The sequence below is a fragment of the Denticeps clupeoides genome, chromosome 4, assembly GCF_900700375.1.
Source record: "Denticeps clupeoides chromosome 4, fDenClu1.1, whole genome shotgun sequence".
NCBI lineage: Eukaryota > Metazoa > Chordata > Actinopteri > Clupeiformes > Denticipitidae > Denticeps > Denticeps clupeoides.
The window spans coordinates 19746491-19880690 of record NC_041710.1 but is presented as its reverse complement, the minus strand read 5'-3'; the positions used below and the strand labels follow the sequence as shown (position 1 = coordinate 19880690).

At 41.1% G+C, this 134200-nt stretch overlaps 8 protein-coding genes and 2 long non-coding RNA genes across 14 annotated transcripts; 7 read left to right on the top strand and 3 right to left on the bottom strand.

Moving 5' to 3' along the window:
• Positions 1-3325: 3325 nt before the first annotated feature.
• scpp5 (secretory calcium-binding phosphoprotein 5) lies at positions 3326-8512 on the top strand. Of its 4 annotated transcripts, none has more exons than XM_028977882.1 (19): positions 3326-3383; positions 3463-3541; positions 3656-3715; positions 3986-4039; positions 4197-4253; positions 4501-4524; positions 4935-4988; positions 5544-5600; positions 5840-5863; positions 5947-5985; positions 6079-6120; positions 6236-6301; positions 7114-7170; positions 7398-7421; positions 7505-7543; positions 7649-7690; positions 7784-7867; positions 8039-8069; positions 8146-8512. In XM_028977882.1, exons 1-18 carry the CDS (start codon positions 3364-3366, stop codon positions 8048-8050), a joined length of 834 nt encoding a protein of 277 aa, XP_028833715.1. In that variant the 5' UTR covers positions 3326-3363; the 3' UTR covers positions 8051-8069; positions 8146-8512. The 4 variants fall into 4 exon arrangements, with proteins under 4 accessions (XP_028833715.1, XP_028833716.1, XP_028833717.1 ...); XM_028977883.1 differs by having other exon boundaries at positions 4932-4988; positions 6242-6301; XM_028977884.1 differs by having other exon boundaries at positions 4932-4988; positions 7784-7849.
• A 5106-nt stretch (positions 8513-13618) lies between these two features.
• LOC114787563 (uncharacterized) lies at positions 13619-14264 on the top strand. Its single transcript, XR_003749422.1, has 5 exons — positions 13619-13628; positions 13817-13855; positions 13953-14003; positions 14125-14157; positions 14248-14264. It is a non-coding gene; the product is annotated as an uncharacterized LOC114787563 (long non-coding RNA).
• Positions 14265-16447: 2183 nt separating this feature from the next.
• On the top strand, positions 16448-20425 carry cnga1a (cyclic nucleotide gated channel subunit alpha 1a). Its single transcript, XM_028978513.1, has 7 exons — positions 16448-16671; positions 16911-17071; positions 17224-17265; positions 17355-17507; positions 17591-17695; positions 17765-17871; positions 18237-20425. Exons 2-7 carry the CDS (start codon positions 16917-16919, stop codon positions 19757-19759), a joined length of 2085 nt encoding a protein of 694 aa, XP_028834346.1. The 5' UTR covers positions 16448-16671; positions 16911-16916; the 3' UTR covers positions 19760-20425.
• A 12370-nt stretch (positions 20426-32795) lies between these two features.
• Positions 32796-38992, bottom strand: LOC114787845 (uncharacterized; the record flags this gene model as incomplete). The annotated part of the gene is made up of 2 exons (XM_028975739.1): positions 38804-38992; positions 32796-38650 (listed from the first exon to the last, which is right to left on the bottom strand). A coding segment is annotated over exon 2 (5676 nt), but the record flags the coding sequence as incomplete, so codon positions are not given.
• A 1785-nt stretch (positions 38993-40777) lies between these two features.
• On the top strand, positions 40778-66504 carry tacr3a (tachykinin receptor 3a). Its single transcript, XM_028976660.1, has 5 exons — positions 40778-41354; positions 46721-46909; positions 48516-48666; positions 60319-60515; positions 62456-66504. The coding sequence occupies exons 1-5, from the start codon at positions 40978-40980 to the stop codon at positions 62757-62759; spliced, it is 1218 nt and encodes a 405-aa protein (XP_028832493.1). The 5' UTR covers positions 40778-40977; the 3' UTR covers positions 62760-66504.
• A 20346-nt stretch (positions 66505-86850) lies between these two features.
• On the top strand, positions 86851-91335 carry bdh2 (3-hydroxybutyrate dehydrogenase, type 2). Of its 2 annotated transcripts, XM_028977170.1 has the most exons (10): positions 86851-86931; positions 87024-87098; positions 87665-87743; positions 88387-88483; positions 89101-89209; positions 89495-89555; positions 89722-89835; positions 89914-89972; positions 90357-90449; positions 90674-91335. In XM_028977170.1, the coding sequence occupies exons 2-10, from the start codon at positions 87027-87029 to the stop codon at positions 90725-90727; spliced, it is 738 nt and encodes a 245-aa protein (XP_028833003.1). In that variant the 5' UTR covers positions 86851-86931; positions 87024-87026; the 3' UTR covers positions 90728-91335. The 2 variants fall into 2 exon arrangements, with proteins under 2 accessions (XP_028833003.1, XP_028833001.1); XM_028977168.1 differs by lacking the exon at positions 86851-86931 and having other exon boundaries at positions 86938-87098.
• On the bottom strand, positions 88924-92003 carry LOC114788517 (uncharacterized). Its single transcript, XR_003749550.1, has 3 exons — positions 91450-92003; positions 89929-90177; positions 88924-89843 (listed from the first exon to the last, which is right to left on the bottom strand). It is a non-coding gene; the product is annotated as an uncharacterized LOC114788517 (long non-coding RNA).
• LOC114788515 (sodium/hydrogen exchanger 9B2) lies at positions 91484-97768 on the top strand. The gene is made up of 12 exons (XM_028977167.1): positions 91484-91927; positions 92091-92289; positions 92525-92695; positions 93392-93534; positions 93716-93843; positions 94161-94336; positions 94545-94651; positions 94758-94907; positions 95134-95242; positions 95452-95588; positions 96317-96503; positions 97021-97768. Exons 1-12 carry the CDS (start codon positions 91844-91846, stop codon positions 97074-97076), a joined length of 1647 nt encoding a protein of 548 aa, XP_028833000.1. The 5' UTR covers positions 91484-91843; the 3' UTR covers positions 97077-97768.
• Positions 97769-97991: 223 nt separating this feature from the next.
• On the bottom strand, positions 97992-101105 carry cisd2 (CDGSH iron sulfur domain 2). The gene is made up of 3 exons (XM_028977436.1): positions 100944-101105; positions 99271-99485; positions 97992-99166 (listed from the first exon to the last, which is right to left on the bottom strand). The coding sequence occupies exons 1-3, from the start codon at positions 101044-101046 to the stop codon at positions 99077-99079; spliced, it is 408 nt and encodes a 135-aa protein (XP_028833269.1). The 5' UTR covers positions 101047-101105; the 3' UTR covers positions 97992-99076.
• Positions 101106-101832: 727 nt separating this feature from the next.
• On the top strand, positions 101833-114546 carry suclg1 (succinate-CoA ligase GDP/ADP-forming subunit alph). The gene is made up of 9 exons (XM_028978260.1): positions 101833-101955; positions 102959-103059; positions 103564-103680; positions 104897-105109; positions 105771-105828; positions 108233-108316; positions 108411-108562; positions 112394-112582; positions 114321-114546. The coding sequence occupies exons 1-9, from the start codon at positions 101922-101924 to the stop codon at positions 114345-114347; spliced, it is 975 nt and encodes a 324-aa protein (XP_028834093.1). The 5' UTR covers positions 101833-101921; the 3' UTR covers positions 114348-114546.
• The last annotated feature ends 19654 nt before the right edge of the window (positions 114547-134200 follow it).

Below are 134200 nucleotides of genomic sequence, written 5' to 3'. Positions count from 1 at the left end.
TTGTTGCATGAACATTGACTTGGCCAGAGACCAGTACCTGTCAGTTCTTACGTTTCTGGTGAGAATAAAAGGTGGAGATCTTCCCTCCATCAGCTCACTCTGCTTCAACATAACTTCATACACTACGGTGATTCTCTACAGAGGTAGGAAGGTATGTGATATATATATATATTTTTTTTTTTATATATAGCAAACAACACACAAATACATCTTAAGGAATCACTGATCACAGATCATATAATACTATAGAAATGTTCTCTTTATTTTTATTATTTGTTAAAGATATATCAGTTAAAAAAACAGTATGGTCATCCGATTAATCAATGATCTGATACAGACTAAGTCAACATGAAAACCTTGATTTTGCTGGCGTTCATCGTGGGAAGTGCACTCTGTGCCCCTGTGAGTTAATTACGTGTCATATCACGGTTCACATATGGCTTTTGGTGTCTTGCCTGTATTATATAATTATTTTTTATTTATTTCAGAGAATTCAACCCCACTTTGAGCTGAAGTTCAAGTCAGGTACTCAGGTTAGTATGACGTCAGCATCCACTTTAAAGTTTGTGTTTTTTTAGATAAGCCAATTCTTAAAAACTTACGAATGCTAACCTATAACTGATCCAGGAAACATTATGGTTTCATAACACACAAATAGATGACACCATTAGGTGATAAAACCTACAAATCTGTTTCCGGAATCATCAAAAGTACATTTACATTTACATTTACATTTACATTTACGACATTTATCAGACGCCCTTATCCAGAGCGACTTACAGTCAGTAGTTACAGGGACAGTCCCCCCCTGGACCAACTTAGGGTTAAGTGTCTTGCTCAGGGACACAGTAGTAAGTGGGATTTCAACCTGGGTCTTTTGGTTCATAGGCGAGTGTGTTACCCACTTGGCTACTACCACTCTATACAATTAAGTACAATTAAGTCTTCTGAAAAAAATAATTCAATCCATTTTTGCTTTGTATCTAATACCTACTTTTAAGACAGGATTGTAATGGGTTTTGCATTTATGGTGTCTTTACAGGTTGCTGGTGCACCACCAGCAGCTCCTGATGCTGCAACTCTGCAAGCGGTGAATTGACCCATACAAATAAAGAACAAACAGAATCTCATCTGGCTTCCTTTGCAACTTCTCACTTCTGACTGTAACTTTTGACTGATTCTAACTGCTTTGATTCTAGATCCTAGCTGCTTTGTCCACTCTGCAGCAACCCGGGAAAGTATCAGTGAGTATTCCAATCCTATCCCCTTGGGTTCATTGACCTAGTCATTACAAACCCTCTCACTGCTCTTGCACTGTAGACTGTTCCATCCCAGGTCTTCATCAAGCAGGACATTCCCCAGGCACCAGGTCAAGAAAGTGTTGAATTAGTAAGAATTTAAGATTTGGGCCATTATTTTAAACAATTGCATCACTATGCATTTGTTTCGCTTTTGACTCTCGATGATTTTCAGCTCTACCCCATAAACCTGGGACCTGCACCTGATCCAGCTTCCCCAGTGGTCCCAGTCGTCCCAGCTGTCCGTGAACATATTGTGGCTCCCGTTGTCCCCGTAGCACCTGTGAGTCTATACCAACTTCCATTTGCGTCCTCATGGTGGTGCTGATGTTTATGTTTTATTCTCTTGAAAACCATTTAAATCAGGCCAAAAAAATGAAAGATGAATGATGTTCAGGAATTGTTTTAATGCTAGTAATGCTCTGTCAATGTGTCTAACTACAGGCTCGCTACAACAACGATGATGATGATGAACATGACGAGTAAATAGGTGAGAAATGGCTAAATTATATACCAATTGAAACTACAGTCATGTTTCATGCTTAAAATGTATGCCTTTAGATTTTGAGTAACAGTCTATGCTGAAAAACACAATGCATTCTACCATCTGTTTCAGATAGAGTTCCAGGAACAGAGCCTCAAGCATGTGATCTGCAAACCTTTTGCAATGTGATCTGATACAAATTAATGCTACGCAATAGTCCCACAGTCCTCTTATGTTGAACATAATTAGCTGCTTTGAAAATGCTTGCACTGAAAATAAACTGCCAAAGCATGTGTCCATTCGTCAATATCTCTTGTCATTGTCACTCTGACATATTTAATTAAATTTCAACCCACTTTATTACATAGTTTGTGAGCACAACATTAACTAGCAAATTGCTGTCTGGATGACACAGCTGGAATATGGATGAGGAAACTAGATGCTAAATCTAAAGTGTCTCATTAGGTTTTAAAGTCTTTATTGCAACCAAAGCAATGAATTAATAGAAAGAACAAAATCACATTAAAGGGCAAACTACTATGCAAACTTGTCTCAGAATTTTTAATATGGTTTTATATAAGTTGAGAATCTCATTGAGGTTCCAGTGCTGATGGCCAGTGAACAGGAACAAATGAAGAAACACATTGAGAGAGCGAAAAAGTTGACTCTAGACTACATTTCACATTTGATTTTTAGCCACCTTCTGTGAGCACAAACTACACACAATAGGCCTGCACACATAGAAACAGGTATACACGCTTAGGGAAATCAGGGCGACAACAATCACAACACAAAACTCTGGTCCAGAACGCCCCTCTGGAGTCAGGCCTTGACAATATTATATAAATACATATAAACAGATATATGATACAGATACATGTAATTAGACATGCTATGTATCTGTAGCATCTGTTTATTATGTAATTTCCAAATCCATTGTCCTGGCATACTTCAACCTGTGTTCTTCGGCTGGTATGGCCATAACCCGTGATGGATTAAAGAGGACACATTTTACTGTATGCACTGTCTGCCGTGCTGCTGTGTATCACAATCACTTCACTTTGACTTTGCATGATGGCGTATAAAATTGGAGGCCCCAGAGGAGATCGACAGTCCACAGGAAAGGAAACGCAGTTCTTCTTCATGTGTAAAGCACAAACTACTGCTTCACCATGCTATCATTTACCCTGATTACAAGTCTTCACAAGAAATCTACTTTTCACTCAATGTGTGTGTCAGCTCATTTATTATGCTTTCTAGGTTTAAAAATTTAATATGCAGTTTTAGCATAAAACCTGCTGATGCCTGCATTCTTTTTCAGGGCGACCGCGTGCGCCCTGCTATTATGACATGACTGTGTCTGATATCTATCCTGTTGTGATCTGTGTCATAATGCATGACTTGGCTTAACCACACCTAACCAGGGGTCATCGGCGTAATAAGGGCTCTCTGCTCCTGGGTAATGAATTGTCTGGCACCTCCACACCCACATCGAGTTTAAAAGGAGGTCCTTTCTAGCACAACCTCATGGACTGACCTGCGCCACGAACACTTCAGCAGATCACTAAAATTCTGCAGCACATGACAGCACAAGGAACAAGGTGACTACTCTTTTACAAGCTGATGTCTGAAAACTATTGTGTTTGCATAGTTTGCTGCAATTATTTTTTAATTTTATAGGAAGTGGCTGCACTTTCACCAAAAAATGAAGACCGCACTGCTCAGTCTTTGTCTGGTCAGCACAATATCTGCTGCACCAGTAAGTCTTGCAAGTCCTTTTAATATGGTTTCTTTAAATATATGTGTTGGGTGGATTTTACAGTCACAGCAATTAAAAAAAAAAAGAAAAATTAAATTTTTTTTTTTTTTGCAGTTGTCTGTCTTTAATTACCTGCCGCACTATGGCCCGGGGCCGTCGGGTCCATCCACACAGGTGGGTCTCAGGGATATGCTTCAGCAAGTCTGTAAGTAAGCGAGTGATGTGGAAGATTGACTAATTACTGAATTCATGAGTTCACCCACACAGGGGAACAAGGGTTTATATCGATCCACCCTGTCCCACCCACAGATAGACTTCAACCTTCCTGTTAGCATGGAAGTTGCATGTGCCATTTCTTGCAAAATCCATATGGTCCATGAAACAAAAGTGCAGAAATAGATGATTTGCAAGTCCCTGAGTAATAAAGCTCATTGTCTTGCGTAGGTTTATTCCCCTGGATCATCTGGCAACACAGTTGGTGGCAAACCGGCCAGATCAGTGAGTAGAGCTATGAGATAATTTAGTCAGCTAGTCTGCGGCAAGATTCTCTTATATGTTGAGAATTCGGTTGTTCCAAGCTTTTAAGGTAGTTTCATTGCATTCCACACCAAATCCACAACAATCTATTGTCTTTTTTAAATTTTCTTTTTTTCAGAACGGTTTTATGAAGTATTCTCTCCCCAAAGCTCCAGGACAGAGCAGTGTGGAAATGGTGTGTATATCTGCAGTATTTTGAACCAACAGTGACAAAACAAAGGATCTCTTAACGTCTATTTACAGAGACCATTTAGTCTCTTAACACCAAGTATACTGTTGAGTCCAGACAGAATAATTACTGAATCATTGTTTCTGGTTTTAGCAGTGCTTCAGGAAATTGGGGAAATTGAGTACAGTGCAGCTCTGGTTATGTTTCATTTTATATCTCAAACTTTCTGTCTGTTTTTTATTCTTGTTTTTAGTACATCCCAATTGATACCAACCAGGTAAACTTCCAGTTATTTCATTCAACATAAATGTAAGTGATTTTGTTTGCTCTAAGACCTTTTGAGATATTTAACTAATTTGATTTGCTTGGAAAATGTGGTTGATTATACACAACTAAAGTATCCTTGCATTTAAAATAAGTAATCTGTATGAATTACAGCCATTACCATTTGGGTTTCAGACACTGATAAGGTTCCTCACCCCCCAATAAGATCATCCCAATAAGCTTAACAAATATATACTTTACAAACAGTTCCTTAGTCCAATTTTCTATATTTATATTTATTCTATTAACAATTGTATAGATAGCTTTTACCTACTTATGAAATATGAGTTCGAACACATTAATCATTCATTCTTTTATATAAAAAATTTGTGTGTAATGCAATTTTTGTCCTTTCCATAGAAGCAGATGCCCACATTCCATGCTCAGGCTCCACAGGCTGAGCAAAAAGAGCTGCAGGTACAGGCCAGTCAGAAGGCAAAGCCTGCAAATTACTAGCAGTTCAGTATGGGACATCTGCAAATTATTAACAATGTACAAGATTTACAAATATATATATAATACATTACAAATGTAAGTGCAGTTGCACTTATTCACAAACCGATTAACCTGCATTTACAAACCGCCATATATATTTGTGAATACTCTTACATTTATTTGTGGATTTTTGAAACTTCCCTGATGGCGCTCGAGTCACAAATGTGTTTTTTCAAGAGGTAGCCAATCAAAATGCGTTTCATAAAATAAATCTGCACAAAAGTCATAAATATAATGCATCCAGTTTGTTGTTGTGATAGTAACTGTGTTTTTGGTGAATTTAAATGAAAGTTTCCTTGCAAATCAGTCAGATCAGTTTGTAGAGCTATAAGCTAATTTAGTCAACTAGTTTGCAGTAAGATTTTCTTGTATGTTTAGAACTCAGTTGTTCCAAGCTTTTAGGGTAGATTCATAGCATTCCAAAGTAAAAACTAATATCTTTTTTATATATTTTTTTCATTGTTGCTTTTTTTTCAGAAAGGTTTTATGAAATATTCTCTCCCCAAGGCTCCAGGACAGAGCAGTGTGGAAATGGTGTGTATATCTGCAGTATTTTGAACCAACAGTGACAAGGATTTTCACAAAAACATAGGATGGCTTAACTTCTATTTACAAAGCCCATTCAGTACAGTTGAGTGCAGACAGAAAAATGATTGAATAATTAACATTGCTTTTTAACAAGAAATTATGGCAACTACCGGGTACAGTGCAGCTCTGGTTATGCTTCATTTTATGTCTCAAACTTTCTGCTTGTTTTTAATTTTTGTTTATAGTACATCCCAATTGATATCGACCAGGTAAATGTCCCTTCCAGTTATTTCATTCAATGTTTAATGAATGGCATATCTTGGTTTTATAAAAAAATAATAATTCCCTCCAGATGATGCCAAATTTCCCGCATTTGCCTCCCAACACAAATGTGAGCATTTTTGTTAGCACTATGACCTTTTGTATATACTTTGATAATTTGATTTGCTTGTATGAATTCCTGTCCTGTCATTTGCATTTCCAGCTACTGAACATTCCTCAGCCCCCACACCAGCAACCCCCTCAGGTAAAATCATCTCAATAAACTAAACAAATATATATATACTTAGCAAACAGTTTAGAAACAGTTTCATATAAAAAATGCACTACATGTATTTAATGCAATTTTGTCCTTTCCATAGAAACAGATGCCTACATTCCAAGCTCAGGCTCCACCGGCCCAGGATCCTTTGAGACAAGAGCTGCAGGTACAGGCCAGTCAGAAGGCAAAGCCTGAAAATTACTAGCAATTCAGTCTGGGAGATCTGCAAATTACTAACCATGTACAATGGAGATAGTTTAAATTCAAAATTCACAAATAGATAATATACCATTCACAAATATATTTTTTGATTCAGCAACAAATGTAACAAGATTTACAAATATAATTTATGACTTACACATAAATGTAACACCACTAAAAAATGCATTTCTTCACTCAAAAAAGAAAAAAAATTACGTGATTCACAAACGTCAGTGCAGTTGCATTTATTCACAAACCGATTAACCTGCAATTACGAACCACCATATATATTTGTGAATACTCTTACATTTATTTGTGGATTTTTGAAACTTCCCTGATGACGCTCGAGTCACAAATATGTTTTTTTCAAAAGGAAGCCAATCAAATATCTCCAAGGTTTACAGCTTTTCACATCAACTGATGTTCAAGAGTTTTATTAAATGGTGACAACATTGCGCTACTTCCGTGCATTGTCTTGGTCTCTAGGAAGGAATTACGAAAATAGAGTTTCATAAAATAAATCTGGATAAAAGTCATAAATATAATGCATCCAGTTTGTTGTTAAAGTAACTGTGTTTCTGCTGAATTTAAACGAAAGTTTCACTGCTCGCTCATCACCTCTGTTAACACAGTTGGCCACAATCAGCCAGATCAGTGAGTAGAGCTATGAGATAATTTAGTCAACTAGTTGAACTCAATTGTTCCAATGTTTTAGGGTAGTTTCATAGCATTCCACAATAAATTCTAATATCTTTTTTATATATTTTTTTTTTTCAGAAAGGTTTTATGAAATATTCTCTCCCCAAGGCTCCAGGACAGAGCAGTGTGGAAATGGTGTGTATATCTGCAGTATTTAGAACGAACAGTGACAAGGATTTTCACAAAACAAAGAATAGCTTAACTTCTATTTACAAAGCCCATTCAGTCCAGTTGAGTGCAGACAGAAAAATGATTGAATCATTAACATTGCTTTAAGACATTATGACATCTACCAGATACAGTCCAGCTCTGCTTCATTTTATGTCTCAAACTTTCTGCTTGTTTTTAATTTTTGTTTATAGTACATCCCAATTGATATCGACCAGGTAAACATCCCTTCCAGTTATTTCATTCAATGTTTAATGAATGGCATATCTTGGTTTTAAAAAAATATAATAATTCTCTCCAGATGATGCCAAATTTCCCACATTTACCTCCCAACACAAACGTGAGAATTTTTGCTTGCACTATGACCTTTTGTTGATATTTTGCTAATTTAATGTGCTTGGATAAATTCTATATGAATTCCTGTCATTGTCATTTGGGTTTCCAGCCACTGAACATTCCTCAACCCCCACACCAGCAACCCCCTCAGGTAAAATCATCTCAATAAGATAAACAAATATATAACAGTTTCATATAAAAAATGCTTTATATGTATGTAATGCAATTTTTGTCCATTCCATAGCAACAGATACCTACATTCCAAGCTCAGGCTCCACAGGCCCAGGAACCTTTGCAACAAGAGCAGCAGGTAAAGGCCAGTCAGAAGGTAAAGCCTGCAAATTACTAGCAGTTCAGTCTATGTACATATAACAGGTGAATTATTGGAGTTGTGGTGTGCCAAAAGGACAGACTGATATTTTCCTCATAAGAAACTTGTTTTTGCTTTTGGTGCGATATTCCACTAACAGAGAGCGTTTTGTGTCTATCCTTCATGCAGATGCAGCTGTAATGAGGAATAGCCAGATTATGTAAGTAACCATGATGTAAATGTGTGATTACCTTCCTCAGTGATTTTGTGCAGTGATTTTAGTTTGTGTTTTTCAGGACCGGCGTGCCACTCACTTACCTGCAGGAATATTTCCTGTATGTTCTGGACCAGCCACTGATTTTAAATGTTCTGTAAGCATCTAGTTTTTCACATTAGAAATGTGATTAGCACCTAAACAATGAACTGCATCACAAAAGCAAGTGGAAGTTTTTGGATAGTTCTGACCACATTGGTAAAATAATTTTTTTCCACAAATATGACTTGCTTGTTTAAATTACAGTATAATTTACGGATGACAAAAAGCAAAAAAGCATGCATTCCATGTGATTGCAGCGTTCCATGTTTTGTGTTATGTTAGTGAAGTAGTGTAGATGTGTATTGTAATGTTGAAATTAACTTAATAAAGCAACAAAGGCAACTATAGTCTCAAGTCTCTATTTTTTGTGGTCTTGATCTTGACTCCGTCTCGACTATATTTAGTAGCAGTCTCGAAAGGATTAGAAAAAAAAGAGAAAACAGCACATCCTCACAGAACAGTATCATTATTTATTATTATTATTTATTATTTTTATCCTCAATTCAAATGCAACCTGTCAGATACATTTGTTTTAAAAACGTTACATTCTCAACGGACACTGTCTTTGTATCACAGTCCACACACATAATACATTGCATCATAGCAAAACCGGCAAAGAAATGTGTGGAAATGTCCAGTGAGTCAGTTTTGACATGAGCATATATACACTGTTCAAAAACAAATAACATGGCATTGGTGGATAAAGTGGGACATGATGTCCCAGATGTGCTCAATTGGATTCAGGTCTGAAAAAGCGAGCCAGTCCAATGCCTTCGACTTGCAGGAACTGCCGACACACTCCAGCCACATGAGGTCTAACATTGTTTTGCATTAGGTGGAACCCAGGGCCGACCACACCTGTGAAGTGCCAATTTTGGTGTTCTCGGGCAAATGGCAAACGTGCTGCATGGTGTTGGGCTGTAAGCACAAGCCCCAGCTGTGGACGTTGGGCCCTCACACCACCCTCATGGAGACCGAGCATATATGTGGCCTGCTGGAGGTCATTTTGCAGGCCTCTGGCAGTGCTCCTCCTGTTGCTCTTTGCATAAAGGTAGAGGTAGCGGTCCTGCTGCTGGGTTGTTGCCATCCTACGGCCTCCTCCACGTCTCATGATGTGCTGGCCTGTCTCCTGATAGCAGCTCCATGCGGATCAGCTGCACTACCTGAGCTACTTGTGCGGTTTGAGAAATTATCCTCTGATTCTGCTGAGTCGTTTTTCTTCTCCGTTGTTTCCAGATAAACTGAACTAAAATGTTAGACTGTAAGGAGAGTGAGACTCACCAGCTGTAGCAGCCACTATGCACGAGCCACCAAGGGGATTCAAGATTTAGTTATAGTTATAGCAGTACAACATGTTGTGATGGTGCATAATTGAAGCATTAGTTAATTAAAATAGATTAAACTGGAAAATAAAATAGAATAAAAATATGCTAGTAAAAAAGTAAGCAAGCTAGAGTGGAAGCAAAAATATTCATGTTCAAGGAGAACATAAAACACAAACATCACTGGGTATTGTTTATTGATTCTACTAAAGTGCATTGTGAAAGTGATTGTGATACACTGCAGCAAAACAAAATGTGTCATCTGCTTTTAACACATCCCCCTTGGTGAGCAGTGGGCAGCCATGACAGGTGCCCAGGGAGCAGTGTGTGGGGACGGTGCTTTGCTCAGTGGCACCTTGGCGGTTCTGGATTCGAACCGACAACCTTCTGATTACGGGGCCACTTCCTTAACCACTAGGCCAGCACTGCCCCAATGGTGCATTGATTGTGCAATGTGTAGCAGTAACAGATTGCGGGTAGTGATTAAGGTCACTGTCACACAGTACCTTGAACAACACACTAGTGAAAACAAACAAAAAAAACCTCACGTACAGTGGGACACAGCATATAACATGTAGTGTATAAAACCTGCATTTTGAAAAAATGCGTGACTCATTGCAAAAATTTCCCGGTGCAAGAGTAAATTATTTGAAATAACTTGAGCATTAAACAAATGAGCATTTGTGCTCATTTTTACATCCAATCACTGAGCAACTGCAATGCTTCGAACATTTTCAAGTCCTGATAGTTCCTTTTTTAGGGGAAGGGTGGGAAATTCTCTGCACGAGCAAAGGATGAGAAAGGGGAGGTTCCCTTTCCTCTTATGACAACATAAGGGGCCAAATTCCAGATCTGACCATCTGAGCTGCCACTTTCTGAATGGGAAAGCAGAATGGCCAAAGCACTCTTTATACATATCGCCGCTGCAGGAACTTAGACAGGCTAGGGGGGTTAGTATTAATGTTAAATAATCTCCCTTATACCAGAGAATTGCTGAGAATGTAATTTTCCATTAGGCCTCATAGCTATGACATATCTGTGAGGTTTTGAATGAGAGACATATAGAGAATGTAATAAAAAATAACAAGAATTAGAATTTTACAGAAATGCCTTTTTCCTACAGTTAATGTGATGTAGATTCCAGCCCTAGTTGTTGTTTTTTGTCTTGGTCTCAACCAGCCTTGGTCTTGATCTCAGTCTCGGTCTTGGTCTTGATACCCTCCAGTCCTGGCAATGTCTTGGTCTTGGTTTAAGCAGTCTTGACTACAGCACTACTATGTAGGGACCAAATGGTTTTTAACAAAGAGTAAAATGTGATTGATAGTTGCAGTACAATTTAGTCTTGAAATGTCTCTGCTTTGTCAAAACTTTCTCCAGCCTGATTAGAGGACAACAAGGCACAAAGTGTGCAACTTCACTGCTTTATTCAAGCAAAGCTGTCAGGATTGCCTGCAGCTGGGCTCCACACCTGAATCCAATCCTGACGCCCCATAAATGCCGGAAGTTTCCGCCCGTTCTGGGTCTCTGGCATTTTCGTGGACTCTCTGCACGAACTTGACCTGGTTTTGTGTCATGTGTTTTGAGTTCTGGCAATCGCCACACGCCTACGGGTTAGTTTGAGTTTTTCCCTTTTATTTCCCGTTTTTGGCCACCGCGCCATTGTTTATTTATCTCACGTTGTAAGTCGCTCTGGATAAGGGCGTCTGCCAAATGCCGTAAATGTAAATGTAAATGTAAATGTTTATTTGTATTTGTTTGTTCATGAATAAAACCCTTCCCAACATGTCAGACCTCTGCGCTTCCTTCCCTCGTAAGTCCGTAGTCGTGACAGAATGCCAGAGACCCACCCAAAAGCGCAGAGGTGGAAAGCAGAGGAGAAGAAACGCCGCGAAAGACGCAGCCCGGCGCGGCGAACGCGGACGGCAGGGGAGAGACGCGCCGCCCGTTCTGGTGGAGCGTTTTCTCCCCGAGAAGCCGTGGTACGCGGCGCCGCGTGATGACGTCACCCCCGGGAAACTCCGCGAAACCCGGAAGCGACAACGTCGGCGGGTGAGTGGGCGGAGCGAGGACGTTGGCGTCGGCAGCAGCGAGGAAGTGACGTGGGCAGCGAGCGCAGAAGATGCGACCCCCACGATCTTCGGCATGTCGAGTCTGGCAATGCCCCACCCTTGGCACCAGGGCCGTGCAGCGAGAGGGGCTGCATAGTCCCAGAAGGCACCAGCCTGGGGTGCCTGGAACAGTCGCCGGAGGCTCTGGGACAATCTCCCTGCGCGGTGCAGGGGGTGACACAAGAAGTGTCAGAGGGGACGTGTGGAGACAGGGCCCACACATACCCAGATGGATCGGCCCTGATTATTGTGTCCGGGGCCGCCACGCCTGACCACGCCGGGGAGCCAGGCCGAGGGTCCGGGGCCGCCATGCGGGACCACGCCGGGGAGCCAGCCCGAGGGACCGGGGCCGCCACGCCTGACCACGCCGGGGAGCCAGCCCGAGGGACCGGGGCCGCCACGCCTGACCACGCCGGGGAGCCAGCCCGAGGGACCGGGGCCGCCACGCCTGACCACGCCGGGGAGCCAGCCCGAGGGACCGGGTCCTCCAAGGGGAGGATACAGCAGGGCAGGAGCCCTGTGGTTGCCGCCGTCCGCCCTGCCGCCTCCACTGATGGTACTGTTGGGGCTCCGAGGACGTAGCCCTTGGAGGGGGGGCTCTGTCAGGATTGCCTGCAGCTGGGCTCCACACCTGAATCCAATCCTGACGCCCCATAAATGCCGGAAGTTTCCGCCCGTTCTGGGTCTCTGGCATTTTCGTGGACTCTCTGCACGAACTTGACCTGGTTTTGTGTCATGTGTTTTGAGTTCTGGCAATCGCCACACGCCTACGGGTTAGTTTGAGTTTTTCCCTTTTATTTCCCGTTTTTGGCCACCGCGCCATTGTTTATTTGTATTTGTTTGTTCATGAATAAAACCCTTCCCAACATGTCAGACCTCTGCGCTTCCTTCCCTCGTAAGTCCGTAGTCGTGACAAAAGCTGAAAAAAAACTGATACACCGTCCACACAGACAGGAGTAAACCAGAAGCATAAGGCAGGCGTGCACACCATTTTACTTACAAAAATATTACATTTACATTTACGGCATTTGGCAGTAAATATTATTGCTATGACACCCCAAGGAAAATGCTATTTTTTCATCTTCCATGAGAAAACTGAACCAGATTTCCTATCTTGCTTTACAAAGCTTTAAATTTATTTCGACAGCATTGTACCCTTATCAGATTCTGACAACTGAGCTCTCTATGCTCGCTCTGATTATTAGCATTATCTTTGAGCAGCAGAAATATTGATCCAAAAAGTCCCGGAGAAAAATAAAGAATACAGCAAAAGTGTTGAGGGTGTTGCTGTGTTCCCAACAATGGGCTTGACAGAGATTCTTTCGAGGTCTATATTTTATCTGCTGGCAAATCAGCTGGGGACGTGTCCTCAACACTGGTCTATAATTAAAAACCCCCGTTTTCCACTGAGCTTCGACATCGCTCGTGTGTTTAACCATATTGACGTGCCGCCAAACCAACCCTTGTCAGCTGAAATGGCCACAAGGCATAGATCAGCACCATCTTATTTTCAAAGAACTAAAAAGTAAGGGATTTAAGAGCCATGCACGAAGCAGAAATTCACACTTTGTAATTAAAAATAATAGCATAATTAAAGAATGGATTTTGAAGAGTAAGGAAACGTGGCAGGAAATTCCATTTAAGCCTCCTCAAACATGATTGGTTCATGACAGAATAAATTCGCCATATGGTTCATTTCACTCAGTGATCTTGCAGCTTGGTTACTGTGGGACCGATTCATTTCTCACCCCGTACCTGTATTGACTGAATTCACGTTTTCAAACGTTTTCTTCCTCTCAACATGTTCTGTGTGAAGATGCAGGCGGTGGCTTTGTTGCTGAGCCTTTTGGGTACCACTCTGGCAGCTCCTGTAAGTGCACGTTTTAATTGTGTGTCTGAAATAATTCATGATTAACACACCGACAATTTAAACTAATTGTTTTTCTGTGCAGCACTGCGCTCAGTATTGTCTCCTACTCCCACTCACCACAGTGACTTTGTTTTAACAGGCTAAAGAAAGCGGCAGCAGTGAGGTATTACAAATGCTTTGGATTATATATATACAGCTTTGTCTGAATACATATTATCTGTATATACAGCTTTATAACATGCAGTAGACACTGGCAGAACTGCAGAAACGTTTGATTATTATTATAGCCATTTAACAGCCATTTAATAATTTCCGCATGTTTTCTGAACACTGTTCTCTGACATCCTACAGGTGAGCTCAGCTCTGACTGCAGTTGGCTTCCACCCCCAGGTACTACTGCTCAGCCTTGGAAACCAGCGAAATGCTGCAGAACGAAATGCTGCCTACCATCAGAGCTTTAACCTGTTTTTTTTCCTCTTCATCACAGGGAAACGTTTTCATGCTGGGACAAGGCAATTCTGATGAGGATGAGCAAATGGTAGTGCTTCAAATGATAATTCTATATTTGTTATAAAATGATTACACGTAAGTTATTACTTGTAAATTGTTTAACATTCTTTGTCTCTCTCTCTCTCTCTCTCTCTCTCTCTCTGACATAGACCCCATTACGTTTCTTACCTGCTGACAGAATGGTAATTTTTCACATTATTTTGGTGAAAATCTGAATTATGGCCTAATGTTGATTAAAATGTTTTAGCTTCCGTTCTATTCTTCCCATACAGAACCAACTGAGAGTCTTGGCTGGTAACAGAATGGTAATCCTTCAAATATCTTTGGCAATATTATGAATGTCAGGGCCAATTAAACCTTTAATTCCATTTTCAAAAGGTGCATCTTCATCTCACTTTCTTTTTCTCTCTCACTTTCATTGAGCCAGATGGAAGTCGTGCCTGCAAACAGAATGGTTAGTCCTCCAGATTATTTTATCAGAATGATTGACATGTCATGTTTACCGAAGCTGACTAGAATATCTGTAACTACGTGCAGGTTTCTTATCCTCTTATCATATTTTTTCCTTGTAGCAGAACAATTTAGGAGTCTTTCCTGATAACAGACAGGTAATATTTTTGTTAATATTTCATGTTTATATTAAAGTTCATGAACATGTTTACGAATATTACCAACATTCTTTATAATCATGCACAGGTTATTGTCCAGATTAATTGTTTTTTTGCCTTGATGCAAGATCTGTGCTTTCACTGAAAATCAAATGACGGTTATGCCCTTTTTACAGACACAGTTTGATGTGTCATCTGGTTATGGAAAGGTAATTTTTGAAATTGTTTTAAAACATGATTAACATTAGAATAATTAACATGCATTGAAACTGTTTACTTATACTAATTTCAGTTAGAAGTCATGCCTGCTAAGGAAGTGGTAATTGTGGCATAGTTATCCCCCTCATGGAACATTTGTCAATGTTCACTCACTTTTGTGTAGCTGGTTGTGTAGGTGAATTTTCCTCCTTCTTTCTCTCGCTCTTTCTGTCATAGACCCAGTCAGGAGTCTTGCCTGCTAACCCTGTAAACGCAGGCTGTGTTAACTCAGAGGAAGCAGAGGCTGCAGGGCCTGCTAAAACCCCCGGAGCCAATGATGGTGGTCCATCAGATGAGGGCACTTCGGCAGCTGCAAAGGTTCCTGCTGTTCCTGAGAACCCTGCTGCTGAGCCTGTATCTGCAGCTGGTCCTGATACCGTTGACCCCGCTGGAATTCGGGGGGGCGTGCCTACTGATGCAAACAGCCCCATGGACACTGCAGCCAATACTGTGGACACTGGTTCTCCTGCTGTGGACACCGCTGGTTCCACTGTAGAAGCTGCTGGTTCTACTGTGGACACTGGTTCTCCTGATGTGGACACCGCTGGTTCCACTGTAGAAGCTGCTGGTTCTACTGTGGACACTGGTTCTCCTGATGTGGACACCGCTGGTTCCACTGTAGAAGCTGCTGGTTCTACTGTGGACACTGGTACTCCTGCTGTGGACACTGCTGCCACTTCGCTATGCCTATGAGATTTGTTATGTTCTGCGTCGTGACCAGAAATCCAAATGATGGGTGTCATGGCAACAGATAGGGTGGCTGTGGATGGGAAGTTGGGAAGGTTTGGAAATGTTGAACCTGTTTAATCTCTTTAACGGAATCTGAACTGGGCAGATTGGAAAGTAGTGGTGAAGGAGACCATGACTCGCTACTGCTTTTCTATCCTCTGTATGTTCATTTCCATGTCCTTATATTTCTTCTTTGTTCTGCTAATAAAAACTACTGATTTACAATGCAAATTCCTGGTCCTTGTTCTTTGTGATTGCTGCTTTTATCCAACTGTTGCCATTGTTGTCTTGTATAAAGAAAAAATGATAAATTACAGCTGACGCTGAGTTGTAAGTGTTCCATGAGAAATTAATTTTGGTTAATCATTTTGCAAGACGCTCACTGCAAAGCTGAAATCTGTGTTTGGACTGTTTCTTTGGTTGATGTGAGGGAGGTTTTGGGAGGAGGAGGTGTAACGGTTAATAGGATAAGGAGATATGGTAGAGAATGCTGACTGGGCAGGGGTGCCTGTTCGGCCTAATCCCTGTGGCTTCTTATTGGCCTACTCTCCAGGTATGCTGTAGTTCAGCCAAAGTCACGGACGGCACAAGGAAAAATGCAGTTCTAATTATTTCCCACACTTTAATAATGTTAATTAACTTCATGCAATTTTATTCACTCATTTATCAGACAAAGGACTAGACTTACAGCAGCTGACCAATATACTAACTGTGCTCAGCAGTCCATGTTCTAACCCCTGTTTGGAGGTTTTGTAATGAACCTCTTCACTGCCTGTTGATTTGTAATGAGTGTACGCAGAGGAAAAGCGAGGATAACAGTGTGACATTCCTACTGTCATTCGCATTCATCTTTGTAATCTGAAAATCCCTCGCTGGGTCGGGATGATCCTTCCACAGTTCTGAGGCTGCTGTAGCCCAGCCAGCTGTGGAGAACAAACCAACCGTGGTGCCGGGTTCTTTGTTAGTATTTTTTTGTACGTCCCAAGATTGTCATGGACAGTGCTTTTGATACAAGGCAGTACAAATTTCCAAGCTGCGCCACTTGAAGATGTGAACACGTATCTGAATTCAATCATGGATTCTTCTCAGAACTAGCTGCTGGTGAGTCATTATACCTGTTTATTATGTTTCAGCGAGTGGAATGATTTATCTAAAGCCTTCATTTAAATAGATCCATGAATAATTACTCCCCTGATGGACTTTTGACATGATGGTCACTTAATTAAGAGCAATGTCACCATAGACTAGGCTGTGTGCATAATGTCTTTATCTAATCACGCATCACATATTTGTTTTTTTTCCGTCTCATCTGTGCTTTCCCACCCTAAAAAAAAAAATAGATAGTAATGGCATCTGCGCTAAGCACTTACAGATTTGTTGGGCCATCCTGGGCAGTGGCTCCAAGCCCTGCTGAAGATACAGATGAGGGAGGTGACAGCCCTGCTGGTCCCCAGGGGCCCGGTCGCCTGTTTAACGTGAACAATAACAACAACAATGAAGAGTAAGCGGCCATGTAGACGCTCCACATTACATTCACTACATTTCATGAGCGTAAAGAACACTTACTATTGCTTTAGGAATGCAACAGCTATATGTTTACCTTTTTGCCAATAATAGCCTTACAGTTTAATATGGTGTATATCATTTACACAGGGAAGAGAAGGAGAAGAAGAAAAAGAAGAAAGAAAAAAAAGAGTGAGGGAATTTATGAAGGTTTTTTTTTTGTTCTTTGTTTTTTTAAGACTTTCAGAAGTATAGTGAAATAACACCTTGATTTCCATCAGGAAAAAAGAAAAGAAAGACAAAAAAATTGAAAATGATGAAAAGAAGGCAGAAGAAGAAAAAGAGAAAGGAGAGAAAGAGAAGAAAGAGATGGAAAAGGAGAAGGAAAAAGAAAAAGAAAAGGAGAAACAGAAAGACACAGACAAGAAGGAGGTGTACGTATGACCAGAAACGATTTTCAAATTTGAATCAACAGCGGCCTGAACAATCTTTAATGTCAGTGTTTTTGTGGACTCAGGCCTAAGGAGCCATTCATTATCAACCCAGCAGGCAGTCTGTACTACCACTGGCTCTTCATTATCACCGTCCCTGTCATGTACAACTGGACGGTCATAATTGCCAGGTACTTCACCGCATTCATCACATAATGTATTCTTTCATACCGTAGTTTACTCATTTATTGCTTTTCCAGAGCCTGCTTTGAGGAACTGCAGTTTGAATACCTCCTCACATGGTTCCTTTTGGACTACTCATCAGACCTTATCTATTTGGCTGACATGGCAGTGCGAGCCAGGACAGGTAAGCTTGGACTTAACAAACCAAAACGTTTGCTGAAGGTAACTGTGACAACCTATATTTATTTATTACATGGTCATTACACGATTACAATTTAAATCACATAAATGAACATTTTAATATGTAAATTAGCTGTAGATTGCTAATGTGCTGTGTTATAAAACTACATGCGATTTATAAAGTTTGGCATGTCAGGCCATATTTGTAATAGTGTGAATGAGATCAGTCAATGATTTTTGAGATCAAAAACTTTATTAAAACTCACCTTCTGTGTCTCAGAAATGATTACATAGAAATGACAAGGGCTAGTTAGTTTGTTTCTCCTCTCTAAGGTAATGGTGACAAAACTTTTTTTTTGTCACATTCAGGATACCTTGAACAAGGACTGCTCGTCAAAGATGACAAAAAGTTATTGGCAGAGTACATTTCCAGTACTCAGTTCAAAATGGACGTCATCTCTATGGTGCCTACGGACATCCTGTACCTTGCATGGGGACTTGAATACCCTGAGATCCGCATCAACAAGCTGCTGCGAATCAACCGGATGTTTGAGTTTTTCCAGCGGACGGAAACGAAGGTCAACTTTCCCAACATCCTGCGCATCGGCACCCTGGTCATGTACATTATCATCATCACTCACTGGAATGCATGTATCTACTATTCATTCTCAAAGGCCATTGGCTTTGGAGCCGATCCCTGGGTCTATCCCTCACTTGATGAAGATGAATTTGGTGAGCTTTTAACAAAGTACGCGTTCAGCCTGTACTGGTCTACGATGACCCTGACTACCATCGGTGAGATGCCTCCTCCTGAACATGATTCTGAGTTCTTCTTCCACACAGTCGACTTCCTGGCTGGAGTGTTCATCTTTGCCACCATTGTAGGTAATGTGGCCACCATGATCACTAATATGAATGCGGCCAGAGCCAAATTTCAGGCACGTATTGACAACATCAAGCAATACATGCATGTGCGGAAGGTGAGCAAGGAACTGGAGAATCGGGTCATCACCTACTTTGACTACATGTGGAACAACAACCGTGCACAAGATGAACAGGAAGTGATGCGGTACCTGCCGGCTAAGCTGCGAGCAGAGATTGGCATCAATGTGCACCTGGAGACACTCAAGAAGGTGCGAATTTTTGCAGACTGTGAGGCCGGGCTCCTGATCGAGCTCGTCCTCAAGCTGCGCGCCGTCATATTCAGTCCTGGGGATTACATCTGCCGTAAGGGCGACATTGGGCGCGAGATGTACATCATCAAAGACGGCAAGCTGGCAGTGGTGGCAGATGATGGCATCACACAGTTTGTTGTCTTGGGTGAAGGGAGCTACTTTGGGGAGATCAGCATCCTCAACATCAAAGGTAGCAAGGCTGGCAACCGCAGAACAGCCAACATCCGGAGCATCGGATACTCAGATCTCTTCTGCCTGTCCAAGGATGACCTGGTGGAGGCTCTGACAGAGTACCCTGATGCCAAAGCCATGCTGGAGGAGAAGGGCCGACAGATCCTCATGAAAGACAACTTGATTGACCTGGACCCAGCCAACTTGAAGCCTGACGAGAAGGACCTGGAGGACAAAGTGAGTCGCATGTACAACAGCATGGAGCTGATGAAAGCCAAATTGAGGAAACTTTTGGGAGACCATGATGCATCACAGAAGAAGCTTAAGAATCAAATTACCCAGATTGAGCGCTACACTGGAGAAATAGTTGAGGAGACAGAGGATGAAGAAGAAAAGAAAGAAGAGGTGGCAGAAGAAACGACAGATGAGGCAAAGAAGGAAGAAACTGCGGACATAAAAGAGCAGACAGTCATTGAAACCAAGGAAGAAACAACTGAGGAAGCAAAAGATGAAGCAACTGAAGAAAAGAAGGAAGGAGACGAATAGCATAAAAGAGAAGAAACCAAAGAAGATTTTTACAATTGAATGGATTAATAGGCCCTTTTTTGAAGGGTGCAGAATATTCTTTGGTGTTTTAAATTAGAGAGAATGCTACTTAGCAACAGCAACAACATTTATTTCTTATATAGCCCACAATCATATACAGTATGTCTAAATTAGCTACATAGCAGCCCTAAAGCCCCTGAACATTTTTTTCTTTCCCATATTCTGAAAAAAGACCATGCTTCAATTTAGATCCTGGTATCTCTGAATGCCATAGCTGCAAAATGTCAGGCCTAATGGCATCAATATCTTAATACCCCTTTTTCGCTGAAAGATTGGTACCTCTATTGTCGAATGGGAGCCTGAACCTGGTGCTACATTTCACTGAAAATAGAGTATTGACTAACGTAATGGCTTGTGTCTGATAAAGTAATGAACTTATTATAGCCAACGCTTCAGACCAGACAACTCTGTACGGATGATTGCAAGATAATGATATTCAAGCAGACTTGTACTGCACTGTGCATCTACTCTTGAGACTTGTTTAATCCTGTCATTAAAAAATACACTGAGACAACATTGTTATGTTCAATTTAAATGTCACTTATTTGTGAATTTGATTGCATAAACTGATTGAAATATTTCATTTAAATGAACCAATATTTCATTCTTTTTGGGTGGTGCTTTCCTTCTGTCAGTGATGCCCTCTTGGGTGTGCTTTTTGAAACAATCATTTGGTTTTCAATAGAATGACACAGCAGGTGGCTTAATATTAAACATGATAACACAAAATGATAACACTAATAATTTTGTTTCTGTGTTGTAATTCATAACCGGATAGTTCCACCACTGTTAGCACCATGTTTTGATGCATTCTTTTTTATTCTAAAATTAATAAGACTGAAGGTCAAAGATGTGTCCACGCAATTATTTGCACTGCAAAATCATGAAGAATTTTAATGTGCGGATATTAAAATACAAGTTCCATTAGGGGAAGCAGAGAGACCAGTATTTGCAATTGTTGGTAATCTTTGCTTTCCAAATTAAAACAAAATGCAAGCTGACTTCTTACAAGATTGCAATGATCTAATTTTGAAACATCAAAAGACATAAGATTTATATTACTAGTTCATTGATGTGAAAGAAGATGGGATTTGGGCAAAAGTTTATTGCATTATATATTAGATAACATACTGCAGGTTCAAAAGTGAGATTTAGTTTTGCTGTGAAAGCAAAATATTGCAAGGCATTTATCTCAATTAATTTAACATGCATTTTTGTTACTTTTTGTATCAAATAAGTTATACCTGGAATCTCTGTTGCAGTGCAGTAAAAGCAATTGACTGTACAGAGTTTATATTCAATTTAGAGAGCAGTACAGGAGCAATAAATAGTGATGTATCGATTGCTGACGGGAAAGGGTTTGAAGTGCCTATGTTTATACATATCAGATAGCTTACTTAATTGAGCAGCCTGACATTGTGGAGTAACTATTTTTGTGTGATCAGAATAATTAATAAATGCTAATAATTAATTATTGAATTATTTATCACAGACACAGATGGACCTGGCTCTCAGCACAAGCCACTGGAACAATGCTTTCTGCATACACATTTAAATAGAAAAAAATATTTTATCTTTAGATATCTTATTTTTAGAATATAGTTTAAAATTCATCAGTAGCAGTAACTCCAGAGGTCATCAGCACAACAGGTTTTCGGTGCTTCCTGTGCTTTTTTTGGCTTGCGCTCCCATCTGCAATCTGACATGGTCCATTCCTTAAAATCTTAAAGAACCTCCTAAAATCTCAACTTTTCTCAAAGGCCTTTGACCTTTAAGTATCTATGTATAGTGGCCATGGGTTTATTGAAAAAACAACATTATTCCACTACCTAATTTCATACATAAGGTGTTGCATATGTTCAGGCTTGTCACCATAAATGGTAAGAGGGCATTTAAAATGTGTTCTTCTAGAAACAGAATAGGACAGACATGAAGGATTGGTGCTACTCAAGAACCATTTACAATCACAGAGGCAGCCAGCAATATAAACTGTCTCCTTCCACTTTGCCTGCTAAAGGATGTTTGGTTTCTGTGGACCAACCAGGTGAAGGCTGCCCCCTTTACTTATTTGCCAGTGAAATACCATTAAGTGAAATACCAGCTTATAAAAGATCTGTGTTTTCAGAGGGCCAATATTCTAAGAGAGCAAAAGCGTGGAGGGATTATCTTCAGATTCCAAAATTCATTGGGTCTCACAATCTGACTTTTTTTTTTTAATAAAGGGGGGATGGGTGGAGGGTGTAAATTACTCACCTTTGGTTTGCGATACAATCACTCCCTTGGCAAACCTCAATGCTTCATTAACCTCAATTTCCAGGCAATCCATGCTATCAGCTGGATGCACTGAACCACATCTGTTGAATTAATCCTTCCTATGTAGGAAGGCAGGCAAGTTCACACTGCAACCTTTCGTTACTGGCAACTGGAAGCAATAAAAATCTACTCTTTCCGCCACCGTTTCCTGGAACTGAAATCCAGAGGTTTGTAAACAGAAGCAACATTGATAATTTGATCTGTAATGTAAAAAATGCCAGACCCATAAATTAATCCAAACTTTTGACTGGTAGTGTATACTGAGCACAAGAGTGTTTTCTACAAATTCAGAGAAATTGTTCAATTTCTGATTGAATGAATCATTGCTTTAATAATATAACTCAGCTGGAGTTATAAAACAATAAACAATGTTGCAGAATGGCCGATTTTTGACTTGAGGCCTGGTTGAGTAAAATGAGAAGTTAATTAGGAGCGTCCTTAGACATTGTTTCTAATAGCTGGGCTGCGTCTTGGAAATCCAGTTCTTATCAACATGCCACTCTAATTAAACATTTAATGGATGTTCTATCCATCTGCTCTATCAGAATTCTGTTGAATTAGTCTCTTCCCTCTGTTCATTATCATCAGTCTCTGGAATGAATTGATTTAAAGCAGTATAACTTGAATAGCTGTTCTAATTGCATGTGGCACATGATATATTAAAATTTTGCAGACAATTCCTTTGGTGATTGTGTTTTGCAAATGAAGGGGAAAATAGTTTAGCATGGACATGGACTTGTTGTTCCAAGAAATGCCCGATAGTGGTGCCTTAAAAAATATCAACCTGTTGCTACTCCCTTTCACATATATTGGTAATATTATGGTTCAAGAAAGCACAATTTAGTACACAAATTGCATACTACATCCAACTATAAAGGCCAATTGTTTCCCTTCCCCTTCCAGTCTTAGAAATCCTGGTTTGGAGCCTTGCTGTGACAGCAAATTCCTTAAATAATGCTGGAGACAGACCTTTGATATTTTAGAATGTGCCTCCAGTCATTTCTGATTACCTTCATGAACACAGTTACACATAATAGCACCTCGTATTCAGAAGCTGTCCTCTATCACAGCTCAGGGAAGAGGTTTGCCCTCTTTCTTCCTCTTTTGGTCTGTTCTTTTTTCCTCTCAGTCATCCTAAGTGCATGTGGCAAACTCCCTGCTGGGCTGACTTGAACACACGTTCCCAGAGATCTTGCAATTTCCCACCTTATTCTGAACCACATTAACTGCCCCCTTCCCCCTGCTTCCCCTGCTTCATCGTGGGTAAAGGTGATGAGTGGGGTACTGCAGCAGGGTACCTAGCAGAGGATTTGTGCACGTGTAGATTTTTTCACTGCAAAACATGATTTAAATATAAGAAGGATATGGGACTTATAAAGTGTTCACTGGTGCACCCCTGAAAGAGACATTAACATTATTCTGTGTGCTGTTATGTTGCTGCTTTCTTGTATTCTAGTTTGGCTAAACCTTTATTCTGACACAAACTGATAAAAGGCAAGTACTTGTAAGAGCCTGAAGAGACTTCCAATCACTGGCCAGCAAGTATTTGATTGACAGCTCAGTACCCCTGACTTTGTGTAGTGCTAGAGACGCGAGTTTAGGGGATGAAGGCACAGAGAAGTGGACATGTTGATCCAGTTCATGTTTAGCAAATTGTAAGTATTCATCAATTAAATTGACTTGATTGTGCTAGGCATGTGTGTTATTCCAGGATATTGTAGCAATGGGTATGGATGGGGGGTATAGAGAGGCAGTGCATTCAGCGCTTATGCTTCTATATCTAACAGAACTCAGAGGGAAAGATTCTCAAATACTCACAGTACACCCCTTCTGTCTTAAATCCACCCTTTACTAGAAGATGAACTCACAACTCAAACTAGCATTTACCCAGATGGTGAGCCAACAGCTCCTTGAACGCCTTGGGGGCGAACAAATGTAAATGAACCCAGCCCTATTGCCTTTACACCAACATTAAAACAGTTCATATTAATTCAAATAATAAACTAATACGAATTTTAAAACAATTGCGGAAGTGGTCAATGTGGGCCATGGACGAAAGCCAGAGGGAGGAGAAACAGAGGTAACCAGGGCTTTCCGGGATGTGATCTGCAGGCCAGGACATATTGCGACCGCTGCAGATCACGTAACAGGCTATCTATCTTGCCAGAGATGCCTTCGGGAGAGTAGCCTCTTCCCCAGGGCCATAGGCCATGCGGCTCCAGAAGAATGGGACGGTAGTAGCCTAGTGGGTAACACACTTGCCTATGAACCAGAAGACTACAGAGTCACAGGTTCAAATCCCACTTACTACCATTGTGTCCCTGAGCAAGACACTTAACCCTAAGTTGCTCCAGGGGGACTGTCCCTGTAATTACTGATTGTAAGTCGCTATGGATAAGAGCGTCTGATAAATGCCATAAATGTAAATGTAAGAAGCAGCACCCATTCTTTGCGGTGAATATTGAACCTGTAAAGGGATCTTTGAGAGAGAAATTTCTTCAATGGGGCTACAGGTCTCCGTGAGGATGCGTGCTTCACAGCTCCCCTCATAGTGTTAACCTGCCCCGGCTCTGCTGTGTTTCTGCCTTCTGTGTCGCAGATATTGATGCTGCTACATATTAAGTTCAAAACCTTTATATAAAGTTTTTGTATGGTTTATATATGTTAATACAGTTGTGAAATCAAATCACGCACAATAATCGAGATAATAGTACAATCGTAATTATTTCTCTGATGATAATCATACCACCAAAATTTCTCATTGTGGCAATACGTAACCCATGGCAGTTTATAAAGGAAGTAAATTAAAATGAGAATGGGAGACATGAGGATAATTACAGATAAGACAAGGATACGTCACCATATGATTGGTCAGAATAGTAAACGCCTTTAGGGGCTACAACTGGGTATGAAAATGGTAGCCCCTCTGCTCATATGTGTATAAAAATATTAAAATAAATTTAAAGTGGTTAAGCGTAGAAAAGAAAATTAATTCAATTGACACAACCCAAAGAAAAGTGTCCCTCGGATGGCATTTCCTTTTTCATCTTCGTCCTGAATGCCTCTTGTTAATTAGACCATCTTCAGAAGCCCTGTCATGTTTGAAAGGAAGTCAGGAAAGAGCCACATGACTGCGCTTCAAAGGTTTGTCCTTTTAATTGGCCGGAGGTATGCACTGTGGGGAGGATCTGCCGGACCCATGGAAGTGGGACGCTATTGCTCCTTAAAAAAAGGTTCTCTTACAGAAAGTGTTTTATGAAGGGTATGTCCAGAAATCATCAAACAAGTAACACCTGACAACTAGTTATTACATAATGTTACATGATATCTGGAACTCATGTGGTTTGCAAAATGCACCTGATGGAACACACAGCAAAAACAAGAACCATGCAGTTTAATATCTTGTTTCCTTGTAATCACACATCTGGCTTACCGAGTTATTTCCACATCAATCAAAGTGAAGAAAATACAACAGCCTGACTGAAGGGTCCAGTTTTGTCCTCTTGGTGTGAAATATCCCATCCCTGCTGTAAAAACGGTCAGTCAGGACTACACGTGTCAGGATTGATGGCACCTGGACACATCACCTGTGCCCAATTCGGACAGTTATTAAAAGCCTGTGGCTCCGCCCCTCTGCAGCGGCGGCATTTTTGTGGACTCGTGTGAACTTGACCTTGCAACGGTTGTTTGTCTTTTGAGTTCTGGCAATCGCCACATGCCTGTGGTCCAGTTTATGTTCTCCCCTTTATTTCCTGTTTTCAGCCATCACGCTAGTTTTGTTTCTATTGTATAATAAATCCTTGTTTTCTCGCCTCTGCGCTTCCTTCCCCCGTCAGCACGCTGGCGTGACAACTCTTCTCCCTGCACAGTTCCCCTGCACAGTCTGTAATATCATCTTGTAAAGCACCATTCCATTTTGCACAGCAATATTTGCACTATTTTACTTTGCACATTTATTATTCATTTCACTAGTTTAGTGCTGTCTGGCTCATTGTTGTCTACATGTTTTGGTTAAATTGCCTGTGTCCCGTTTGCACTTTATGTTGCCCAGTTTGTCTGTGTCGCACACGTGCACTTTATGTCGGTATGTAACTTTGTTTAAATGTTCAAATGTTACATGTAGCACCAGGTTCTGGAGAAACATTGATTCGTTTCACCATGTGCTGTCTAAATTGTATATGGCTGAAATGATAGTAAAGCTCAGTTTCAAGTTCAATTACTAAACTTGCTACATGAACAACATATCTTAACTACCTGAGCCAGGAAAGAGAAAGCATGATGACGCGGTTCCTCACCCTCCGTCCCTCCAAAGAAAATACAAATTTTAAATAAGACATAAATATATTATTGATTTGCCATATTACTTATTTTTACCAAATACATTTACAAATGCATAAGACTACGCTCCTGCCATTTGTCAGAGCAGGGTACAAAATATAATTGCAGACCACACTTGTATTAACGTCATTTGGACCATTTAAATCCATGCTTAAATGGATGATCAAGGGTTTTACTCCAAGGCACTTGAACCAGGCCATCTTCTTGCTGTCCACTAGGACGGGTGCGTCCTGCACTCAGCCTCTTTTAAAAGGCCATTTCAAGTTGAGTCACAGCAACATAGCCACTTAAGAGGCACTGAGATGCTGCTTCAAAAATGAGGCAGTCGATAATAGAGAAGAAGGAAAATTACTAAACTTTTCATTACCACAGGCTTCTGCCAATTTGCCACTAGTGCATGACCTAATTTCTATAAATTAATTAAATAAACATAACATATTTGTGTTTCACATCTTAATGATTTCTAAATGTCTTCAGGAGCCCCCTGGATTTCACATTTTTTCTAGAATTTTGCAGCCTAAACCAGTTATTAACCTAAAGCTCCTTCCTGTCTTTGTCCAAGACGCCTTCCCACACATACACATTAAAAGAATAAAAATGATTCATTTCAAACTTTTTTGGGCAAGATTTGCAAATCAAAATGACATTTCTTTAAAAAAAAAAATACATTTAATAAAACAAATTTACAACATGCAAAATACTTTTACCAATCACCAAAAAAAAATTCATGCAGCGAAGCACAGGGAAAGGATAGGTAGACCACTGATGCAGTGAGACCACTGCATGATTTTCCCCGCAAGCTTGATTCGACCCAACTGAAGTTCTAATCCAGGTCACTCCCATCTGCCTATAGGAGTTGAAGATGAGCCTTCATCATGTCTTCTTTGTGAAAATTGTAAAATTTTTCAATCCACTTGTTTATCTGAAAAAGTTGTTTTATGAGCCTAAATACAGCAGCCAGCAGAAAAAAAGTAAGAAACTAGAGAGGAGCAAACCCTTTTTCACACAAACATATTAGTCAGTGTCTAACCAGAGAGAATTAGAGGAAGCCCCAGCAGTACAAGGTGGAGGCTGTTTTTGAGCAGTCTTTATTTTAAAATGTGCTCACATGGTGGCCGAAAAAGCAAGAACATTCTACCCCAATCTAAACGCCACCCTGATGTGGACCTTTAATAAGAAAAGAAGGTGCAGGAGGAAATGATAGGCTGGCTACCTGACAGCATGTAAAAAAACTTTGATATGTCCATGCTAGGGAAATTTGAACGTTAACAATGGGACCTGCAGCCCGAAAAAATCGGTAAATGCAGCAAAACAGGCAATTAAACTTATGCTCCCTGTGGTTTGCTCTGCTCTTTTCAATGGTGAACGTTGCTGGCAGCAGAGACTTAAAAAGCACCGTGCCCAAACCCATAACGACAAGCATGAAATCGCTGTGATTCTGCTGTCAGTTGCATTTTACTACGTCTCTGTGAATGACAGGAGTGTGGAGTTGCGACATGTGGTACTTCTTTTTCTTTCCTCCTGCAGGTCGTCATGGCGATAACTACAGTGTACACAGGTGCAGCAGTGTTTTCACGCCTTGAGGTCCATATTTCTTGTGCAAGGCATGGATCCTGCACCTCAGTCATCATTGTTCGATCCTTCTGCAGTCTTCTGTAATTGCTGAAACCATCCGAAGTCATTTAAATGTTCCGCTGAAAGTAGACTGAATATGTTAGGCCAAGCTGTTTTCATAATTCAGGGACATCCCCCTATTAACGTTTTTTTTTTCTTTTTTTTTTGGCAAACTGTTGTTCAGCCTAATGTGTTTTTTTTTTGCATGCAAACCAATAATTCATTACATGACCTGAATTATGGACTGAATTATAACCTTGGAAAGAGTCTGACCATGAGACCTTCTTCCCATCGATCATCATCTCTCTGAAGACACCTTTTTTTTAGCACAGGTGGTTTAGGCAGTTGGGTAAGTTTTTTATTTTTAATTGCAGAATCAGATTTTTCTTTTCTGCTTCTTGCCCATACATCCAGTCTTTCTCTTCTGCTTCTCTGCTCATACATTCAGTCATAAAGTAGGTTATTAATTTTTTCTGAGAACATTAATTATTGTCAGAGGAGGAGGTCACACTGTGATAAGGCAACTTCAGAACAGGCAACAAATTTCTTTTAAATGGTAATCGCAGAGTGGTATCGCTTATCATTTCAGAATATCTTTCATAATTCAGCAGGGAACCTATTTGACTAAACTGGAACCCCAGGAAAAGCATCAACTTCAGTGTGTGCCAGCCTCTAGTTATCATAATGGGCTGTGTAGTGCAATTTAAACACCATCTTTTCCCAAATGGCTGACTATTTCACTTGCACTGTAAGCTTGTATAATGAGAAGCATAATCAAGCTGAATGTGTATTTTATATGTGATTCATTATTCCAGGTGTCTGAGAATGTGTGTCAGTTTTAGAAGAATTACAAGATGGTTATCTATATGCAAATATATGTGTATCATGACCTGTGTATTTTTCAAAAGTTTTTCAGTATTAATTAAAATGCCATTACGTTGGAACTGTTCTGTTCCAAGAAAGCCGATATAACAGGAACAAAATCATGTGACACAGAACTATAATTTAAACAACTACTCCATTATTAGCCTTTCCAATTATTGCTTCAGATATCACTCACATGCAGTTGCTCTCTTTAGTGTTTTCCTGGAATACCAATCATGCTTGTTTTAAATATTTAAGTCCCGGGGCTTGCGTTCCAGTGTTTCTATGTACATCCATCATCACAGCCTAGACCCCCTCATTGCCGCAGCTTTAACAGAGCCAGGGTCAATCAAAAAGAAAGACCTGCAGCAGAAGATCAGTCCGGGTTGTCTGCATGCAATTGTGAATGGCATTGCATCGCTGTACCACATCCCTGTTGAGGTCTTGTTTGCATATGCCTGCCATGAAAAAAGGATCAGCAACAGTTCTGTGGTTTAATTATGCACTTAATGCTGCCACAGAACAGTGCTCATCTGAACAAAATCTTCGCAGGCTTGCAAGTAATCTCAGAATCTCCCTTGCCCCGTGGAAACTGATTGTGTAGGAAATGTCTAATGGCAGCATTTAGCATTTACTGCAATTAGCAGGGGCACTTATCCAGAGCGATTTAACATCAGTAGTTACAGGGACAGTCCCCCTTGAATTCAGGTTAATTCATGGTTAAGTGTCTTGCTCAGGAACACAGTGGTACTACCTGTGATACCTGCCATAATATGAATGCACATACTTCCTCAATGTAAATCAGATGCTTCTTCCTGTCTGTTCTTTCCAAAGATATACATTTTCATCATATGCCCATTGTCTAGCTGTGCTTGCAAACAAAAAGCAAGGGATCCTTTATAACATCATGCACATTCAACAACACAATTAGATTTTTTCCTATGTAAAAAGCAGTTCTATATGTAGCATGATGATTTGGAAGGGTGAATAAAGAATAGGTGAGGAGGATCAGAGGCAATGAGGGTGGGTGTATTGACAGCGCAGGACAGACATATATATGATTGAGGCCAGAAGGTTAATCGCTTGAGTCCCAGGGCTTGCATACCAGTGCTTCTATGTAAATCCATCATCACAGCCTATACCCCTTCATTGCCACAGCTTTAACAGAGCCAAAGACCAGAAGATCAGTCGGGGTAGTCTGTATTCAAGTTCATGACTACAATTGTGAATGGCATTGCATCGTTGTACCACATCCCTTTGAGTTCAACCTGCAGACCATTTATGTGGCAGCCTTCCGAACCACCTTGCAAATTTTTTTTTATTGTTTTTGGCTGAGTTTTTATGTACAAAAAAATCACTAAAATATTTGTTCGGTCTTTGCCATTGGCATGTGCTTTGTTGCGTCCATGTGCTTAGGCCCTGGAACTTAACAGTGTAGCGGAATTGATGGAACACAACTGAGGAGGAAGATCTCACATTAACCTCGCAAACACTGCTCACGAGACAGACACCCAGTGGTATCCACATTAGGAAAGGGAACAAAAAGCAAGGAACAGACAGAAGAAATGCTCACAGAATCGATGAGCAAACTGATCTGCACTAGCATGACCATTTGAGACTCAATGACTGAGCCCTAAGTTGCTCCAGGCAACTGGTTTCTCAGTCATTTGCCGAATTCTGTTTTCACTGGAGAAACAGTGGACAGTGCATCATTCTGCCTGACTTCTTTCCATAGAATCACATATTGAAATGGAATGAATACAGAAGTGAATAAATGAACAGGAAAAAGCCATTAAATCCACAAGCAGCATCTTACACCAATGCCAAAAATACCTTATTCTGGACATTCTGAATATTCTAATACTTCTCGCACACTGCAAGCCCCTGTGACCATTAGCTCTCTTTAAATTTTATTTTAGCATTCAGGCTACGGCCAGAGGTAGAAAAGACTAAGGAATACCTGCTTCTAGTTGGATATAGTCAGTTTAACTACTGTACAACACATTGAGAAACCGTAATGGAGATTATCCCAGTCTGTGAGTGTGTAGTTTTATTTTGTGTTAATATCTTGAAACTCAATAAAGACAAATATTAGTTATTAGTTATTAGTAAGGCTAATAACCCATCCAGTGGGGATGCACATGACAGTGTATTTCTTGGTGTCAGTTCCTAGTGCCTGATCCATGGTGGCAACCTCTAAATGGGAGCAGAATTAGTATTGCTAATCAGTTTAATTTTAGCATGGGTTTAGATTTGGAGAAAGAAAAGTATTTTTGCATATCAGACATATGTCAGTGAAAGTGAAGTGATTGTCATTGTGAAACACTGTAGCATGACAGGCGCCCGGGGAGAAGTGTGTGGCGGATTGGCATTTGCATTTGCAACCGTCTGATTATGTGGCCACTTCCGTAACCACTAGGCCACCACTGCCCCTAATAGGTGTATAACACATATGTCTAAAAGTTCTGTAAAGCATACATTTGTAGAAAAAATAAAATAAAATAAAACAAAAATGTGTTCTCTCCAATGGCTGAGGTAAAATATTGAATTTTTAAATTGTTATTACACATTCCCTGCAGTGAAAGTCTGCATTAAGATGTTTTCAACCCATGCTTACCCAGGATCAACAACCCGCCTGCATTCAGCTTCAGTAGCAGCCTGCTCTGTAATGACTCACTTAAACAGCACTTCCAGACAGACTCACTTGTGCATTCGCCACTTCCACACATCACATGTTGTTCAAATCAATAAGCAGGGCCAAAAATGACACAAAAACCTGAATGCTTTCTTCCCGCCCACGACAGGTTGCACTCATCTCCTGCCTTGACGTGCTGTAAGAAACAATGCAGCAAGGTGTATAATGTTGTTGCGTGACTCACTGGAGGCATTTTTGTGCTTATCTGCGGCCTTGGTTTTAAACTGGCTCACTTGTTCGGCAATTAATTTAATAACTGTTGATTCATAATTACAATAGAACCAATCAGCAAAAGCCCAGGTGGAATCAGGAACCATTAGAAAAAGTAGTATTTGAATTGCAAAACAGGGTCTCCAACCCCAAATGATGTGAAGAATAATGAATGTCAATCCAGACGCTTTCATTTGTTTAGTATGCTAACGTGTTCATTTATATCTTAAGAGATGCCCTTTATTATTAAAGACCAAGTGCATATTAAATGTGGTTGCATTACTGCTGTGCTGTCCTCACTACAGTGTGGAACTGAAGCTATACAGCCAGTTAAACTCTTCCCGCAAATAATGGCTTGAGTCGTCGTAAGTTTTCTTTTAAGCCGTTTACTGTGACTTCATTTATTTACAGAGACAGAGTGAAAACTATAACACAGAAAAACATAAATCAACCATCCTGTATGTGTTTAACAATCATAAATAAATTGTCTTTGTAACATACATTTACGTTTCTTTTCTTAAACAAATAATGCCTTTAACATTAACCTAACACTTTCATTTATGAAATTAGGTACTCACGACATTGCATCTGTGGTGATTGCAGTGTGGATTACATGCGATGGACCCAGATTACACACAACTGAATTCTAGTGTGGTCTTGACTAATTATAAGGAAACAGGATATGACCCATAACAACTTCCTGTACAAAATAAAAGCACTCGCTAAAAGTTTCTAACTTTGAACCTTTCAAAATAAAGTTGCACTCAAAGGATGCCTTAGAAGGCAGCACACTCCCCGCCTGATCTCTGTGAGGTCACTAACCAGAGCTAATACATACTAGTCTTTACCCAAAAGCAAAACAACCTCCGAAGCTGGTCTGAGAAAGGTCTTTGAGTTTCCCTGATTAGTTGTCCTTAACTCCACCTTTCGTACATTCCCGTCCCCTCCAGGGAACGCTTTCATAATCACAGCCATAGGCCAGTCATTACGGGCAGCTTGTCTGTCTTTAAGAAGCACAATGTCTCCTTCTTGCAAGTTCCGGTGTGACTTGTTCCATTTCCTACGATACTGCAAAGTTGGCAGGTACTCTTTCCTCCAACGACTCCAGAATCTATCGGCAAGAACCTGCACTTGTCTCCACTGTTTGGTGAGAAGATCTTTGTCTGTGAAGTCTCCCAGTATAGGTGGGACTCCAACCTTCTGGGTTAACAGCATTGAAGGTGATAGGATGAATGGGTCCTCAGGATCATCTGAAACTGGGATTAGTGGTCTTGCGTTGATGATGGCTACTACTTCTGCCATTAATGTGCATAAAACATCGTGTGTTAACCGAGTGCACTGATCGCGAAGCATTGCATCCAGAATCTTCCTAGCTACTCCGATTAGTCGTTCCCAAGAACCTCCCATGTGTGACGCATGAGGGGGGTTGAATACCCATGAACACCCTTGTTGGCTTAGGAACCTCTGCACTGTGGTCTCAGGGTTGTTCCCACTCATTCCAAGCTCCTTACACGCTCCTACAAAGTTTGTGCCACAGTCAGACATGAGCTGTTTAGCTGGTCCTCTCACTGCGAAGAAACGTCTCAGGGCGTTGATACAGCTTGAAGAATCCATCGATTCGATAACCTCGATATGTACTGCTCTGGAACTCATGCAGCAAAACAGAATAGCCCAGCGCTTGCTTCCTGCCTGCCCACCCTTAGTGCGCCGTGCGATGATAGACCAGGGTCCAAAAACATCTAAACCTACGTAAGTAAAAGGAGGGCAGGTTTGGAGACGCACCGCAGGTAAGTCAGCCATGCGTTGTGTTTGCAGTTTGCCTCTGAGCTTACGGCAAGTTACACATTTATGTAAGGCAGAGTTAATGAGCCTTTTACCATCTAAAAGCCAGAACCCTGCTGCCCTGAGAGCTCCCTCCGTGAGGTGACGACCTTGATGCTGTACCTGAGAATGATAATGCCTGACGAACAACAAGGAAACATGATTGTCCTTTGGGAGAATTATTGGGTTAGTTTCTCCAATGTCCAGATTAGCATTTTTCAGTCGACCTCCGAGACAGATGAGATTGTTCTGCAGGATTGGACTGAGGTGAAGAAGATTGCTGCTTGGATGGACTGGTTCATTCATCATCAAGGCTTTGAATTCCTTAGGGAATGCTCTTTTCTGCACAGCGCCAATGATGATTTCCTTTGCTTGAGATAATTCTTCTGGAGTGCGAGGAAGATCACACTTATGCCAACCTTTACACTTTTCAGTGCGCTTCGAATGAATGTGAGACCTTGCATTGTGTATTAAGAATGATATGGCCCGAATGAGAGAACTCAAACTAGAGAATCTTTGAAAGCTTTCTGCTTTGAGGTTCTTCTCTCGTAATTCTGTTACATAGCTTCTCACTTGAGTACGGACATTCACATCCAGCTCTGGTTCAACTAGATCAAAAGGTTGAGCCTGCTCTGATTCATTAGGAGTGTTCATGAGAAATTGAGGTCCTGTAAACCACGTCGTCTTTGCCAGGAGCGAAGCAGGAACAGACCTTGATGCGAGGTCTGCAGGATTGTCCTCTGTGCGCACATAATGCCATTGTTCAGGCTTCGTAGTTTGACGAATGCGCTGAACCCTGTTATGGACGTACACATAGAAGCGTCTCGATTCATTGTGGATGTAACCTAAAGCTACCTTACTGTCAGTGTAGAATTTCGTGGAATCTATTTTTAAATCCAGTTCATCTTTAATCAGGTCTACCATTTCCACAGCAAGAACGGCTGCACAAAGCTCCAGTCTTGGAATCGTTGGTTCAGACGGAGGTACGAGCTTGGACTTTCCAATCACAAATCCGACCTGCACTTCTCCGTTCTCTTGTACAGTTCTCAGGTACGACACAGCACCAATAGCTTTGGTTGATGCATCAGAAAAGGTACAGAGCTGTACGTGTACTGCTTTGGCTAAAGAAGTCGGCGTATATGTACGTGGTACATGAAGGTGTCTTAGCCTCTCTAGTGAGTCGTGCCAGACTTTCCACCTGCCAATCTTATCTTCAGGGAGCGGCGTGTCCCAGTCCGACTGTTCAGCTGTGAGTTCTCTTAGAAGAGCTCTTCCCTGGATTGTAACTGGTGCCAAAAACCCCATTGGGTCGAAGATACTATTTATCGTGGAGAGGACACCACGACGGGTGAATGGCTTGAGGTCTTTCGCCACAGAAAAGGTGAACGTGTCACTTGTCACTTCCCACAGAAGACCTAAACTGCGCTGAATGGGCACAACTTCCCCACTGAGATCCACATTCCCTTCAACTGCTGCTCGGTCTTCCTGAGGGAAAGCTTCCAAGACCTTTCGGCTATTAGAAGCAAACTTGTGAAGCTTGACATTTGATTTGGCAAATGATGACTGCGTTCTGCTGAGCAGATCAATGGCTTCAGCATCAGATGGAAGGGAATGAAGACCATCGTCCACATAAAAGTGGCGCTCCACAAAGTCAACTGTGTCACTCCCATGTTCTCTCTCACCCTCTCGGATAGCTCTCCTGAGTCCATAAATAGCTATGGCTGGAGACGGGCTGTTCCCGAAAACATGGACTTTCATTCTGTAGTCTATGACTTCTTTGGTCACATCATTGTTGTTATACCACAGAAACCTCAGGTAATTCCTGTGATCTGGGCGCACTATGAAACAGTGAAACATCTGCTGTACGTCTGCAAGTATAGCTACCTTTTCCTTGCGGAACCGCATCAGTACTCCAAGCAGCGTGTTGTTAAGATCAGGCCCTGTGAGAAGCACATCATTAAGAGAAACTCCAGAACACTTAGCGCTCGAGTCAAATACCACCCTGATTTGGCTTGGCTTTCGAGGATGGAACACCCCAAATGTTGGAAGGAACCAACATTCCTCATTCTGTCCCAATGGTGGCGCTACCTCTGCATGGTCGTTCTCCAGAATCTTCTCCATGAAGGCTACATACTTTTGTAACATCTCTGGTCTCCTTTTTAGGCTGCGCTGGAGCGATGTGAAACGTTTGACTGCTTGATCACGATTATTAGGTAAGCGTTGTCTCGGTTGTCTGAATGGGAGTGGAGCCACCCAACTGTTAGACTCATTTCTGTAGACCTCTTTGTCCATCATCTTCAAAAAGATGTCATCTTCGATTGAAGGAGCCAGCTTGTTGTCACGCTCCGTTTGATTAAAGACTGTTCGTCCTAAAAATTCTCCTGCAGCTTGGTTGTTCTTTAAGTTTCCCTTCCTTGTCCTTGTGTCAGGATCTATCCTTTCTTTGATATATAGGGAATTTGTACAAGGTTGGAAGGTTGAAGGTCGACCATTTTCGAGCACTGTTGTTTTAAACGAGTTAACCGTTGGCTTGTGTGTGCTCCCCAAGCAGACTTCTCCGACTAGCACCCATCCTAAGTCTAGCCGTTGCGCAAAGGGGGCGTTGTGAGGTCCGTTAACTTGCTCCCTCACTTTATGTACTCGTATTATATCTCTACCGAGCAACATGAGTATCTCAGCTGTAGGATCAACCTCTGGAATGAGCTTAGCTATCTTACGAAGATGGGGATGGTGACGAGCCACATCTGGCGTCGGGATTTCTGACCGATTGTCGAGTATGTCGTCGCACTCTATGAGTGGTGGAAGTGGAACAACAACTCCTCCTTCATGAGACTCTACCACGAACCCCTTGGCTGTCCGTCCAGATAATTCCACTGAGCCTGAACATGTTTTCAAGTAGTAAGAGTAGGGCTCGCTTTTTATTTTGAAGAGCTCAAAGAATGCAGACTTTACTAACGACCTATTACTTTGGTCGTCCAATATGGCATAGGCTTTAATAGCTTTGTTTGGTTGGCCATCGGGGTAAACTTTGACTAAGCAAATCTTAGAGCACGACCTGCCAGCTTGTCCCATGCCACAAACCTCTGTGCAGCTGGAATTAACAACAGCTTCGCTGCTGCTGTGCTCTTCTCCCTCCCCACCATCATGTGATGGAGTTGTAGCCGCTTGAGCTTGAGGTGCTGGGCCGGGATGCATAGCAGTGTTATGGTGAGTGCTATCACATTCTATGCACTTAACTGCATTTGAACAGTCTTTTGCTACATGAGCAACAGAGCTACAACATTTAAAACAGATTCTTTTTTCTTTAAGAAAGGCTTTCCTCTCTTCTAGACTTTTGGCTCTGAAGGTTCTACACCGTTTAAGTGGGTGAGGCTTGCCATGAAGTGGGCACATTTTATCTGGATCACTATAGCTTTTCACAGGGCTGCTACTTGTGTATGTTGAAGCTACATTTGTCTTATGGACCGAAATGGGGTTTCTTGTGCCTTTGGGAAGGAATTTGTCAGGCCTTGTAGGTGTGCCACTAACACCTGAGATGGCGAAGCTAGGGTCATTTCTTCTTCGTGCTTCGGAACCTACGAATTTGCTAAAAAAAGCAAATGGAGGAAACTGTCTTCCATTTTCTTCCTTGTACCGTGAACCAGTTGAAACCCATTTATCTTGGAGTCCATAAGGTAGCTTGGCTACGATTGGTTCGATGCCACGTGCTGTGTCCAAGTAGGAAAGAGCTGGGAGATATCCGTCTTCCTTGGCACACTGTACTTCCATTAACAAATCTGCGAGTTCTCTAAGCTTTGTGTGTTCCTTGCTTGAAACTCTTGGAAAACTGCTCAGTCTGTCAAAAAGAGACTTTTCGATTATCTCAGGTGCAGCATAGCATTCTTGGAGACGTTCCCAGGCCTTTCTAAGAGCCATGGTTGGATTTGTTGCATATGCTGACCGTAGGCGTCTTACATGGTCACCGGATTCTTTACTGAGCCATTTTACTAATAAGTCCAGCTCCTCTGTAGCTGTGAGGTTCAGTCCTTGTGTCACATTAGCATACGATGACTCCCAGGCACGATAATGTTCAGGCTTGTCATCAAACTGGTATAAACTTGAACTGACCAGCTCTCGACGCGCTAAATACTGCCCCAAGTGTCCAGCTGTAGGTGTGCTATGAGAGGCTGTTGACATATGGTGGGGGAAAAAAGGCTGTGTCGATTTGTTCGAAGTAGAATGACACTCATTTTGACTGTTTTGTTGACTGGATTGTACATGCGCAGTCCGATTGTCCATTCTATTTGCTGATGTGACATAGACACGGTCATTTTTCGGTGTATGCTGGTTGACAATATCAGCATATAACGTCTGACATCCTTGGTAAAAAGGGTTGTGAGGACTAACCGTTCGAGGATTAACTGCTTCTTGGATTGAGCAGTGTGCTTGAAGACCTTTGTTCTCTGTGTGCGAGTTGAAATGGTCAGCAACATAGTCACTCGTTCGCTCCATTTTATCTTCCTCTGAGGGACCCGCTTCATCCAATAGCAAACAGTTTCTCATGACATCTGCTGCTTCCCAGACGGCTGCCTCAGCTTCAGCTGCCGCTGCTTCTCTACGCATAACAAGCGCTTCTAACTCAGCATCTCTTTTTACTTTTTCTATCTTGACTTGAGTTTCTTGTTCGGCGTATGCAAGGCGTGTTTTTGCTGCCTCAGCTTTGGCACGTGCACGTATTGCTGCACTGGCAGAAGACATGGATGATCGTGAGCTTCTCCCACTAGCCATCGAAGTCTTGTCGCTTTGTCTTCCATCCATTTTACCACAATGTAACACCAGCTTTTCCTTGTCTTTTCACTGTGCTGTCCTCACTACAGTGTGGAACTGAAGCTATACAGCCAGTTAAACTCTTCCCGCAAATAATGGCTTGAGTCGTCGTAAGTTTTCTTTTAAGCCGTTTACTGTGACTTCATTTATTTACAGAGACAGAGTGAAAACTATAACACAGAAAAACATAAATCAACCATCCTGTATGTGTTTAACAATCATAAATAAATTGTCTTTGTAACATACATTTACGTTTCTTTTCTTAAACAAATAATGCCTTTAACATTAACCTAACACTTTCATTTATGAAATTAGGTACTCACGACATTGCATCTGTGGTGATTGCAGTGTGGATTACATGCGATGGACCCAGATTACACACAACTGAATTCTAGTGTGGTCTTGACTAATTATAAGGAAACAGGATATGACCCATAACAACTTCCTGTACAAAATAAAAGCACTCGCTAAAAGTTTCTAACTTTGAACCTTTCAAAATAAAGTTGCACTCAAAGGATGCCTTAGAAGGCAGCACAACTGCATAGAATAACTGTAATCACTATAATTATTTATGTGCAAAACTGACTTGACTGTGTTGGAGTAACACAAACAAAATTAATAATAGGGGTGGCTGAGTGTTTAGACTGAACATAAGTGTAAAGTTAGACCTTCACCTTCTGTACATCATGCTGATGTATGTTCTTAATATCTATTAATAAAAAATTTAGACCGGAAGTGTTTCTAGTGCTGAGCACAAACGACCTTAGCCGGATATAAAGTCCCTATTAAATTTGCACAGAATATTAATTTCATCCATGTTTTATGTCAGTATACATATAAGGACCTGACTATTATAATCTCATCCCACACCACAGTATCATAAAAGACAGTGATGAATTTTTATCAGTTTGTGATGGAAAAAGGAAACCTGTCGTCACTTACATAACATTAAGGTGCCAAAAAGAAGTCTCATATGCTACAGTTTTCCGCCACATTCTTCTAACCAACATGATTCCAAGGATTATTCTAATAAATCACATGGAATGCTGTGGAACTGACAGAAAATTACTTCACTGTATTGCCTCATTTTCATGCAATGGATATTTTAGCTATTTGTTTTTCCCCAAAGCTTCAGGGGGGCATTTAACAAGAAGCTCATATGTAAAACTGGTATGATGTGCTTAACTTCAAAGCCTCATGTGATAAGCTCTGTCTGATGTCCAGTCTGGTGTGATGTTATTATTGAGCAGACATAAAAAATAAAGGAGCAGAGACTCTTTCCTTCTCCCCGCATGAGCTTTATTTATTTATTCCGTCCTCCAGGCAGTGAGTGAATGTAGGAAACTTAATGCATTTAGTCAAAAGACATCATCAAGTCGTCAAAGACCCCAGTAACCTGAACCATGAACTGTTCAGGCTGGTGCAGTCGCTACTGCGGCATCTGATGCCTGAACAACAGACTACGGGAGAGTTTCTTGCACCAGCCAATCAGACTGCTGAACTCTGACCTCTCTGATGCTCTTTAGCACGTTACTTATACCGTAGGCATCTCTTGGCGTCCCATCTGGGGACCCCTATGTCCCAGGTTAGATTTCAGAAGCTGCAGTCCTGAGTCAGTTTACTGGATAATGAAAATAAAGTGAAGTGATTGTCATTGTGGTGCACAGCACGCGGTGACACAACGGAATGTGTCCTCTGCATTTAACCCATCACCCTTGGTGGGCAACCATGAATAGGTGTCCAGTGTGTGGGGACGGTGCTTTGCTCAGTGGCACCTCGGCAACCTTCTGGTTACGGGTCCGCTTCTTCGCCTGCTGGCCACTCCCTAGTGAGAGACTGAGCGATGATGGTATACATGCATACTATATGACATCTTGGCAAATGCACCGATCAGTCATAACATCATGACCACAAAACAGCTTAGTTGAATAGCGTTGCTAAGGTTTTTCTTCTTCTCCTAATCCTAATGGTAAAATGCATTATAGTTTTCAATGGCCCAGTGGAGGCGAGTGTGTATCCCGACACGCGTGCATTTCTCTCTATGCATCATTATTTCCGTCCCAGTCCCAGAAATACCCATCACCACCACCGATCGGACTTATTGGCAGCCTCCGTGTTTAAAACGCGCAGCAGCCCACCGATTGATTATCTGGCGTCGGCGCCAGGTCTAAAGCGCTTTGCCCTTGACAGTGTTTTAACTCAACAGAGAGGAACCGATCGACCACTTCTCTCTCCCCACCACCCCACACCCACCCACCCACCCACCGGAGCGTCGCCACTCGCTGACGCGCGTTCCCCGGTCCAGACTCAACAGGAGGCGGCTGCTCTCCCTCCGCAAACTTGGCCGCCTTCCGCCAGCCTTTCACGACCGGACCGTTCTTCTGATCCACACGACGACGCCGAGGCGATTCGTCCTCCGCAGGATCCTCCGTGCGCTCCGGTGTCGCCAAATTGCGCGTGAACGCAGCGGCGGCCGAACTTGGCGTCGGGTCTCGGGATGGCGCCGCCGAGCAACGGGACCAACGGGACCAACGGGACCGGGAACTTCACGAACCAGTTCGTCCAGCCGCCGTGGCGCGTTGCGCTCTGGTCGGTCGCCTACAGCTCCATCCTGGCCGTGGCGGTGTTCGGGAACCTGGTCGTCATGTGGATTATACTGGCTCACAAGCGCATGCGAACGGTGACCAACTACTTCCTGCTCAACCTGGCGTTCTCCGACGCCTCCATGGCCGCCTTCAACACCCTCATCAACTTCGTGTACGCGACGCACGGGGACTGGTATTTCGGGGAGTCGTACTGCAAGTTCCACAACTTTTTCCCCGTCACCTCCGTGTTCGCCAGCATCTACTCCATGACGGCGATCGCCGTGGACAGGTGGGGAGTCGGGCCAACTTTTTGGGGTTTGGGGTGGGGAGGAGGGCATGTTTTGCGCACAGATTTTGCGCGTCTGTCTGGAAGACACAAACGTGTATATATTTCTGCAAAACCGTACTACACACCGCACAAGCATCAACATGCAGCCACTACGTTAACATCGCATCCCGTAGCCACGCAATTCTCCAGTAAATCCTGCAATTGTGCTGCCATTTAGGCAATGCTGAATTACTGTAGGTGAATTACAGTTTGATATTTATTGTTGTGTAGTAGTGATGATATGAATGAATTTCCACAAATTAGAACTTTCGGTACAGGCCAAAAGTTTGGACACACCTTCTCATTCAATGTGTTTTCTTTATTTTCATGACCATTTACGTTGGTAGATTCTCACTGAAGGCATCAAAACTATGAATGAGCACATGTGGAGTTATGTACTTAACAAAAAAGGTGAAATATCTGAAAACTATATTATATTCTAGTTTCTTCAAAATAGCCACCCTTTGCTCTGATTACTGCTTTGCACACTCTTGGCATTCTCTCAATGAGCTTCAAGAGGTCGTCACCTGAAATGGTTTTCCAACAGTCTTGAAGGAGTTCCCAGAGGTCTTTAGCACTTGTTGGCCCCTTTGCCTTCACTCTGCGGTCCAGCTCACCCCAAACCATCTGGATTGGGTTCAGGTCCGGTGACTGTGTCTCCACTTTTTGTTAAGTACATAACTCCACATGTGTTCATTCATAGTTTTGATGCCTTCAGTGAGAATCTACCAACATAAATGGTCATGAAAATAAAGAAAACACAATGAATGAGAAGGTGTGTCCAAACTTTTGGCCTCATTGTGCCTAGAGCAGGACTATGCTGCAAATTAAATTAAATTTTTTGAGCCGTTGATAAAATGTGGGCATTTCCAGAAACTTCCGGCAGAATTTGGGATATCTGGCAGCCGAGTGTCTCTATTTAAAAGTAATGTGGACGCACACACAAGATGTGCCAATCTGCCATTTTTATTGTGATCATGAAAAATGTCCAAGCTGAATTTTTGTCACGATCATCGATCGAGTTCATATAAATTATACTTGTGCCTCAAAAACAGTTCTGACCCATTGAAGGTAGGGACTCTGCAGAGGTGTCTCCAGAGGTGTATTGCACAGACACATGCAGTAGATCCTTTATGTCTTCGGAATTACAAGGCATGTATATTTTTCCAGCAAATCCAACAGACTCTTGGCTCTCAAACCCATGCTGAAAAAAAAAAATCTGCAATGTGGCACGGCCCATTAATAATGCAGGCCTCTGCCATCGGGGAATATCATGGAACAGTGGTCATTTACATAGTAATCCACAAGAATGCTGAACATTCAGACTGTCACGCTGCCTCCAACGCAGACGCACCTCGACCGGCCACATGACCAAAAAGAAAACGCGATTCATCAGACCATTGATCTGAGATCCTCCGGTTGTCCGTCCTCGGAACCCTTCTGGTAGGCACTGACCTCTGCATACTCATCTCACAGTGTCAAAGCGTAAGTCATTAGATTCACTCAGATCAATACGCTTGAGCCATTTTCAATCAATCTGTACAGGTGCCACTGAAATTATATAATCAATGTCATATCATTAGAACCACTGACAGGTAAAGTGGTCTAGGGGCGTGGACAATTTGCGCTGCTGGCGACAAAAGAATTACAGCTGATGAAAAGAACATCAATAACCCTGGGGGGGGGGATCTCGATCTAGTGACGGATTGATCTGCCTTGGCACTTGATTCCCCTAATATTGTTATGTAACGGTCACAGCAAAATATGCTGACAGAGCCTGGGCTATTTATGGAATTAGAAATCAATCTTGTTCATCTGTGACGACGGGCGCGAGGCGCCGGCTTCGTTGAGACGGAGACCTGATTGCCGGCGTCCGGCGGAGTACTCACTCGGCCAGACGAGTGTGCACGGGGCGCACGCCATTGTGCTTCATTCTGGGGCCCTAATAACTTATTTATGAACTCTCCAGGGGAGGTTTCTGGAGAAGTATCTGCATTTTACTTCACTGTTTTTACTGCTCAGCTCATGCCCCCACTGTGAATTTTTATGAGGCAAAGCGTTTCCCCCTCATTCTGCTTCATGAAAACCGTTCAAATAGCAATGTTGCTCGTTGCACAAAGGTCATGGCCCACGAGGCATTTTCGACGTTTCACTGCGGTCGTGCAGTACGCACCCGGGCGTTCTTAACAGATCAGTGAGCACTGTGAATCAACAGGGTGAGGAAGCCGACCCGCCCACGCTCCTGCAGCGCTATCTGTTTGCAGTTAAAGATGAGCCTTCAAATAGCAGATGACATGAATTAGGATGTGTTGCAGAGCGCTCAGCCAATTCCTCAGTGACGCCGTACTGCAGCGCTCAATCTCCTTTTAGTCCGATGTTGGGAAGGAGTTTCCCCCGCCATCTCCTCACTCGTGTGGCCCTGTGTTGTTTTCTCCTGGAGGACTGGGAAGGGGCACTGGCGCATCTATGCACCTTTCAACTGCCTCCAGGATTTTTTAGATGCAAAAGAAGAATCTTCAGTGGAGATTAGAGCCCGACTGACAGTACAGAGTGCTGGTTCCGTGAATCAGTGGGATTAAATTAGGTAAGGCATTCAACTAAGGGCATCATAGGGAGTTATTTCCACCATGCTACAGCTGATAAAGAAATGTCATTGCACCTCTGCTGTCTTGTCTGTGGCACCTGTAGGATTTCACCACCCAACGATTGGTAAAGGGAACCTAAGGTATGAGAGTGGATCTCTTGCTACATTCTGATTCAGATTAGAATGCAATTTGAATATTAAGTGATGCCTGTAGCGCATTGCTTGTGTTGTCACGTCATGCATTCTACACAGTTGCTAGTCTTCTATTGAAGTATGAAAATGAAATGAGCAAAGGCAGCAAAGTCAGGACTGGGGTTTAAAACTCAGAAACATACTTCCCACAAGCATTGTTGTTTTTGTATCATTTAACTATATAAAGACATTTTGGATTTAAAACAAGGGCTATAAGATTAGTAAATTACAGCATTTATCAGACGCCCTTATCCAGAGGGCCATCCCCCAGGACAGTCCCCCTGGAGCAACTTAGGGTTAAGTGTCTTGCTCAGGGATTTGAACCTGGGTCTTCTGGTTCATAGGCGAGTGTGTTACCCACTAGGCTACAACCACCCTAGTCATCACTTTATCTCTTCAAAGCTGGTTGGTTTACCATGCTTTTTGCTACATTTATGATTTAATACATGAGAGGTTGGTCATGGTAAATCATCATGGATTCATGTGTCTCACTCACTTGCCACTTTCTTTGTCACTCACTCACTCACTCACTCACTAACTAAAGTGTTCACTGAAGACTCTAGATTTACATATTTGTGCCATATCATACCGTGGATTAGTAATAATAAAGTGAATTTGTCTTCCCTTGCACACATTCTAATAACACACGCCCAAACGTGTCTGAGTGTGAGAGCAGGGCTTCAGCCTCTGACATTTTTCGGTATGATTCCTGCAGGAAATAAATCATGTATCTGGGATGGGAAAGGAAAAACGGAAAAACAGGAATCAGGAACCATTAAAAATTAGCTAGTTTTGATACTATTAATATACAATTCTAATTATTCCGAAATAATAATTAGAAAAACAGACCGCGCTAAAACAGACCACGTGTGATGCCTGGTCAGTGCTCCCCTTTCACACTGTGTTACACCAAGAGAGATGGTTAAAAGCAGAGGACACATTTCATTGTGTCACCGTGTGCTGCAGTGTTTCACAGTGACAATCACTTCACGTCTTACCTCTGCATCCCTGCCGCGTCAACACCATCTGAGTGGCTGTTTCCTGCAGCAGGCAACATAGCCTCAAAGAAACGAGTGAGCCTGAGCCTGTGAGCATGTGGACATGCAATCAAAAGTGTCTGAACAAAGACAGTGAGAGGGGGTAAGTGTGTGTGTCAGTGTGAGAGTTTGTGAGAGGTTCTGACATTCAAACAAATCCTTTTCAATTTTTTGTATTGGTTTTAAATATAAGTTATTTATTGTTCTGGTAGTTCAGGTGGCACTTTATTTAAAAATCTATATATATTTGTCAGATGTAAAGCATACATGTGTATATTTTTTGTGTTAGTCCTTTTTTATTTTATTTTATTATTATTAGCTCAAGGAGCAACATGTTCATGCATTTTCTAAAGATTATAGTTCTGTTTTTGAATAAAGGGTTGGAAATGAATGCTTTTACGTATTTATTTATATTACATCTGATTCTCCGATTAATAAAGACATAATCGACAGATTAATCAATTATTAAAATAATTGTTAGCAGCAGCCCTGCATCATAGACCTTAAAACAGGTGAGGATTATTCATAAATAAAATATGTTTATAAATAAATAAATAAATAAATAAAATGTTTGTATTTACATTGGCAGGAGAACAAAAATTTTGCATGAGCCATGACAAGATGATTAGAAATGTTTTAGGTATTATAGTAATTTTTGCACAATATTTAATTCTACAGCTAGCTACTGCATTTGGAAGGTGCCTCATTTGGTTCTTCTTAGATCTATATGTGTTATCAGCTGCCACCAGTGTGCATTGAACCTGCTGCTGTGGGGTTTTAGTTGCAACCTCAGGCTGATATCACACAGAAGGGTCACAGTCTCTGATTCTAGAATTTTATCCATGGCAACTTGACCAATCATCATATTGAACGAAAACTGTGTGAGCATAATATTTAGAAATTTGCTGCTTTGATTACAGTGTAAAGAAATTGCTGAATTAGCTGCATATGGAATGAAGACGTTTTTATAAGATGTTAAATACTTTTAGATACATTGGAGACGTTAATTAGCAAGGTTGAGGAAGCACAGCATGACGCTAGAAGCGTGCAAGTTGTTGTGTGTGTTCAAAGTAGAAATAGCAACGCCTTCTTCATGCCAGCTCTTTCCTAGAGGTAAATCACAACACCATATGATGCAATTCAGCTCTCGCCACAAATAACTCAACCTGCCCAGCAGCGCGACTCTGAGTAACAGGTCGCTGACTGATCGTCAGCACGTACAAGCCAAGCTTTTCAACACGTAGAGTTGGCAGACTTGGTTAAAGTAGCTCATTAAGGCTGCAGCGATCTAAAAGGCTGCAGTAAGAGCAGGACTCCAAGGGATTCTGGTGGTGCACTGGGCCCTCCAGACCTGGTTTCTGACATTCGACCTGAAAAGTACTTTTATGCAACTGTGAAAGGTCTCGTTAGTGTATGTCATTTTTAGTTGCTTCCCACAGAGTATATTCCCCAGAAGCCCACAGACTGTAACATCTGACCTTGCTGCTGCTGCTTGTTGTCTTGCTACTGTGCAGATACATGGCAATCATTCACCCACTGAAGCCCCGGCTCTCAGCCACAGCCACTAAAGTGGTGATCGTGTGCATCTGGGCTCTGGCGGTGGTGTTGGCGTTCCCTCTCTGCTACTACTCCACCATCAAGACGCTGCCCAGGAGAACACTGTGCTACCTCGCCTGGCCTCGTGGCTCTGAAGATGCGGTCATGTGAGTTTCCATTATTGTATGTCATGTCTGTTCCTTATCACTTGCCTCCCATTCATATTTCTACAGGGGTCTGGATAGAGTCTTCATTTTGATTGGCTGGTGTGAATTAAAATATCTAGGTTTTCTATGTAATACTTCATGTAACCACAGATAGGGCAGTGGTGGCCTAGCCGGTTAGGAAGCGTAACTGAAATGTTGCTGGTCCAAATCCCAAAGCACCAAGGTTCCACTGAGGTTCTGTTGAGTAAGATACTGTCATCACTGCTGACCGAGCGCCTTTCATGGCTGCCCACTGCTCACTAAGGGTGATGGGTTGAATGCAGAGGACACATTTCATTGTCTGCATAGTGCGTTGTGCCTGCTGGGGTGGTAGTAGCCTAGTGGTAACATGCTCACCTATGAACCAGAAGACCCAGGTTCAAATCTCACTTACTACCATTGTGTCCCTGAGCAAGACACTTAACTCTAAGTTGCTCCAGGGGGACTGTCCCTGAAACTACTGACTGTAAGTCGCTCTGGATAATGGCGTCTGATAAATGCTGTAAATGTAAATGCTGTGTATCACAATGACAAAAAGTCACTTTCACTTCACTTTCACTAATTTCATCTAAATGAATACAAGATGGGATTTCTTCTTAAAATTCAATGAGTGTGCTTTTGTATTATTCATGGTGTAAGCAGAATACTCCACTCTGAGGTGTCTGCTGAATGATTATTTATCTCAGCATTCTGCTTTTAAATCCTTTTAACTCACACCTCACCATAGATTATCCATTCTTTATTGATCTGATGCTTTTATCCAGAGTGACATCCATTTGGTAGTTATTAGTGTACTCCCCCTGCAGCGACACAGCTTTAGTAGTAGTGTCCATTGTAGCTGTTCATTGACCAATTAGCCACCCATTGGTCAACTTGTTTTCAAACCAGACTTTCCTTGTACTACTACGAGATAGCCATGGGTATGGAGACTATGAGGTAGCCATGGGTATGGAGAATATGAGGCAGCCATGGGTATGGAGAATATGAGGTAGCCATGGGTATGGAGACTATGAGGTAGCCATGGGTATGGGGAATATGAGGTAGCCATGGGTATGGAGAATATGAGGTAGCCATGGGTATGGAGAATATGAGGTAGCCATGGGTATGGAGAATATGAGGTAGCCATGGGTATGGAGAATATGAGGAAGCCATGGGTATGGAGAATATGAGGAAGCCATGGGTATGGAGAATATGAGGTAGCCATGGGTATGGAGAATATGAGGAAGCCATGGGTATAGAGAATATGAGGTAGCCATGGGTATGGAGAATATGAGGAAGCCATGGGTATGGAGAATATGAGGTAGCCATGGGTATGGAGTTCTATTAGATTCCTATCTGCAGTGTGTCAGTGCGAAACCACTTTGCCCTGCTGTAAACACAATAATTTATTTTAAAAATATAATTGGTATGATGCCATTTGGATATTTGTCTGTCATGGTGGGAACAGTTTCAAACACCAGAAACATTTGGCAAAATGCCTTTAGGTGTCTTCTAAAGATGAAGAGGAATTTTACCTTATAACATGAATTTAAATCTTAATATTTTTGTGTTCCTTGTGATTTCACAGGTATCATATCATAGTCACTGTGCTGGTTTACATTCTGCCCCTTGTGGTGATGGGGATTAACTACACCATTGTGGGCGTTACCCTGTGGGGTGGGGAGATTCCAGGAGACACATCTGACAACTACCATGGGCAGCTCCGCGCCAAAAGAAAGGTACAGCATCACACAGACAATTCAAGTGGGTTAATTAACGTCTGCCTTCCCTGAGAAGACCATTAATGTAATGAGACTTGTGTCCCTGCTTTTATTTACGCTGTTATGGGGGTAATGAGATGGTAGCCTCAGTGGCATTAGCCAATGTTCATCTTCACAAACACAAGGATTTGGTTTTTTTTTTATCTCAGTTAGTGCTTTTAGGGACAAACAAAGGAGAGACAAATGTTGTCTGGAGTATGCTGGCTTCTGTGGTGCGTTTGAGGATGCAGTCTGTGGTTTGGGTCGGATCCTCCTGACTCAGAAGCTTTCATGTGTGGGGTGAGATAGAAAGCGGGGCTCATCTGTGCCACATAAGTGGAGCCCTGCTGAGGAAGCGGTGCAGGACTGTGACTGAACCGCAGAATGGAACAGGAGGGAAAACCTTGAGGGAATCAATATGTGATGAGAGGAGCCTCCTCGTGCACCGCAGGGGCTGCTGGGTAGGTGTGACGGAGCTGACTGATATCCATTCACTTCTTCACAATGCTTTGGGCTAAACTACCTCTACTGGAGCAGCAGGGAGGTGGGCCCTCCGGTCATGTCTGTTCCCCTCCAACTTTCATCTACTAGTGGGGAAAAGCTTTCAAAAGGCTACAAGCCAAGAACCTGGGACATGCCCACATAGATCTACTAAAAATAAACAATATAAACCGTACACAGTAGCGGTTTGCTTAGCTATGTAATGCGGATAGATTTGTGTCTTCCTGGATTCTCCAGTTATGGACAGTGAGCGAGTATGTAATGGATTGTGGATATAAAGTATTTAAAATTACAGTGCTTGAAAATTGCACCGTTTTATAGGCTTTGATGAACAATGTCAAAGGGACTGTGCTAAAAGAACTGAGTTGAAGTTAGACAGAAATGCAGAAAATGGTAGAGTTTTAGAAATGGAGCTCCTGTGTCAGAATAAAAGGGGTCTAATGGGCATTTTGTTTTGAGCGTGGGCATACAGAACCTTCAACAACATCTTACTGGTAAAATAAGAAAGGCGTCTAAAGGCAGTAGTTTCACAGGCAGAAAACGATGGATAGCTGTCTGAGAGTAGGTCTTTGTGTGGCTCCTTCTAATTTCACTTCATTGATTTTTACCTCCTTGGTCCTTTGGGTGTTTTTGTGTGTCTGATTTGCTTTAATAATTTTTTTGTAAATTGCGCCATTAAGGTCCCCCCAAAGTCCTCTATCTCAGTGTTTAATATTGAAATGGTGGACTGGTCAGTTGTTTTCACAGAGAGTCAGACAGCTAATTACTGGCTGCCACATCTTTCATCATAATGGATAGAGCTCAGCAGTCATGCTTGTTTGTTGCTTACAGTGCATCCGGAATGTATTCACAGCGGATGTTACAGCCTTATTCCCAAATAGATTAAATATTTTTTCCCTCAGAATTGTACAATATCCAATAATGAAAATGTGAAAAAGTTTATTAGAAATAAAAAAAGAGAAAATATTCACAGCCTTTGCCATGATGCTTAAATTTGAGCATCAGGGAGATGAGACCTGTATGGTAGAGTGGCCAGACAGCAGCCACTCCTTAGTACAAGGCACATAACACATGACAAACTCTGCTTGGAGTTTGACAAAAAGCACCTTAAGGAACAAAATTCTCTAGTCTTTGGTGTGAATGCAAGGTGTAACGTTGGGAGGAAAACAGGCACCGCTCATCACCAGGCCACCACCATCCCTGCTGTGAAGCATGGTGGTGGCAGCATCATGCTGGGAGGATTTTTTTTTTGCAGGAACTGAGAGACTAGTCAGTTTAGAGGGAATGTACAAGGACAATGACCCTAAGCACACAGCAAAGATATCAAAGGATTGGCTTCAGGACAACTTTGTTAATGTCCTTGAGTGGTTCAGCCAGAGCCCAGACTTGAATCCGATTGAACATCTCTGGAGAGATCTTAAAATGGCTGTGCACCAAAGCTACCCATCCGACCTAATGGAGCTAGAGAGGTGCTGCAAAGAGGAATGGGCCAAACTGGGCCAAGGTTGTGGCATCATATTCAAAAATACTTGAGACTGAAATTGCTGCCAAAGGTGCAAGTATTAAACAAAGGGTTAGAAATACTTATGTATGTGTGATTTTTATCTTTTTTTTTCTTCACTATTTTTTTCAAACCCTCAAGTACACTTTTCACATAGTCATTTTGGGGTGAAGAGGGATTAATAAAAATGTTTGGAATAAAGCTGTAACATAGCAAATTGTGGAAAAAGTGCTGTGGATACTTTCTGGACATACCGTACATCAGGTTTTAGGCAATTAAACCATGCAGAAATCTTATCCCACATCACCATGAATGGATTTACAGAATTACTTAAGCACATCTAAGTGAGAGGGTTTTTATCATATTTTTTCCAAGAAAATAATTGTCCAGCCATTAGTGTCTAGATATTTTCTACCACTGTCTTTTATCTTCAGTTCAATTAACACTATCACAGCGAGAGAAAAATGATCGTTGAATAAATTAAATCAGCAGAATGAAATGTCTTATCCACACTCCCAAACTCACATGGATGGAAAATTGATGTCAATAAAGACAGTCCTAAAGAAGCGCAGTGAATATTACAATAACCATGAATAAAATTTTTTCTCTAAATGCTCTTTGGGCATTTTAACAAGATTTTCTCTGGTGACAATTCTTTTCAATAGTTCTCTTTTGACTACCAATAAGTAGTACAATAATCTATATTGCATATTAATAAACCTATCCATAAAACCCTCCCAAAATACACCTCTTTTCTTCTGGTTTCTACCTGCCATTCAAGCTGCTTCATTAAGTGTTAGGGACTCAGGGCTTAGTGGTGTCTTATGTGCTTTTATTGGTGCCTTATTGGAGCCTGTGTCTTATTTACCTTCTCCCCTTTCTGTCGCTTCTTGGCTCTAGTGGCAAACACCATTTGGAATATCTTTTAGACATAACTTATTCTTCAGTGTTTGTGTTGACATTCTGTTGATATTCAGTTTGGATCTTTTTTTAAATGTCACTTTGACCTATATATTTGATCTACTTTGATCTATATATGCATTCCTAGTATTCACTTCTCTTTAAAAATATGAGTTCATTTTCTTTTGTCCTTGTTAATAAATGTGTGCATGTAGATAAATAATAACTTCACCATTTTTTGGTGCTAAAGGAATAAGAACAGCCCTAAAGGTACTTGGGAGTGGATCAAGCCACACATACATGAATGAGAATCTAATCAGTGCAATTATTAAAAGAACGGACGGGAATGGAGCAAATGTAATAATCATGAGCAGAGAAATGATGAATAGAGTAATACACCATCTGCTCAGAGGACAGATCAGTGGTGAGCTGGATGGGATTAAAAGGAACTATAAGGTTTTTAAGAAATCATGGGACACCAAGTGGGAATTGGGTTTTAAGCACAGCACAGTTCAGTACTGCCTATAAAAATATCAAAAACTTTTTTTGCCTTGTCATTCTAGTTCTTCAACTATTTATTTATAGAATTTATCAGACACCCTTATCCAGAGTGACTTACGAACAGGGACAGTCCCCCTGGAGACACTCAGGGTTAAATGTCTTGCTCAGGGACACGATGGTAGTAAGTGGTGTTTGAACCTGTCGCTTTGTGGTCTTAGGGTTCATAGGCATGTTATGTTATCTACTAGGATAGTACCACCCACACCAACTAATTTCTTTACTAACATACTAACATACTTGACATACTAAGATGCATGCTAAACTACAACTCTAGAGTTAAAATTCTCACCAGCACTAAGAAATATTCACACTCCAGTCTACCAGTTCCAGTTGACCTGAGGGCATGGGCTTGTAAAAAAAAAGCGTTGGAGGAGCTGAGTAATGTAATCTGAAGCAAGGCCATGCATGGCCTAACGTAACCCGGAGGTGATTGTTTTGTATATGGTAAGGGACGGGTAGTGCCTCTGGTCAATTTAAGCTGTTAACACAGGAGGAAGGCCATTTAATTTAAAACTCACTGCCACAAAACATCCATAATTTTCTTTATTATTTCTTACTTGTTTTGTCTTATTCACCGATTGTTCTGCTGTGATTTATACCTGTTGTGAGAAACATCACTGCTATTATCAGTGTTAACAAGTTAATTGCGGCAATTAATTTATAAATGAATATCACAATTCATGCTGCTGTGTTTTGTCTACTTCTTGTGTGGGTCTGACATTAGACAGAGTCACAAAATTTATCCTAGACAGATACTATGGCTTCATAATGATGGAGACGGTCAGTGAAGGAGTTATTTTCAAATGAAGACACACAGCTGCCACATTGAAACATGGGGGCAGCATGCTTGTGGTGTGTCTGTGCCACGGCCGACGGGGAGGGAGAGGGAACGACAGATGATGGTGGGGAAAAAATAACACAATTTATTTCCAAATGTCCACAAAAAGGCAAAAAAAAATACTAATCAACCACCACACCATGTTGAAAAGGGAACTGTGGTCTCGCTGCACCCTGTTTCTCTGGCACCGCTACCCACGGCTTCACACACAGTGGGTTGTCGTGTCTACGCACGATCCTGCACAACACACTATTAGTTCGGCTGCTGGTGGCACATACTAACACAGAGAGACAATGACAGTACACCTTGGTGTGCGCGTTGGAGGACAGCACTGCAGACTCCACATCACACAGGGCCTATGCCAGGGAGCGAAACAACAAGCCACACTCGACACCCGGGAGGGTAATGTGTGAGGGAACCCATAACCCGGAAGTGTGAAAGGGTTAAAGTCATGTACACAACAAGATTGGGATGTACCAGGGCAGACACAGACCCCAAACACAAATCCTTGATGCTGCCTATACGGCTGTAAATGGAACTGGACCCTCTTACATCAACACACTATTAGCCAGCTACACTCCTGCACGCCCTCTCAGATCTGCAAATGAAATGAGACTGAAAATTCCCTCTTCACAGGGTCTCCGATTCCAATCAACTCTGTTCTCCTTTGTTGTCCCTGGCTGGTGGAACAACTTGTCCTGCTCCAGACTACTACCACCTTTAAGAACCAGTTGAAAACCCACTTATTCAAAAAATATTACAGAAAAATCTAACATTTACACATGCACATGTATAGACACTGCACAAAATACATAAGTAATTATCTTTGTCTAGAACTTAACAATTTCCGAGTATGTTCTTTTTCTAACAAGTTATGCCTAATCAGGGCTCTTCGTTTTGTTAACTCAAAATCTCTAGAAATCGAATGAGAATTGCTGGTGTCTTCCTCCTGTAAGTCGTTTTGGATAAAAGCGTCTGCAAGATAAAGTAAAGTAAAGACCCCAGGCGTTGTGGGGGGGGGGCAGAGCCAGCGCGGACACGACAGTATGCAGTACGCCTGTATCTGGGCACAATTCTGAAAGTGGAGATCAGCCATGACCAGATGAATATACCATGTGACACATGGTTTAGAGCATTTACATTTTGTTTTTTAATTGATTGACATACCCAGTTATTAACAAATAAGGCTCCTTAAGACGTCATTATGGACCATATTCTGCAGTATTTGTTGTTGAAAGATTGTATAAATAATGTACAAATAGAACTACATTTGTGAGAAGGATCCAATAAAACCATAAATCTGAGGCTTGTAAACACCGTCTGGATGGTGGTTTTGAGCCGAGCGAGATGCCCTACGTCTCAGCTTCTCACATGGGGCCCAGTTTAATGACCTGTATTCTCACTACAGCCACCTCAACTCCACCTGCGCTCCAGTGGAGATCTGAGAGGATTAGAGGGATAATATTTTCACACATCACTACAGCGGTATATCACTTTGTGAACCTCCGTATTACAGCACATTTACAGCACTAGACCTTCAGTAAAAAAGATGCGGACCTGGGTAATTACGTTTCTGTAAGGAACAACACTATCCACTCATACTGCCACTCACCAGGTGGCTCTAAGGTCTTTAGCAACCACCTAAAAAATAATTGTGTTAATTATGTCCATGTAGAGCTATAGTTTACTAATACACTTTCACATTGCTTTTGAGATATTTACCCTCCCCTTTGCAGAACTGTGTACAATTTGATACTCATCTTCTTGATCTCCACTTTTACAAACAAATCACACTTTGAACTCTTGTACAAGTTATACAGCTTGTCGAGAAGGAAAGAGGTGGCCAGGCAACTCATGAAACCACCAACAAGGGTCAGATATGAATGGCAAGGTGAAACATCTGCGTTGAGGCATTTCAATGGCTCACAGACCTCAGAGCTGAAAGGCATGAATGAGGTGAATGGCAGTTAGGTAACATACATTATGTTCTTGTATTTTGGACTAGTGGCTTTTTATGGATACCTTTAAAATATACTTGCTGGTTTCTCCAACATTGCCTTCTGTAAATGTAAGGTACAATTTTGTACACAGTGAAAAATTCGACCGGGGGCTTCTCTCAGATGCATCTTTCAGATCCATTTTAAAGCACTTTACTCTACTCCATGCTGGCATGCTCGAAGAGAAGAGAATGGATTTATTTGATCTGTTAAGCAGTAAAAACAACAAAATCAATGTTTCTCTCAATGATCCTTGTGGTATATGTGTTTGGATGAAGAAGATAGTTGATTTATTTGAATTTTTAGCAGTAGAATTTGTGAGGAAATTGAACAAAATTGACATTTCTGTGTGTCAATATATATTTATGTCATGCTGTGATGGTTGAAAATGTCTCAGTCTCAGTAATATTTATATAGCACCCATTTTGTTACAGTGTAAATGTAGGGCTCCCCTCATGTCCCTCGGAGGTTGCCTGCTTTGCCTATCCATTCATGACGGCCCTGCACAGCACTCGTAAGGATGTTAATTAATCCGCTTCAAACTCCTAACAGATTTCCCCAGGTCCTGGACCTGAAAGCAGAACCATCCACGCCATCGCACTGCTTCCACTGTAGCTGTGGAATGCTGTATTTCCTCTACCAGCATCATTCAAGTGATCCCCCTTGACCCACCAGTCCTTTGAAACTTACTCAGAGACTGGAATTGGTTTTAATTTTGCTTCACGCTGTGCATTCTTTTTCTTTTCACTCTCTTTACTATTATGGGGTCATGAGCAGCGACTTTTCATCCTAACTGTGAGAGTCATTGTAGGGGTGGCCTCCTGGGAACTTTTTAGACGGCCATCCAGCCGTTACTGAGAAAATTCAACAATGTTCCAAGCGCACCTCATTTTAGAGGTAATGACTCTTGCTGCCATTTGGTGGTGACATGGAGGCTCGATACATTTCAACAGTCCCTCTCCCCGAATTTTAAACAGAGATTTATCTTCTGAAATCATTTTCAAATAGCAGTATTGAGGATCTCATTGTGTTATTAATATATTTATTCTGTGACTATCATGCAGTAAGAAGGCGCAGTGTTTTTGCATGACCTTCAGCATGCTTATTATTTGTGAATGCTGAACTGAATGAATCATTTTGTTGAACTTGAACATAAGTGGTGTTCGCTTTCCCCAAGAGTGAGTGCTGCTCACATTTGATCACAAGTTTGATAAACACCCATTGAATGGGATATAGTATGAGAATGGATTCTGCAGCTAAAGCCATTGAGAGCAGCCAGTACAGCTGGCTAGTGACACACTCACATCCATGGGAGCCAGTATGCTTGAGCATTGAAGTCAGTTTTAGGAAGTAATGAAGTGTCAACTCAGACAGAAAGAATAAAAGAATGAATCAAAACAATGTAAACTAGTTGTTTTTGAAACTATGTACCATTTGTATGAACTGAACTAGTTATATTTCAGCATTCTGTAAGAAAAAACTGTATTAGTAGGTTGGACCAGTTGAATAATGGCTCGTGATGAGGTGCTGTTTATCTTGCAGAAATAATGACAGCTCGGTGCATTAAGATTGATACCGTGGAACATTTGATTGACGCAGCAATTGTAAAATAAATGAAAGATCTTACCCATTAATGTTCTGTTCATCTTTCAATGTATTCATTTCTTTTCTCAGCCGATATCATTTGTCATCATAGTCTTCCTTCCTTGTCACTCCCCTCCCGTTCTTCATTTTCAGTGCTTCTCATCCATTTTTCTGTTGCACCCCTTTCCCTCTAATGCATATTGTTTCTTGGAACTGCCTGTGATCACCCTCAAATGTGCTCCATTCAGATTTTTGTGTGAAATTTATGAATCATTCTGTGTAAGTTGTACATACTTTTGGGTTGGAGGATACATGAACAAACTACTTCTTTTACATATTAGATGAGATACCACTAAAGCAATATCTTTTTATATCTTTTTATAACTATCAGTAGAGGGACACTAAACAGTGACGTTGGGAATAACTGGATGACCCTCCAACACTGTGACATGGTGACTGAAAAGATCAGCAGGATCTTCCAGGTACCCTATGTACTTTCCAGGGCAGTGGTAGCCTAGTGGTTAAGGAAGCGGCCCCATAATCAGAAGGTTGGTGGTTCGAAGGTTGGTGGTGCCACTGAACAAAGCGCCGTCCCCACACACTGCTCCCTGGGCACCTGTCACGGCTGCCCACTGCTCACCAAGGGAGATGGTTAAAAGCAGAGGACACATTTTGTTGTGTCACCGTGTGCTGTGCTGCAGTTTATCACAATTACTTCACTTCATTTTAGTACAATTACTTTACTTCATTTTCCCTGTATTTTCACTAAACATTTAAAGCACAATTACTTTGTACTTTTTCAAAGGTCCATAGCTTCAGTCTTTATATGACTGATGACACCAATGTTGCTATTTTTCCCAAAAACGACACTTCAGCACTTCGGACCTCCTAGTAAAGGGGCATTACGAAGTGCATGAATATAGTAGTAATATGGAGGATTCATTAAGTGTTCCCCACCCACTTCTCCTTCAAGTAATATAAATACTGATATTTCTATCAGTATTTATGCGAACTGACTGCACAACTGGATGCGAACTGACTGCTCACACTACATGAACCATATGAACACATCGGAAGCAGAACAGGAGCCCATGTCAGTAGTGATGCTGAACAAAGCGAAAAGCGCTACTTCGGGCCTTTGCTGTGCAGAAAAATAAAATAAATAAGCAGTGGTTTTCACATTCTGTGTTTGCACATGCACAGTGAGGACAAACCGCACAAGACCAGCTCACTGTACATTTTTTGTATTTTTTCCCCTAACATATTTATTTATTTATTTATATTATTGAATTATACAGGTCATGTAACATTAAAGGTGATTTTTTTTTACAAATGTAAATTTTAGCTGGGGTATGTACCGTAGCTGCATGCACATCTAAATGTGTGATTCCATACTGACTGTTCTATGTCCAATTGCAATCATCTTTTTTGCATTCATCTGTGCTATGATAATATTTGTGACTTTTCACAAATATTTGTGCCTTTTCTTGTCTTTGTTCTCACTTTACCATCAAGACAAAGCAACACAACATACTCTGTAAAATATGTAAAATGACAGTCTCAGTGGTGGCTTTGAGAGACGACGTGGCTCAGATCACAGCTCTCTGTATTCATCAGAGTGTGCTCAGATGTCTCTGCAGAGGTCTAAAACTAAATCATCATAGCTAGCTGGCTCTCAGTAGAGGTCTTCGGGGCCGGCTAAGGCAATCACAGCCTTTCTGTTGATTGGTGAAAGGGGAGAGAAGATTCTGAGATTGGAAGAATGGAGTAGAAAAATGGATATTCTACGTAATCATCCCCTCATATTCTCCTTATCAGATGGGGGAAAGTATCCTTGTCTTTTTCTTCCTCAATGATAGCTGCTTCTGATTTCCGTTCCATTTGTGAGCCATTCTTTGGGTACACTTCTGAATTGAGCAATTCCCACTTGATTTTTGTGTTTCATGGACAAACAATTGAAGATAATTGGTGGAAGGTATTCATGGACTGAGTTGTTGGACTCATCAAATGTCTCAGGGTCAATAAATGCAATTTCTATGAGGATTTAAGGATGTTAATACCTGGGCAGTATTTCAGTACCATTTTAGTATTGAATTTATTCCATTGTATTCAATTATATTGTTTATTTGTCCATTGTCATCTGGTAGCCAGCTCTTTGATAAGCACTGGCAAAGGAAATAATTTTTTTCTTACACTCGAAACATAGCAATTACAGCAGAATTGAATAAAAGGAGTAATCACACCTTTATTTGGTTTTTCATTTATTTTCATATTGCTGATATATTTCTCTCAGTATAAATGAATGGCAACAATTGTTCATGCAGCAATTATTGATCTTGCAAGACTTTACTGTGCTGTTTTCAATTTCATATACAATTCAGAAATTATGTTATGCTTAAAAAAACAACCTGAGTCTTTCCAGATGCTTAGTATTAATGAATGGTGGAGGCCAACCTTCTTGCACTCATACCTTGTCGGTAAATTTCAGGGGTTATTGCATCAATGTGCCCCTGCACCAGAGCTCTACAAAGTCCAGACACACTGCATGTCAGAAAGCAGTTTGTGGCTGGCACAAAATTGCTGATGTCAGTAATGATCAGTGGTGTTTACTAGAGTTCAGGACGCAACCTCCCACCCCCATGGGCCAGCACTGACCTACTATATATGGAGTTCAGTCCCTGCGGGAATAACTGAAAGCAACCTACTTTTCTCTCCTGCACCTTGTCGTCATAAAATACTCAAACATTTATTTGTGTAATTATTATAAAAACATTTAAACACACAGGCGTGCTGGCTCTTAAGGGAACAGGAAATAACAGAACACATCCCTTAGTGCGGTTTAATTATATACACACTATAAATAGTTAAACAATACAGTAGGTAAGTATTCAGACCCCCTTAAATTTTCACTCTTTGTTATATTGCAGCCATTTACTAAAATCATTTAAGTTATTTTTTTACACATTAATGTACACACAGCACCCTATGACAGAAAAACACAGAAAAAAATGAAATATCTCATGGATAAGTGTTCAGTACTAAGACCCTTTGCTGTGATACTCATATATTTGACTCTGCTGTCCATTTCTCCTGATGGTTCTACACCTTCATTTGAGTCCAGCAGTGTTTGATTATACTTATTGGACTTTAAGCCACACCCCTGTCAAAATAAGACCTTACAGCTCACAATGCACATCAGAGCAAATGAGAATCATGAAGTCAAAGGAACTGACAGGAGAGCTCAGAGACCAAATTGTGACAAGGCACAGATCTGATCGTGATTATGAAAAAAATCTAAGAGCACAGTGGCCTCCATAATCCTCCACAATCCAGAAAATTACAAAAAGTATCTAGTGATAAAACTACTCAAGTACTGAATAACGTAATCGATAACATGCATAATCAAACAGTAAAGCGGTATTTGTGTCATTTCCAAAACATTTGGCCATGACTGTAGGTTTGTATGCTGTGTATGTTTGAGATGTTGTCTAATTCTGAGCATAATGTCTTGCATTTGTCCTTGCAACTGCAGATGGCCGAAATGACAAGTTTACTTTGATTAAGAATCTCATCTAGAGGGAAAATTAAAATGCTAAAGCCAAAAGGAAAAATTAATAGGAAATAGAATGTTTCAGATGTGTTCTGCATGAAATGAAATGCAATAGAATCTTGATTCATTTTCTTGTGATCATTGTGTGTCATTATTGAATTCATTTAATGAATTCATTTCTGTACTCTCTCTTCTTCAGGTGGTTAAAATGATGATCATCGTTGTGGTCACCTTTGCTATCTGCTGGTTGCCGTACCACATCTACTTCCTGGCGACAGGACTCAACAAGCAGCTGATCCGCTGGAAGTCGATTCAGCAGGTGTACCTGTCGGTCATGTGGCTGGCCATGAGCTCCACCATGTACAACCCGATCATCTACTGCTGCCTCAACAGCCGGTACGCTGCAGTGCAACTCACACCCTCCAATCAGAAGATCAATACCTCATTCACACAGCTAGTTGCTGTTCGCAAGAGCCATTTGTACTTATTTTTTTAAAAGGTGCTTCAGAGGATCAGTGGAAGCAAAACCAGAATATGTTGCATTTGAGCTCATTAAGTAGCTCCTTTTTGTTGGCCATGAAGTATAGGGATCAGTGTATTGTTTGGGGTTTCCATGGTAAAAGAGTGGGATTTGAATCTATTTGTATTCATTTTTGCTTTGTATTTATGCCATTGTAATAAATCAGTAATCATTGATTATCAATTTATGTAGCTGGTCTGATAGAGAAACCATGTTGGAAAATGTATATAGCCACACATGCCATGGCAGTGAAAAAGACTGCGTTTCTGCAGGGTCAAACCATTGACCTGCAGGATATCGGAGACCCATCATCTCTGCAGAAAAATGTGGTTGTAAAACAACCTTGAATGACCATGAGTGGGGACCACTTACATGTGATGTCATTCACGGGAAAGGTTGAACTCACAGCTAGTAAGGCGTATTTTCATCCAGCCACACTATGCAAAGAGAACTACAAGAATTGGAACTGAACAGATCAGGTTAATCATAACAAAAGGCTTCAGTTTCCAAGAAACTGCAAAGGTTGGATTCTAGTGCTTAGGAAAAAGGTCATGTGGTCTGGTGATGGCCGCCTCAGGGTAAGAAAGGAAGAGCACGAAGCGATGTGCCCATCCATACTGTACAAGCCTGTGCTGGAAGTGTTATGATCTGGGGCTGCTTTACTTGGTCACGTCTGTGACCAACTGAAGTTGCCGTAAAATTAGGTTTTATGCATATGAATGTGCTGAACACTTTTCCCTCAGTGGATTTTGGTTCAGTTCATAGAGCATGAGCTGTAGAAGACCTTACGCCAAACATTTGGGTGTGCATTTATTTATTGGTAGGGCAGTGTATAAAGGTAGGTATGATGCAGACAGGTATTGCATTTAGGTGTTTGTTGTGTAAATGTGGTGACAGGTGAGCAAAGTAATTTAGTAATTTTCTCTACATTTGCAAAATTATTACCCCTGCTGACAGAATCTGTGAAAACACTCAGCAGTTGCATCAAGTCTGCAGGTACCACAGTACAATGAACCCCAAACACTAGATTGTCCTGGACCACAACCTCAGAACACATGGCTTTATACCTTTGATCATCTGTTATTTTGTAAGGGGTGTACAGAGTGATTTGAATCTTTGAGGTGTCTGAGGCGCTCAAGTGTTGTCTCGCAGAATGGTGACCACATGTTGCCAGGGTCATTGTCATTTTTTTTCTTTGTCCCTTCAGTTGGGCATCTTCAGATGAGAGTTATGAAATAGGTGTGAAAGGTATGAAATACGTGTAACAAATCTGGTGGGTGAAACCATGGGTGAAAATAAAGAACATCAAACATGCAAAGAAATGCACCCTTCTCATGGGCACAACAAATGGTGAGTGTCAACGGGAATGGCTTTTGTCTTCGACTGACATTTGTGTTTCTCCCGGTGTGTTTTATGGTTTGCTATCTGGGCAAGGTTACATGATTTGCCATCAGGCTTATAAAGATAATAATAACAAAAGAAGCGCAGCACACATTCCTGCAAGGGCGGCATTTGTGCCTGGCCGGAAAGATCGGAGTGATCAGAGCTCTTGGGAGTGTGTTGTACCAAGGCCATTACCACAAACAGACAGAAGCCTTATCAGATCGGCTGCAATCGTGGTGATTACGGAGGATGTAACTCTGGTGAACTCTGGAGGATGAAGTATGAGGCACTTGGGCTGGTCAACATCTACATTGGCATATAGAGTAAACAGAGGCATTCTGTGCAGTGTATATGGAGGAATTTTTATTGATGCTTTTGTTTGTGTCTCCTTCTCTTTTGCCGTCTGTCTCTGTGTGGTTGTTCCTGGCTAAAGGTTTCGGGCAGGTTTCAAGCGAGCCTTCCGTTGGTGTCCGTTTGTGCGGATTTCCAGCTACGACGAACTTGAGCTCCGTGCCACTCGGCTACATCCCACCCGGCAAAGCAGCATGTACACCCTCTCCCGCATGGAGACCAGCATGGTGGTGATGTACGACCCTGCAGATGGCAGCCACGGCCAGGCCAGCCGCAAGAGCCTCCCCTCCCGTCACCCTCACACCAATGGCTGTCCTGGGGAAACTGCCAAAGGCAGGGTTGTGCTCTACACTGCCCCCACTGCCCAACCAGAGGAATTCTCTTAAGGGCCAATAAGATAAGATGATCCTTTATTAGTTCTACAAGTGAACAATTTTAATTTTTGTCATGGCAGAAAGTGGACAGTAGAAGAATAGCAGATAGACAAAGAATTAAAATTATACCAACAGTAAAGTACACTATACAAACTGAGAAGTATTAGTATGTATAGGCCTTCAGAAATCTGTTTTCTGTTTTCATGTCTCCAAGGATCCAATGATCTTGTTAAAAGCAGCCAGACAAGAGCAATTTCTCATAGCATCCAGGGCTACAAGTGGGAAAAATGTATATGTATTGTTAAGAAGTGCATTGTGTTTTAACAAACTCACCATTGTATTTTAATAACTGATCAGAAAGGCATTCAAACAATATATGAAATGATCCACCCTCTGGGAATTTTAACATTTTCTAAAAACAGAATTGATTTGAATGAATGAGATTTTTTGCTTGCGGTCAGCACAATGTGCTCTGTAATGCCAAAAAGGGGGACAGTCCAACACTTGAGAATTTAAACTCATTTAACCTGCCCCCATGAGCTGAAATCTGCCAGATGTACCAGATTGGGACGCTGTTCAAATTCCATCAGGTGTGATGGAAGCGGCTGATGAACAGCGAATTTCAATCATGGCAACATAATCCAGGACACTCACCCACCATTTTTCATTTTCTGTTTAAAGTTTCAGATGACAAAGCTTCTTCCAGTACCTCTTTTTCCTTGTTTTGGCACTTTTTTTTTCTTTTGCATATTCACTCTGAGGCACAGAAGCATAATCCTTTTCTATATTACGTTGCCAAGACTGTGCTTCACTGTGCTTTTTGATGCAGTGCAGTACTGTATTACTACAGTAATAAACTGTCTTTTTCACTTCTATGCCACTTGTATAGCACCCACGAGTCCCCTCATCACTATTAAACTTCAACCCTCAATAGTCTGGTCATTTTGAGTCGCTTTTCTAAAGATAAAGAGCGCATTGAATTTCATGGAAAAAGCATGAAAATGTACGCTGCGCTCTTGTCTACAGGAACAGCCATTTTCTGGGTCTACCCTCCAGGAGCCAAGACAACAGCACTTTTTCTGCCAGCATTTTCCTTTTCACGCCAAATTTCCAATGCGCCTTAACTTTATATGTTAATGATACAAGAGTAGGCCGCAAGGCAGTGTGTGAGCCAGCAACATAGCCTCACACATCCAAGCTTGTGAGTTGGAATCCCGCCTCAGAGTTTGCATGCTGTCCCCATGTTCCCTCTGGGTCCCATCTACTGTCCAAAGGCATGCTCTGAATTGAGAGCTCTGGTGTGAGAATGGTTTGTGTGTGTTTCTCCATATATATATTTTTTAACTTCACTTAAAAACTAGAGGCTCATTCATTTTGCCCCTTTATGCATAAATGGATTTAGTGAGAGAAATGTTTTTATCTATCTTTATCTTAATCTTTATCTACACCTCTTGTTTGGTTTAAGCCTGAGCCACAAACTTTTGTGATGTGTCTAAAGAGTGTTTAGCGCGTGTTTCTGTGCAAATCCACATGCTAATGTGTGGCCTGTTGTACTAAGCAGTCTCCACCATATCAATTATTCAGCTGCCTCTGCTTTTACTCCTGAACTGCTCAAGTGGTTCCCTAAACTGTACAGGGTTCAAAATGTGGCAATATTCATTTAGTTGAAATGCCTTTAATGGCTTTCCGTTTTATCCACAGTACGTGCACAGGCATCTGCACTGTTCCAGCCAAAGCACTCCTACTACTATGTAAATAATGTACCTATCCTGCCCCTAGGAAAGGAAGTAAAAACCTATTTATATAATATAATCATCAGCTTTTTTGCTCTATTGTGTCAAATTGTATAAATAATTTCTTTATGGGATGAATAGCTTCTAATTTGTAGAGGAACAGACCATTTTTCCCCTGTCTGGGGCTCCTTAAAAATTAATTGGGAGTATTGTACATTTTGTAGAATTCTCAGAACTGAGATCACCTCTCCTTAGATCACATTATTGTCTTACATTTTGCACATTATGAAAAAAGCTTCCCCTGCGGTGAAAGAGGAGGACTTGTGAAAACGTTGAGCTCTAGCCTTGGGCTCAGTCACGTCAAGGGTGCGTTTACATGATCAGGGAGTCTGGGTCATTCCATTTTCCACTGCCTGTCGGGTTGTCAAAGAGTCAACCTTTCCAAAGTACTCTGTCTCCCTGCCAAAAACACTCTTCAAAATCCACCCACCACAGTCACACAGGCTCAAGGCGAAGCTGCACTATGTCAGTGTGGTACCTGAATATAAAACAGATGCCATTACTTTTCATTTCCGAAGTCAGTTTAGCCCACATCAGAGACCCGGCATTTGAGCTGGAGGAAGGTGGCACGACAGAGAGACGATTGCCGCAGCCGGAAGCACTGCAAGCTCAAAGAGACCCTCACCCTAGAAACCATCGCTATCGATTATTTAAGCCTACGAGCTCTGTCAGGAGTCCTTGTGTGAAGTGACCCCACAGCATAGGAAACATCTCCGGCTGCGTTGTCCTCCGAGCAAACCGGATGAGTTGAAGTGTAATGGATTTATTTTCCCAGGTGAGAGGCGTCCACCTGTGGCCCCTTCTCTTGTCTTGAAGGAAAAAGAAGAGGAAAAAACTGCATTGTGTTTCCAGGTCAAAATACACATACAAATAAACGATAGAGGAATGGAGAAAAAAAAAAGGTTTCTGTAAGAAGAACAATGAGTCAACTTTAGAGTCAAATAGGCTCGATCAAATTTAAAAGACATCTTGTAAATATACTTAAATCATATTTATTATGCTAGTTGACCGTAAGTAAAATGTTCAGTGGATTCTGACCTACTTCCTTTGTTCTAATTAGCTTTATAGAGGACTAATTATCCAGTTAACCGAATAATTAGCTCTTCAGGTTGGTCAGAGACTCAAAAGTGTGGAAAAGCAGCAGTGTCTGGCACCCCTGTGTGTTTGATTCAGTCTGTATGGACCTGAACTCTAACTTCCTGCGCTTTTCTAATGTGCTTTATCCAAACCACTGTCGTGACGTTCGGTTTGAGCCTTGTGCACAGGCACCAAAAGAGACTCTGTGCCATGTGCATTGCCAAACCAAACATAAAAATAAATGGTCCTGCTTGTCAGGTGATGATGAAGAAATATCTGCTTAATGCACTGTACATTAGCCATAAACTGTTGGTTTCAACTAAAACAAAAAAAGCACAATGTTGATTTTTTTTCGTGTGTAAGTGTGTGTGTGTGTGTTTTGGCATTGGGACTGCTAAACTTTCTCTTCTTAATGCAAAACGATTCTGAAAATGCCTGCTGTGTATTATATTGCTTAGTGCAGCTAGAATGTTACAAAAGACACTATGAAAGTATTATTCAAGAATGTAGATTACTCTCATTTTTATTGGCTCGTGTTTGATACTCCTCAGACAAATATTCTAGTTATTTAACGTATTTATCTTTTTTATGTTACTTGTGTTATGTATTGTGTTTTGCTAAAAAAAAGACAAGGTGAAGAAATGTGTATTTTGTGACTGTAACTGTATGTCATCTGTTTATCTGAAGAAAAGTGTGCGCTGCAGTGATGTGCAGATACCGTAAGTGAACAATAGTGAATATCAAAAGTCTACCTGCCCAAAATTGAATTAAAGAATTTAAAAAACAATCTTTCTATGTTCATTCATGGTTAGAGGAATACATGCATCAAGAGCTTTAAAGGCATTATAATAACAAGCTAAAATAATGAAAAATGACTTGCAATTACACAGAACCATACTACAATACTAGTATTATAGCACTTTTTCAATACACTACTAATATTTACAAAAGAAAAGTTTTTTTTTTTTTATTTGCTGTCAAGTATATATTCCATGTTGTACATGGTGAAGAGAGTGATCATTTGTGTTTGTCGCAGTATTTGGTTCAATAAATGTTTAAGAAAAATTGCATGGACTGCATTTAATGGTTTAAAAGTCAACATAAAAATATACTATATAGATTTTATTATTTTATTTTTTGTAGAATGAAAAGCATTCAAATGAAACATCCAGTGTGAGCAGATGCTCTCAATTTAGCGTAAGTCGGTTGTGACTAATCTTTAGTGCTAATTCAAATTCATGGGTGCAACACATTAGAGAGCCTACATATGTCCCATTGATTTATGGACACAACTTTAACTCCAAACCGAACTTTCCAAGCCCAACTTTGGATGCATCTTCTAAAGAGCTTCCCTTCAATATACAAGAAGCTAAAATGGGGTTGATAAAAAATGCTGCAATCACATATGTTTAGAATATGATTATTCATCTTTTCATGCGTTGCGCTGAAAAAGGGTCCCTATGGACCTCAAGTTTAGGGGGAAGCAGATTCTGGCCATTCTGCTTCTCCGTTCAGAGAGTGGAAGTACAGGAATTTTTCCCCTTATGTCATCACAAGGGTATTTTTTTTATTCTCCCATCCTCATTAGCACTCAAATCTACAGACACACCCTAGGATAAGAACGTTTGTTCAGCATTCTTATATCCTGGTGTATATTAATTGTATAAATGGTTCAAGATTGTATGGATGTTCATTCGTTTTTTTCATTTTTGCCATGACGCTTTGCAAGGACCACATTATATGGTCTTGGACAAACCATGCGCTTTGAAGACCCTGACTGACCAAAGAATACTAGTAGAATGTTAATGCTAAACCAGGCCATGATGACTGTTTAAGGACTCTGCAGGAGGGAAGTATTGCAGCAGCCAATCAATATTATTTCCTTTTAAATACCTGCCACGGCGTTGTGAGTATTTATCGCTCCAGTGATTGAAATGCAACAACAGCCCCATGACAAAACGCCTTATGGCTATGTGAGTACTTTAAGATTAATTTGGTTTGGGTGCCTCCTGACACCCTACTTTGATATTCCAGTGCTCAGCGGGTGCCTGTCCACCCGACGCGGTCGATCAGAGAGCAGGGCAGAAGGAGGCGGCTTTTCTGGAAATGTCAGAATTTCTTTGCCACCGTGCCAGCCCTCTTTTTTTTCCTTTTTCTCTCTGTGCAAGATTACCTGTGATTATCAGTCGCCTCTCTGGGCTCGTGCTGCACGAGGAAGCAAAAAGACTGCTGTTCATCTGGCACCCGGCAATATGGAGAGGCCCGTTTAATTAAACTGGTTGATGCGATGGCATGTGTCACAGCATTTCCCGCCAATGCAATTACTTGCGTTGGAAATTAAACCAGCCCATAAGACACAGGCACTTTTTTTCTTCCCTCTGCCCTGTTTATATTCTCACCCTGTCTTGTATGTTCAGAATGAGGGCAATAAATAAATGTGTGCTGGTGCAGACAGGGCTGCTTCCCTGGAACAACTTGTTCAACGGTCTGTATTTTACATGTTTATTTTAAGAAACCCTTGCACACAACACATATATCTTCTCCTTTTATAAACCAGGGGGACAGAGTAGCATGGCACATTAAAACGGTGCATAAATTATAGAGTACAATTGGAGAAAGTGGATGTGGAAACATAAGCAAGAGCAGGGACACATACCATTGTTTTTCTGATTGCTTCTCCCCTTTCTGTAGCTCTTTTTTGTAGGAATAAGGTAGATTTCTCAATAGAATTATGAAATGAAGGCGTGTTGTTCAGTGTCAACTAGGAAACCCATTGCTTGAATTTAAAAAGGACTGGAAAGGATTATTCAGGATTAACCAGCGGCTTTAATAAAATTATTGCCAGTAATGTGGCGCTCACTGTCGATCCCCTTTCATATGTGGAATGCTGTGAACAGCCCGGCAGTGCACAAATGGAAACAAGAGGAGAATACAAATGTCACTCAGATGTTTATGAGCAATCAGGAGGAGCAAGAGGGACAGGGAACTAGAATAAAAAAAGTGAAGTGTTCCTGAACTGAACAACAACTGAAGCCATGTAAAATACTAAAGTTGTGTTACTGGGACCAGGTGCAATCTAGATGTATTTTCCAGCCTTGGTTTTTATAGTTTATTGCAACTTGGAAGTGGAAGTGGAGGCTTGTTGATGCTGGCCCTTGTACACAGTACGTATAGGAAAAATGTAAGCTTTTTTTTTTTTTTACAGCTCTTTTCATAGTTGGATCGCAACTAGCCAATGTTTTAGAAGCGAGGACACAACCAACACTTTACTAAAGCATTTCAGGCTGTTGCATTTTTAAAATAAACATTTGTTTTACACCCAGTGCCAGCACAATGCGCTGTGCTAGTAGCAGTTGAGTGTTGCACATACTTCTGTCTCTCTTCATCACCAACGAAGTTACAAATGTTTTGACTTAATCCTTGCGCTAGCGCACTTCAGGCTTTATCAGCGCACATAATGTAATCATTATGTTACATTAATAATGCCCACAGTAAAATATTAACAGTACCATCAGTTATCTGGCTTATTTGTGGATTCAGCAAAACTCTACATTTGTCTGACTTTGTTGATAAGAAATAACTGCGCCTTGTCCAATGAACAGCACAAATCCTAACACTGTTGAAGTAATCTTAGTGTGTGTGCGGTGAATAATTACACACTAAAATAAACTGTATCTGCTTAAAAGGGACATGGCAAATGTCTTCTGGGTCTATCTGTCTTTGCTGGGTTTGACAGCCATTCAGGAGTTGTAGGATCTTTTCCTAATCTGTAAATCCATGTTCCCTCGTTGGCTATGGAGGTAAATATACACTTAATATAACAATAAAATAGCACAGCAGGTTTTTTGTTGGAATTCTAACTGAAAATGCCTGCATGAAAATGGAGCCACACAATTCTGTGTTACTAGAGTTGGCCATTAATTGTAGATAAGATCATGCTGTAGTATAGTTGCTACTAAAAAGGAAAAGAGCCAGGATCTAAGAGAACAAGGAGAGAACCCCTTCTCCTAACAAGATTTCTGCTCAGAACTCCTTAACTCCTTCGTGGTTGTCTATCGGGGCAGTGGTGGCCTAGCGGTTAAGGAAGCGGCCCCGTAATCAGAAGGTTGCTGAGGTGCCACTGAGCAAAGCACCGTCCCCACACACTGCTCCCCGGGCGCCTGACATGGCTGCCCACTGCTCACTCAGGGTGATGGGATAAATGCAGAGGACAAATTTCACTGTGTGCACTGTGTGCTGTGCTGCTGTGTATCACATGTGACAATCACTTCACTTTAATGAGTGGATGGGGGACATGAATAGGGCTTCCTGGGCGAGGTACCAAGCCGTTGGATTAGACAACTTGTTTGCCCATCTGTTGCTGCTGAAGCATTGTGTACAGTTTGGCTATAATTCTGAGCATCCATCATGCTCCCACATGGCCAGGATTGCATTTTTTTTTGGAGGTGACAGCTAACTGTTACCTATTTGCACTTTGTCTGTGTGTTTTTTCAATGATGTGTTTTCAGCCATAGACCTTCAATTCTGCATCATGCAAGGCAGCCAATCCCACTCCTACCTTGCCAGAGAAGCCCAGCTTCAAACGAGCACTTATTTTTATCATTATTGTAAAAAAAAAAAAAAATCTGTCCACTCAATGTTAATGTTGTAAATGAGTGTGGTAGCTGGAAATGGCCGTTAATGAATGGAATATCTGCATAAATGCAGAGAGGTTCATTATCAGCTGCTATTAGTTTTCAGTTTGGGTGGCATGCTGTGTCCACTAATACAAGTCTGTCACTTGCATTAGTGATTGATTGATGATTAGAAAGCTCCTTTTGCAATTATCTGAAGATCTGAAAAGTTTAACAGACTGAACAGGCAAAAAAATGGGTTTATTCAGATTAGGATCTGTTTCATCAGCAAATGTGGGTTTTCATGTAGAGAGTAAATGTATAAGAAATATAACCTCCATCCCAACCTGAAATGGATGCTCTCTGCAGATCCAGAAGTCAGGGATTGGTGTGGTTGTAGTTGTTACTTTAGACAGCCCTGCATTAAAGCACATCTTTTAGCTGTTATGATGTAATGGAGCGTGGTCAGAAATCTGTAGCTGTTTTAACTGATAGGTGATGTGCTCAGCCTCTGTAACTTCATAAAATGATTGTTAATGATTGCTGAAGTGAGGAACCATGGGACTCTCACAGCAGTCATGGTTTCTCATTAAAGATTCACCATTACCTCTCGCCTTATAACAAACGGCTCCAACTAAAGTGCCATGTTCATTAATGTAGGAAGAAGGCATCATTGGAGCATTCTGTTTATCAGTTGCTCAGTCCCATCTTAATGATGAATGTAATGGGCCAGATCTAAAGCTTTTGTTTAATCAATTAATTATTTTTTACGGCTATTTATTGTACATTCTTTTGGCAGACTTGCCTCTGCATTTACAGCTTATGGTATTAAGTGTGTGTTTTATGTGATGGTAGTTTGACGTTAGAAATGTGCAGAAATATGTTGTTTTGCTTAATTGATCTTAATGAATCGTCTATCTTCCTCAGGAGAGAAAATCATTTTGATTAAAATATGCGTCTACTCATCTACTCATCAATTTTTGTTTTTTAAACTTTTTACTTTAAGCTTCTAGCTTCTGAATGTTTCTGAATGATGTAGCACATAAAAGATGAATATGTTTATTAACATCATAATTTGGGGTGCAAACATCATGTAAGTTGGTTTATTAAGTCATTTTCTTATAAAGCTTGCTTATAAAGCAAACGGCAAACCTAAGTATGGCTACAATATTTTATTTTGCCTTAATTACAGAAAATCTGTTTATATAAAGTAGAACAATATAGACATATTCTACTAAAAACAAACCAAAATACTCTTATTTAGTAACTGGGTATTCCTCCATTGTTAGGTTTGCATAAAGATAAATTTGTCTTGTGTTTGTCATGTAGGGGTTATGATTCAATCATCATATAGTGTATATAAAAAAAAGTCATGTCATGTAAAATTACCACAGTAAATCATTTGAAAACTTTCCACATTTAAATTGGGAAATATTTAAAGTAAATGTTTGAATAATGTAAAATAAGATGGTTGCATAAGTGTGTTCACCCTTAAAATAATACTTTTTTGAAGCAAAGTATTACAGCATTAATTGTTGGGTAGGAGCATGGTAGATCTTTGGGAGACCACAGCACAAAAGTGAACCACAGCATAATGTGTCTCCTACAATGAACCTATTCACACATGGAAGGGTAGACAGCTGTCTGTCACGGCTGCAATCCAACCTCCTTTTGACACTGCATCGACCACTAAAACGACTCAAGCCCGAAGACCACGAGCACAGCCAGCCGCTAATGCGTCCCGCGACCACGGCGATGATACTGTCAGTAATGCTGGCCGATGGTACCTTGCTCAAGGCAATGCCAGCAGTACCTATTTCTTTATGTTCCCCTGTCTTGTTAACCATGTATTAAACCTCTGTTTCGTGACATTGTGCATATGCGACATTCTTCCTCGCCATGTCCAGCCAGCGTTCCAGATCTACTGCCTCGCCATGTCAATCCAGCGTGACAGCATTTATTAAATGCTTCAATAATCTATTTATTGGAGTAGTGGCCTAGCTGTTAAAGAAGTGGACTGGTAATTGGTAGGTTGTGGCTTCAAAGTAATGGGCTGGGACTTCAATCTGCAACCTGCCAATCACAGTCACTTCCCTAACCATTTGCCTACCAATAACATGTTTTAATGTTACTTTTAAAAGCATTGAGTAAAATGTTTATTTCGACAAATAAAATGTTTTCCAACAAACTTCAATAGAACTGACAAAAGCAAACCTTTCAATTTTCTCCCCTTTAAGAAAATCTCCATCCAACATGCTACACTGAGAACATCCAGGGACTGGGCTGTCTCTCGCTGCCCTGAAAAACCCACGTTTTTAGTCATCAAACATCAAATAGCGTTTCGGCGTCAAAACAACAGAGATCAGTGAAAAATCACAAAAATTGGCAATAACAACATGATCACAGAAATACACAACGTTTCCCTTATTTCATGCTGATTCTCTTCAGTTTAATTCATTTGGTATTTAAGAAGTTTCACTTGATTAATTTGGTTAATCTAGAGCCAAGACTATCATCAGGTTCGACTTGATTTCTCTGCCTGCATTTCAGACACACCTCACGGCTTGTGCAGAAAAAACGGGGGGTTTTGATTTATGTTTCTTGTCATTCGAGTAGCGGACTGAATGAGTTTGGAACGGTGAATAATGAACAAGTGTTAATATTTGTAATAGCTCAGCTCTCAACTCAAGGCTGAGGGCTATGGACACAGAAGACGACTGCACAAAATTAATGAAACATTTTCATTTTAAATGAGTTGCAGAGAACAAGCAGTGATCGACAATATCTTTTACACTTTGTTCTTCTGCTCTCTGTTTTTTCTCACCCATGATAGCTTAAGCAGACTGCTTACTCCTAGTTCCAAAGCGATGCCCTCCATTATGTATGAGTATCACGGACTAATACAGTGCGCATCTCATTTTGTCCAGCACAGCCTGGTGGCTCTGCCTGGTGTCACTGCAAAATGCATCATTTTAGTCTGTGGGGTACAAGGAGAGTGAGGAGGATGGACGTTATTATTAGTTCACATGGTGACTGTCAGATGTCTTTCCAGTGTCTCGCATTATTCTGAGATGTTTTGACTGTATCCCTGTGATAATTGAATGCTGCGAGCCACTGCCTATGCACAGCACTTGCTGACGTGATGTGCGTGGTGAAAAAACCGAAACACGTCCATGGATCTTTTCTCTGAGATTTGTGATTCTCCCAGTTGAGTCACTTTAGGTAATTAGCTAATTTCCGCTTAATACATCAAGCCTCACATGATATGAGACGCATAACATCTTCCCACTGAGTTGGCTGATTGGCATGAAGAAGAGGGAAAGAGGGAACAAACACTTTTCAATGGAAAGAGCAGCAGGCTTACAAGATGGTAGAAAGCGGCCTGCACCGCCTGTAGAGCTTCTCTTTAACTGAGTTTTTCGCACTAAGCATCCTTGTAAAGGTTAGATGGTGCTGTTGGCCTATTGGTGGGTATTTTCATGTTTTTTTGTGCTGCAGTTTCTTGTACAGGAAGAAACTGAACAGTCATTTTGAGTCATATTTCGTAGCATCTGTTGATTTTCCTCTTTCAATGATGGCTCATTGCAATTCAGGTTCAAGGAAACTTCTCACGACACAGACTCGGATTTATTCACAAACATTCGAGAAGTAATCAGAAGGAAAAATGGTATGAGGACTTATACTGAACATACATTTACCAACCACAGAGACACATAGACAGAGAACAAGATTTCTAACAGGACACAAGAGTATAACGCAGACAGCCGTCAAGATCTTAACAGGAATTGCTTGTTGTAGTGCTCAGGTGAAAAAGATGACGTGCGGGCGTGGCTTGACTCCGTACTCTTGTGATGGTGATCTGGAACAGGTGTCAGGAGGGGCCCGTAATGCTGCTGTTACACAATGGATATTTGTGTGGGCACGGATATTTTTTTAATTTAAAGATTGCTTGTATCCAGCTTGATAGTAGGATTGCATTTATCAAAGAGAGTTAATGAGAACTGGAAGTCTAGGGAGTTCATTGAAAGAACCAGCAGTCAGTACCACTTAAAGTAAAAACCAAATGTGTCCTCTGCATTTAACCCACCACCTTTGGTGAGCAGTGGGCAACCATCAGGGGAGCAGTGTGGGGGATGGTATTTTGCTCAAATGGACCTCAGTGGCACCTTGGTGGTTTGAGATTTGAAGCCACAACCTTCCAATTACAAGTCCACTTCCTTAACGGCTAAGCCACTACTCCAATAAACAGATTATTAAAGCATTTAATAAATGCTGTCACGCTGGTTTGACATGCCATGGCAGTAGATCTGGAACAATGGCTGGACATGGCAAGGAAAAAGGATGCATACGCATTACATCACAAAACAGGTTTAATATATGGTGAACAGGACAGGGGAGACAGCAAGTAAAAATGACCCGACGGAGAATAGACACGAACAGGGCAGCTTTATATAATCTTACACAGGCAAAAACAGTCAGGAAACATAATAACACAGGACGAACATGAAACTCCGCTCCGAATCCCAGACCCAAAGTAGCCCCTTCCCAGAGTAGCCCCTTCCAGCATGCTGCCCACAACAACTGTGGTGCTCAATAAAACCGAATCACCACATAACATTATTAGTATAGAGTACTGAGATCCCAGGGCCTCGCAATAGAAGCTTCACTAGAGGTAGATTTATGTATGTATCAGGAGCAAATACCCTTACAAATGCAGCCCAGAAATACTCGCTCCACAACAACCTCCATACCATGTCATCTTTTTATAATGTTGTAAGGCATTAGTTTCTCTATAAAAGACAAACCTTGTAAGGCACATGTGAGTGCAGTGTTGGCTGGGAATCATTACTGTTTGTGACTGGGTTGAGGTCTAATGTAATGAAAACACTTAATTTTCCCCCGTGAGAAGCAATTCAGTTTAATCTTATCTTTCTTTTTTGTCCTGTTCTCAGAAGCTGTGTCCTGTATTAGGCACAGATTGTATCTTGGAACCTTGCAAACATGGATCCATGTGGTTTTACATTGGAACGCTAGCACATGCATCATGAAAAAAGAAAATATACATTTTTCAGTGTGTGTTATTGTTTAATGAATTGCGTTATCATGTGAAGACTGAGATCCATCTGTGCTGTGGCAGGCATGGGCGGGAACGTGAAAAGGTTATTGAGGAGTGAAGCTGCTGTAAAGGCAGCCCCCAGGTATTTTTAGGCAGTGTGCTCATCGGGATCTTCGGGGGAGCGGTGTTTGTGTCATCAGGCCCGAGTGAGTCACCCCCACTAAGCAACCTGAAGTGGGCTGAGGCGGCAGGCTCGAGATTTCATTCACCTCCCACTGGCAGCTCAAGTGGTACCCAATTGTTGTGACCATTAGAGCACTGGGCGAGCAAAAGCATAGAATTCTGGGACTCTATTAACAACAAACACCAATCGCCATAACTACTCTAATCAATGCAATAAACATGCTTTAGGCCTGTGCTATCTTAACAACATATCTTTTTTTCATATTGTCCGAATGAAACATTTGCAGTGTTACATATACAAGGAATTATATCTAAAGATTGACAAAAAACAAGATTATTCATTTTTTATTCATATTTACCCTCCCAACCCACTCTACCCTGAACAACTCTAAACACATATTTTCTGATTGTTGACTGCACAGCCACTATGTAATAAAGTTAGTTGATGCCACAGTTGTGGAGAGGCACCAAAAATAAATGAGGTAGAACAGATCTCCATCTGATGCAGAGACAACAATCCATCCTTCAAGCAAAGGAATAATTGAAAGTGTAGTGGACATACTGTAAAAAAAAAAAAACGTTTTTTTTTTTAAGTGAAATACTGTATAATAGTACTGATGGTACTGAAGACAATGAAAAAAATCACTGGAGCAGCTGCACTCTATGGACAAGAAACATTCCATCAAAGAGGAGATACTGCAGCATTAGAGAAAGATCTGGCAGGTTGTGAGATTGCGAGAGCCCCAGGCAGTCAGTCTCTTCAACACCATGTGTCACGGTGGACCAACATGTTGGTCTTCCATTGTTTCGGATTGTGTGAGTGTGTGTAGTGTAGTACTCCCCGTGTCCCCGTTTTTTCACCTTCAGCCCCAAAGTAGAGCCCTACGTGTTGCTTTGTCTAATTTCATTTTTTGCCTTGTCTAATTTTTGTCTAATTTTGTTTAATTTATAAAAAAACAAGAAATTTTGCCATTAATCTACGCCTGGCTCCTCCTCCTTCTTAAATGTTGTTACACCATATTTCTGCCTAGACTCTTCCTTCCTACTCAACATCCTTAATCATAGGGTGCCACTCTGTAAGCCCAATTACAGTTGAAATGCCAAAAAGTCCCAATGTAAGAACACTTTTCCTGCCACTTCACTTTTACTTTTAAGTTGTTACTTTCAACAGTGTTTTCCGCAGTTCTATAATTTATGCTGGTTTGTATTATAATGCCTCTACCAGAAAAAAAAGTCCAAAGAAAACCACCAAGAATTACAATGCTGCCTAAGTGGCCTGTCACATTCCCAGTTTGTCAGTCCTGTTCCTGTCACCACCGCCTAAACCTGTTTTCCCTAATCAGCTCCTAGAGGTTGTGAGATGGGGCAGTGGTGGCCTAGCAGTTAAGGAAGTTTGCCGGGTCTAATCCCGGTCCGCCGAGGTGCCACTGAGCAAAGCACCATCCCCACACACTACTCCCGGGCGCCTGTCATGGCTGCCCACTACAGGTGATGGGTTAAAAGCAAAGGAAACATTTTGTTATGTGCACCATGTGCTGTGCTGCAGTGCATCACAATGACAATCACTTCACTTTCACTTCCCTGCTATATAAGCCTTGACAATCAGTGTATCACTATGTTTTGCAACTGTGGCTCCTGCAATGTTTTCTAGAGCGTGACAGTAGTCTGTCTTGAAATTGTGACTATTATGACATCCTTTGTATCCTGTGTTATTCTGATTCATACATAAATCTATTTTTGGAATCTGGCAGTGGTCAGGTTGATAGAACTGTAAAAAAAGGCTCAGCCATTTCTCAAATATTTAGTTTGTTGTATTTTTCCATACAGGATGACAAAATGTGTGGCACCCATTTTAAGGCGTCTAGTTCCCTCTCATCAAGAAGGTGCTTCTTGATTTTTATTTATATATTATATAAATATTGTTTTATATTATTATTATTTATGCAACCCCCTTGTGTGTGTATATTGAGTATATTGTATATTGTATATATTGCATATGTTGAAATAAATGGATTACACAGTGGTCTGATCCGTGCCGCCCCGGGACACACATGCGCCCGCTGCCACCAGGACGACCCGGCCGGGCAGCGCCGCGTGGAGCACTGCCCACCATGTGCAAAAGCCATCTGCCCGTTCCAGAGCAAGCACAAGTGTACGTAGTAGTGCGCGTAATACTGCTCGCAACAGTGCCAAACGTTTCCGCAAAATGTTCCATTTTCTCCAAGTACAGTATGAGTGCGAGGAATAATTAATTCATGCATTTTTATAATCATGTCATTAAAGTCATTCAAAGTTTCGATTCTGTGTGTGTGTGTTTTTTTTACCGGTTGCTGTGACATGGAGAGTTTCACTCTTAAGTCAACAGGGAGCAGCAATGTGCTTTGGGCTGTAAAATGTTTTGGCAGATATGTGCCATCTGTCTAATGATACCAGCAACACTGGACATGCCTCAGTGGGAAATGAGCCAGAAGATGATGACAACAACTTCTTCAGTTTTTAGAGGCCACAGGTGACCTGTTCTACAGCGGAAGATGAGGTGCGGAGGTATCTTCAAGATTCAGATAAGACATTGGCCTCATTAAAGACGTATCAGAGTGATCAGAGCCCTCTTCTTAAAATACAATATGACTCTGCCGTCAAGTGCTCCTGTCCAATGTCTCTTTAGCCCCGGAGGACTTGTTTTCACCCCACACCGTAACCGCATGACAGACAAACACTTTGAACAGGTGCTCTTGCTGCATTACAACCGCTTTTACTGGATGTAGACTAAGTGGAACAGATGTAGGTAGGTTGCTGAAAATGTCTTGGTATTGTTCACTGATACGGCTTGTAACCTATTTTGTAAGTGTGAGGTGTTTGGTTTTTTGCAAGCATTAGAAAAGCAGCACCTCATATGCTTATGGCAATTGTTAGCCAATTATTGGATTTTTGGGGGAGGATTTAAGTTTTTCAAAATGGACAACAAAGGAGAATAGAGTTGATCGGAATCAGAGACCCCATGAAGAGGGAATTTTCAGTCTCATTTCATTTGCAGATCTGAGAGGGCGTGCAGGAGTGTAGCTAGCTAGTTGTGTACTTTAGAGGGTTCTTGTTGCATGCCTTTGTTAAATGGCCATGAAGTAATGTTGCTGGGTGGCATTAAAACAAATATTGTCTCGTATTTAAAACTATATCTGGTGGCAAGGTTTAAAGTGCATTTTGTCATTGTCACATCAAGTTTTAATATCTTATTTGTATTGAAGAATCTTAAGTATTTTGAATTTTTTGTGGAAGAATAATATTGACAGTAAATGCCAAAAAAGTATAACATTTTTGAGAATAGTTTTATATATTGCCTTTTTTGTCCTAATCAGGAAGAGGGTCATTGAAAATGCTGGGTTTTTTTCCTTGTGCAAGGCTACTTTTTATTTTAACAAAGTGATGGAATATGTTGGTGACCATAACAGTAAATACTTTTTAATGGCATATTTTATGTTTGTCTAATACTCTTCCACTTTTCAGCTTTATAAATAAAGAAATGGTTAGGGAAAAACAGGGCTTTTTTATTATCTGTGATTGCTACATTCATGTAGTTGTAAAAAGCATGACAATAAATTAAGTAATCCAAAGAATTCAGAATACGTTACTCACATTGAGTAACTTCACAGAATACGTTACAAGCTACATTTTGGGGCATGTATTCTGTAATCTGTAGTGGAATACATTTTAAAAGTAACCTTCCCGACACTGTGTGCGTGCGTGTGTGTGTGTGTGGGTGTATACACACTCACAAGAAGCAGTGCTTCAATAATATTGGCCGTTGGCGACTATCGGTTTAAACTGCACCCTCTGAGGCTCTTTGTGACTCATTTTGCAGTAATTTATGCAGGAGGGTGACATTAACTGTAATCACCAGAACCCTTTAAAGAGCCATTTGTCACTGATGCCTATTTCTGTGACATTTGCTATGCAAGGTCATGCATGTGACACTTCACCAGTGAGCCAATAAGGTGAAAAGGCAGCTCTCTCTCTGTCAACCATTATAGGCACTCTCCACATGTCATTGTTTCTTTAGGGAGAAGTTTTGTTATAATCACCATGCCAAGTCCAGGTGATGACCACGAGGTGATGAAATACATGCAGAAGTGTGCTGTCCATGCTGTATATCACAATGAGAAAACAGTCATTTTGGAGCCAAATAATGGTATGCAAATAACAGCTGAGAATGTGAATGTGGTACTTTTCATTTAATATTCATCATTGTTTTTGTTTTGTTACCAAGGCTCCTTACTACCTTACACCCAAACTACAGACTGCATCAGAACACTGACTGAAGTGAGACCATTGTGTCCACAACACATTGCATTTATCATGCAGCCATAGACATTTGACAGTCAGTAGCAAAAGCTCATTTTGCACTTTTCACCCATCATGAAAGCCAACGTCCCAGAGGAGGTTTCAGTAACATTGTTTTGTAGTTTGGTTATAAAGAAGTAAGCTTTTTAGGCAGCACACTGACAATGATGAAGCAAGCTTAATCTCGGAGTTAATGTTAATCTTCTTGCCTGCCTTTCTGTCTCCTGCTCTGATTAATTAATTGCCTAATTTGAGACTTGCTATGTTAATACAGTCTTGCAGAGAAGGTCCAATTCCTGCCAACCAACTGCATAGGCCCTCAGAAGCAATTTAATAGCCTAAACCAATGCAGCAATAGGAGGAAATTTGCGTCCGTGGTCTGGTATTTAAGTGAATCATTTGGATCATTTCAAACCATCATATTTTGTTACTCTGACCTCTCCTGCCTGCTTAAAAATGCAGATTGGAACCAAAAAAGTTAAGTCCCTGCATAAGGCCATAACAATTTTATGATGTTTAAGGTGAACTGGTGCCTGGCAGATGGCATATTAGTCATTGAATTTTATCATGTCATTTACCCTGAGTGACACTGCTTTGAGCCAGAAAATCAGAAAAAACACACTGCTCCGACCGCTGAAATAATGAGGTGTAGACAGGTGCATTGCAAAAGTTGTAATTAGTGTTGTTTTTTTGTCAGCAAATTTTATCTTCATCAATTAACCATTTTTGACGGGATGACAAGACGAGATGTAAATGCTGGGCATGAGACGATAACTATAACAAAATATATCATGTAAAATTGTTGATGAATAAAAATATGGTTTACAAAACTATACTAAACTCTCCTTTGTGGGCATGGTGCACATTAGCGGCTGGCAGAACACTATGGTCAGCAGGCCCGGAAGTCATGGATACAATGGTTGTATACAATGTCAGAGGCTGGGCTGGAATCGTGGTTGTGGACGGAAGAATGGGTCAGTATCATCAATGGCAAGAGGGGAATCCATAAAAGATGAGGTCGGAATGAAAAAGGTTGGCTTGAGGCATGGTCAGTCAGGAAACTGCTTATAACAAACGTGAGAAGTGTCAACTATTGAGTTCCCTTTGATACTGTGCGCTTCCTTGGGTGTGGTGTCCTTCCGGTGTGAAGAGGTCCAGTACGGCAGTAAGGCAGCCATGACAGCTAAAATCTTTCTTCATTTTCACTGACAAGATGTTATTTAATCTTTTTTTAATCATGTTATTATATTGTGGTTTATTGTTCCTGTATCTCCTGTCCAGTCACACAGATGATGTCACTTCAACAATTCACATTCATTAGATTTCAGGATAGTTGTGATGGGTGAGCAGATGGCTGGGAGAAAATGACACAAGCAAAATTCACAAGAAAGAACGAGCTGCTTTTGTTGTAAGAATGAATACCTATGAACATTTGAGAGAGCCCCAGTTTCAATGGAAAAAAGGATAAATCGTAGTTTAACTCGTGGACCCATGCCATCAAGGCTATGCAGGACAAATCACACCCAAAGCCGGTTTCAACACCTAAAATCAAGCATAACTGCTCATTTTAGTAGTAAATCTTTGCATAGCCAAGCCAATGATGTCTAATGTTTTATGTTGTCACGGAAGATAAATATCTTGCTTGTTTTTTAACTACTTTCTATTAGCCTTATTCTACTTCTTTTATTGTATTTTATTTACCCTTTTAGTCTATTTTATCTATTTAATTAACTATACACAGTCAAAACAGTCAATACACTGCGTGTTGTACTGGTATAGATACGCATGTGACATGAGCAATGGTTGATTTAGCGTGTAAGGAAACGAACCGGCCTTTCATGGATGCTCTCTAAGGTGATGGGTTAAAAGCAGAGGACACATTTTGTTGTGTCACCGTGTGCTGTGCTTGTGTATCACAATTACAATAACTTCACATTCAAATAAAATCTTAAAAATAACTTCATTGTTTTTTTTACTCTGTGTCTTGATTTTCAGAACCCTTTGTGAACAGGCTTCTTATTTCCAGATACATTTACAGCATTTTTCAGACGCCCTTATCCAGAGCGACTTACAATCAGTAGTTACAGGGACAGTCTCCCTGGAGCAACTCAGGATTAAGTGTCTTGCTCAGGGACACAATGGTAGTAAGTGGGATTCGAACCCGGGTCTTCTGGTTCATAGGCGAGTGTGTTACCCACTAGGCTACTACCCACTAGGCTACTACCAGAATACCTTACACATGTTTCATACAATGTTTCCCTTCATCATTATAAATCTAGTGCCTATAAATCTAGTGCTTGAAATGACTAATTATATGTTATTATTCTTATAATAATTATTCTGTACATTTAACTGTATTATACCTTCTAATTTCCCACAATTAATCATCACACTATATAATTTAAACTATCAGATTAACTAAACACTACAATCAGGAAAACTACTAGTGTCCTAGTTGGCAACCTCCTTGGCACTGTGCACTTCTAAATGGTTGCCTTGTGTGGGAATAGGTGTTAATCTTGCACATGACCTGATTTTCTTTTTTCAATCAATACAGTTACAATCAGTGACACATATTTGAACTGATTTACTTGGTTAGTACTAATACAAATACAAAATACATCTGTTGCAGACTGAATGTGGAAAGGGTTTCAGATGCTGTATGTCTGTGTACAGCATGTGTTTTGACGTTGCTTATTGTTGGCAGTGTAGAAATAGCATCTGGTACCCTATAGACCCACATTTCAATTTGTCTACTGAAATAATGAGGTATAGTTATTATGTGGTGTGATCATGAGGGTGGTGCTCAGTGACAGTGTTAACCAGGCCTACTTTTGGACCTGAACTCTGTGGCATGAATAGCAGTTTAACTGGATGTTGGATTTTACAGGTCTGAAAGTCTCCAAACTCCGTCTGACATTCAGTCTGATCCCTCTCGCTGTGTTTTTTTGACCAATATCAATCTTTCTTGCACAGGTCTGATTTGTTTCATACCCTATCATACATCATCATATTTCTGCTATAGTGTTACTCTCTGTATGATTTATTTTCAATAAATCAAAAATCCCATGGTGAACAATAATTTTACCCCATTACTACATGGTAGTGACATGGTACAGATCTCAGATCACAGTATGTAGCTTTAAAGCCAATCGATGCTCAACGGTGAACACATGGTGATGCACAACAGTAAAACAATGATGAGTGATCTAGGTGTGGATTTGCGGTTGTAGTTGTAGTTACAGTTACGGAAGTCAAAAATAGTAAGAATACACAACATCACCATTAGACTGGGAGAAAGTCCCCAGAAAGCTTCCTAATGTACAAATTATATTCTGAACTGTTCAGTGAACGGTAAAAGTTGCATTATACACTATAAAAAGTTGCATTATACACTATAATCCCTGATAGTCTGACAGGATAATGTCAGACTATAATGGCCAGTGCTGTACCCACTGAGTGCATGAGCCTGGGTGTAAGCAGGTTTTATTCTGCAGGGGAAATGAAGCTGAAATGCATGAGGAACTCTTTTAATGGAAGGAGCGCTTTAATTATTAGGTGTGCTGCCTCACTGAAGAGCACACTTGACAATATCATGCTACACCAGACCTCCTATCTTTAGATAGTATTTTCTGAATGAGCAAAAGAACGAAGAGTAAGAGATGTGGTCAGTCGTTTGTGCTGGTATTTATGAAAGCACACCAGGTCTTGGCATATAAAACCAGTGCTTTAGAGACATATGTCATAAATCTGCAATGACAAGATCCTTAAATGCTCAAATGCACTAATTTATTTTGTGACCTGAACCGATAACTAGGTTTTAAAAAATTAAATATGGGGATGCCATATGAAAGGCAGAAACATTTATCAGGAGCAGCAACCTCACGAAGCTGTAGGGCTTTAGGGTAGTAGAGTGCTGTGGGGCTTGAATATCATTGCATTGGTAACCTTTATTAAAATCATTTTTATTGGCCTAGTGTATTAACACTCAATGAATTATATATATATATATATATATATATATATATATATATATATATATATATATACACACACACACACACACACACACACACACACACACACACACACACACTTTGTGTGTACTTTGGCAATAAACATGATTTTAGAATAATACTAAATAATAGTCCAGCCTATTTGTTTGTGCTTGTCTTGATGAAAAGAACCCGACGACGGCTGAAAAAGAGCGCAACTGGATCTTCTTACAGAAGCCTCTTTTCTTTGGGTCTACCAATGAGTTTGGTTATTTTAGATGAGTGACATCGAAATGTGATTTAAAATATACATACATTTCTTGTGGTATGTTTGATCCTGGATTTAAATCAATTTAAGTTCAGTGTTTGTGTGTTCATGAGTCATTTTATGCTCATGTTCACCACAAGCTATACAGGATCTAATGACTCATACAGTGAGATTCACTTTGGTCTGACACCAGCTTTCTTTTCGCAGCTGAGCTGAAATGCCTTCACAGAAAGTAGTTGCCATGTGACCAATGATAACCTTTGCAGTGCCCACAGACAAAGTAAACAATCAATCTCCTCTGCAAAGCTGTAGTGGGCTTCTTAACTGATATAATCAGAGAGCATTCTATTCCCAGATTGATGCCCTGTCTTTTTTCATTGTATTTCCTGCATGGAACAAAAAATTGAAATGTTAGAAACTGAAAATGTTGTAAATTATACATTGAACTGCACGAAAATGTGTCTTATTACTGGTTCTTTGAAAAAATTATGTATGAAAAAAGAGTTCTGAATGTCTGTCATCAGATACATTAGTTCTACAATAATAATGATTTATTAGTAGTAGTAGTAGTTGTAGTACTTGTGGTATTAAGATTTAAAGAGCATTGTTGACACATGCATATTAATTGTGGGATTTGACTGACTAATCAGTCTTCCATAGGAGGAAATTGGTTTTCATGTGATGCTTTATATTAAAGTAATTGTTTACAAATCCTCCAGACTTTGTCCTTCTTGACATGGACCTGGGGAGTGATGGAATGAAAAGGTGTGATCAGTTTTATTCATATGTGTCTGTAGAATACCATCCAGGAACATGTCTAGCCAGGAAAACACTTTGGCACATCATCAGAATACCAAAGAAAATCTTTGTCTTGAATGCCAAGACCTGTTGTGTACTGGGCATTTATATTCTGCCTGCAACAGTTTTGGAAGGAAGTCTATCATCTGACCATGAGGATGGTGACTCAGACAGAATGCAAATAATGCGAGTTCTGTTCACAAAAACAAAACTGTCAAAAAAAGTCTTTCTTACATTTATTCTATGTGGTAAACTCAAATGGCTTCATCTTAACCATGCCCAAATTGTATGGACCGACACTGAAATAAATCAGCATTTTATGTTCATCATCCTATGGGGTACAGCATTTCGTTGGTTGCAGTGAATATGTACACTCCTCTTCACCTTCAGCCCCACTAAAGCACAGTTAATAAATGTTCTCCCACTTTGATGTTAATTGGCATGTTTACTCTGCATGAGATCAGGTCCATTGATGAAGCCCAGAGATTACCTCTTGAGAGGAACTTCCAGCTCATCAGTTCATACCAGAAGTATCACAGTTGTAGATCACATCAAGTTTTAATTGTCACCGTTTTTTTAATCAATGCACAATATCATTCAAAAATTATTTTTCTTCACTTTCAGTCCACCCACTGGAGCACAGCCTCCAGTTCTAGCTCTCTGTGACACTTTTACAAGTGGACTCCCAGTTGGCAGTTCATTAAGGTCTGCATACTAGCCTTGCTCATACTGTGCCAAGATGAAAACTTAGTTTCCATGTGCAATTAAACAGACACGTGAGAGCTGCACGTTTCTAAATAATAATGCTGCAAATTGCCATTCTGGTCTGTACATGGAACATTGTCCAGTTTTTTTGGCATTAATTTTAATCGATTAATCAATTGATTTCCACACAGGTCTAGGTTTAGTCTTTGTATTTCTTACTCTCATATCATTTAAAATACACGAGAATCACAATTACACTCTACATCTGTCAAAGTATTGAATCTTGACACGGAATAAAGAAATCAATCTGCCATGGTAATGTCCACAATTTGCCCATGCTTGCCACAGCTATTGAAAGTCAAATTACTATATAATGATGTGAGGGTGTGGTAACTGGGACCACCGGAATCAGCCTTCATGCTTCTCAAACATAAATTGTCACTAATAAGACTGATACAGCAATGACCTGCAAGAACACCAAAGGTTTGTTTAAAAAGCTGTGAAATATTTGTGTCAATTAACTGACAGTATGACAGATTTTCCATAAGCATATTATAAGCATACTATTATGAGACTACTGATGTTGTGGTGAATTGTTTTGAATTGTGAAGCATTTTTCTATTTAGGTGATCCGAAACAATATAGTAAGGCTCAACAATCCTGTCCAGTTCTGCTCCATCACAGTGTGGTCTGCAACAGCCACCAGCAGATAGGAACAGGGTCCAACGTACAGTCAGGAGGGTGGAAAATTTTTACTGGCACTCCCCTGCTCGCCCTCCAGGAAACTGGCAGGAAAGTTATCACATACACCAGTGGTCACAAGAACATTGTCACCATCTCAACATCACCTGTGTAGACAGCTGACCTGTAATACCAGTTACATTCCTTCCTTTGACAGATAGTTTACATACAAATAGTTTACATACACTGTATAAAAAGTTAACAATAACCATAATTGTGATTCTGAATGTTTTTTTATTCACGTTGTGCACTATTTAAATGAAACCTGGTGGCTCCAGCTAATGGACTTTTGTTTGGATGCTGTTACAAATATGTGCAAAGCCTTGCATGTAGAACTGCACCTGCTGCATGATGAATGGAGGATTTAGATTTAGAATACATTATATGCACAGTGTGGTTCGTAAGATTTTGTTGCAACCACTTGATCCTCATCAGATCAGAAAAAAAAACAACTTATATTTTATTCTATTAAAAAGATATCGGGAGATTTTCACGTGACTGTTCTTCGAGCGCTTCCGCGTCCGGAAAGGGCGTCGCTCTTCCTCATCCAATAGGAGCGCTAGACGCCGACCACGTGACCAGCCTCTAAAAAAAATTAGGGGCGCAAAGTTCCTGAACGCGTAAGTTGTCCGCCGAAGAAGTGTGTTTTCCGCGTATGGGGATTTCTCCGTATTCCAGCGGCGTGTGTGTGTGTGTGTGTGTGTGTTTACAGGCGATGGGCCGGCTGGACGGGAAGGTGGTCGTGCTGTCTGCGGCGGCGCAGGGCATTGGCAGAGCCGCGGCGATAGTAAATATCCTCAACCGATGCCGCTCAAGTCGCGGGCCGTGCTGCTCGCTGCATCTTCTCGGCTGAAGGCCGACGCGTGCGATCAATTAAACAGCATGATTAATTATTAGAGAGTTGCTGGTGCGTTGTGCATTTTCATTATTGTAAGCCCGGCCTAAGAGAATTGCTTTATTAATTATTCCATCACACGTCAGCCCCTCCCCCCCGATTAATGCAAATACAGCGCAGACTATTGTTCTTGTAGATGATTGAACAAGCTCCCAGTCTCGCAGCAGGCATTCCCAGGCCGAGCTTCCTCGCTTGAATTTGCCGGAGCCCTCAGCAGATATCAGTGTCAAATTACCCCATCTGTGCGAAAGCAAGCTCGTCGAGTCAGAATTCCCCGAGCAGGATGCAGGAAGCTGCTGGTGGGCCTGCCTCCTGTCTGTCTGTCGGTGGGCAGAGCGAAATGTCATAATATATAAGCCTCTTTGTCTATTTATAAGTAATTATTGATGGGATCGGTTTTGGTTGAAAGGTCTGAGGCGATCCTGTAAATGGCTAATTATGAATTAATTGCCCTTCAGGCCTTTGCCAAGGAAGGGGCGCAGGTTATTGCAACTGACATAAATGCAGAGAAACTGAAGGAGCTGGACGGCCATGCAGGTAAGAAGGAGCCTCTGCGCTGCGTGGTCTGGTGCTGCCATCTATCGGTCAGTGTCAGTCGATTCAAAATTGTAAAGAAACAAATGCTGCATGTAAGAGGAATATCTTTGCAGAAGATGTACCTTGCACAAGTTCATCAGTCCACCAGTAAATGATTTATATTAGCATTTTGATCTGCATGTTTAAAAAAATCATTATATAATGGGTAAAGCATACATGCCTACCACTGTGTACTTTAGCATTGTAATAATGTTGTTTATTGAGAGCATGTATTGGCACTTTGCTGTTGACCTGCTAATCACAGTACTTTGTCATACATGCAAGGGGTTTCCTCCGTTAGGCTTTTAAGTAGATCTAATCCACCACAGTTTGGGGTAAGATGTAGTACGACGTTACTATAATTAGCCAGACCTTTACCGAAAGAAAGAGAGGGGAACAAAAATAACTTCAAAAGGATGCACACTGCTTTGTAGTTTTCTGGGTGAGTATGTGTGTATTCGTTCCACTCCTTAAACACTAATCTCATTAATCCTGACACAAATCGCTCCATGTGACCCAGGCTAGATCCCCTACTGGATGCACATCCCACTCATCCGGCTTCTTTGAACCGTTATTTATCTATTGCTCTTTATGTTGCATTAAGGAATCAAGACCAGGGCTGTTGATGTAACCAAGAGGGACCAAGTTGAGGCCCTGGCAAAGGATCTTGACGAAGTGGACGTGCTATTTAATGTTGCTGGGTAGTTCTACTAAAAAAAAAATACCCTCAGATATTAATATATTCTTCATACATAAATTCTTTCAGGGTGGAATATTATAACTTTTTTATATATTATTCCAGTAGTGGGCACATTCATAGAGTGCACCGTTTTCATGAATTACAAATATAGAATAAAATTTTAGGCACTTCTGTATTACATTTTCATCCCAGATTATGCAAATAACGACCTTATTTTTTATGTAAATTTAAGTGAATGTATTTAAAGGCTTTAAATATTTTAATTTAAAAAAATCAGTATTAGGTTTTAACTTTCTTTGAAATTTATTTCCATATTCACCTTAAGGCCACATGGAATTTAAATTTTTGATTTCAGAATAGACATAAAGACTACGGCTTTTTACTTTTCAAATTCGATACTAATTTTCCTGAGATGTGCTGTGTTTATCCCATGGCTTTGTATTCATATATTTCCGCTATATTCTTTATCCAGTAGCATGTCTGTGGACCGTTACGTTTTAATGTCACTCAAAGTTGACAATCCTGGCTGCTTATAATTGACTTCTATAAGAATGTGAATTTAATTTTTGAATATTGAGTGGTCTTCAACAAGAATTTCACACTGTGTTTTGATTCCAGCTATGTTCACCATGGCTCCATACTGGCTACTGATGAAAAAGACTGGGATGTTACTATGAACGTCAATGTGCGCAGCATGTTCCTTATGATCAAGGCTTTCCTGCCCAAGGTGACCTTGACGCTCTGGTCTCTGATTGGTCGTATTAGCCTATGCCCGCCCTCTGCTGGGCTGCCCGTTAACGTTGTCTGTACCCCTGCAGTAACCTCTACAATGAGCTTTGACATTACATGTTAGCCTCTAATCCTTTAATACTAATGAACTGTTATGATCCTGAGAATGAAGCCAAGTCAACAAGTCCTCAAAGGCTTTGAACTCTCAAAAGCTGTGTGCTTTTTTATGTACATTTTATTGTACATTTATATTGTTTTAATGTTTTTTTCTGTGCTGACACAGATGCTGGCCAAAAAATCTGGAAACATTATTAATATGGCCTCAGTGGCTTCCAGTATCAAAGGTATCAGGTCACGATACATTCCACTTTTATAATTGCTTAACTCATTATTTAAAAAATGAACCCCAGAGGCATTTATCATCATTTTGCAGACAGTGAAAATATTGAACTGCCAACACCGAGTACTGCTGTGTTTTGTTAATATTGTCTTTTCTGCTCCAAAATGTAGGCGTGGTGGACAGGTGTGCATACAGCACCTCCAAAGCTGCAGTCATTGGCCTCACCAAGTCTGTGGCAGCTGATTTTGTCGACCAAGGCATCCGCTGTAACTGTGTTTGTCCAGGTAGGCACCTTTTTAAAAAAAAAAAAAAAAGATTATTTGACGCGTGAATACACATTTTGATTAGTAGAATGATTTCAGGGACTGTTGACACACCGTCGCTGAGAGAGAGAATCCAAGCAAGGCCCAATCCTGAGCAGGTACTGTAAATTCTGCTTGTTTTTATTAATCGGTCACATGCGTACTACACAACATGCACTCGCAATTGACTGTAGGTGCACTTTGTGCGTGTCGGGTTGGAGCAGTGCTTCTCAGTTATTTTCTGTGCCAGTTATCTCCGTCTCTCTCCACCTCCGCAGGTTTGCTCACTGCACTTCATATATTCCCGCGTGTTCTTGTTCGGTGCTAAAAAAAAAAAAAATTACTTCACAAACCATTCTGTCTCCATATTAATAAACACTTGATTCGGTATTTAAAAAGTGTCTGCAGAGGTTGTCATTATCATTCTGTGGATGGTGGAAACTGCCTACGGGCGTGGAGTTTTATGTTTTTGGCATGACTTGGCCTGGTGTTTTTACCCTTAGGCTCTCAAGGACTTTCTTGCCAGACAGAAGACGGGTAGAATGTGCACCCCTGAAGAGGTGGCACATCTTTGTGTTTATCTGGCTTCAGATGAGGTTTGTCAAAGTTGTTTTTAACGCAAAGTTGGTTGCACAGTTTTATTATTTGCTATTTTATAAATTAATTTCATAAAAGTGACAGAACCCGTTGACAGAATCAATGAACCCTATAAAGTGACTTTGGAACTAATTGTTGTTGACATTCCATTCATATTCCAACAGCATGAAAAGTCCTTTTCTTGGTCATGTAATGTAACTGTGCTGAACACCTTTCCCCTCAGTCTGCATACGTGACCGGAAGAGAGCACATCATCGACGGCGGCTGGAGCCTGTGAAGTAGCTGCGGCTCTTGGAGATGCCAAAGTGATTTGAAATAGTTCCCTTTAGATATAACCAAAAGGAGCTGCTGTGCATATGATTGCACTGTAATAATAACAACTGTAATCGCTGTTGCAATAAAGCCACGTTGTGCCTGGAAAGTTTGCATCATGTTTGAATGACTTTAATAAAATGCGGAGCAATGATCGGAAGTTGTTCCCGAGCGTTTACGTTTAGATATAACCAAAAGAAACTGCTGAGCATATGACTGCACTGTAATAATAACTGTGATTTGAAATAGTTCCCTTTACATATAACCAAAAGGAGCTGCTGAGCATATGATTGCACTGTAATAATAACTGTGATTTGAAATAGTTCCCTTTAGATATAACCAAAAGGAGCTGCTGAGCATATGATCGCACTGTAATAATAACTGTGATTTGAAATAGTTCCCTTTAGATATAACCAAAAGGAGCTGCTGAGCATATGACTGCACTGTAATAATAACTGTGATTTGAAATAGTTCCCTTTAGATATAACCAAAAGGAGCTGCTGAGCATATGATCGCACTGTAATAATAACAACTGTAATCGCTGTTGCAATAAAGCCACGTTGTGCCTGGAAAGTTTGCATCATGTTTGAATGACTTTAATAAAATGCGGAGCAGTGATCGGAAGAAGTTCCCGAGACTGCCGAGCATATGATTGCACTTTTAAAGAGATCTGTGAAATAAAGAGACCGTTCGGGACCGTATTCGCCCGTGTCCAGCGTGGTTCCTCCTGGAAGGGCCGCTCCTCCTCTGGCCTCCGTCGCCGCGTGTGGTTCGTTTATCGTGTCGCCGGCGTCACGGCCGTTTAAGCGGCGCGCCGGAAGCAGGTCGCGCGTTTAGCGGCTCGGCCTCCTTTATCCGGTCCCCATATGCCGCGCTGCGCGTCCCCCCGACGGCGCCATATGGCGCCTTAAGTCCGCGGAGTCGCGCTGACGACGGACGTCACGGCCTGCGGTCAGTTCGGCCCTGCGATGGTAGTGTTCCCGTCGCGACACGACCTCAGATCTCCTCCAGTCCCGCCTTCATTTCGCCGCTTCTCTCGTCTTCCTGCGATGGATCCGGCAGGATTGCGGGTGTAGGAGCCATGGACAGCGCTCAACCTCGGCCCCTCTCCTCCCAGTCCCTGAGGACCGAGGATGGCGCCACCTCCACCGGGAACCACGCTGAGGTTCTCCAGCCTCGATCCTGCATAATTGCGTTATGATATTTTTACCTCTAGGTGTTGCGTGTTATGCCATATTTGTTGGAACATGTATGCGTATGTAGGGATGTGTTAATCAGTTTTAATTTTCCATCTGTCTGTGTGTGTGTGTGTGTGTGTGTGTCTCCAGCTACATCTCAATGTGAACCAGTCAGTACAGCTGCTGGCGAAGCGTTCTGACAGCAGTGTGACGGAGGAGACCATATATGTTCCACGAAACGTGTCATCGGTGGACGCCTGCACCAACACCGAACCTCCGGACAAATGCTGCGAAAAACTGCAGATGATCTGGCCCCCCAGGGGCATCATTGCTCTTCTCATAACCAAAGGTTGGTCAAACTGGCAGTGATCCTGTCCATTTTGCTCTACTCACTTCCTGATCATCCGAGGGTCCGCATCTGTAGACTGCACATCACAAAGCTCCATTCGAGAACATGAAATAGTGTGATATAGACGTTTTAAACTCCTCCTAGAACGAAAGTTCTAGAGAAGTTCAAGATACAGGGAATCGTTTCATCTTTTCGATAAGAATCCAATGACCGCATTTCTTCCCGTCTGGCCCAGCCACCGTAGCCGCTGTGATCTTTGGGGTGGTGTTGTCCATCACCGGAAAGGAATGCCTGCCGGGGGGCAACCTGTTTGGGATTGTGGTGTTGTTCCTCTCTGCTGTCACCGCAGGAAAACTGGTGAAGCTCATTCGCCTGCCCCGACTGCCACCGTTCCCTCCACTTTTAGGTAAGAAGTGAATCTTGTTTTTTACTTGTTTTTCTTTTGTGCATGTGCAAATGAGACTTGGTCCAACTTGTCCATCCTCAAATTGTATACTTAGCATGTCAAGCTACCAAACGTGTATATATATTTACTCTGTGTGATAAACTGGCCTGGTCGTATAGACACACCTCTGTTTGCTGCATCAGGCTTTATCAAGGTCGACCTTTTAACTGGTCAACGTAGTCACCAGTCCACCTACAAAAAGGACGTGCCCATTTACAACTGCTGTTGCTGCTCTGGTTGGTTATTTGGATTTATGTCTTTTTGCTCACTGTTTCTGGACACCAGTGGAAATACTAGTTGCCGCCACTTGTATTTGTGCATTCGGAAGTTCTGGATCTTTACTGTTAGTGGACCTGGCACCTGCACTCAGTTGTGCTGAAATTGGTTCCTAAAGTTCCGTCTTTTCCCCTAAAATAAATCCTTGAGTGTTTAAATGCGACCCCCATAATTGAAAAAAGTGCTGCCTTCCCAAATAATGAAGTATTATAAGTGCACTCTCTCTCTCTCACCAAAAAAATGTGTTTTAAGTGCTGCATTTGCCAAAATATTCCTCCCACTTGGCGAATGTGAATTTTTCCTCCTGCACCTGTCCAGTCAGCCTCTAGCCTGAAGGTTTCTGGAGGACGGAGAGGTGATTGTTTTTCCTCTCGCCTGCAGGCATGCTCCTGGCCGGCGTTCTCCTCCGAAACATCCCTGAAGTCACCGAGGCCATCTACATTGACACCAGGTGGTCGGCCTCTCTGAGAAACATCGCCCTGGTTGTTTTTCTGTCCAGAGCAGGCCTGGGGTTGGACAGCTCGGTGTGTACATGAATGCAAATCCTTCTGATATATATTTTTTAGATTCCATTTCAGTGAACTTTAACCTTTTTTTTTCTCAAGAACAGGATAAAAAAATATACAAATTTATGCATTTTAAATGTTCATTAGGTCTGGATATTGTCAGCGATTTAATTGGCAGGAACGTTCTGTTTGTCCCCAGGCTCTGAAGACGATGAAATTTGTCTGTTTTCGACTGGCCTTTGGGCCTTGTCTGATTGAAGCCCTCACCATTGGCCTTGTGTCGCATTTCATCATGGGACTGCCATGGATCTGGGGGTTTATCTTGGGGTAATGTGCAGTACATCATATTGTAAATATTTCTATGTGCAGTCAAATCATTTATTCAAATTAAGAGTGTGTTGAACGATAGAACACATATTGAGTCATGTTGTGCATGTGATTTCCACTCTGTGGAGGATTTACAGCTGGTTTCCTCATGAGACTAATTTGTCAGACCTATCAATATTTGTCATTTCTTTTCTAATGCAACTGTTAATTCAGCAACCAATCATGTGGTGTCACCTTGCAGTCTACAATTGCTGTACTTCATGCAGTCTGTCCTTCATGCAGAATGATTGTATAGCTTGCTGCTTGTTGTGCTGCAGGTTTGTCTTGGGCGCAGTGTCATCTGCGGTTGTTGTGCCCTCTATGCTCATGCTGCAGAAGGATGGCTATGGTGTGGAAAAGGGGGTACCCACGCTCCTCATGGCAGCTGGAAGTATTGATGACATCCTGGCCATCACTGGATTTGGCACCAGCTTGGGCATAGCCTTTGCGACCGGTACATTTGGCACTGAAGCAGACGGAAGACTTTGCTTGCGCTTTTGCTATTGTTGCTGCATGCTGTGACTTGGTTGCCTGTTGTGCCTGTGATTCGCCAGTAGGTGGCCTTGTGGCCATGACATGCAAACGTACCTGCAGAAATGTACCTAAATATGAACATTATCAAATAAAATAACCACATTAGTGTATGTGAACTTTCTCTGAAGGAGCCACGTGGTTTAACATACTGAAGGCCGGGATGGAGCTGGTGGGGGGTGTAGGTGCCGGAGCAGTCATAGGTTTTTTCCTCCAGTATTTTCCCAGTGAAGACCAGGTGGGTAACCTGGAGTCAGTCTGTCTGACAGACAGACATATACGTTTCTAACACTTAACAAAATATGTGAAAATCCTAAAATCTGTAAATGATGGCTCTTTCCCAGAAACACATTGTAGCACAGCGGTTCTTCTTGTTGCTGGGCCTGTCTGTCTTTGCGGTGTTTGCCAGCAGCGTGGCGGACTTGCCTGGCTTAGGAGGCCTTTGTACGCTGGTCATGGCCTTCGTAGCAAGACTGGGCTGGAAGAGAGAAAAGGTCTGTATCTCTCTCGCCCTCTTTCACACGTTTTTTCTTGCTCTCTTCCTTCCTTCACTGAGAAAGAAATATGTAGTGCACTACAGAGTGTATTTTTCTTTTCCTTGCTTTACAAATTATAATATATGTATATACATTAATATAATGTATTTCACTCCTTTATGTGTCAGAGTTCTAGTGAGGTATTGTTGCAGTTGTGCCAATGAATGATGTTTCATATTCTTAGGCTCCTATAGAGGCCATGCTGAAGCGGGCCTGGGATATCTTCCAGCCCCTGCTGTTCGGCCTGATCGGGGCAGAGATCAGCATCACAACCTTGCAGGGCCACACTGTGGGTAAGCATTACTCATGTTGTCTGATTCACTCATCTATCCAAACTGCCTACTGGAAGTTGCATGGGGGCAGAAGAAAATTCTAAATCACTGGACAGAGACAGACAGTCTGTATTTATTAACAAATGTGTGGAAATGTGAGCTCAGTATTAATTAAATATTCACAAACAGCTAGTCAGTGTATGTGGTGAATTTTTCATGTTCATCCCCAGGTCTTGGCGTGGCTGCTCTGCTCATTGGACTGGCAGTGCGAGTTCTCTTCACGTTCATCATGGTGTTACGAGCGGGCTTCAGTTTGAAAGAGAAGATATTTATAGCACTGGCCTGGATTCCCAAAGCCACCGTACAGGTACATGGTGTTTGCGTTTATGGATCTGGATGACAGTGATGCTGTGAAAGATGAAGATGTCTATATGATGTCATATATCCTGGTTTTTCAGGTCGATTCTTGTTTGCTCCGCTGATGTGCTATGGCTTGTCACCACTTTCAGCACTATAATTGTATTGCAGTGTCAATTGCATTACATTTGTAATTTAGTGGATGCCCTTATCCAGAGCGCCTTACAATCAGTAGTGACAGGGACAGTCCCCCTGGAGACACTCAGGGTTAAGTGTCTTCCTCGGGGGCACAATCGTAGTTTGTGGGGTTTGCTTTGTCTGGTTCATGTTTTACCCACTAGGCCACTACCACCCCTGCTAAATGAAGTAAATGTAAAGTGTAACTTATAACAGTATTGCCATGTATAATATTAGATTATTATTATTAATGATCTACCATTCCCTGCCGAACCACTGATATTTGAAAAAAAAAAAAAGTATTTGCCTGAGGGATAAGAATCACACTGATTTGAATCACTATTTGAGAATGTGATCGGTCAGGATACTATAATGTTGCTAAAGCTATAGCTGCTGGGGCACTTCACACTCCCATACTGTGCCACATTGATGCATTAGAGTGCGCCAGCCCGGTTGTTGCCCAGAGCCGAGAGTTCCTGTTCCAGATGAGTGTTCAACTTTGACTGCATTGTTAACGTGAACGGACGTAGTGCATTGCATGCTCTGTGTCTGAATGTGCAGGCGGCCATCGGCTCTGTGGCACTAGACATGGCACGCATGAAGCAGGACACAGAGATGGAGAAGTACGGGATGGAAGTCCTCACCGTGGCTGTGATCTCCATTCTCATCACCGCGCCCATCGGAGCACTGATCATTGGGCTGCTCGGGCCACATCTGCTCCAGAAACCCAAAAGCACTTCTCGATGGGGTAATCCACACACACCTCTGGAATTATGTGAAGAGTTTGAATAATTTTTAATTAGAACTGTGACTAGAATAAAAAAGTGAGAAAAAGAGATGGGTCCCCATAAAGCTAATAGTATGAATTTATTAATATAACTGATATTCTTACCCATAGTTTTAAATGCAGTTACAGGTTCAGTTCTCCTGGAGCTCAGTGTAAATTATTTAATGATAGAACGCCTATAAACTTTGTTTATATGGAACAGTGCACCATACAAGCAGCCCCTTTATCTCCAAAAATGCCCGCCAGTGGGAGCATTTGCATGCCTAGAGGACGCAATTTGTTTACAGCAATGCATGCTGTGTTCCCCTGCAACCGTATCCTCGGGATTGTGTTCGGTTTTGTTCCAGCATGCAAATTTTCCAGACACATAGACCTAAAGGAGGTGCTTTTAGTGACCCTACAGGGAGCACACGTTTTCACTTCAGGATGCTGCAGGCTTGCTCTTTGATGTTCTTCTGATGATGTTTTATGTTAAAAGGTTCACAGAGCAGTCGGTCAGGTGGTACCCCGGTTACATACGAGAGCGCCATCTGATCTACTGTCCACCTCTTTGTCGAGCTGGAGAGTGAAGAGGTGGCAAGGGTGCTACTGAGGCGGAAGTGACAAGTGTCACCCAGAGTGAAAAGGAAGTGCTGTACACGGTCATTCATTTCCCCACATCTAAAGGGTCCCTTGCAGCCATTCTGCAGGGATTAATGGACCTTATGTTTACAGGCTAAGGTCATTTTATCTGACCTGCTCCCACCACTGGGCGCACACTGTCCTTTTGGTTTAAAAGGAGGCACCACAATGAAGTTCTAACAACTTTTGTTATTTATTCAACTTCTAGTGTGATATGTACCTGATATACCTTTTGAGGTTTAGTTCGAGTTTACAGATTTATTTAAAAATGTTGTGATGTGAAGGGATCAGTTGGCAAATACATTGATCAGAATTCATTACTAAGATTAAATGATTATGTTGAACAAAGCCTCTATGAAACTCAGGTAATGATGTTTGTATCAGAGATTTCCTTTCTTAAATGAAAAAGCATCTTCATTAAAAGGTCGATGAGTTTAGATTTGACTTTTTTAAAAAATGTGTATTTTTATGTCTGCAAATATTTTATGATTCTTGAATGTTAGATCATTTTCTAAATGCACAGCTTGTTTAGGGTTACATGTTTACAGTGAAGTGTAAATGAATGAATGCTATTACTTTGAAATAAAATGCTATATTTAGTGAAACATGTATTTAACCAGTGTGTGTGTTTTTCCTCTCTTAGTCAGTTATAGAGCCGTGTCATGAAATCATATCAGCTATGTGATGCCCCCCCTTCTAATAAACAGATACTTGTTGGTCTTTCATGGGTGTATATCATTTTCCTTATTTAAAAAAACATTTATTTAAATATTCAGATCATTTAGAAATGCAAAACACTTACAAACCAGTATGACCCTGTGCTGAAGATGTACTTGCCTGCTAGTTTTATGAAGTACAGTCCAGTGACGCAATCCCTATATATGACGTAAACATCCAACAGCATGATTAAAGGAATAAAAAAAAACAAATGCAGTTTCTTTAAATAATTGATTAATTTTAATTATTTTACAAAAAAAAAAAATCATGGTCTTGCTCTAACTAAACACCAGAGGAAAGATGCTTTTTTTGGGGGGTGTTTCAGACACCCAACACAGAAAACAAAAATGAACAATATTGTTATGAATTCCTGTAGTAGCATCACCATTGTGAGGAATAAAACAGGTGAACAAATGAACATGGAACATATAAATACTCAAGGCTCAATTTTGATAAAAGGCACACTTTAGCAAATGTCAGAGTAACAGAAAAAAAACATTTATCTTGGCTCACAATAATTCCTACAAGTGCTTTTCTAGACGAAAAAGCCAAAACAAACAGGGGCATAAACTAAAAACACTCCTCCTTGCAGCTGACTCAAGGTCAGTTCCTTGGTAAGATTGAAAAAGTTTGTATAAATGATGCTGGGATAAAAAAAAAAAAAAAAAAGAAAAAAAAAAACTGCATTTAATTGTAAATTTTACAGTTGGTCACGACACGAATCCAGAAGGCGATCTAATGCAGTTCTTCGGCACCCCAGTCAAACAACTAGTTTTGGCCCGGGGAGTTGCTTTAAAACTACACTGGAATGACCAAACTCACAGGCATCTAGTCGCTAGACTAACTACGTCTCTTGTTGGGGGAAGACCTTTTTTTCAGGCTGTTAGTATTGCACTTGAGAAGTTACGTGGAGGAATCTGGAGAACTAAATCACTGTGTTCAAATGAAAGGAAGAAAGTATTCCTGCTTGGCCCCATGTTCTGTGCTACGTCTGTTCTGGTCAGAAACTAAGTACGATTTCCCGGGTCCCTCTAATGAAATGACAAACAATGGCAAGAGTCAGAAGGACAAAAAGTAGACATGTCCCTAAATAAAGACAAAATAAATCTTAAAAAAAATAATAATAATAATAAGAAGAAGAAACCAGTCTGTGTGGGCTGAGCTTCCTCCATCCTGAAACACACCTCGAGCACAGATTAAAGAATCTTCTTCTTCAGTATGAGGGGACCCACGTTATCGCCCGTCAGCTCGTTGTGCTTTATGTGCGATTTGTCACAAACAGGGAACTGACAAAATGAAAGAAGATGGGCGTCATTATAGTTAGTGCCTGAATGCCCTCATGTTTCATCATGTCTCTCTCAATGATGCCATAACACACAACACATCTTACTGTTTTGGAGCGCCAGCATCTACAGTAACAGACGTTTGTGCTCCGGAGGTCCTCAATGTCGATCTCGTTCACCACTTTGGGGTTTTCTTTTTGGATTTTCAGGTTGATTAGACTGTCTCTCTGCTTCTTCTTCTTGGGCAGGAAGGGCCGGATGGTGAGATACCCCAGCAGAGCCAAGATTCCCAGCAGGGGCAACAGCCGGAGCCATTCTGAGACTGAGAGAAAGAAAATGATAACTTCTAAACACACACACACACACACACACACACCCTAATCTGATAGAAGGCTGCCCCAATTCTAGCCTGGAAGGCAGCTCTTCTCTCATGTCATTAGAACGCTCACTATATCGCTAACCACAAAATCCAGATCCGTACAGAGACACTGGATAAAGAGTGGGGACTCCCTATGGTGGCAGGGGTGGCGCAGTGGATAAGGAAGCGGCCCTGCAGGGCGATGGCTAGCGGCCCTGCAGGGCGATGGTTAAAAGCGGAGGACGCATTTCGTTGTGTCACCGTGTGCTGTGCTGCAGTGTTTCATAATGACAACCACTTCAATTTTACAATAAATGTCTGTCTATCGTAAACATTTTAAAAAAATTCCACTCTGACATTTGAAAACGGGTTGGGGCGTGCAGAACGGTGGGCTGATTCTGGAGACCTCAGCGATTGTGGGATTTCACATAAACTGAGCTGAAACAAAGTACCATGATCTGCCAATTTTCCACATACAGAAAGATGCCGCTATAGATCCCTCAGCATCACTTTTTTCTAAGAATATGACACAAGCAGCTGACTGTCACACTGCGACAGATCGACCGCATCTCTGATTGGTTAGGGAACATGACAAACAAATTAAACCTTAGTGATTTCCTTACTGGCAAAGACCATTTTTAAAAAAAAGCATCACGATCCTATCAGCTTCAGTCTTTCAAAGTTTAAAAAGTTTCCGCACACATCGCTGACATCTTAATGGATCACAGCAGGAAAGGCAAAAAGCCCAGCCCTGTCTACTTCAGCGGAGGTCTGCTGGGCAGTGGTGGCCTAGTGGTTAAGAAAGTGGCCCCATAATCTGAAGGTTGCCGGTTCGAATCCCAATCCGCCAAGGTGCCACCGAGGTGCCACCATCCCCATACACTGCTCCCCGGGCGCCTGTCATGGCTGCACACTGCACACCAAGGGTGATGGGTTAATAGCAGAGGACACATTTCATTGTGTCACCGTGTGCTGTGCTGTGAATAACAATCGCTTCGCTTGCATTACTTTCTCTCTTTCATTAATAAAACCTGGCCAAGCTGCGCCTTGGCTTTGAAGAAATGCAAAGTCGTGCTAGTTCCACGCGTCACAGCCACGATGCAGCTTTAGTTCAGCTGCTCATAATGGGCCGATCGCGCTTCGCCTGAAACGTGTCGCCACACACGCACGTCAGCCGAACCGGTCCGAGCGGGGAAGACCTCTATTCTCCCCCGCTGCACATCCAAGAACCACGTTCTCCAGTTAAGTCGCTGGATTCTGGTTAAGGTTAAGTCATAATGGGGTTAATGAGGTTAAGTCGCCGAATTGTGCCGCATGTCTGTCATTATTGTTAAATAGTCCCGAGGCTGGTGTCCCGCGAAGCTCCAGTCCGGACGCTCAGTTGGCGGCTTGTCTGAAAGCGTTGCGCGGTGCCCCACCGACCTGTTAATCTCGCGAAACCTCCGATGGACTCCGGCAAAGGCAGCTTCTTGAGGTAGGCTGGGAGCTGGACTTTTATGATCTTGGCAATGGTTTCCAACACCATCTTGAATGGGTCTGTGCAGGACTTCGGTACGCGAACTTAGATATTTCCTGTGGTGTAGTTACGTCACTACGTTGTTTCCGTAGCGCCGGGTTCGGAGCGTTCGAGGTAAGGCGTAAAATGATTTGTGGATGGAGAGCTGTTCGTACTTCGACGCAAAAAACTTAAGCCAATCGGCGACGGCAGAGTTGGGACGGTCTGATTGGTCGACAAAATTAAAACAGTTTTTATAGAGATATGATTCTTGTTGTGGGTTAACAAGGTCACATTTTGCAGATATTTTGTTTTTTTTACTAATGAAATGTAGTTTAATCAAATACTATCCATCTGGGATGTATTTATTCATTTATGCAATAACCAATTTACTGATAGCATATCAAATGTTTTTGCTTGCAACTGTTGCTACGGATCTTACGGAGCTTACGAACATAACATGTTACAGAATCTATTACCATCTATTTGGAAAATGTTAAATTAACTACTAACTGTGCATCATTTTTATATACATAATAAATTATGACATTTTACAACAATAGACTGCAATTTTACAGGATACAGACTTTAATATTTATTTTTGAAACAAATCCCAAAAATATCTGGCATCATTAAAACTACTACTTCCAGTGTGCCTTGCGATCTGTGGTTGTCCAAAGGTTTGCCAGATAAAAAGAAATAATAAATGTTTAAATAAATATTTTCCAAATTATATATTTAATTCTGACTCACACACGACATTTGTGCTGAGTTTCTTGAATTTAATAATCTAATGAAAAATGTTTTTGCCCTTCATGTAACGCCAACAGGCATTTCTATAGTCAACCATACGGTTTGACGCTCCGTCTTGGTCCCTGCCCCGTGTCATTGGCGAATGACCGAAAATGTCTCATAGCAGGTTGTTTGCCAGGCTGCTCTGTAAGTATATCTCAGATTTTCAGCCGGTCCGTTTGAAATAATGGTTTGTTTGTGGACGTCGGTCTTCTTCCGCCTTATGCATTTTTAACCTATGCGTTTACGTGATGTCCTTTTCTTTTTGCTCTGTCTCTTGTGCTGTTAGCTACTGCTAGCTAGCAGTCAGGCTCTCATGTATGCATGTTGCTTTTGGCTGCCCACTCTTTGCTTTTTAAAGGCCACCGTGAACTTTGGCCCATTTCTTTACAGTGCATTGCTCGTTTCTTTTATTTAATTGTCTCTTGACTCATGCATGTATTGAAACGGCAAATGAGATTCAGTTTAATCAGTTAGGATGCGTAGATATGCATGAAAAACCTTATTTTCAAGCATTAATTTTTGTAAAAACATTATCGAGCAAATTTTCCACCTCGAGTTTACTTACTAGTCCCTAAAATTCATATGTTGTTTTGCCATACAATGCTTTAGGATGGCTTATTTGCAAGAGTTGTATCGTAGTTGTATTAAAGTTGTATTAATTGAAGCAATTCTGTATGAGCCGACTTCAGCATTTTTTATTTTAATTTACGAAGGTCACTTGTTTGAACCTTTATGAAATTTTGGACTTATTGTGAAAGTAGGAACATTCTAGCAGTTAATCGGTTTGCCTGCAGCAGGACTTTAACATTTACACAGTGGTGCAAATTTCCAGACTCCTTGACACAAAGTAATATCGACCCGAGAATGTGACGGTCATTTTACATGAACACATGTGGGTGCTGTTTGACTTTGCAACCTGCAACTATCACTGTCTTACTTACAGTCCAAAGTCTGAACATCCAGTGTGAAAGGAGCTAGTGGGCTAGTGAACCTGTAGCAGATTGAATTTTCCTCTACAGATAGGGATCAACACTGACAACACTGTTTGCACTTTAGCCCCTTTTGATATGAGCAGATTGCAAACCTTAAGAAAATGTGTTTTAGGCACTGCTGGAAATTCTGTCTGTCTGTGCTTGTTTCTCCTTAGTGCAGCAGTCAGGGGTCAGGCATTGTTATACAGCCTCCAGGAAGCATCTTTACATCAACAAGGACACCAAGGTCATTTGCCAAGGTTTCACTGGGAAGCAGGTCTGTGCTCCATATTTCTTTTACTGAGCACTCAGAGCATTTTAATCTGCTCAAAAAGGGCCAGATCGTGGTATGTAACTTCTGCTGAACAACAGTCGCTGAATTAAGTCTAGTTGTACAAGTATGAAGATCCACTATAGGATCACAAACTGTCATGGAAGTTATTTATAAAAATAAAAATTGAGATTGTTGTGTAAAACCGTAAGATTCCTGTGCAAAATACATGATATTTGAAGGACCATAATATTATTTCTCTTTGCTGGTGCCTTTTAACCTATCTAAAGGGTATCTAACCCCAGTAATAATTAACATGCTTACACAGTAAGTTAAACATTATTTCATCTTCTCATTTTTAGTTTGATTAAACATTAAATAGCATTTGTAGGCTTTTTCAGTCATTTGTGTGGATATGTGAAATTCACAGTTCTCATATCCATTGTTTCTCCTCTCTCCCACCTCCTGCTTGTTGTGGTCTTGTACTGTTTCTCGTTCCTGCCTCTTTAGGGTACATTTCACAGCCAACAGTCCCTGGACTATGGATCACGATTAGTGGGAGGGGTGTCTCCAGGCAAAGGGGGCAAAACCCACCTGGGTCTGCCAGTCTTCAACTCTGTGAAGGAGGTAAAGACGCAGTCTGGTCTAATTTCCACTGCACTCCATGACAGGGGACATGAGCCAAGAAGCTGTCACATGATCATGGCAAAGGTCACCCAGAGATGGGTCTGGTAATGCTCTGTGAATGGCTTTCAGATGAGCTCAAGTTCTCTTCAATTTGCGTTGTCCTGCATAGGTGTTTAAACAGGGTATAATATACAAACTACCTTTTAAATAATGTAACTTACTTAGTTTGTGTAATTATTGAGAATGAAATCAGTAATTTCACATTTGTCAGGTCTCAGGGTCAGATTAGTAAGGAGGCACAGAACTCAGACATTGTAAAGCAAAAAGGATTTATTATAAATAACCAAGGAAACCAAACCTGACAGAACGAAACATAAAAGAATCTGAAATGGACCTGTAGGCGTGTTTCTTGAAGACAAAAACATACAAGTGATTGTAATTGCAAAGCACAGCAAGCACAGCGCATGATGCGCACAACGAAATGTGTCCTGAATTTAACCCATCTCCCTTAGTGAGCAGTTGGCAGCCATGACTGGCGCCCGGGGAGCAGTGTAAGGAGAACGTCCACATCAATGCTGCATCCCTGTCCTGCTGCCATTGCCATCTTTTTACAGGGCCCTAATAACGGACTATTGCCCTTCTGGCAACCTACACACACAAAACAGGGCGGATCCTTCTGGGCACGTGTAGGCCCTACCCCTGCATATCTCAGCCGATGAGTCTCGAGTCTTTCCCTGCTGCCCCATAGGGAGGCGGTTTCGGCCCGCGCTGCAACCGTTTACCTTACTGCAGGGCTGCAACTTCCGGCAGGTACAACCCCTGCCACTGTACGGCCGTGCTGGCAGGGAGGTGGTCCCAGACCGCCCAGCGACCGCTTAACTTACCACAGGACTGTGCCTTCTGGGCCCGTGCAGCCCCTGCCACTGCATGGACCTGCCTCCAGCGGAGTGAGAGACATTCAGGCCCTCTTCTATTCACCTGTATTGACCATTGTATTCAAGACTAAATCTTTAGCAGCTTCTATTTGTAAATATTAATTTAAAAGGTGGTATAGTACCTCCATATTCAGTCTGCTTGCAACCGCTCTTCTTTAATGCTGTTCTCAGGCAGTACAGCAGGAAATTTTTAAATAATAGCCGTTTTCCACAAAAAGCCGTAATGCGATATTGAAGTTAATAACTTTCATTTTAGACTGACATGTTTCATTCTTCTTCAGGCTAAAGAGGGCACTGGGGCTGATGCCTCCGTGATCTATGTCCCCCCACCTTTTGCAGCGGCAGCCATTATTGAGGCCATAGATGCTGAGATACCCCTGGTGGTGTGTATCACTGAGGGCATCCCACAGCAGGATATGGTGAAGGTCAAACACCGACTACTGCGTCAGAGCACCACACGCCTCATTGGCCCCAACTGCCCTGGAGTCATTAATGTAAGAACATTCATCTTTTAATATGTCTCAAAACTTTACTCATCAGAGAACCGACAGGGATCCACAGCCACCCTTTCTCATAATTTCTCCACACCTGCACTATCGCTGTAGCTCATGATTGAATTAAGCACTGGACTACAGGCTGATGGACTGACCTATTAAACAAATGAGTCTACAGCAAATCTCTATTTGTTACTCTTCATAATTTTTTTTTCCATAAGTATTTTGTTCACTGCACCTTTTATATTGAATGAATGAATAATAATAACTTACACCATCTACATATAGCAAATATTTAGGGCAAAAGGGCATTTAGACAGAGGAAGACCACCACATTTGCTCACTTTTGTCTTTACTACAGAAACTAAAGATAAGATAACTCATTTGTAATGTCTGCATAAGCAATAGCATCTATGATTCTGGTCAGCAAGGAACCATTAAAATATTATATGATATGCCTGAGGTATAGAAAAAAAAATAAACAGTTACTAGTAATAAAATAACATTTACCTGCCCTCATGTCTACTTAACTGTACTGACACAATAATGACTTCTTTTTAAAAAGGAACAAAGCATGAACCTCTGTGCTTTTTAAAACTTTACTTGACCCTTGTGTACATAAATTAAGTGCTTTTGCTTTCATTAATCCTCTCTCTGTCAGCCAGGAGAGTGCAAGATTGGCATCATGCCTGGCCACATTCACAAGAAGGGCAGGATCGGTAAGTGTGGCACCTCTGCTGGTCTTTCCGTGTCGTAGTTCATTGACATTGTGGTGCTGATACAACATGTTGAATGTAAAGGGCAATGCAACCCAATACAAGGAACAGCACTCGCAACAGCACTCTCCAGTCGTGGTTCTTGGCCTTGTAGGTAGGATATTCCTTGAAAATAAACCGGGATTTGTGCTTTTATCCTGACATCGACCAGCTCTGCCTGTCCTCCTGATACCTTTTGAAATGAGTCCTCCTTTCTTCATCTATCAGAAGTCTTTTTACTGAGCGTTGTTCTAGGTGTGAGACTTTATCACTGTGTGTGAATCACAGCTTCATGCCAAGAGCTTTTAAACGTTGCTTGTGTGTGTCAAGTGCACTTTTGATTTCAGACAGCATAATTTTATGTGTCTCTGGCTGCAGACAAACGTCACCAAAGGGAGCTTGTAGACACGGAGCACTGACAGGGCAGAATGCAATGACCCTGATGCAGGAAACGACCTGGAGAGTGGAGTCGCTTTGGGCCTGTGTAAATGTTAAAGGTCCCCCAACATGAAAATTTCACTTTGTGAGATTGTTAAACATAAATACGAGTTCCTGTATGAAGAGTGCTTTGGCCATTCTGCTTTGCTGTGGAGAGAGCAGCACCTCAGACGGTCGTATTTGGAATTTCTCTCCTTATGTTGTCATAAGGTGACAGGTTACCTCACTTTTCTCATGCTTTTTTTCACCCAGAGAATTTACCACCCCTCCCCTAAAAAGCAACTCCACCAATCGTCATTACTGGAAAACATGCATTTACATTTACATTTACGGCATTTATCAGACGTCCTTATCCAGAGCGACTTACAATCAGTAGTTACAGGGGACAGTCCCCCTGGAGCAACTTAGGGTTAAGTGTCTTGCTCAGGGACACAATGGTAGTAAGCGGGATTTGAACCTGGGATTTGAACCTGAGTCTTCTGGTTCATTGGCGAGTGTGTTACCCACTAGGCTAATGCCACCCATTGCAGTTGCTCAGTGATTGGATGTATTTTTTTTGTTCAGTCACATGAGACTGAAGAAACAGTAGGTTCATTTTAAATTGTCTGCAAAACACAGACACAAACATTGTGGTTGTTGAATGGTGTTGATGTCATTTCCACAAATGCCGGCTTGCTTCTATATGCTGCTCTCCTTCTTGTCCCGCCCCATACCTCCTCATTAGCATTTAAAGCTACAGACACTGCTGAGGTCATCTCATTGTGGAACTGGTTTAAAGTGGCTGTAATTCTGCACCAAGGCTGAATTTCGGAAAGAGACTTCATTGGTGGCCTAGTGGTTAAGGAAGTGGCCCCGTAATCAGAAAGTTGCCAGTTCGAATTCCGATCCGCCAAAGTGCCACTGAGGTGCCACTGAGCAAAGCACCATCCCAACACACTGCTCCCCGGGCGCCTGTCATGGCTGCCCACTGTTCACTCAGGTGATGGGTTAAATGCAGAGGACAAATTTCACTGTGCTGTGCTGTGCTGCTGTGTATCACATGCGACAATCACCACAAAAGACCTGTATAAAAGCAAAAACAAATGTTAGGGGACCTGACAGCAGTTTTAAGATTTTGTATTTGTCCTCTTTCACAGTCTTTAGGCGTTCATCTTTACCTCAGGCTGAAAGGTTGATTTCCAGGTTTTTTTGAAGAATGTGTAATATGTGAACAGGTCACAATTTTGCTATTGCAATAACGATTAGCTTTAAAAAAAATAGTTTTGTCACCTTTAAACAGTCATATGACAGCATTGTAATAAAACATATCAGCAGTTGCGGACAACAGTAAAACCATTTACACACATATTCCTAGATTCAGCATCAAATGTAACAAGTTTCATGAATATAATTTATTTACAAATAAATGTAACACCATTCACAAATGCATTTCTCGACTCACAAATGTCAGTGCAGGTGACCATATATGTACAAAATGTTCATTTTTGTATTTGTGTAAATGTATTTGTGAATACTCTTACATTTATTTGTGGATTTTTTTTTATTTTTTTTTTTTTATATATAACTTCCCTGATGGCGCTTGAGTCACAAATGTGTTGATAGCCAATCACGTGTATTCAGGTCTATATGTGCAGGGTGAGCAGATAAAAATGTGACCAGACACAAGTTAACAGTTGATGGCAGCTGATTGGTCTATTTATGAAATCGACTCCCAATTCAGACATGAAGCTCTGGATAATAATTGAATAAAACAGAACAAAACAATTGTTTGTGTCCAGTTTTTATTAACTGGGAATCGAGACACGGTCTAAAATGCAGAAGCGGTCAGGAAGCTGCGACTTATCAAACTGCGCCACAGACTCGCCGTAAATGACTCGAGCAAATTTGTTACTACCTTTAAGAAAGACATCTTTGTGTTTTTCCTATGCAGGCATTGTCTCCAGGTCAGGAACTCTCACATATGAAGCTGTCCATCAGACTACCCAGGTTGGACTGGGACAGTCTCTATGTATTGGTACGGATTTATTTCGAATTAATTTGCAGCTGTCTTACAGGTTGATCTGAGTCACTTTTTCCATTTGTGTCTCATGCCTTTCTTCTGTTGTCAGGAATTGGAGGAGATCCATTCAATGGCACTAATTTTATAGATTGCCTGGAGGTGTTCCTGAAAGACCCCAAAACAGAAGGCATCATTCTTATCGGGGAGATCGGAGGCAATGCTGAGGAGAACGCAGCTGACTACCTGAAAGAGCACAACACCGTAAGTCATTTTTGTCCCCTATTTGATGACCCTGAACTTGCCCTGTGTATCATTTTGTACCAGTGTTATGGCATGTTCTTATATCACAGTTGAATAGCAATGGGAATATTCATACATGACCACCATGATATATACTGGGGCTTGTGTCTGGCAAGCTTCTCCAAATGCCGATTAAAACTACCTGCCTAATATTGGGAATGTACCTCTATGCTGCTAAAATAGTATTACCTCGTTGAGACACAGACTCCAAAAGACCTCTGAATGTTGATTCTGGTTTACCCGAGTTTTGAGGTTGGTTCTCAGGTCATCAAACTTGTTGATCTTTTTGACTGTTTTTGCAGTGCAGCTGGGTGCATTATCCTGAAAGATGCCACTTCCATGAAGGACATCTTTCATGAAGTGGTGAATGTGATCTGCAACATCCCACTGATTTCCCATTAGGGCTGTGCAATATGGACAAAATAATCATTGCGATTGCTCTCTTAAAGGTTTTTTGCAAGAAATGAGTTTGAGATGGCAGCTGGTATCTGTGTTTGAATTAGTCTTCGGAAGCCGTCTTTACTGACTATGTGCACAGGCATCATATCTTTGCATATATGATTGCGTCGGTAATTTCTTTGTGCTGTTTTGATCCGTTCTCAAAAGACACGGTGCTTGAACAATGGATACTTGTTCAGTCTGTTTGGGCTGTCTTTGTGTGCTTTTGTTTCGATGGACTTTGTTGACATGCATTGATATTAACATATATGATTTTAACATATTAAAATCATGCGCACAAGAACGTATTCTGAATAAAAATCTAAATAATTGGATAAAATCGCAGCCTTAAGAGGTTTAGAAATCGCATGTGCTTAAATTGCATTTTTTTTGTGATTAATTGCACAGCACTATTTCCCCTAGTACATCTTGTTGCTGTCAGTTGCGACGCTTGTCTCTGCAATATTGGGAAGCTGATAATGAATTTGATTTGCTCTATGTAGCCCTAATGCATGCAAATCACTGCACTCCTCTCGGTTGCCTCAGCCTCAGCAGAAACTCTTGCTTAATAATCAAGGATTTTTCATATATTTCTCTCTGATTGAACACCGTATGCATGCTTGAGTGCTCATTTTAGCAGGTTGGCATCAAGTCTGTCCTCTCTCATGATCAAACCAAAGTGGAAGGTCTTTCTGAGCAGATGGAGTCCTCTCAAACGTCTTTGAGTGTCTTAGTAGTATCTTCAGGTCTTTTGGAGCTACGAACGTGGAACTACGTACAGAACTCAAAGTTTGAGTTCTGAGAGATTACCAAATTTACTTACACAAATCTTTAATCAACATTTTGTACATAATTCCACCTTTTTGAGCCATATATGCAGAAGCAACTGGTGGCTTGTTTTATGTTCTAATCCTGTCCTTTATTTGAGGTGACTGAGTTCCGTCAGCAATTTACAGATGACACCTCGCAATAAGATAATGAAACTGTTCTCGCTGGCCAGTTTCTAGATGGCCTTTTGTGCAGAAATATGTAGTAGTGGGATCAATGACAGGTCATGCTACATTACACGTATGGAATTCAGTGGAAAAAAGATTTATCTGCTGTCATAGATTTCCTGTGCACTCTTCTGTTGAACATGACTGAACTGTCTCATCCATTGATTGGCCATTTAATTTTCTTTAGTGTTTGATAAAGATTATAATGTTCTTTGATGTAATAACCAAAGTGTTAAATCAATGAATCCACAGATACTAAAGGTGCAGGCAGCGCTCATTACAGTGTAACACACTGATTTTCATTTAACAATTAGAATGATGACTTTTTTTCCTATGTAGTTAGCAAGTTATAGTGAATGAAAGAATTGTTGGTTTTGGGGATATTTTTTGTGGCCCTGTATGGGCAGTGTTTATGTCTGGCCCATCCAAATCCTTGAATTAAAGTGCTGGTCCTATATGCATGCTCCAAAGAGAGCAGAGATTACGTGCAAAAGTAGTAACCATGTTGCATGCTCGGGGCTTATCCTTTTTTTTCTGAGTAGAATAGTTGATTGATCCTTTTGCATTTACAGCATTTTCAACCAGAGTGACTGCCAATCGGAAGATACAGGGACAACTCGGGGTTAAGAGTCTTGTTCGGGGACACACTGGTAATAAGCGGCGCTTGAACCTGTCTTTTCTGGTTTCTAGGCGAGTTCCTTACCCACTAGGTTATTACCCGCCTGCTATTGATTGATTTGATTAATTTACTTAGTCTACAGCACATTTGACCCCTGGTAGAGTCACCCCATCTCTCTGTAAAAGGAGGAATGGAAGAAGCATTCTGACTACAGCGCGCCTACGGCATTATAATGAGGCGGCTGGACGAGCACCTAAACCACCATTACAAAAAAAATGCCACAGGTTTCCTCTAATCCCCTGCTGTGGTTAAAAGGTTCTGCCGTCATGGCTTCTGAGGTGCTCCCCGCTCTTGCTGCTGTAAGCCCTTGTAATTCATTTCGCTTAAGTCTTCAGGAACGTTGTTGAGCACAGTGAGTTTTGGAGAAGATGCTAATGCTCACGAGGGAGGAAAAAAAAAAAACTTCTAAACTCAATTATTACTGCACAGGTCTGTGACCGGGACCGGTAATTGTCTTTCAGGTTGGTATGTTCATTTTATAAGATGAACACTCTGCCAGAAGCCTCCGCCTAGTGTGAACACCCTGTTGTCCTATACCCCGGTGGGTGAAGCGTGTGGGCAGCCCAGCTTACACGGGTGTCATAATTAAAGTTGTACTGCTCCGCTGGTAATAATAAGAACAAAGGATGGAATTATAATGCTAATTGAACTCCTTTTTTGTGCCGAGAACCTCTGAGGGGGATCTGAATTAATTGCCTAATTATGCTCCAACCTGTTTAGGTAGATTTAAAAGTTGCTTTGCATTTGGGATGTGCATTTATCAAAGTGTGAATTAGTGGGGATATGGTGCCAACACATTGTGGCTCCCAGTGCTCAGGCTCAAAGGAAAGCTTGAAGCTCTGGGACGAATTACCCGCGGAAATGCTAAATGAAAATGATAGAAAAAATGTTCATGGAGTTGCTGGCACTGCGACAGATCATCATTATGCATATGGTGCTTTGGTTGAAGTGGGGGGGGGTTAGGCGATGGGAAATGATCCGCTTCATATCAGAGCCGGTTTGTTTCAACTGGGAGAAGTTCAATGCTGGAACTAGCGCTGCCATGTCTGAGACACCTTGATAATCTACTGTGCTTATAACCGCTAGGTCAGATGCCACAAGTCCAGAATACGTTCAGCAAGATGTCCGAATGAGCATAATCTAACAGGACACTGGTGGTGGTCTTATCGAAAATGAGTCTGCCGGGCCCTCTACCTCCGACAGAGCTTGGCTCAAACCCCCGCAGCGCAGTTATGATGTTATTCCTGAGGATGAAATATTAGCCGTCCTGTTGAGCACATCTCCACCGTTGAACACTCCCATCCATCAGTTTTGCAGGGACAGGCAGGCAGCTAATCACCACAGACGTGACTAATTGCCTCTACACCAACGAGATCTTATTAAATGACTGGCCTGAGCCGCTATCAGCCCATGCCCACGCTCGCAATTAAATGCACTGATTGGCCGGGGACAGGAAAAACATCAATAAAATAACTCAAACATGCTGGGTCTCATTACCACACTGTCTGCCATTTATTGAAACACGAGTCGGCAAATTGGGTCTTTTTGCGGCATCTTCTCTCCACTCACGTACGACGGCAATATTAAGGAGACTCTGAGTGCTCGCCACATGATTAGTATGCTCGCCTTGACCTGCTCACTGTACTCGTGTAACTGCACGCCCCTTATCGCCCACTATAGGGAGCTAAGGCCAAACCGGTGGTGTCATTCATTGCCGGGCTCACCGCGCCACCCGGCAGGAGGATGGGACATGCTGGGGCAATCATCGCCGGAGGAAAGGGCGGAGCCAAAGAGAAGATTGCGGCACTGCAGTCGGCTGGAGTTGTGGTCAGCATGTCCCCTGCCCAGTTGGGTAGCACCATATACAAGGTGGGAGTCTTTCTGCAGGGCAAGCCTCACCTTCTATCCTGTTTTACAATTTAATCACAGAGAAGTGGTGAGGACTTTTGTTATAACACATTCTGTCATTTGAGTATTGTTTGTGACAAATTTTTCTTATATTTTGTAGTCACACATTCTCTGTAATGAGAAAAAACCCGAGTACCATAATTGTTACGGTAGTTAAAATGTTTTAACAGTTTCCTTTCATAATATTATCCAAATGAAATATTTTGTCGTCATGTATCGGAAATTAGTAAAAGGATAATAAATAAAATTAAATGCATAATGTGTTATAGCGATACTGCAAACACATTTCGAAAATGCCTCGTCCGTAAAAACTAGCCCTCAGGAACATGACTTACCACCTCTGTTAAACATAGGAGGCAACCAAGGCACGAATTAAACTTTTAATAAGCAATAAAATAGACCAGGGCAAACGAATTGGACACGGGGTGGGGAGCCTATGCCTGCTGACGGTGGTGAGTTAAAGCGCCGTTTCTTTTTTCTATTCATCACAGCCAGCAGATTTAACAAGATGTATAAAAAGCGAAGGAGTATATTGCACCCATACATCATTGCACTCCTTCATTACTGGCAACCGCTATTCTTTGAATCAGCACAGCGGTGTGTTATATCAAATATTAATATACTGTTAATTGATTCATTTTGTCTATGTCTATTTCACTATTTAAGTTGGAGCATGGCAGATCGTCCATAGCAGTGTGATTGGACGGACAGGAATGTGGACTTCTACATTGTAGATTAAACAATATCTGATTGGTTTAAACTATTTTAAAACTAAATTTCTTGCGAAATTATTTGTAGTGATGCTACTTGCTGTGATAACCTAATTGTTCCTCCATCCAAAAATGGTTTTCATAAATGGAAGTCATGAGCCATGCTCATAACAGTGGGATTAACTGAATAAGACAGTTTTTTCAGTTTGAGCTTCCTTTCTGGTGCAAGCCTCATCCGGCGGTATACTGTTGGAAATATTGATTGCCATAAAACACCTGGTCTGTACCTCCATCCCCATTTTTTGACTTTGAAATAAAATAATCTAAATATGAAGATACTAGAAGGCACTGATCTTCCAGTGGGCTTGCATGGTGTTTTTTCGCCAGTAGGTGGCGCTCAAGAACCTTTGTTTTTTGCAAGCACTCTGCAGGCAAGTAATAGTTTGATCACCCAACCTGAGCAAGCAGATTTGCATAAACGAATATTCTCTGGAAATACAAAACTAAGCTGTATTCAGATGGGAGGGGAAATGTGTGTTTTTTTTTTCTTCAATTCCAGTGCTCTTAGTCTTTCTGAATCGACTTTGTAAATAGCCAGGTCCCATGTAATGTTGTAGTGCAGTCCTAATGTGCCTTTACTTGTATATATTATGCAAAGCATTCCTGCTGATTTGACTCAAATTTATGCACATTCTGGTTTCAATTCTCATGTTTCCCTCATTAGACTTAAAACGAACTCACTTGTTTTTAAATTTACTAGGAATAACAGGATGTAGGAATAACACGGGCTTTACCAGACCTTACTGAATGCTGCCGGTGTAAAGGGCTGTAAAGTAATAGCTGTATTTGTAATGCATTCATGTCTCGTCACACACTTTAATGCACACGTTTATACTGAACGGGGCCCAGGCAGAGATTTTTTTTAAAAGCTGCATCCCTCTACAGCACTACGATTTCATTTCCTTTTGCAAATTGTGTATGTCCCACAGGAGTTTGAGAAGAGGAAGATGCTATAAGAGGAGAACAGATGTCTGAGAGATGAGCCTCTGAAGTAGAAGACCACTGCAGTTCTGAGGACACCACAGCCCTGCACAGATACCAAGCTTCCTTCAGCTTCGCCGCTGTCTGCACATTCAGTGTTTTAAATGTTCTCAGTTCATACCTGTCTTGTAACTATACAATGGAGAAAAAAATAAATCTATTCCCATGCCTAAATGGTCGTCTTATTACGAAACATGCAGTTAAAATTGCAAACAATTTATTTTATTTACATTTTTGTGATATGTTATTTCTTGTCTTCTCATTTCACTTGCACTTTAGAAATGTCTAGAAACGTTCTGTATTCTACTGTCATGAGGAGGAGCGATTTCTGAAATATAAATGATATGAGTTGAGCTCCCTTTGTAAGGTTTTTCAACATGCACAATGCGTTGCATCCTCAGAAGACAAATTCCATGGCAGCCCACACAGACGAGCGCCGCGGGAAAAAAAAAAAAAAAATTGCACCGCTTTCTGTATAGATGTAAGCGTGCCTCACTGCACACGACAGAGCTGTGTATGGTAACATCAAGGTCTTCTGCTGTGTTAATGTTCAGCCATAAATGTATGACCACAGACAGGTGAAGTGAATAACTAATTCAGATGAAACTTACTTTGTGTGGCAATTTTCTGGGGTTGTGCAGTTCTGCAACACCTGTTCATGTGGGCCTATTTTTATTGGTGTGATACATTATCAGTTCAGAAATAAACAGTCAATAATCTAGCATGGCCATGTTGTAGTCATGACCTTAATCTAACACAAATTTTGAAGAGAGTAGCAGTACATTTCAGGAAACCTTCCACGTCATAGAATTTGGCGTTTCTGTATGAAAGATTGGCCTCAATTTCAGAACAGTTTTAATTAAATTTTGATCACCAGATATTGAAAGCAAAATTCTGTGCACTTTTGCCATTCATCGAGAACTGGATGAAATCCTAAACACAGGGAGAGCATTTACACCACACACACAAAGTTAGAGCTGAGATTTGAACTCCCAGCCTTGAAGGTCAAAGCCGGCTGCACGTCTGTCTACATCTACTACTTTGAGAAAGAGGAGATCCTTAACCTCTCAGTCAGGCACCACTATAGAGTGTATACTGATCAGACACACAACAACAACAACTTTTATTTCTTATATAGCCCATAATCACATAGAGTATGTCTCAATGGCCTTTGACAGTCCCTACAGTTGACACCCCGACACCTGATCCTTCTGCACACAAGGGAAAAACTCCACACAAAAAAAACCTAGGAGAGAGGTACGCACTTCCAGAATAGAGCGAGCCTGCGATCGGTGTCAGTGCAGGGAAAGTCCCTCAGTTGTAGCGGTGGAAAATTCCACACACACTTTACACAGATTAGCCATAACATTAATACCACCACAATATTGCAGCTAAATCCATCCATGGTTCATGCAGCCAAAACAGCATTAACACCCTGAGCCACGTAGGCGATTTATCAGCCATCTGATGATGTTTCTTTCATCCATCCTGGTTGCTGTTGTCCCTTGGTTGTGTTGCCTCTGGCATTTCAGTCAGACTGTTGAAAGTGCAATGACCTGATGAGGTCTGGTTGTACCGCACCCTGCACAAAGCTTAGTTTATTAATAACTGTTAATTCTGTGTTAGACTCAAAAGGCCACAGGTGCCCAGCCGGAGCGAGTGGCAGGCCGAAGGAAATCTGCTATCAAAAATTCATAAAATTTGGGCCACTGTTACAGATGGATGCGCCCTCTTAAAATGCACTTTCCCAGGCCACTGATTAAACTGGGTAATGGAGGGTAAAATGCCCTCCTCTGCCGGACATCTCCCCGATATTCCTATCTCCCCGAGCGTGGTAGCTGGCCAGCAGAGATTACTCTGTAGACGCACGCAGCTAGCAATTGCTTTCTAATCTGCATTACAGAATTACCATAATAAAGATTGCCGGTGGAATTTGGTGCTTTCATTTGTTTGGGGACTCTGAGCTCCATTCTCCCCCCCGTGCCCCCAAAAACATTACAGTGGCCAGATGCAGTTGTGCTCCTCATTATCGCTGCACTATCTAACACAGCCTCATCCTCATCTTCATCCTCACTCTCAGCAGCCAGGAGAAGGGAAGCCATGTGGAAGCTCATAACACTTCGTGCCACCACTTGGTGCTCATGCTGCAAACATTTATTCAGTGGCTTTCGCTTTAGTGATACAAATGCATTCAAATGAATACACATGCACACATGGGGGAAATGGGAACGTAGATTCCCCACATCCACGGTTAATCCATCTGACTGTTAATTGGCTGTCAATCAAAGAGGCTCCAAAGAGGTCCGTACATATATTCGGCAGTGCTATGCATTCCTTTTTTTTTATTCACAGCCTTGTTAAGGTGACTTACGCAAGTGTCAGTGATAAATGGATTAGTTCAGCTACATTCGAAGCTGAATAAAAAGAATTGAATTGATTTTAAATTGGTTTAATACAATTTGTCAGAACAAAAATGCCTTCATTGATGTGATTCATCTATAATTATTATTTGATCAGGTATTGCCTGACAGCCTAAAACGATACTCTTGGCATGAGAGTTGCTTATATTTGCTATCATTAAAGTATAGAATTGTTGTTTATGCATATTTTATCAAGTTCTTTCATACTTTTCACATTTGCCACCCTGAATAATCACCATAGGATGATTGCTGTACATCCTAAACAAGATAGTAAACACTTTTTAAAAAATAAAAATCTTTTTACTAAATGATCACTGTCCATGAGATTCACAACCCCAAACAAGTAACCATGGCATTCAGTGTGAGTTTTACAGTTTTATCTGTATTAATTGTCAGCATCACTTCATGCTTTTCAGAATTTCCATTGTTCAATTTGTGAAAAGAATATTGCGTCTCCCAAGGTTATACTAAAACTGTGGCAGCTTGTACAGAACAATGTGTTTTATTAAAGAAAGGTGAGTCTTGAAGTTGCTGTGTCTCCTTGGTAACAGGGCCATGAAATCCTTGCTGGTGAATTAGCCTTATCAAGCCGCAGGGCCACCTTTACACAGTCATGGACAGCTAAACGCTTGCATTCAATGCACAGATCCTTTACATTTTGGGTATTAAAAAGACATTATGGCATAGTATTTAGCTGCCCCAATGTAGTATAATAAAAAAAATCTGTATGCCATATTTCATTTTAGTTTTCTTCACTGACATACAAGTAGCAATCTGTCACACAAACTGAAGACGCAACGCGTGTGTGTGTGTATAATTCAGTTCAAGTGATACCATGGTGACTGGTACTGCATCATGATACCCTATGTAAGCATCACCAGTAATGTGTACCAGCAGTAATTGCGCCGATTAGAGAACGCTTGTGAAAGACACAGCGTTTCATAATTAGCATCTGCCGGTGTTTAGAATGATTGGTCTGTTCAGCAGCAGTGCAAGAAATCAATGCGCATTGATTTATTGATGACATGGTTCTGCTTAAGGATGTAATGTGCGGTGGTGATTGGCACCATGACGTTATGCTCCATAGAGAGAGCAAGATAAATAGACAGATGGGCGGGTAGGGTCAGTGGTGGCCTAGCAGGTAAGGAATCCTGAACCACTGATGTGATGCATCCTGCTGCTGTACCACTCACTCACACACACACTCGCACCCCATAATCTGCACTCACGGACTGAGCACCTCATTTGAAGCCACACCCACTTCAATGTACTGCGCCTGGGCACCTCCTAATCACCCCTCTTTCCCTGCATCCTCTAGCGGTTGTCTGAACTTCCTGACAGGTTATGTTTTTCTGTTTGCTTGTTGGATTTGTTCTGTTAATGAAGTCTGTGTCTTTGACAAGCTGCACAGGGGTTCAAACCTTCACTACTTCCCCTCAGCATGACAACTGAGGTCCCCTTGAGCAAAGTACCATCCCCACACACAGCTCCCTGGGAGCCTTTCATGGCTGCCCACTGCTCAGAAAATGCAAAGAACACATTTAGTTGTGTGCACTCTGCGCTGGGATTGCTGTGTATCACAAAAATCAATCACTTTCACAACACTTTAAATCAATCTTTATTTGTATAGAACTTTGCACAAAGTGCCTAATATAAATTAGGTATCATGCTCCAATGTCCCAGAAAGCAAGCCAAATGCAACACTGGAAAAAAAGAAATGTCGGAGAAGGGGAGCCCATTCTTCTCTGGTGAACACTGGGTGACCCTGCTGTCAAGTTCACTTTTTGAGTCAGAGTATAGTCTATTTATCTGTCATGGTCGTAAATTCCCATAGTAATGTGTAGTTAGGGCTATATTGTGGTAAATCCATTTGGGAATTTCCAAATGCGATCCATCTTTTATAAGCCTGATTGTACAGAAAAAAACCCAGTATAAATATTGAAACTGTGTCTGCAAGTGCAGCCTTCGCCATCATATGGATAACTAATCTACAAATAATAATGGGACTCCACCAGAGGTGGTGACAAATGCATATCTAGTAACAATAAGGATCCTACAATCAAACCAATAGAGGGATGAAGGAATCGATTTCTAATGAATGGGGAAGAGTAACATGTTTGTCGAGGCAGAAGTGTCCACTTAATACAATTCAGCTTGAGGGAATGAAGAAAGAAAAATACTTTTCCAGACTTTTCCAAGTATTTCTGGAGGGATACATAATCATAGGGTGAAATGACCACGAGTATAGTGTGATTATTAAGCAAGGTTGCACCACAGCTACAATTATTTCTCCAACTGTTGTCATTTCCTGCTACATTACAATATTTGACAAAACCCATATATCCATACACTCTGCATTTTATTGTTTTCACTTTATCTACACTGTGTGTGGGGACCTTGCCTCAGTGACACCTTGCCGGATAAAGAGTTCGAACCCACAACTTTCTGATTATGGGTCTGATTATGAGTTTCCTTAACCGCTGGGCCTCCACTGCTCTGTAAAGTAATATGTCTATATATTTACAAGCATTACAAAAAGTGATCTGAAGACCTGGTGGTAAGAGTCAAGACCCAACTCCTTTTACCTTCTGTCACAATGTCGGGGTGAACAGATGGACACATTCACAACAAACGGGGATGTACTACACATAACAGGAGTACGCAGGAATACACAACATTAAGGACCCAACATGGACAAGGCACAAAAGAATATATAAACAGGCTAGAACAACTGCACACAATATGGACAATAGGCAACACAAGCACAACGAATCACAGAGCCAGAGGACCCCCTCCTGCCAACACGCAGGCCATACCTGGTAGATGGTGCTATATTGTTAATGCATGTCTTGTGCAGATAATGCAAAATACATTGAAAGATAATGTACTTTTAATATATTTTAAGTATTTTTAAAAGCATGTCCAGTAAAACATTGACTGTACAACTTTCACGTGGAGTGGGGTAACATTTTATCAGTGGTATCTGTACTTTCAAGTAAGTAATGACAATCAGGACTTAATCTTTTATAATAGTCTTGTTCTTTTATAATATACTACTACTGTATTGCAAATTTCTTGTATATGTTACATACTTTTCGAATAATGTTGATTCTGATTCTGAAAGCATAATTGTATTTAAATGTTTGTCAGGATTGACTGCAGCTGTGCTCAACACCGGTGGCCAATCCTGACAGCGCTTAAATGCCGGATGTTTCCGCCCCTTCCAGGTCTCCGACATTTTCGTGAACTTCATTTGCACGAACTTGACCTGGTTTTGGTTCAAGTGTATTTTGAGTTCTGGCAATCGCCACACGCCTACGGGTTTGTTTACGTTCTTCATTTAAGTTAAACCGTTTTTGGCCACCGCGCCATTCTTTATTTGTGTTTGTTGTTTATTTGTTAATAAAACCCCTTCCCAGCATGTCAGACCTCTGCGCTTCCTTCCCCCGTAAGTCCGTAGTCGTGACAATGTTTTTAAATTCTGTTTTGAATTATTATTTTGTTATGCAGGTGATATAGCATAGTATTAATTAATATGACAATGTTATACTTTGTTCATTCATATGAGATTTCATTTACTCTTATGAATGTCCTTTGCATGCATTATGGCAATATGAATCTGCATAATTCACACATACAGGATTGAGTATTGAAATGCCCTTGAAACTTAATATCACACTCATGAATACTAATATAATATTTATTATTAATATGTAATTAACCTGTCGTGAACTGCTCTATAAAAACTTCATGGATGTTTTATGAATTTTTAAGGTAAAATTACATCTTGCTCACAAATATACTACCGCTGTAATATGAATGCATCCTGATGGTGCACTCACTTTAAATCATTATCCTTTTTTTATTGCGTATCATCTGCAATTGAGAGCATGTAGTTTTGCCTCCCAGCATGCACCTGTTCCTTGTGTTCTTTTTGAGTTCTTATGGGAGGCTGAGTTGTGAGCGTCTCGCCTCTGCATTTCACCACTACTCTGTACAGTACAGTGTGCATACAGATTAAGTCCAGAGAATATCATTTACTGTAGATCATAGAGATCACTTGTACTGGTCCTCATGCCGATCAACTGTAGCTGGGCACATAAAGGCTCTGAGAACCATCTATGCACCATTGATTGCAGAGTGGGGATTCTTTACTTAGCCAGAAGTATCCTTGTTCACAATCCAAAATTCCATGTTGTAATTCCGTTTAATATTTTCACTTTTAACTTTATGTGATTAAGCCTTACCTGATTGTACACATTGTCAAAGGTCATTATCCTGTCTGGTCAGGAGTTACTGAATGTTTTTCTGCTCTGTTCCTTTTTTCTTTTTCCCTTTACTTTAAGGAGAGAGAATTGTCCGACTTTTCAGTGTGAAGCAAACTATACAGCTGTCTCACTTGATGACTTACAATTACTTCCCACATCTCTGGACCCTTGGGCGCACTCCCCCACTGACCTGGTCATGGAGAGTTTTTTTGATGCTGCCACCTGAGTTGCGGCCTCACAATCCAATAAAGGTCTTCTGTTGGCCTGAAGGCACCCACGGCCTGGATTGATCCGGCTGGCCTCACGCAGTTACCTGATCCTCTGAGTACCAAGAGCGAGAACGCAGGGGAAACTCAGACCTGCAACGACACCTTCCTCTCCCCCTCGGCTGGCCCTCGCCTACCTCCGCCCGCCAGCTGACAGGTTGACAACTCACTCTCACACACACATTTCCTCCCCAAGCAAAACTGCCTCAGCACTACGTCTACTCCCCCAGGTGCTTGTCTTAAAGCTTTCGAGAACTTTTCCCTGGCTGTCTGTTTCATAACGCTGGGTTTTGATGAGGTAGGGGGCTTACTCAAGGTGTCTCCTGACAGGCCTGAGTGTGCAGAGTGGAGTCATGGGACTTTAGCAATGTGCGTCATTGTGGTGTTTGACATGTTTTCTCCTGTGGTTGATATTGAATAGGTTCTCTTGTGACTTTTGACAACACTGTGGGCATTTCTGCTCGTACTTCCCTGGTAATGGCTTTTTTCCCCTGTCCCTTAGTGGGACAACAATAGATTTTGATCCACAGGCTCCTGTGAGTATTCTGTATAGGTACAAAATCAACCAACTGATACAAAAGAGGATATTAACCATCCAACAATACACAGGGAAAAAAAGTGTAAAATAATTTTTTGCATCCAAGTGCATCCTTGACTAACAATGTGATTCAGGGGTACAAAGAAAACATTTCCTTGTTGATATTTCATAAACTATATCCCCCAGAAGAAAACAGTAGCAAGAGCTAACCCTCAACTTGCGTCAAGGAGACAATTCATCTTTATACACCGCCTCCCTCCCCACCCCTGTGTCTGCTGTGCTAATGTAATCCACAGTTTGGCGCACAGTTGTCGATTAAAGCACCTCCATTCATCATCGGCGCAGATAAAAAACCCTCATGAGTGCTTTTTTGCTGTGGGCACAGAAATGGCGGCTGGAAACAAGGAAGGAGAGTCTCCCACTCGTCCAGCCTTTTCATCACAAACTGTTTATCCATTCACAATATGAGCCCAGAGCTCTGGCACTCGCCAAGACGTTGTAGTGGAACCAGTGCCAGTTAGCCTTCAAAAACCACTTTGGAGGTAAGTGATCAAATCTGAAAAAATAAGCATGGAAAAAGACATAGTCAACACCTACATTTCCTGTTAATCATCTGCAGGAGGTGGTTAAAGTATTAAAGTGTGCAATTTAAATACATTTAAGGAATAAGCATCAGTAGGAGGAGGACAGAGTAGATAGAACTTAAAAACGGTTCAAAGAATGAAAACGAAAACCAGAAACACATAAAATGTAATATAAGAACAGAAATTATTTTAATTGCTTGAATCATTCAAATAATACCAATTTAATTATGATTGTTTTAAAAAAGTGATGTACTTTCTACTGCATATCTGTCCCAGCATGCATGCCTTAATGGATTATCTATTTAGCTTTAACTTACCATCCCAACATCATGCAAAAAGCAAATAAGAAACACTGTGAGAAATATCCCGCAGAGGCACATAGGAGAGATATTTATGCAAATGCGTTGTTCAAATGCCTTTTCTTCAGCCTTGTACTAAGTGTGACGAACACATGCATTTATCGTACTTCTCTTTACTCCAAAATAAAAATGTATCTGGCTGACTGGTAACGCCACAAATGACCTGTAAACCTGCACCTGACTGATGGTTATTATATTTCCTTTAAAACCCACTGGGCTGTTTCCACAAAGTTGGAAAATAGCATGTTTACACCTGAACCCACACCAATCCAGAGTAGTTTAATGAACAGACTGTTTGGTAGAATACCAATTTTATTTTATTTTTTTCTGCTGACAAGTGATCCTAGCACCTCTGGGCCTCCAGATGAAACCACATAATGCCAGTTTCTGTGTGAATAGCCTCACCTTCTCCCCATTACATGGTGTGTCCGCCTGTTTACATACATGGCATTGGTTCTGTTTGGCACCTTTATATATAAAACAGGATGTTTAAATTACACGCTTGTGCCTTGTGCACTCAATACATGACAGATTTCTGAAACGTGGATGTGGAAGTGCTACCACCAGGTACTGTAGAGCTGTAAATGACATAATGACAGAGATGCACTCTGAAATGCCCATAATTAACAAAACATCTGTAAAAGAGATAAAAACTCTGCACAAAGCAACTGTCTTAAAACACTCCAAATCTGATGTTACCTGGCAGAAAGAGGCGTGGCACAACAGAGGTTATAAGAATGAACAGTTTCTAATTTATTAACACCAGTAGATTACTATTGCAGTTACATGTAAATATTGTATGTAAAAAAGGTACTGATGTTACAGAAAAACCCAAATTAAAAGAAAGGAGAAAGGTATAGGAGGAAGATAGAGAACAGCCAGAAGCCAAACTACAGAGGTCACCTGGTCCAGGAGAAACAGGGAGAGGAAAAAGTCACCCAGAGTCCCCAAGACAAAATTCTTTTATACGTTTGACTCACAGAAAGTTGCCACAGACCAATCAGAATTTGCCGTTTCTGCCCTGTCGCTCTCATCGTCATTTGCCGGCCCTTGGTGTCTCCTGCATGGGGGGTGTCAAAGTCCGACAAAGACACAAACGGGGGACTCCAAAAAAAAAAAAAGGGCTGGCCTTTCACACCTCTTGCTCGGGAGAAGGCCGTTAGACAAAGATATCCCATCTTACACATCTGCCCTCCAGTTCAGCCATAATCAGACTTTATTTATGTCATCAGATATAAATATGAAAATTTTATAATTCAGGACTGACTTTGAAACCATTTCTGAGATTAATTGCATGATCTGCTATATCCCTCCCCAACAACTGTTTTTACTCATGTGTAATCTTTAGTAGTCTGACATGTTTTAGCTTAGAGACTAAATGTGTTAACTGATGTCAGTGTCTTTATTTTATTCCCCATTAAATTCTTGCATGTCCTTGGCAGATTTACGTATTTTGGCTTTGGCAAAGGGATCATGCTGAATGCGCATCCACTGAATGGTCAGGGACATAAATGAGACATGGATCTCTCTAGAAGGCTTCTTCTGGAATAAAGAAACATCCCACTCTAGGGACCCGATGATTCCTCAGAGCTTAAGCGTAAGATGGACAAAGGATTATTTATCTGGTTTCCGCCGTCCGTGGCCTTTCCTGTACTGGGTTAATTAAACAAGTGGAAATGGGAATGTTTTTCAGCGTCACATTCAGAATTGTCCTTAGTGTAGGACTGACGGCTGCTCATCATGTGGCGACATTTGACTCTCAGCCAATGATGCATTCGTTCCAATCAGCCACTATTTCTTTCCCACCACTCTCAAATAACTTATTTTCTACCTCAATTACTTTGTGCATTCTCTCCGCAACACATTATTACGCGTGAAAATATCCATCTCAGTGGTTTATTTGACAAGTAATTAATTGACTCAGATTTCGCATTTATAGCAATCCTTTTGCCTCCTGATTTTTTTCTTTGTGGTTGTGCATTGTACACTGCCATAATGCATATGAACTGTTAAACGTGTTATTCCAGTCCTTGTGAAGCACTTCTAATTATTCTGTTCTAATGTCTTTCATGCAGCACATTTTTCAGTTTGTCTCACCCTAATCCATCCACACTTTTGGCCAGATTGTCTTTGAAGCACATACATATACTAATGATTTTCAAAGAAGATTCTCAAAAAATTTAATGTATTGATAATGAACATAAATTCAGTTTTTTGCATTAATCAATAACTAATATTGCAAAAATTTGAGATGCTGATTTTTCAATATAAAGGATATTCAAACTATTTGATATGCACTAGTAAACTCCTAGGTTTGTCTAATATGACTTTTAACCAACCCTTGGGAATGTCTGTTTATTATTAAATCATAGAGTATAAATATGGCATCTTAAATATGACTTAATCTCAAGCTGTTTCCTGAGTTCAAGAGGCCAGAGCAGAGGGAGTTTTTTTTTTTTTATCCCCTACCATTAAATAAATTCATGGCAGGTCAGGCTTTAAAACATGAGGTCAGCAGCAGCTCAGTGTGTGTTAGGGAATATTAATTAGCCAGCAATTTAATCGTAGGGCGAGCATTTTAAAAGGAACAAAGGTGAAGGCCATCAGGAGGTCGTAGAAACAGATCTAAAAGTTCCTGTGTGATAAGTGGAAAAGTTGGTGTAGATTCGGGTTCGGCAGGTTCATCCATGTGACATTTCACGCTAAAGCATTTTCATCTGTGCAAAGACCAATTAAGACAGACTTTTGATTTCTTTCGAAGACAGAACAGTGCCAGTTTTCCTGGAGGCGTTTGGGGTTTTTGTTCTTGCCAAGAGGCATAATCCTCAGCAGTGCTCATACCCGTGTGAGCTAAAATGATGAAGACACGTTTTCACAGTCTAAACCAGAGGCGCCAAGCATTAATTGTGAATCAGATTCATTTAATTAATAATTTTTTGCTGGTGGAGGAAAGAAAAACTTCTCAAACGTTTCTAAAGTAAAATTCTGCAAAAAAAGCTAATTCTGCAAATTTATTGGGAGTTCACTGGAAAATCTCGGCGTGAGGAAATAGGAGCAGGCAGTAACTTGCACATAATGTTGCCAGATTTTTTGTGACGGCGTTTTTCCCTTCAAATCATTTTTTCCTGTATTTTTAACATTGCTTTTAATATACATGTAGATCTACATTTATACATTTGCTTTCACCCTCGCTGAAAAGCATCTTTCCTGAAGCACGGATGCCCCTGGTTTACTATATTAGCTTTGTGAGGTTTGATCCAAGCCATTTTGTTTAAATCTGTATTAAATATACAGACCTGTGTATGACTTTTTTTTTATAGATCAGGCACTCTGTACAGACACTTAGTAAACTATAAGGAAATATCTGTTCTATTATAGAACAGGGCAAAAATTAAAAATGTTCAGGTTTTGTTGTCTTGTAAGCAAACTGTTCATCCTTTTCTGTGCTCAACAAAGTCAGAAAGTATTTAAATGGCTGCAAAAGAACACAAGCCGCTGCAAACGGAGAAAGTGTGGCCCCATGGGCCCTGGTTGCCCAGCACTCTGTCTCCCGCATTAACGCATTGGCATTCTGCAGCATTGTTCAGTGCAGGGCGGCTTGGCTCATGCATAACTACACAAAGGCTTTGGGGCCTGCTGCACATAATTATCTTCCCACTCTGACGAAGATTGCTTAAGGATTCTGCTTAAGGAGCAGGTACAGTGCATTATAGCTGACACTAGGAGCAGGATCCTGAACTGCATTAAGTTCTGAAACGGGCCTCGGTTTTGAATGACTACATAAATATTTGGCAAAAAACTGCCCTGTTGACACTTTAAGCTTTTAAAGAACAGCGAATTTACACTGTCTAATGACTCCTGTTGCCGCTCCGGCCCAATCAAGAAGTGACTGCGGCTCAAAGGCGCGCCGTTACTGCATGGACTCCGATGACTCTGCCTCCCACTAGACAGGGCCTGCTAAGTGCTGCTGGAGAGGTGCCTGGACTTTAAATCATTTAACTGCGTTTTGCAGATCAGTGCTCCACAATTTTGGGCCTGCGAATGTTCCCTGGCAAATTTATGACTGCCGGGAATAGGCTCTCGATACATAGATCCACGTAGATCTCCTGCTCAGATCGGTCCTCCAGGCACAGGGCCCTGTAAATTTGCGATGGCCGCTGAACGTATACAGACACATTTTGCAAACAGAAGCTGAAACGTTTCACGGACCTTAATCATGCTGCTTCGGTGCCGAGAGAGGGTGCTGAGCCTCCAGCTAGTCTGGGAATAATACATTTTTTTAATCAGTTTCAGAAATAATTGCAACAGGCATGGTGCAATGTAGTGTACAAAGCATTTTCTTATGGTAATATGCAAAGCCCGATACTGTGCTTGAAATATGTACTTTTCTAGACAGCGCTAATGATTTCGGAGATGTGGGCATTTTGGGGGGCTCTTTTTGAACAGATGGCATGGTGTGCCCAGTGTGCTGCTTTGCCTGGCCGTCCAGATTGTGCTGTGCTTTGTTGTCATTTGGAAGACAATTAATCAGCGTGGCTGTGAAGATATAAACATACTTTATTGCTAAATGAGTAATAAGATGTTCATCTCCTGGCATGTTTTATAAGACCTTTGGCTGTCTCCAAGCCTGTTTATGCCAAAAACAAGGTTACACTGTCTGCCTTGAATGACATTGGCATGGACTACAGACGAATATTAAAAAGTGTGTTTTAATCAGTTCGAATGAAAGGAATGGGAGCCAGACTGTTAAATATTACTATTTATTTATTTATTTATTTATTTGAACAGTGAATAGTACAGGGTATTTCTTGTATTTCTATGTCTTAAATCACTTCTTGTCACTATAATGATCCTTGGTCAGTTGGCAGCCTCCCTCTGACAAGGACACATTTCCTTGATTTACTCTGTGTTGAAATAATGTCTCCAACGAATACCAAACCATTTGTTCTATTAATATTTGCTTGGCTTACTATGATCTTTTTGCCAAATATATGCTCCTCATTGCACATATAACTCTTCCATTAGCACAATTGGCCACAGCTTCCTGAACATCTCTGTCACTGGCTTTCAGATTGGTGTTTTTGCAGAGAAACAGATTTTCTCTCTATTGCCTGGTGTAAAACAAAGTGTGGAGTACATGTCTAGGCATTAGAGCACTTCGTTTCCAGCCTGATGTTCTTGTTTTGGGGGTTGGTGGTAGAATCTGTCAGACCCTCTGCTCCTGTTGCAAGTGATTAATGTGCATACAGAAATCCCTTAAATTAGAGCTCTGGGCTTTGCATTATTCTGCCCCAGAGCCATTTGTATTAAAAGTCAGGCAGATGTTTGTTTGTACAAAAGCATGCTTGAATGCATTATGACACTGAGAGACCCCCTTTCAAACTCCCATCTGAAAACATTTGCAATATTAAAGAGTCTAATATTGCTGCGTTTGAGGCTGTGGGTTGGTGCCTGGCCAGGTCCTGTGATCTGAGAGAGGTGGCGGGATGTTCCAAATGGAGCTTATAATGAATAACTTTTTCCCGGTATGCATTACCGGTATCTTGCAATAAAGAAGAATCCAGGTGAACCCACAAATCTCTGTACATATTGATTCTTATATATACCTATATCTGCCTTTCTGTACTGAGACACGAAAGTGCAAAATGTACAAACCTGATGCTCTCTGGTAATTTACTGAAACAGCTGTTTAGCTGCAATTGCTTGTTACAAACAATATCCAAACCCAATCTAAAAAGGTCCAATCAAATGTAGACAGTCAATAAATGAATAAGAACCAGGATATAATAGCTGACAAGAAATGAACTTTCTGGTAAATGTTAAGGTGCAGGTAGCTGCAATGTTTCTGCATTTGCCAGATCGCACCGGTTCTAAGCTTGCGTCATATTACAATTAAATTATAATGTTCCTGCTGATCAGACCCCCCCCGCCTCATTGTTCTGCTCTATAAATATCATTCCACCTCATTGAGCTTGTTTTATCTGTCACAATGTTAGTGTGCAATAGGCTGGACTGCAGACTGACAGTCATTGGGAATTCTGATTAATTTGTAATTATGGAAGACAAATCCTAAAGTTTCTCCAGCTGAGAACGTTATCCGAACAGCCAGTTATTAAAATTATAATTTAAACTTTGCTGTATCCTTATTTTTGTTACTAGTGCCAGTATGAAATGGTGTATTACTGGTTACAAATGCGCATAATTTGCGTTCAAGATTATCCTTATTCAGACCTGACTGCTGTACATGTCACAGAGAGTTGGAAAAGTGAGTGAGAGCAGATAGCTGAATGCATAGCATGGTACAAAGCATGCTAAACTTTTTAAGTGGACTGGTTCCAGCAGAGTCACAGCAGGACAGCTCAGTAAATATGGTGTAGCTTTTTCAGCCAAGTCCTCTCACTGAGCAACCTTGAAACCACCGTCACAGACGGAGAGTCACTCGTGGAGGAAGATTACACTGGCTTTTATGCAGTGGTGGGATTGATCCAAACCTCCGCCTGACATTAATGATGGTCCTTCTCATTCTCAGCAGCCCGTTCCATCTCTGGGTCCTATCTGAAATCGATAGAACCTCTATGGACTTGTGGGCTGGGAGGAAGACACGAGGAACCCTGCAGTGGTGCAGTAAGAATTTAGTCCCATCTGCCAATGCACCACCTTCTCTGCCCTCCGTGCCAAACAGGTTAAAATTTTTGTTTCACTTTCACTCTTTTTTTCACCTTCAGATAGGTAGTGCCTGTATGTTTGTTCAGGAGGAACCACATGTTCTTGGACATATTATGAAAATTTTACACCTAGGGTGCTTCAAAGAAAATTTCTATTTAATGTTTTAAGAGATGCAGAGCTTGCTATTCCAAATTTGGGAATCCTGCAAAAACCTGTCTGATACGGATTCATCCTATCAAATCTAAGGGTTAGACAGTCCTAAATATTCAAACTGATAACCATGGTTATCACTTTTCAGTCTTTGTCTGTTTCCAAGCGACCAGCACACCCATTTTGGAGGGAGTATATCAACATAAAGCTGTTGACCTCCATCATAAGAAGAACATAGATCTACCCCTTTCTGCAGATGTCCATTTAACATGGTGCACGTCATTAGGATCTATTGTATACACGTAAATGAACTAGCTGTAAAATGGCTCGTTTAGCCTAAATATTTGACTTACAACAGCAGAGCAGTTGATATATCATGGGCAACAAGTCAGTGTAAACTTCCTTTTCCCCCCACTCAGAAACACTTGTACGGCATGGATGGGTGGAAATGCATGAAGGCACATTAAACAAACTCTTATTATACCCACCAACGTTAAATCTATAGCTGGATGCATCTGAAGTGTTACCTCTCTATAGAACAGCATGATATTTCCACCCTTTCCCCTGCAGTTTATTTTTGTTTCCTCATCCCTGACCAAGATTTAATTGTGCTAGCCAAGCTCTCTGCTTCTGTCAGGCTAAAAGCCTTTGCCATTCATTAAATTTTCAAAAGCTAGGCACAATGAGAAAATGTCCTTAGCAACATAGTTTGTGTGCAAATGTGTGTGAGGTGGAGGACGAGGGCATGCTGCATGGTGGGAATTCTATAACCAATTACCTAGAAAAGCGCCGAGACGAAGAGTAAAGGAGGGCACCGAAGGCGGCAAAAGACACACTCCTTCTTGCCCTCCCATTCTCCCCTGTCTCTTCTCTCTCGGTACAGCAAAGATTCATTTGCTCCATCGCAGCACTCCCCCCGTACTCTAATCACATACGCACGCTGCAATCACAGAGCCTCCCCCGGCAGCAAACCGCATATTACACTGCACGCTCCTTCGGAGAAACAAACGAGTGTGTGTACTCTTCAAGTGCCATCGTTCCAGCTTGCTCTGCCAATCGCACCTTTACTTCGCCCGGTAGAGTTCAGCGCTGGATGCATGCAGGACTACAGGCTCTCAATGACAATGTTCAGACACATAAATTCATGGTTTTGGAGTTCTTCACAGGCCGTGCATATCATTTTGTTTGACTGTTTCATGAAATTTGGAGACATCAGCCATGCAATGGCTGGATCAGAGGCCAGAGGCAGAAAATGGGGACATCCCATTTTAAGGGCACAGTGCCAAATTAGGATCCAAAAGAAATTTTAACACTACATAAGGACAAATGGCTTATGAACAAGATGGTTTAAGGGGCGAACAGACAGAAAAGACAGGGAAAAGAACAGGTAAGCAGACCCCACTGTTCCGTTACAGTTGGCTAGTACTTAGCAGGTAAGAAAGAAGACCTGCAATCAAAAGGCTACGAGTTCAAATCCTGAACTGCCAAGGTGCCACACAGAAAAGCATCGTCCCCACACACTGCAGATCTCTGTGGACCCTGGGGACCTGCTGAACACCATCTAAAGTATCTTTATATAGGTGGTGGTCACCAATGGGCAGATGGTAGGTGGAGCTCCTCCCACGAATTCAACCTAAAAGAGACAGGACACAAAAACACAGCCAGACACACAAAACACGTTGGAGCATACGTCCAATATGTCCAGTCTAATTCACGTTCACTAGAATTAGACTGGTTTCACTAGTAATAAGCATGCATATGAAAAAAAAAGATCATACTTTACAGACCTGAAAGAATTCAGAAATACAGACTTCCTTTGAATACAGTGCATCAGAGCATCAGAAAAAAATTAAGATTACCAGACAAAATAGATTTATCTCTCAAATATTCCTCTTTAATATAATGAGAAAAAATATATACTTTATTGTATAGCAATGTTAGTGTCCTTTTTTGTCCTGTACCAGTTGATGTGAAGAGACTGTCATGGTATTTTATAGAAAAATGGAACAACAACATTAGACACACATACACAAACACTAACATATAGACACTTAGGCTTGTATGCAGGCATGCACCTGACAGGCAGCATTGGCCTGCTCTCTGGGGAAATTACATTTCCACAGAAACGTTTCATTAGATAACTTGACAAACGTGTGTCTATTAGAATCCCTGTCCGTGTGAATAAAAAGGGGCCTGGAAAATGAATATTAATGGTGGATTGCTATTCATTTGAATCTATTTGTTTAGATAGACAGCATAAGAAGTAAGACGTTCCAACAAGGCGGCCTTTTGATGCTGTGTTCTCTTTCTAAATAATTATGAATAGAAAGAGTACAAGCTTGTATTCAGAGAATACAAGCTGAAATGTACATCATAAAAACAAAGGAAAGAGACCACAGTAAAAAGACAAGGAAAAAGGCTACTGAAAGTATGGTGATTGCAGTTATTTTAATCCAAACAGTTGTGGAAATCATAAAAACAACTTTTATATGCAAAAATTTAACCTGTATTTTAGAAATAATTGCCATTCATGGATGTAGTGGCTCACAATTGGAAACAGTTATTCCACTTCGGAATTTGACCAGCTGAAAATGTCTATAGTTCAGTGGCGAAAAGGATTTTGCTACCTCAGGTCAGGTTGTCAGGATCTTCTGCCAGTGAAGATTAAGGACATTAATTTTGTTGTTTACACATTGTATAAAATTTAAATGAACAATTGAAAGACACCTTACAGGCTCATACACTCTAATTTTAAGTAATTACATACATAGTGTATGCAATGTTACAATTAAGAGGACGAGTGGTACTCCCACGCATGATGTCCCACACATTTTCATTTTGTGCATGAGCAGATCCATTCCGTCAGGTAAATATGCAATTATAATAGTAAGTCCTCATAGATCTTATGCCTCTGCCTATTAAACATAAAGCAATGTGCCATTCAGAATTATTATTAATTTAGTCCATACATGTTACACCCAAACATGCATACTTCTTAATAATGAAAAGATTTAAGACAACACTTTGCATTCACCACAGAACTGAGATTTTCCAAAATGGACTAAAAAATATAAACATGGCCTCTGGCCATTAGTGGCCACCACCTTCAACATTAATTTAGTGATTTGCTCCAAATACTCATTGGTTGATAGTATACTGTATTAGAGTACAGTGTATGCATACTGAGGCACATTTAGGAGGTATGCCAATGCCATAATTCCTCTTCATGATGTCTGAAGATGATGTATACCCACCTATGCATCATACTATACGTAAAATAAGCTTACTGACTAACATAATATACATAATAGGCATGAATTCATTTCAGCTTCTGCTTCATAATACTAGTAGATGATAGATATTTTATCACTAGATACCCCAGTTTGGTTACAGCTAGAATTATATCCCTGTATGTTCACAACCTTACATCACCCAGGATGTCCTTCAGACTAAAGCTGAGGTCCTGGAGGAACCCACATGGCTTTACAAACTGCCACATTCATTGCCAGAAACACCTTAGCCTAGTTAATGTGGGATTGGAAGGAAGACTTTCACATTCTTACTAGACCAGGGTTGGGAAACACTGTTTTAGCCATTGTCTTGCATCGGTTGCGTTTATCTAAAGTGACTGTGTTATTGAGTTCAGATATATTCCTCACTTTGCCCACCTTGCTCATGACAATTACTCTCACATGCATTTGAAATTGAGCACCATTTCAAACCCGTTTCAATGTTTTCATATCAAATAAATGTCATTTTATTTAACACCTAAAGGACTCACAGGGAAAATGTGTGAAGAAAAAAACTGAATGCTTGAGATTGAAAAAAGAACAGTGCTCAGAGGTTCAAATAACACTTCAGACCTCATTTGTTTGTTATGCAGGAAGACTTTGCTTTGTGGTGAATTATTGATGATGCATATGCTGGTCACGCTTCTGACCTCTGAGGAGTCGTACTGAGCTGAGAGTGTCTGGGCATTAATTCAGTAGACATGAAGTACTCCACATTTAAAAGTTTCTAAATTAAATAAGAATTTTCTCTGTAGAGCAGAGGCCAAAAGTCTGAAAACCTGAAATTGTACAGTTAGGCAAAGTGTATTTCTTGAGTTCCCACTGGTAAGAAAACTTTTTAACGTTTTTTTTAGTAATCCTATTTATTTGTATATTTACTTTTGATAAATTTTGGAGATTATTTATTAAAGGCTAGAGGTTAAGCATACTTTTATTGTAGATCATTTGCATTGCTAGTTTCATTTTCATGATAAAGAAGACTAATTAGGATTCATAAATCCATAGGTGTCAACTTTCATTACGGTCTAAATAAAATGAGAAACAGATTACAGATAATCTTATATCCTGTAGGGTAATTGAGGTCACATGAAGCAAGTCATGTCAGTGTACCCGTGGGTCATAGTTTTTGTGCATAACACAATAATAGCAACTCACAAGAATGTATTGTTGACTTAAATAAAATTAAATCTCTATTCCAGAGACCATGTCCATTGGCCATGAGATGCTTTTGGATTCATCTATAAGATTATTTAAACTCTCGTTGATTTAAGATATTCAAATGATGTT

Coding starts and splice junctions, on each gene's coding strand:
- scpp5 (XM_028977881.1), top strand. CDS start 3,364: ATGACAGCACAAGGAACAAG. Junction 4,989..5,543: donor CTGAGCAAAAAGAGCTGCAG/GTACAGGCCAGT, acceptor CTTTTTTTTCAG/AAAGGTTTTATGAAATATTC. Junction 5,864..5,946: donor TCCCAATTGATATCGACCAG/GTAAATGTCCCT, acceptor AATTCCCTCCAG/ATGATGCCAAATTTCCCGCA.
- LOC114788515 (XM_028977167.1), top strand. CDS start 91,844: ATGGACAGCGCTCAACCTCGGCCCCTCTCCTCCCAGTCCCTGAGGACC. Junction 92,696..93,391: donor ACCGTTCCCTCCACTTTTAG/GTAAGAAGTGAA, acceptor TCTCGCCTGCAG/GCATGCTCCTGGCCGGCGTT. Junction 94,908..95,133: donor TGGGCTGGAAGAGAGAAAAG/GTCTGTATCTCT, acceptor TCATATTCTTAG/GCTCCTATAGAGGCCATGCT.
- cisd2 (XM_028977436.1), bottom strand. CDS start 101,046: ATGGTGTTGGAAACCATTGCCAAGATCATAAAAGTCCAGCTCCCAGCC. Junction 99,486..100,943: donor AGGTTTCGCGAGATTAACAG/GTCGGTGGGGCA, acceptor TCTTTCTCTCAG/TCTCAGAATGGCTCCGGCTG. Junction 99,167..99,270: donor GATGCTGGCGCTCCAAAACA/GTAAGATGTGTT, acceptor TCATTTTGTCAG/TTCCCTGTTTGTGACAAATC.
- suclg1 (XM_028978260.1), top strand. CDS start 101,922: ATGTCTCATAGCAGGTTGTTTGCCAGGCTGCTCT. Junction 103,681..104,896: donor TCTTCAACTCTGTGAAGGAG/GTAAAGACGCAG, acceptor ATTCTTCTTCAG/GCTAAAGAGGGCACTGGGGC. Junction 112,583..114,320: donor TGGGTAGCACCATATACAAG/GTGGGAGTCTTT, acceptor TATGTCCCACAG/GAGTTTGAGAAGAGGAAGAT.
- tacr3a (XM_028976660.1), top strand. CDS start 40,978: ATGGCGCCGCCGAGCAACGGGACCAACGGGACCAACGGGACCGGGAAC. Junction 46,910..48,515: donor GGCTCTGAAGATGCGGTCAT/GTGAGTTTCCAT, acceptor GTGATTTCACAG/GTATCATATCATAGTCACTG. Junction 60,516..62,455: donor TACTGCTGCCTCAACAGCCG/GTACGCTGCAGT, acceptor TCCTGGCTAAAG/GTTTCGGGCAGGTTTCAAGC.
- bdh2 (XM_028977168.1), top strand. CDS start 86,967: ATGGGGATTTCTCCGTATTCCAGCGGCGTGTGTGTGTGTGTGTGTGTG. Junction 87,099..87,664: donor TTGGCAGAGCCGCGGCGATA/GTAAATATCCTC, acceptor ATTGCCCTTCAG/GCCTTTGCCAAGGAAGGGGC. Junction 87,744..88,386: donor GGAGCTGGACGGCCATGCAG/GTAAGAAGGAGC, acceptor TGTTGCATTAAG/GAATCAAGACCAGGGCTGTT.
- cnga1a (XM_028978513.1), top strand. CDS start 16,917: ATGGCATCTGCGCTAAGCACTTACAGATTTGTTGGGCCATCCTGGGCA. Junction 17,696..17,764: donor TGGACGGTCATAATTGCCAG/GTACTTCACCGC, acceptor TTGCTTTTCCAG/AGCCTGCTTTGAGGAACTGC. Junction 17,872..18,236: donor GGCAGTGCGAGCCAGGACAG/GTAAGCTTGGAC, acceptor TGTCACATTCAG/GATACCTTGAACAAGGACTG.